This window comes from Anastrepha obliqua, chromosome 4, assembly GCF_027943255.1.
Source record: "Anastrepha obliqua isolate idAnaObli1 chromosome 4, idAnaObli1_1.0, whole genome shotgun sequence".
In the NCBI taxonomy this organism is placed as follows: domain Eukaryota; kingdom Metazoa; phylum Arthropoda; class Insecta; order Diptera; family Tephritidae; genus Anastrepha; species Anastrepha obliqua.
In genome coordinates, this window is record NC_072895.1 from 60,021,146 (window position 1) to 60,165,324 (window position 144,179).

The following is a 144,179-nucleotide window of genomic DNA, read 5'->3' on the forward strand; positions in this document are numbered from 1 at the left end:
GTAAGGCTTAAATGATCACCATATAGCTATTGTTCTAAACTGTCACTGTTTTACTGAAATGTAGTATTTGTCATTAATTATATTGCATTTTCTCATTAGTTGCAATCATGTAGTATGTCAAAATAGTCAATAGCTGAAAAAATAAATCTGATGTTAGAAATATTGAGAATAATTGTGAAAAATTTTGTTTTTTTTTTACTACTTGTTAATACGCAGATTGAGCCTTGCGCAAAACTCCAGAAGCTATTAACAATTTCTTTACATTAACGTGTTCAGTAGTTCATGTGTAACAAGCTAAAGGTGCGGTTTGCTGCGGTTTTTCATTTTCTTTTTAAAAAAATGAAGTTTTACTGATCTATGCGCGAGTTGACTGTATATCAATCATTTGCCAATAGGGTGTAAAAAGTTAACCAAGTATTAAGAGTCACACAATTTTAACTTATTTAATTCATAATGACTTCATTGAAGAAAAAAGAGGTTCTTCAAATTATGTTAGGTAATAATGACATGAATATAACCGTTGATTCAATTTTAACTAAAATTGGTATCAATAAATCAGATGTAGGTTGTAAAGGATTGGAACGCTTGAAAAATGCTTTAAATAGTTTAAAGTCAAAAAGAAATGCAAAATATCAGCATTGCAGTAGGAAAATAGCTGTCTTTGAGTCACAAAATTCAGAGTGGTTAGATTCTGAATTTACTATTCCTGACTTAGACCTCACAGCTAAAATAAGTAAGACTGAGGTCGTCCATCGCTCGATTTTGCAGAAAAATCTACTAGATCGAAAAGACGAGAAGTGTCTAAAATCAGTGAAGAACATGATAATGATCGTCAGAAACTATTAATGGCTACTAGTTATGCGGCACGAGTTTCAGGTGAAGCAGATTTGCGATCGGTACTTAACGAACTTTCAAAAAACGAGGAACAGGCTAAGAAAATTAGAAAAATAATGACAACACCTTTTCCTACAATAGAAAAGAAAAGCCCAGAAGTGGCTTTAGCATTTCTTTTCGATAGATCTATGTCTAAACAAGTCTATCAGAATATGCGATTAGCGACCAAATCTAGTGGAGCAGACATTTGGCCTGCGTATAATGCGGTTAGAGAAGCCAAAGAAAAGTTAAGACCGTCGAAAGAGTCAATTAAAATTTCTGAAACGTTAGCTGAAGTATCACTTCAAGAACTTTTAAACCACACGGTGAATAGAATAATAGAACTACAAAGAGAAGTTTTACACTGTCTTATTCAAAAAAATAAAATTACTGAGCTCAAAACTGTTCTGATGTGTTTTTGGGGATTTGATGGGAGTAGTGGGCATTCGCCTTACAAACAAGGTTATGATAGTGTCAATGAGAAACAGACCCCTACAGATGAAAATCCTCCTCCACTGTAACCTCCTCGTGGTAGATTCCGGAAACTAAAACTTAATATGTAGGCTAACTGCAGGCGTGTCTCTTTATCTGACATATTGGATCCACCATTTTCAATTGTTTAAATCTAATTGCAGATTTGTCAACAGCGATACAAAAAAGCCCGAGTAACAAGTTTCAAATTAATCAGATAAAATTTAAAAAAAGGTCCGCATAAGGGATTCGAAATTTTTAATTTCTAAAATCTGGCAGCAGATTCGTAATCAGCGCCCCCAAAAACCTCTAAATACTAAGTTTGGTAAAAAATAATTAATTTTAAAACATTTATGTCCACCATACTGGATCCGCCATTTTGAATTGTTGAAATCTGACTTCATATTCCTAATCAGAGACCATCAAAACCCCCAAATACCAAATTTGGTGAAAAAAATCCAATTTTTTAAATTTCATGTCCGCCATATTGGATCCGCCATTTTGAATTGTTGAAATCTGACTTCATATTCGTAATCAGAGACCCCAAAACCTGTACATAGCGGTATTAAAAGTTATAAATTGTTGGTGTTTTGGGAATTATGAATTTTGGCCACTTATAAGGGTATCCTGGCCCATAGTGGTTTGGTGTTGTCAAAAACAAAAAAAAAAAAAACTATTCAACCGAATCGTGTGAAATTTTAGTATGTTGATCACAACATCAATGGCTATCGCCCGTGCTAGAATCATATTATTATTTAAATTATTTCTTATTTTTTGATTAAAAAACTGAAAAAACTCCAATTTTTAGAGTGTCAAATCCGCGCCATTTTGTCAATTTTTTTTAAGTCTAGTAGCAGGACATATCTACAGTTATACTGCTTAATATTTTCTTTTGGGTTTTGTGCTTCAGATAAATTGAAGAGCCAAAATGTGCAACACCGTCCAGTTCCAATTTTTGGGGGGCCAACTTCAACGCCATTAAAATTATTAAAATTAATTTTTTTTTTTAATTTTTGTATGTAAAAGAAGTTGAAAAAAGGCCTTAAAAATTTAAATATCGTTTTTTATTTTTTCATTGTAAAAAAAATTCCTGAAAATACCCTACATTTTCGAGCTCTAGGCCACCCGTACCCCTTAAGTGAAGATCAGACAACTTCGCGATGTATTTTGTGAGATTCATACCCGGTGCCGAAAAATGAATTTTTTTCGTTGCTCTTTTCATTCTGTTCCTTGCCACCATGTGCTTGTGGAGCTATATTGGACTAATTAAAAATTTCAAACACCTCTGTTTTTGGTTTTTCCTATAAAATGATGCCTCGATTGCCGCAAAAACGAATATACGAAAGAGATTTTGAACTAAGTTTTGTACATATTTAGCTAATTTTGTTATAAAAAAATAAATATTTTTGGAGCACGTGGGTACTTTCCGGTAGCTGTTGGATCTATTCTGGGAACGTCGTCCCCACACTTTATGAGGCTGTGGCCAAAGAAAAGGAAGCGCCCGGTTGAATGTGAATTAAAGGTACTTGAATAAATAGTTCACAAACCGAAATGGAATATTAGGTTTAAAATAATCCGATAACGCTAGTGAAAATATTCGGATTTATGTACATATATTTGACCTAGGGTGTAGCATGTTGTTGTAACTGCATAAACGTTCATCATACATGTACGGTGAATGCTGTTGGAGTGACTGTCCTTGGCCGGCCACAAATTCGGGTCGTTCCGGTAATGTAGACGACCAACTGCTTTTCTCAAACGTTTTTTAGCATGTAGTTTTTTTAGAGAATTACATATGTGTAAGGATTTCTTCACACAAGCCGTAATTAGGTTCTTTTCTTTTTTTTTTGAATATATTATGCAGTTATAATAACAACAATATGTATGTAGATTCATTCATTGCCAGTTATATCAGCTCTGTTCTATTTATAATTGTAACTTTGTGAAGTTAAAAATAACCACTTGAGGCCTCATTAACACGCATTACTAACCTAATTCTGTTCTAAAAGGAAAACATAAAAAAGAACAAAGAAACATAAGGCCAAGTAACTATGAACTTATTGTCATTACCATATACATCTATGTACATATGTACGCAGAACCCATTATTCAGCCACTAGAACAAACGGATAAGAAGCGGACGTGACCGATTGAATGCCAGTACTACACCAATTGGAAAAACTAAAAGCAACAAACTAATCTACTTACATTACACATATAACACAGCTTGTGGCAAACACTTGGCTTTGGCTTTGGCTTTGGCTTTGGCTTAAGTAGCTTGAATGATTTGTATGACTTTTCTTTACATTGATAAGGGCGCCAGCCCACGTACGTACATAGGTACATACCTAAGTGTATCTGTAGTGAACTCATCTTTCGTAGCAAAATATATACAATCATATAATATGTATTATATTAGTGAAGATGAAGAGCTTTTCTATGCGCAAAACCCACACGTCACTGGGCCACAAACACGATAACTGCACACGAATGTATTCAAATGTTTGTTTATTTGTTTGTGAGCGCCGAAAAAGTTCAATGGAGCGGTAGAAATGGAAATAGCGCATGAGCGTAAAGTCCTTCAAAAAATTTTCATTGATGAAAAATTTGTCCTATCCCACATGAATACGTACAGCCGCACTGCACACCTGCAGCTGGAGCAGCAATACGTACAGATGAAAATATGTTAGCGAAATAATATGTAAAGCTAGTTACAGAGAGGAAAACTTGTTGGTGGCTGTATTTAGTGGCATGAAGAGTGATAAGAGAAAGCGAACGAGAGGTAGATAGAGAGCAAAACCGAAGCTTGAGTTGTTTGTATGCGTGTACTTGTATATACCCACCCGCAATATGGGTAACTTTTCACTTTTGACAGATTGCACTAGCGTCCTCTCAAATGCTACCGCCACCTGTTCGTATTTCATTGAACTGCAGTCGAAGGCGAAAAAGCTGTGGCGCGCGGCGACGTGGCTGAAATAAAAGGCAAAACTGAATGTAAAGTGGTTTTGCACCATAATGGCGCAGTAGTTGTAGGCTGCAAATTTGATTTGTGCATAGATGAGTTGAGAGGCGGCAAGCAGTGTACTATATACATATAATGACAAGTAAAGCTTTTGCTTGCGTTCGCGTGCCTTTGTGTGTGCTTGCGCTGTCGGTTAATCATACGCCTGCGTGTACCAAATAACCAAGGGATGGTAGAGTGCATTGTGTGAAGAAACGATAGTAGACATTTTTTGAACAAATATGAAGTCGTTTGAAATAGTTTTTTTTATAATTTTTAAAACTGGGAACAGGTTATAAAGTCGACTTCCATTTCGATTTAAATATTTCTAAATATTCCAATTTACTTAAAGTTTATGTTTATATAAAAAATTAAATGACATGAAGTTTACGCGAATTTTGGCAACCTTATCTGGCAATAAGATCTTTGAAGGGAGAAGCTTTCATTGAAAAGTAAAAAAATCGATATTTTGTACTCTAATCGATTCCTTATGTATTTGAGAATACACACAAAAAGTTACAAAGTATAATTCCCAATATTTCCGTAGAAAAAAGCTAAACACAGGTAAGCGGCTGGAACACAGCTGGACTACAAAGGATTTTTCGTTTTCTAGACTTATAATATTTATGAGTTTTCCTGAATTGGCGGGCGAAATTTAAGGAAATATTATTCCCTTTGTCAGGAGTCATAGCTTGTTCTCTTCAATATGTACTAAATTCTTGTCTATTTGAACAAAAAACATCTATTGACCATTTTTTTAATTCATATACATCACATAAAAATCACTTTTTTTCAAATCTTCAAAACGTTGAACAAAATCTTTCAATTAAAACTCTATCGAAGTCTTACCACACAAGAATTGCGAGCTGCATCTATCAGGCCATTGGGAAAGTCAAGCGATACAGCGTACTACAAGTTTCACACTCAACCAAATGTTATGAGCTGTTTTAACTGACACATGTTTTAATTCCACCAACAATTTTTTGCTCTTATTTAGTACTTAGGAATGAAACAATGATATTTAGGACGAAACAATCGTGGAGAATCTGATTTCAACACAGCCCGCTGTAGTAAAAAAACTGTACTGTCAGATTGAAGTTTGCAAAGGGCCTTATAATTAGGAACTCGATGTTTTTCGATAACGAAAGCAGGTTTCCTCAATATCACATGGCAAAATTTGTGTTTGGAGAAAACCAAATGCAGAGGTACAACCAATTAATCTGCGCAGCACAGTCAAACACGGTGGAGGACACGTCATGGTATGGGGATGCATGTTACATGAAATACCCAAACATTTTACTTTTATTGCATGTAATATGGATAGGCATAAATACAGGGTGGCGCAAAATTAATAACTCTATCCGATGATTTATAAATAATAATTTCTTCAACGAAAATTATTTTTTCATTCAGTAAAAATTGTTTTTGGATATACTAAAGGAAAATTTATTACAAAGTGTCACACAATTAAACATTTTCACTTCTATCAGACTACCGACCCGAAGCATAACTCGGCTATTGTACAAAACTGTGTAATCAGACCTCGAAAAGGCGTTAATAGAGAAATGGCCGACAATTTTTTCTGAATATACCAAGAATTTGAATATACCAAGACGTATCAAAGAGGCTCCAAACTGTTCTGACAGAAGGGGATACTCTAAAAAATATTAATTCACTATCACCTTAAAGTTTTTAATATTTACTTATCCCTGTAATATTAATAAGCATGCTTTTGGCTCTGCTTCATTTTGGCTGTGAGTTGTCTTTTTAGTTTGTGTTACGTTTTTCGTCTCTGGCTGATGACCTCAATTGGAGTTCATGAATTTGGTCTTTTAGAGAGTCTCTCTTCTTTTTTTGCAGGATATTTTTTGCTTTTGTTTAGTTTCAAACTTTATCATCTGGCAAATCGACCCTGGCAAAACTATCGTCACGAAGTGCAATCAGATCTGTAGCTATACTGACGATCTTGTTAATGTTGCAATAAACCCAAGCGCACTTGCCGTAGCGCGTTAAATCTTCATAATAAAGCAGAGCCAGTGGGTCTGGAAGCTAACGTTGATAAGACAAAATACTTCGTAAGATCAAGCAAAAACACACGCTACAGCAACATATAAGTTGGTCCACATACTTTCTAAGAAGTGGAAATTATTCAAGTTATTTTTACATCTTGCACTGCTCAAAACTCAATAAACAACAGCATAAAGAAAAATACCTTCAACTCTTATGTGATGGCCATAAAACACGAAAGACTCCTAAGAAGATGGATTAATGATCACCAGGAAGACCTACGATGCATAAAAGCTAGGAGGAGCGATTTAAAGAACCAGGACGTAGTAGTAGTAAAGGGACCACTGGTCCCCACAACTGTGTTATGATGTTATGTTTTTTATACTCTACAATGTATCCGGCACATGGAAATTTTTTTTCTGTATATTATAAATAAAAATATGTTGTAATTCCAGCTGACATATCAGTTTTGTCAAAAATGTGTTTTATTTTCCGTTAAGCTCATTACTGGGTTTAAAAATTGGCTGTATCACTTTGGCTGTGGGACACTGCCACGAAATAGAACTTGAAGTAAATTTTATTGCCATAAGTTGAAAATTGTGAGTGAATAGATTTTGAAATTAATTTCTGTCATAACTTAAACATTGTATACTTTTTTTACAGATCCGTAATCAACGAATAAATTTTGTGTTATTGTATTATATGAAATATTACATGCATAATTTTTCCTTTTGCTATATATAAACGGTTATGAAAAGAAAGCATATTTTGATTTACAAAATTTAGTGCGTTTAGCGTAGTAAAACTCTTTTTTCCAAGTTTTGGTGCTTTTTGAAACTCAAAACACTGGTTTTTGGACAACGCACAATGATCAGCAGACCTGACAATTAACTTGTGATAAAATGTTAAGGATGTAATCCGTAAAAAATGCGAATCCAGCTTGATTATTAAACGGTTTTAGTTTTATTCAATTTAGCATTTTTTGTAGTGATAGTTAATCCTCTTGAGAACACTGTGCCCCCTCTCAACCCAAACACACATACTTCCACACGTCACAAAAATCAACCGGCTACTGCATCCTTTGTCTCCAAAAGCTTCGTTTGTTTTTTCTCTTCAATTTTGCTACTTAGTTTCCTGACAAGCAGCGGCAGCAGCAGGAGTGACAGCAACAACACAAATGGCAGCTTGACGCTCTACACATACCCTGTGCTCTCTCCACTATGCGGAGGCGTTGAGACGCTGGCATATGCGACGACACCATTAACATTTTGCGTCACAGTTTGCAAGCTACAAGTTTCAATCGAAACGAATGCCGCCGAGGCAACCAAACGAACAAACCGATACCATAGATGGTCGAATGTAGCGACCAAGCTCCAATTGTCGAACGACAGCCGCAGCATTTTCAGTACAACGGGGCACTTCGTTGCTACCAAAACGAACGAAAACGAAACGGAAAATAACTTTGAACTGAACTGAAGAAAAGTAACTGGCAGCTTGTATATACTGAGGAGAAAAAAAACGCCTACACATGAGAGTTGGAAAAATCTGTGAAAATTTTACAATTTGCAAGTGAAAAGTGAAAGAACATTATCCACAATTAAGAAAACATTGATTTGTGTGCAAAATTGAAAAGCGTTAGTGAAAAATTTAACAACAAAAAGGAAAAATCTGTTAGCTACATACGAAAATTTGCCAACTACCTACGCGCGTATGAAAATCGATAGGAAAACGACCAGCAACCAACGAGCGTTCAGCGGACGCGCAGAGTGGTAGCAGCAAACCAGCAACAACAACCACAACGGCAACTATAGCAAACGCAATTGTGTGCACTGCATTAAAAGGGCAAACGCCAAACGCATACATCCATACGCGTTCAGTGGCGACACACAGCCACACACACCGGCACACGCACCATATGGCAGCTGTGAAAAGCGAAAATAATCAAGTTTAATTGCAATTTTCTACTGGATTTACAGAGCAAATAACAGGATTGCGTTGAACTCTGAACTTAATAATTTAATTTCAACTGAAATTGCGGTTAAAGTTGGCGAAAACGGAAGTGTACTAAGAACTGTAAGCTGTGAAAAATATGGCTAAGCGTGGTGCAATCGCGTTGGCGCTGTTCGGTGCAGTGCTGCTCAACATTTTGGGTCACTGCGAAATGTCCGTTTACCCAGGTAGGTGTTGGCTAAAAATAGCTCACAACGCAATTACAATGACAACAGAAACAAAAACAAAAACAGCAATTCAACTCTTGCATACAATAACAAACCGGACGAACGCAATTACATGAGCGAACACGCTTACAAAACATACAACCCAACCAAAACCCAATACACGCGTATAAATTTAGAAATCGAATTCAAATTAGTAGATATTTTTAAACACAACGAGGACATTGTGACCATTCAGGACATGCAACCCATTCAAATATTTAGAACGAACAGGCAATTGGACAGTCAGTCGTGGGCATAAGCCATCGCCGCTCGAGCCATTTGCTATTGCAGTTGTTGTATTTTGCTATTTTTAAACATGCCCACTTATTCGCGTGCCGAATGCCATTTCATCGAATACCACCATTATTTGATTATGAAACAATCAACCAAACCTAGTAAAGATAATACTGTATATCCTATGCCGCTGCCCCAAAAGGAAAATCCATTACATAGTAGCGAACTGATGCAGTTCTAGGAAATTAAGTGCCATGACTAGTTCTCATTCCTTCTCGTTTCCTTTTAAGCAGATGTTGAATTTTATGCGACGATATATTAGGAAGGGTAAATTGTCGGCCGCTTCATATATTTTCCGATAGTTTAGCATTAGTGCCAAATGCGAAATTTGAGGTATAGTAAGCGCCCTAGTAAGTAAAGTAAGCGTTCAGTAAAAGTTTTCCTTAGTTAAAAACCAATGTTATAATTTAATTTAAATTCCCAAACTCCCATGAAATGCACCATAAACGCTTTTCCAAAACAGAATTTAAGGTATTTCCACCGAGCCCTAAACGCGTTTTGCGCTTAACATCGCATTTCAGTGCTCTAACTCCCTTACAGGCAGCATTAAAACTCATAAACTTTCTTTGAGAACGTAGTTAACTTAACTTTCCTGGCCTAAGAGGAAATACTATCTGAACAGCGGTAGCTGTATTACATACATAGCATTTGTATATACAATATGCTTTAAGGCGCAGCCAGAGCCGTATATGCGCAAACATAAGAGAAAACATTAGTTAATGCTTGTCTCGTTGAATTTTTTTACAGAAATCACTTCTTGCTTTGTTTTTAGCATTTTTGTAATAAATGAAGAAAAAAAATCAAATCCCCCTGCATAAAAATACAAATAATGCTGGGTGCCAATTGCTGGCTAAAAAAATACAAACTTTTGGGGTGGAATCGTTTAACTGGAGTGAAGTTCATGGCTGTAAATAAGCTACTAAATTCGACATACCATAAATCTATGGAAAACAAAATTATAAACTAGTTAGTTGTCTATGTAGACTCAAATCAATAAATAAATAAAGCATTAATAGTTAAAAGGTGTAAGCCTACCCGTTAAGATTGATTTTTGGGTTAGGGGAAAAAATTATTATTTTTTTCTTAAACGACTTTCCTCTAATTTAATCACTTCCATTAATTAAAACTCAAATATGAAGAACACAATCGAGTCAGTAAATAACTGCATCAGTAGCAGTACGGGTATTATTTGCAGGAAAAATTTTAATACTGCCAATCTATCAATTGCAACACTTGTCACATTGGCAGTGCTGCCAGCGCTGCAATTACTGCGCATTTATAATGCGTTTCTGAATATACCCTACACGATGCTACGCTAAGGTCGAACATTTACTTTTCAAAATTGACGCTTTGATACACCGAGGAGAGATGTCGCTACTCGCAGCGATAAGTAGCGAATAGATTTACAATTGATTATATCCTACTGTATGTTTGTGAAATTTCTTTCGCTAGTTAAGTTTTCCCTACAGGGATGCCACATGCACCATTACCACAAGCTTCGTACATTCGAAACGAAGCCACTCGAAGTAGCAAAGGAAGCTTGAATGCGGGCAAATACTTGGAATATATGTACATATGTACATATTTACTTTGTAAGAGGAGGGAGGTGATGATGAAGTTTAGCTTCGTCAGGCCAGAGTGTTGCATTCAACACGCAATAGCAATCAATTGAACACTTCGCGTATCGAATAGATATTTGAAAATATAACCACATACTCACACGCACACACACGTCGCTGCACACATACAAATACGCAACGTAATCCTATTTAAATATATGTATATATGTATGTAAGTGTAAGTTCACATGAAGTATTAAGGAGGGGGGTCGCCATCTACTAGGTGTAGGTATAGCAAATGCAAAGCAAAGTGTTGAGCCAAGCACTTGCGCGCACAGGCTGATTATCTTCCTCAATCCGATTTACCGACAAAACCAAAAAACAAAAAAAAAAATTTTAAATAAAAAAACAAAACTAACAAAGCAATAGCAACAATTATCTTCAATGTATACAGACTTGCGTTTATGATTTTGTTAGTGTAAGTGGTTGGTGCTGGATAATAACAACACCGCTCGGCATTTCATTGAGCTTCGTTCGCCGTTCACATTTCGTGCTTGCATATAGTATTACACAGAAACGCGTCAGCATCGCGTTCACACCTATCCCCACCACCACCGACACCGCCACTATTCCTGCTGCATTCTGCGAATTCCAAATATAGACATTACCTTACCTTACCAGCACAAACTATACTAATGTGTACGTGAAACCTTTTCAAACATCTGGTACACTTTACACGCTTCATTCTTCTTGTTGTGCTTGTAAGTGTCCTGTCGTTGTCGTGTTTTGTTATTGTTGTTATCCTTTTTACAGCGGTTGGTAGTTACAATTTTTGTACGCTCATTTCCGTTTGCAGCGCGCTGGTTTTTTGAAGTGAAATTATTTTTGCAACACTTTCCCTGGCTCTCTCAATATGCCCTGCATTGAAGTTAATTATTGTTTATTTTTACCTTTGTGGGGTTGGGTAGGATTGCACGTTATATGTATGTACCTGTATGTATGTATTATGGTCGCAGTAGCTCGCTTAAATGCATATAAATAGAATTCTTGGTTTTTGATGTGTGTTTCCTAGCTACCACACATACACACAGGCACACATTAATAAGTTTGTGTATATGTATGTACAAAGGTAAGTACTAGGTAAATCTGAAAATAGCCAAGTATTGGCTATACATTTATGCACCTTCTAATTAACTCCTTCAAAAGATACCCTTTCTGCGCCATTTTTGGTTACTTTAAAAACATCGTTCATTCTCTGAAGTGTGTCTTCATTTTCTTATTTTCGAGAAGATATTGAGGAGAGGTATAAGAAGACATCAGCTGCCATTCATTTCTCCATGGGGGTTGTTGAAAGTATTGTTTCATGTTATTTTATGAAACTATTATAGAATCAATAATGCTGTATGCAGTTCCTGCCAGCTGAAAATCGCTGGACTATTTTCCTCAAAAAGCTGAGGTTAGTCCGAAATTCAAAGTGAATCATTCTCTATGCATATCTCCCAGCGGTGTCATCCGCCATTTGTGTAACGGCCGATTAGCAGCTGATTAGTGTCTCCTTTGTCAACATTTATACCGACAGCAAAGTGGTAGGCACGAAATTAGTCAGGCTCAGTCCTTTTGCTTAAATGCTTATAAAGTGGCAGGCTCAAGTGCAACATAGACTTCGCTTGCGCTATGGAATTTGCTCCGAATATTTAGTGGCATAGGGTTGTTCAGATATCTGGCATGCAGTATTGTTCTGTAATCCCACGTTCGCTATTGAAAATAATTACTTTCGTAAGTTTATTGTATGTGTGATCTTATTGCGTTGAGACGTACGTACGTAAGAATTCACTAAGTCATCTCATCTTATTAGTTCATATTAAGCGGAATTCTTCACAATATACCAGTTCGTGCTCTTCATATTGCCATTAGCTGAGCTTAAAAATTTGAAAATAAATGGAATTATCCCAATATTTAGTTTATAGTGCAATGCCCATCTTCTTATTGCGTTCTGAGCGGGATCACTTTTTTATACATACACAGTTCACATTTTTTTTTTCTTACACTGAATCAAAATTTCCACATTTTAGTCATAGAAATCTTTATATTACGTATAAAAAGTGTTATAAATTGAGTTCTTATAGAAATATTGCCATCAATGTTCTGATGTAAAATTTCAGAAGGATACTTGTTGAAACGGGAAGCTAAACAATTTCTATTTTTAGTTAACACTTTTTTTATTTTAATGTAAATACTGCATATTATAAGTCAATTTTAATACTCTTTGAATTAAAAAATATGTAGCAACTCTACCCAAAAATACATTTTTAAGTACAACATAAGAGTGTTAAAAGTTAGGTGGCAACGCTATACATTAATAATTTTAATTAAAACATTTTGATGGTTTTTGAACATATTTTGTTTGGTACTTGTGTTATATATTTATTTAAAAAAAAAGGAACCTCGATTATTCATGAAGTATAAAAGATATATATTTAAAATTATTTTACATGAAAGTATGTACAGAACTACGAGTCGCAATTACTCAATAAACCGTGTAGTCTGCATCGTTGTCGAGTATAGCCTGGCATCTTCTTCATGCTTCAAACCAGTTTTTCTGCGTAGCTCGTCAACAAACAGGACTAGATTTTGCGAACTTGACGCACGAGTTGCTTTAACTAATGGACCAGCCTTCCAGCAAGATCCTTTTTCATAGTTCCCCACACATTTTCAATGGAATTGGCGTCTGGGGACTGGGAAGGCCAGTCCAATACTCTGACTTGTTTCTCGATGTGTTTTTCTGAGAGTAGTGATTTTGACGATGTGGTAGGATATGTTTGCCTCCTTCAGTCGACGTTCGATGGTGTTGATATTCACATCTATTCGCTTTTTAGCAAGAACTGCTTGGCGTAGTCACAGAGAAGAGACCCGCTTAAAAAGTTGGACGATCAATTTATCCTGATTTTTTGTCGTCACTCGCTTCAAGCCGCACTCGGAAAAGTCATCAATATTTTTGTACACCTTATACCGCTAATTTTACATCACAACAAACTTTTTTGATTTTTTAATCACTTTTGCAGATATTTTCAGCCCTTTCGTATGCGTGCACAAAAATACGTCCTCAAAACGTTTCGCGTACTTCCCACCCATTTTTGTTTGGTTGCGTTTACGGGAAAGCTTCGAACGACACTAACTGGCGTCGTAGCCCTTGAGTGGCAGAACGAAATATATCTTGAAGTTAAAAGAAAAAACCGGTATTTTTCTTCTGAGAATGACTGTATAGAATTATTATAAGGGAACTTAGCACTGCGACCTGAAAGATCTAGTGTGCCCAATTCATGGACTCAGATTATTTCTATGAGCCCAACTTCCTCAATACATTTTAGTGCTTGTCCTTTTTTATCATTGCTTCTGATTGCGGTAAATACGTAGATTGTCCCTGTAATATCCTCTCTGCTTTGCTACTTCCTGAATAAGTGAGGATAAGTTACCCTTTCCTCAGCCACAAAGGGACTCTGGACCTGTAAATGGGGAGGCCACCTCTTATCTGGCTAATTTATCTAATATATTTTTAGTGATGTAAATCTTTATTTTGACCTCTATGCGCTGACATTCGCCAAAATTATATACCTTCCGATAGGGTGATTAATTTTGCGCTACGTTCAGTGTTATGGGGGGCGCAGTTTTCCATTGCGCGGGCTTTCTTGCCTTATATTTTTTGCCTAGCCGTGTCCCCTGTTATCATGTTTCGGTTTATCTTGTAGCGGACACCCATACCCTAAGCTCTAAATAATTTTGTTATTAGTTTACATTTTTCTTAAATTTATATGGAAATAAATCCATATTTATCTTTTCAGATATATAAATACCTATATATTTACATTGTGGCGTATACATTTTTTTCTGCATAATATTCTAAAACAAAACTCCATCCTAAAATCAGTTTTGAGCTCCAAATTTTTCTTTAGAAGTTTATGTAGAATCCGCATCTGCTAGGAACGATGTCGAGGAAAATCGTTCCATACAAATTGACCCACCCCAATATATATACCATACATATGTAAACATTATAACGTTTTAGGGTGTTTGGCCAAGCTCCTCTTCCTATTTATGGCGCGTGCCTTGTTGCTGTTCTACAAATGGAAGGACCTACAGTTTTAAGCCGACACCGAACGGCAGATATTTTTTATGAGAAGCAAAAAATCACGCGGAGGTTTGCCATTGCTTGCCGAGGGGCGACTGCTATTAGAAAAAATGTGTTCTATTATTTGTTGTTTCGAACCTACGCACTTCCGAATGATAGTCACGCACCAAATGATCAGAAAGAACAGGGAATGTTTAAATAACACAAAACAGAGTTAAATTTTAGGCAAATTTTGTTTATCTCCTTCAAGATATGGCCCGTCTTAAGTAACATACATGTGCCAACATTTAACCCAGTCCTCTATGCACCCCTGGTAGGCCGGCGAAGGGATGGCCTTCAGCTCCTTCGTTCCATTCTCTTTGATCTCCTCTATGGACTGAAATCTTCTTCCACGAAGTGATAACTTCAACTTGGGGAAACAAAAAGAAGTCGCACGGCTTCATATCAGGTGAATACGGTGCTTGCACGATGGTATTTACTTGGTGTTTGGTCCAATAATCCAGCATAATTTGGGCTCGGTGCGTTGGCGCGTTATCATCATGCTAAATTCAACAATTGTTTGCCTACATTTCCGGCCGTTTACGACGTACAGCATCTATAAAACGCTTCAAAACGGATAAATAATAGTCTTACAGTCCTACCAACATAAGAAAAAAATAGGGACCGGTTCCCAAGTGCGCGGTTCGTTTACATTAATATATTTTTTTACAATTAGGATAATTTTGTAACCATTTTCTTACTTTTTGTATATAAGCTTGGCTTGAGACCTTTCATTTGATGCTTACAAGTTAATTTTCAATAGAAACGTGCAATGAATTGCTGTTTTTGTAATAAAAGTTTGGTGGCAACACTATCAAAAAAATTGGTTCTGGAGTATAATTTTTTTTTTAAATTGCCTTGACGTCCATGTATATCTTTGTCTATTTTCTAATAAATTACTGTTTTTAAATACAAATAGGTGGTAACACTCAAATAAGTGTTAATATACATATAAGCCATCTACAACCTAGCGGCACTAAAATCTGAGTGATGTTCGTTTAAAGACATTTTTTAGGTTTTCTTTTTAAACACATGTACATATATATGCAAACAATGCATAGGTATATGTAAAAATACTCATTTTTCAAAATTTGGTGAGGAAAAAGGTATTCATTGAAAATTAGTTTTCATTAAAAAAAATTACCATATGTTTCGAAATAAATTTTTGCTTATTAACTATTTAGAAGTCTTTGAAGTACAATTAAAAATGTTTCGATTTAAATAGAACAATTTTTTTTCAAGAAATACTTTTAATAATTTCCTTTAAAAAACTTACGAGCACATATTGTGGCAAACTAACGCCTATATTTAACAGCTGGGCAGTAATTTTGTGGTATACAAAAATATTCATATAATATAATGAAGAAAATCAAACGCGCGCATACATACATAGTATACTTACATTCACAAATGCGCGCTCGCTCATATGCACACACATATATAACCAGTCATTATTTAAACACATATGCATAAAATACATGTTTAGGTATATATCTATATATATATATATATATATATATGTTTTCTACATACATATAGACACTGTATCTCTTATCCTTGTCGACGTCATTGCCGAAAGCGGATACCAGTTCAACATAAAACAAACTAACTGAAATAAGATAACCACCCAACCGAATCTCCTCCCACATGCGAACAGTTTTACCCGCCAAGCTCTTTTCTACTCCTCCGATTCCACGAACAGCAGCAACAATTAAACGAGCGAACTTTGTCACTTTATCGTCGTTGAGTGGCCGAACAGTACAGATATCTTCGTAGAGAGAAAATGCAAAAAAAATAGAAATAAAAATAATAAAATAATTTCTCACCCCCAATATCACTAGGCAAACAATAGTCACAATGGAACATCGTAACCACCACATTAATGAAAGCAAAAAAAAAAAACGAAAATGAAAAAAAAAAAAAAAATTAATACAACTGTATGCCGCTTTCAGTTGTAGCGAACCCGCAACCACCTTCAGCATAGGCCATACTTGGCTAAGGCGCCGCTGCCCTTCCTATGTGGATGAATTAAATTCATGCAACGTCTACATATTGGAAGGTGAAATGTTGGTGTGAGGTCTTGAGAGGGTGTTAGCCTTGTCTTAACTGTTTATCACAGCGGGTACACGCTTACGTACATTTACACAGTAACTTTTTATTTAGCACACTTGCCTTTAAAACCAATGCCCCCTACCGTTGAAGCCAACTAACTAAATTGCTAACTACTCGTATCAACGTCTGAAAGTTGCAAAGCTCAACTGGTTTGTGGCTTTGCGAAGAAGGTTCGGTGAGATTTCGGAAGTTCTCAGCATGACATTGTGAGTGGAAGTGTGTGTGGTTGAGGACACTATGCATGTATAGGTGCATGCAAAAAGTTTTGGGCTATTTTTAAACTGAGTTTTCACGCTCTTTGTTGGTGTACTTCAACGACGACTTCTTTTGATGGCGGTGCGTTGGCGTGGTTGTGTTGGTGGTCGCTGAATATCCACTTCCATTTTCAATTATATTCTAGATAAGTATGTAGTTGCACTGCATTTACTTGAATGGCTGGTTTAAGTTTCAGTTTTTTCTAGTTTACTTGTACTCTTTTATGAGACCAAGCTGATACCAATAATCAGGCTTAGCGGCAATTTCCATGGCCTAAATTCGTTAGTTAGTTAAAATTTGTGTGAAAAAAACTCACGGTTGGCGTAGTGTGAAACTATTTTAATTTTTAATCAGTTCAATTACGCTCATAGTGGGAAGTTTGGTTGGTTTTGTTTGTTTTTTTTTTTCTCTTTTTCCTTGAATAATTATGTGAGTTCCGTTTGATGGTTGTTGTCGCAATTAAAGCAATTAATATTCATTGGACTACATAGTAGAAGGACTAAGGAAAAAGTTGCGGTCCATTTTTAATTCCACTTTAATCTTATACATCACATTTAATATTGTAATTTTAGTGTATGAGAATTCTTTACACATACATGCATATACATATGTATGTATGTATATGAAAAAATTGTGGGTTTAAAATAAAACGCGTTAAAATCCTTTTCAATTAAAAAGACTTATCTTTTAGAAACTGAATTTTATTCTTTTAAAATTGAGTATTTCATTTTTGACTTATTTGTGATATCCTTTGTTTGTTAATTTTAGAATATTCATTTCAATTATAATTATTTTCAACTATATATATATATATGAATTACGCGTACTCTCTTTTTGGGTGTTTGGTCAAGCTCCTCCTCCTATTTGTGGCGTGCCTCTTGATGTTGTTGCTCAAAGGGAGGGACCTACAGTTCAAAACCGACTCCGAAAGGCAGATATAATATTTTGAAGTTCTGCTGAGAAATATTAGCAATAACAAAAATACAGTAACAAATGAAAAAGTATTGTTTATGTAACTTCAATACAACTTGTATGTATATTCATAAAATATTTCCGACCAAGATTTAGGGGCAAGCAAATATTGCTTCTAAAAAATGTATATTAAACGAAACTCAGATATTAAGCAAAATTTAAAATACACAAGGGTAGAGAAGTGTATGGTTGAAATTTAACTAAATTAAAAGAAAATCTGTGAAGTTACTAAATAAATAATGTTTGCTCTTTGGGGGCTTAATAGCTTAATTTGAGTTTCGGAAGGTCTTTTAAGGCTTGCATACTTACTATTGTCCTGATTTCCTCGTGAAGCATAGGGACTGTAAGGTTGAAAAAGCCAAAAATAAAACTTATCTCAACATAGATAAGTTATAAGTTATTAAAAGATACAGAATTCATAGAAGGTGTGAAAATTAATTTAATTTTTGAAGTGAAATTTCTTAGACGTCGATGGACGAGCGAGAATGGAGAGTAAAATTTCAAGGCCATGCAACGGCTTGGGCATTTTCGTTCCGCGAGAGAGAAAAAAGATGTAACGTAGAGGAAAAGGAGAGAGAGAGCTATACCTTATATATATCTTAGATACACTTTAGGCTATTTATCCTGAGTTTTTCCTTGTGGTTGCTAATTTCTTGTAAGAAATAACACTGTCTACTTTTCGGCGCATGTTTGTTGGTGCAAAATGTAGGAAATATATTTTTGGTGCCCCACTGTTTGGGGCGCTTTTTGATTCCAATTTTTTTTGGCGTTTTGTTTTTGGTGCCTACTTTTTGGCGCTTATTTCCGTTTCCTGGCTAGTGCTTGTGCGTACTATAAAGTGCTATCCATTCCGGCGTCGGGTTTACTGGTATTGCCTTGCGGTAATTTGTGCCGGTTCTGCGGTCCTGGAATCGCTGCGTTTGTGCAGGTGATAAACGCTCGGAGTAGTGCGTGTTGTTGACACGGTTTGTGTTCAGTGTTTACCTACACCCGTCGACCCTTCTCTGATTTTTGTAAATTTTGTCTATTTGTATTCTCCGCAAATGTTGTGAATTTATTTACAATAGATATATATACTTTCTCTCTCTCTTTCTCATTCTCTCTCGGGTCACTCCCTCTTTCTTTGTCTGCCTTGAAAGTTTCCCTTCTGTTATGTGTACTAATCTACACGCACTTTTTTTCAATAGAACCATTCTGAGTAAATCGGCTCATTTCACTTGCTTACCAATAAGTAAAACGTATGAAGCTCTGACTCTAAAATCCTAGACAAAATATCGAATTATCTCTTCATTCATGACTTACCTGGCCCTGTGATCGACTGCAAGTTTTCTTCCAGGTATATCGAATGGTGTGCAATGTAAGAGGAGCCGATGCTATAGGCAAAGTTAGAGCATAGCTGTACTTCAAATGTCTTACAAGCATTCATGCTTTCGTTAAAGTAGATATTTCTATATATTACAAGTATTTTTTTTAATTTTTCATTGTGTATAGTACACTTCTCAAATGATGCTACAGATTTGTATCAAAGCCCATAGAAGTATAAGTACTATATTCTATTTCAGTAATGCTAACCAATTGTTCACGCAAATTGTTATATAAAGAAAGTGTGGTCCACCCACCACGCGGGTAAAAATTACTTGCATATATAGGCCATAAATTTTAAATTTTTTTGTTAATATTTATTCTGTGTTTTATATCCATTTTATAAGATAAAATAAGGTAACTAATTGAGTACTTTAAAACATGATTAAAGCATTAAAGTAATGAAAACATAAAACTATGTTAAAAAATAAAGTTAATCATACGCTAGGCGGTCACTTTACACGGAAAGGCTCTTAAGCCCATTTTTCGCGAGTACCGAGTAAATACGAGTATATTTAGTTGAACATCACACTTAAATGCCAAACTTTCCATACAATTATTTGTGTATCAAAGATCTTAAATATTTTTTCAGAACTGAGTTAACTTAGCCAGACTAAACATGGCTGTCCAAACAAAAAATGTTATCTTAACAGGGAAAGCCCAATCACAAATGTTAACTGTTTTTATAAGATTCTTTTAAACGCAGCCAGAGCCGTAGCTCTAAAAGCAAAAGAGGAAACATTAATGAATTACAGGCTAGGAAATTATTTTCTCTTAATTTTTGTCATAAATATTTAATTGCTGTGATAAATGAAGAAAATACTTTCACCATTCGAAAATACCAAAGACTGAAAAATCAAAACTAAATAATGAAACTTGTAGTTGACCCTATATACATAAGATCAAAAGAGCTCTGCTAGCTATCTTTTGTTAGCAAACCTCAAATGCAAACAAAAATCAGCTGGTGGCAAAGCATGACATTTCTGAAATTTTGCAGTGCTACTAACTTCTCGCTGTGAAAGGCCACTATCTAATATACTTAACGTGAAAATTATTTCAAAATGTTTTCCGAAAATTTGTCTGACTTGTTTTAGGATTAATTTGAAATTTAAATTAACAAATTAATTTGATAGGTACATCATTTTTTGATAATTAAAAAAAATTGTATGTAATGCTTGTGATGCAATTACAAACGTCATTTGACTGTCCTATCGATACTTAAGCCGTGCCTTTGGCAGATGCATTCATAACACCTTGCTTTCTATTATATACCTGATTAAACGCTTGATATAGTCCATTTAAATGTTTCAGAGAAATTCAAGCTTGTGCAATTTATGCATCACACTGACAAGCTGTTGCCTCAAATTGATCGATTGTCATTTCTATTACTACTTCGACATCCTAGATAAGATGTGTGATCCCAAGAAGACTCGATTGAGAATTTATCGACATTTGGCTTCTTTTCGAGGTCCAGTAAGCTTCGAGTTCTATAGAAATATACAATCATCGAAGCGTGACTGCCATCTTAAAAATTATTTCATTAGTTCGATTCTAATAAACTGCATTGTATGGGCTTATAATAATTATTATACGCAATAGATTCAATAAAATCTATAGTCACCACCATTAGCTGTAACAGCTTCTCATCTTCAAGTCATATTTGGTGTTAATTTCTGCGCAAGTTGTGAAGGTAATTGGCTCCAAATCAACAGAATTTGCCTTGATAGCTATTTGACCGCCCATATTTTTTTCCTTTGAGTTTTTGCTAACCATTGCCTAAACTTTTTCAATAGGGTTGGCAACAGGTGACCAACATTACAATCACATTTCGCTGTGTCTAGTCTACACACCTTCGACTTTGATGCTTGGGATCGTGGTCTTTCAAACATCTTCGCAGCTGACGGTAATAATGTTTTTTAGTAAATTTTATCCTTCAAAACTGGATTCAAAGTGCGGTAAACACAAATAAACTGTCAAATCCTTTTTCGAAGAAGCAGGCAACCTAAATGGGATGCTTAACAGTTCGTTGAAGTTGTCGCTTATCAGTAGTACACTAGGACCAACGTATGCAACTATTCTCCCGTTCTGAATTCGTCTTAGCCCATGCAAGTCTTTGTCATGATAATGAGAACAGCGGTTTTTTAATGTGCTCTTTTACACGTAAACGTCTTCGAATCGTGTCTTTGGATACATTAATAACACTTTTTCTTGAAACTGCTTCAGCTTCACGCAACAATAAGTTCGGCTTTGACCTAACCAAGGTATGTTTTTGAGCCTCCTCCGGGGAAGTTCGCAACGTTTTTAACTTCGGTATACCGTTGTACTTATTTTTTTATGAACATCTTCGACCTCTTGAAATATTCTGCACAGAACAGACAAGCAAAGAACGAAAGAGTTCCATCACTCAAAATCATTTTCTTTATTTACTAAAAAAGTTATTAAAAACAAAATGAATCATACATTTTGCACCACAATTTTCTTTTTATTATTTAAAAAGAAAAAATTGAAATACTATTGAACATTTCTGCGTGTATTGATATTAGCTTTTCAGTATAGGTATTTCTTTTTCGTACTAGAAAAAGCCTAGCCTAGCCTAGAGGTTCCCCATACTCTTAAATCTGCGGGAACGCACTAGTAGCAATTCCTAGTAAAATCGATAAGTAAAGACTATGAAGGCAATAAATGTGCATCAGATGAAAATGTTTCATGCTGCAATATCTCATTTGTTTTGTTAAGTAACCGAAAAATATTACCAAAATGAACACACCTAGCATTTCAAGTTCTCTTTAGCATACAACCACTATGGTCTGTGAGACTCTTCGTCCAAGTTAAAGCAAATTAACAAATTATTCTTATGAAGCCGAATCACTTGTGGGACACTCACATTGGAGTATTGCTTTTACCAAGGAATAGAAATATGAAAATATCAAATTAAAATGTAAAGGAGGAACGTGAGCAGAAAAGCTCAAACAGGGGAGAGATAAAATGGCATCGTCACTCAAACAAAATAAAAAGCACTTCAAAGGCAAAAAGCGCAAATTTCAGTAATAAAAAATGAACCCCCTACGACGGTGACCCATTACCATTTTACTTCCTCATTCTTATTATATTACATTCTTTATTCGTCGATTACTTAATCCTAACACTTTTTGTCTATTTGTAGGGCTTCGTCGCAAACCGTTACGTCAATTTCTGCAACAACCTTTTGATGTGTCGTCCGATTATTTGGCGCAACTTATGGAGGAGAATGCACGGCGTCGTTTACAGCAAACGTTTGAACAACAATTGGAGCGCATCAATATGCAAATGAATCGTCAGCGACAGCGCGACGAGCAACGCGAACGTTTGAGTCAACGTTTGCAGCTGCTTGCCGCTGAGAATGCGGAAGAGAATGAGGAAGAGGGAGAGGCAGAAATGGATGTGGAATCGACGGAAATCGATGAGGACACTTACGATGCCAATCGCAATCAATATAATAGTTATAAAAACTTTAACAACAATAACAATAACAACATCAATCGCAATCAATACGTGGACCCGAACGGACTCTTTAGCTACAAATACCCATCACCCAATATGGTGGACATGAACAGTGAGATATTACGCGAACGTATACCTTTCGCAGTCGGTCCGGCCGATCCACGTTTCTTCGAGCGTGACAGCGTCGAAAACGAAGATAGCAACAATAGCGATGAGTTGGACTCGCGCGCATTGGATGACTACCAGGAATTTGTACCAGCTGAATCGCAAAACATTGGCGCTAAAGTAGTAGCTGCCGCTACATCTAATGGCGAAGCCACAACGTTGGCGCCTGGTGATGCTAAACCGCCCGTGCTCGCGCCAGCGCCTGTCGAAACTGCGAAATTGGTTGATGGAGGTGCGGCTACATTCCATCGCATCAAACCGCAAAGCGCTGCTGCGGCAGCGGCGGTTGCAGGCGCTAATGTAGTTGCGGCAATGAAGCCCAACACAGAGGATGTAGCAAATGAGGACAGCAATCCACGACACGCGCTTATTGACAAGCTACAGAAGGAGGGCAAAGCGGCGTCCGTTATCAATAATCACGATGTAGCTGCTGCATTAGATGGTGGTGGTGATGGCGGCGCTAATATGGTGGTGCGTCAACACTTGGGCGTAGACGGTGACATAGGCATGTATTTAGTGGCATTAATTGCGGGTGTGAGCGCGGCCGTTACAGTGGGCCTGATAGCGCTCTTCATCGCTTGGTACACGTAAGTCGTCGCCCAACTGAAATGTAGCGCTAATGTGGCGCATGTCGTCTCTACAATATTTAAACGTTGTATTTCCTTTGGCTTCTTCCAGATTGCACCGCAAATCAAAGGCTGCAGCGGATGTGGAATATCCGGCATATGGGGTGACCGGACCAAACAAGGACATCTCACCCTCGGGCGATCGCAAATTGGCACAAAGCGCACAAATGTATCACTATCAGCATCAGAAACAGCAGATAATTGCGATGGAAAATCGACAGGCGGCGGAAGGTAGCTGCGGCATGTCCGATGTGGAAAGCGACGATGAGGAGAATGAGGAGGGTGACTACACTGTGTACGAGTGTCCTGGTCTCGCACCGGTGAGTGCTTACAAATCAAATTTTATATACTTCTAGAATAATTTCAAGTAGAATAAGAGGGTGAGAGTGAGAAAACGGGGAATAATGAATTTTCTTTGCATTTTATATTCATTTTTATTGATTTTCAAAACATCATAGCCAATGAGCGAGATGGAAGTGAAGAATCCATTGTTCTTAGATGAAACGCCAGTTACGCCATCGAGCAATGTTACCACCGCATCCAACACGACCACCACTTCCACTCCAACTATTAGCAACATAACACATGCAACGCCACAACAACCACCCACACAACAATTCGGTAAGAAGCCCACTTACAAGGTTGTTGTTGGTGCTGCACCCAATCCCAAAGCTACCTCAGCAGAGTCTACGTCTTCCGAGGAGAATATCAAGAGGAAGAAGAATAAGAAGTAAGAGGCTGCTAACTATTGAGCAAAGGAGCACCAACAGCAACAGCAACAGCAGCAGCAGTAGCGAACTTTGTGATGTTAAATTGAAAAATGTATTATGAAAAAGAGTTGCCCCCCATCAAAGGTAGGGTAAGAGAAGGAGAACGGAGAACACATTAGAAATGGGGTCGTGAAAAATAAGTGAAATTAATTTGTTGGTTTATAGATACTTTCAAAGCGTAAAAATAGAAACCACTACCACCAGGCCAATTATCACAATAAATTGTATAAAAAAAAACAGGTATTAGAAAATATATGTGCAACATAAATGTTTGAGAACCAAGCGCGTGGAGCTTCAAAAATATTTACTTATTCACGAAGGTATGCACGAAGTCTACATATGAGCCATCGCTGGCAATGTAAATAATAGCATATTTGCAGACGAATGACTTATGAACCGTTGTTTTTAGTGTTAATGAAATGATGAAACTTATGATTATATCGATAACAAACTTGGGTTTCGATACTATGCAAAAAAAATTTAAATTTTTAATATTTAAAAACAACTTATTTTGTGTAAGGTTGAAACAAATTATTGAAAAATCTGGATTTAATTAAATTTTAAATTCGTTTCCTAATGGCATGTTTATATTCATATAAGAACTATCGCATTTTGAGATTAATTTTAAGCGAAATACGTTTAAGAGCCAACTTAAGTTTTCCTTACTGTTTTTGAATTGGCAATTATTGAACTCTAAATGAGTAACAAATGTATTCAAATGTATTTTATTTTAAAAATATCTACTATTTTTTACTTTTTCAAATTTTATTTTTAGTAAATTTACTAATTTCTACTGTTAGCCAAAATAAATTTAAAAATATTTACTATTCTCCATTGTTTTTTAGTTTACTTACAATTTTCATCTACTCCTAAAGATAGCAAAGTTATCGTTATAGATTGACACAGAATACAAACAGTTACCACGGCTCAGAGAACAGAAGATTGCGCATATCACGACACCGTTACTCAGCTCAGTTATTTTGACAGAATCAGCTGTTAAGCGAACGTAATTGTAAAGCTTTGTTTACGTTTTCGATTGCTTTTCCCTTCTTTGCATTAACATAACCTCACTTCTAATTTTTGTTTACAAAATTTTACTTTTTCGACATTCTCTTGTTAGTTTTTTGGCACACTTCATCGACAACTTCGTCGCGGCAAAGTTATATTCCTTCTTTTCCCCTTCCATCTACGTATGTATGTATAATGTAATATATATTATATCATTATTGGCCAATTACCTTTTTGGCTATGTCAATTACTATTGCCTTTCAAATTATAATTTGTATTACATTTTGGCAACGTAGCTGCAAACCAAGTATATCATCCAAAAGTAAGCAAATTATTTCTAAAAAAGGAGACAATACATCTCCCAGTAGGAATGTATCTACGAGTCCAAGCCCTTCTATAAAAAATACTTCCTTTTTTCCAAGTCAATCTTTTCGAGGTGAGTAATGTGTTCACCCTTTAAGAAGGACTGGTTTCTTCAAGGGCTGCAATAACTTTTTCTAGAGACTCAACAATTTGGTGTTCGTTATCAAGTTTGCTATTCATTTTTATTTTTATATCTATTATTTTATCTCCATTATGCCAAAAATGATGTATTTATTTGGACAATTGTTCATTATTGGCAATTTATTATGTATTTATTTAATTTTTTTTTGGTCGAGGTTTTGTTTTGGTTTGCGTACTCATTTTCCTAAATTTTCAATAAAAACTAGAGAATTTGGTTTGTTCATAATTCGAATGGTAATTCCAACTGAATTACGTACAAATGAGCTAATTCGTATGTACTATATGTAACTCGAGTCGTAAATGGTGAGCGAATTACGAGTGAGACGGAATTACGATCGAATTGGTGGTGTTGTGAAGAAGTACTATAGTATCAATGACTATTAAATAATACCACAACAGTTGTGAATCTATGAGACAAATTTCAACCCTTAAATATTTTTAAAAAGTTGTTTTTAAATAAATAAAATAGATATAATATAAGAGATTAAAGGCAAAGGTATACCGGAGCTCTATAATCAAAGAGTTTTATTGAATTTCGTTGGCATTTTAAGAGGCCTATCTTAAGGCTGAACTCTTTGTCTACGTAGCATTACCTACCATTCGGAAGGCAATTCCCTCTAGGAAATTTGTATTTGCAATACCAATTATTTAAAATGAGTAGTATGTTAGAATATTACAGAAGACTTAAAAATAAACAAGTCACATAATATAAAAACACCAGAAATTAATTAATATGGTATATTGAGATAAAATCTCATTCGAGTCCATTGGAACCGACCGCTATACAAAAGGTGTAATATACAGATAACACTCCGTTGGTTTAAATTTAAAAATTAAAAGCTAAACATTGCTTGTTAAATCCTCCAAAAAAGGTGGTGTTGTTATTTATTGCGAAATTCCAACAATGCTCAGTAGTCCCTATGTTGATTATTGAATAAAAGTCACAAATAGTAATTAGTGAATGCTGTCAGAAACTCAGCATCAGATAATTTTTTAACCAGGTACCATCGGGGAGTAACTTTTTCATGTCTAATATATTGTTTGCAAAGTCTTTTAATACCATAAGCTAAAAAATATAGATACTTTTGTGAATGTAAGCGTGCCAATATATTTTGTATCTATTATTTTTGCAAATATTATTATTTTTTAATTATGATTTTCAAATTAACGCAAGACCAGAACATTGGGCTCAAAAAACTTTATTATTTCGAAAATGTGAATAAACGTACTTTTCTACTTATTTTAAGTTAAAAAAGAATTGTGAAATCCAATTTCATTAACACTAAACCGACGCCTTCAAAGTCTACCAGTTACCCGCAAAGCAAAATAGCTACACATTAACAAAAAAAATATATAATATATATAAAATAAAAATAAAACATAGATGTATAAAAATGCAACTCTGTATGCAAATGGTATGAGTCAAACTAAGCCATTTTGTGAAGTTTGAAAAACTATCAAAATCGCGAGGAGAGTGCGAATGTAAACAACTATTGTGTACGTAAATTTTGCGAGGAATCAAATTCCTTGGCGAGAAAAATGGCAACAATCCTTTAACAAAATAAGAAAATAATAATAAAAATAAATAAATAATTAATTTAAACAAATTTCTTATAACTAACTGAACTTTATAAAATAGCATTTTCGTCAAATTCTTCCCTATTTATAGATAAGATATAATTTTTTCTAACAAATACATATGAACTTAACTCAATTACTAGTAACATAGCGATAATGGCGGTCTTCACATTTTCTTGTAAAATATCTGAGTGAAAATGTTAATGCTTGCCAATATTGCGATAAAAACTATCAATTAGTAAACCAACAAAAATAAAATAAAAACAAAAAACAAGAGAAACTTAAACTGTACTTAAGCGCATTTATGAGAAAAGAGAGAAGAAAAGAAACTGAAAATTCAGTAATTTGAATGTGTACGCAAAAAGTGTGCAAATCTTCATAAGTACGTACAAATGTAATTTTTATTAATTAATTTTTTGACATTAATATTGAACACGAACATAGAATCATGCTTGCATTTAATCACACATACATACCTACATAAATACATACATACATTGACATTACATACATATTTATACCAATTGCATTCGTATATATGATACATGAATACTTATGTATGAAAAACTTACAAAAAATACGTACTCACATACACCTATCTTTTTAACAAATCACACTTACATACCTATATAGTACATATGTATAAAGTTAACTTCATCCGAGCCTCAAATATGTACATATAATAAATCAATCAGTCTCTATTTGTCAAAAGTATGCAAAGTGTATGTATTGAGAGTAAAAAGATAAACACAAGCATGCATACTTACATACTTATTATTGCATGCATACTTGCCTGCGCACCTAAAATTTATTAGTTTTTCAAAAATTTGGTGCACGAATTTTCAAAAGTAACCACGCAGCTTGGGCACCATATAATTTATTGAATTCTTCTGCTTCTTTATTTTTTCGTAATTTTATTAATATGTCTGCGTATAGTAAATATAAATAACAACAAACTTATTTCTGAACAAACTAGTGCATGGAGTTTACTTTGCTTGACCTCATTAGACTACAGAACGTTAGCGAAATTTTCTTCTATGAAAATATGTACCGACGAGTCAATTAAATTTTCCATGGGCCTTCTTCTGCTAATTCGAACACAAATTATTAACATTCGATATCTTTTAACAGCGGCAGAGAGAGGCGAAAGGATTCTTTATAAGCAATTCTCTGTAATCAGCAATTAATTCAGTAATTAATCGCATTTTGTTTTGTGTTTCATACCATTAGCGTGGACATGGGCTTTCACAGACTAACATACTAAATCTATGGGAACACATTGACAACAAATCCTAGTAAAATTTTGTTGATAAATATAATATTTAGGTCTTTAATGAAAGAATTTGATGCTCACTCATTTTTACTGTAAGAAACCAAAAAATTATTATCAAAATTAACACACATAGCATTTCCAATCAACTTCTGAGGTGTGTAAGACCCCTTGTTCACAATAAAAGATTAAGAGAAGTTTGCCTATGTGTGTATTAGGTATGAGATAATAAGTTGTTTAGCTTTTATTTGTGGCGTTTCTGGGCTGATAATGAAATAATATTATCTGAATGGCGCTGTTGAATTAGTTTATTTTGCCTCCTGTGCAAAAATGTATGCAATGATTTACGTAAATACGCGATAAGACAATTGGGACCAGTTTTCTAGTGCTAGTTTAAGTGTGGGGTGTTTTTTAACTCAGTATAATCCGGTAAAATTGAGCGCTTAACCCTTTGGGGACGAATGTTGCCATATAGCCGCCAAAGTCGTTTTACCGTTCCGGACAAGTATTGGCATTTAGCAGCCCAAATTAGTTCGTAGCTGTAAGGCTCGCGACGTTTGTCATTTTGAGCGATAAGATACGCATAGGTATAGTAAAAGAGACACGTTTTCATTCAAATACTTTAGGCGCCATTAGCTATGAAGTCTTATTTTCCTTATAATGTAAACTTACGATGTGAGACGACGGTAGAGTAAGAACGAATTTCAGTTCTTCGATTCAGTCTTTCAGTGTCTGTCAGTGTCAGTGATGAATAATACTTTGAATCTGATAAGACGGTAGATAACGGCATTACTTCGTCGAGTAGAAGTCAAATCCGTGTAATAAAACACCCACTCAGGCATTTCGACATTAGCAGTGATAGCAGTTTATTTATAATTATTTTTTGATTTTATCAAAATTGTTTCTTTTGTTGAATAAAGCCTTAACTTTTATAATATTCAACGTATTTATTTCCTTTATTGCGCACTCCAATACCTCTCGTCCTCAGCGACGCTCGCCCGTCGAGCGGCTCCGTCCCCAAAGGGTTAAACTTATACGGCAGACCGACAGCAGGGTAAATTTTGGCAGTCACGTAATTTGAAATACCATAAGTTGTAACGATAAATCTAAAAAAGCCTATTTCATCAAATCAATAATTTATTTACAAAAAGAAAAGTAAACTTACTTCAGCGGAAGGCCAGAAAACGTACTTTCCTTTATTCAGTTTACCTTTCCTTTTGTAAAAATACTTTTTTGTCAAAATATATGCCATTTTTATAAATTGAATTTTCAATTTTTTTCATTGAAAAATGGTTGCGAATTAAAATCAGCATAAAATATGCAATGAAATATCAATCAAAACTTTGCGCGCCAACTACATTTTGAGTAAAGTAATTCTGCTGTTACATATTGTATTTTTTTTTTGCGCCGACGTGATTTAATTGAGACAATTTTTTATTTCTTTTTCCCCTTTTTTCTATTTAATTTATTATTTTACCGTATAACAACGGAGGCTAAAAGTATTTTCAGGTCTAAATGAAGGTTGCTTAATTTTAACAGCTTTTCGACATTCTCTTTCGAATTATGCATCAAATAGATTTTGAAAATATGTAACTGATTTAATATTTTCTTGTACCCTAATTTACTTAATACATTTATTATTTCTTTTTTTTTCTATACCACTGTAAAAGCGTTCGTTCTTTGAACAACATTCCGAACCTTTTCTTTGGGAGAAATGCATACGACGACGCACGATGGGGGTGTTTCATACAAATGGTAGTCATAGTATGTAGTAGTGAATTGAGCACAAAAGGATTTTATACACGCACTACTAAGCCCAACTCCCATATAACGGTACTTTTTAAATTGCATATTTTCAAAGCCATTAAAACAAAAACGCCCTAAATTTATATACCAAATATGGTAAATACATACACCTCTACGCTCTTAAACTACGCTCTTAACTAAGATTAATAATCAAACTAATCAAATAATTTAATTTGTATTAATAATGTATATAATGTAATGTATTAATTTTATTGAAAGTAGAAATCAAGTCCTATATTTTGGTATATCACTTAAGTATATTCGTAAACGTCAAGAACTACGCAGGCCTACATTTCATAAATTAACATTTTATTTATTTCATATTTACTCATCTTTGAGCTCTCTGTACCGCTTAACTTTGTTATTGCTTTTTCTTATTGTACTTGTTGTTTGTGCTTCACTGTAAAAAATGGTTTTACTACAATAAATAATAATATAATTTTTTTATTTATGACTACAATCTCCCGCTGCTCAAAACTCTGTGTACGTTGCATATCCTTTAGCGCAGAATCAATTAATTCCAAACTAGCAACTGAAAAACAAACCGATTATCAATCGGTCTGCTTCTGTAAGCGAGGCTTCATTTTTAATATTTACGCAGAATTAAACAAATTACACACTAAATACCTTTTCATAAACGAGAAATCTGTTCAAAGTAAGATTTTAAGTAATGCTTGCAGCCCTAATTTAATTCACTTCAATTATTTCATTGATTAAAAAGAAGCGCCGTTTAGTTTGAGCCTCAATAGTAAGTTTTTGTGTTTTTGCTATAAACAGATATTTTACAAAGTCCGAGTTATATTTCGGGCACTATTTTATATCATACTTATCCAAGCAAGTATGCATGCAGGTTTATTCATACAAAAGAGTTGCAAACTAAGGTAATTTCAGCAGACAGCAAAATTATAAAATAAAAAGTTTATTTGCATGTGGCTACTCTACAAAAGTAACGCAGCTTAAACCAGTGGAAGATCAGCGTATTTTCTCCTAGAAAGAAAAAAGTAAGTTTTAAAAATACAAGTAATTTACACCTAAAATGAATATGTACACACAACAATAAGATCATCAGCATGAGTATTATATGCATTAACACATAAAACATAAACATACATATAGTTTTACAATATCATTAAATTTATGGTATTTTTAAATATAAAATTGTATATGCAAATGTACATATATAAAAATATGGCCGGCCCTACAAAAGCAGCTTTAGTGAGCTTAAAAAGTTTGGAAAAGAGTTGCATGCAATCGATAAGGATTTTCAAATGCCTAGCATAGAGATGAAAGTTTTGCTTTTATCGATTGCGTGACTTTAATGGCAATCTGTTGCTCATTTTCTGGCTATAATTGACTAATATTAAAAAATACATTTTAATTGTATGTGTGTGTACTTATCAGTGTAAATTATATAATATCATAAAATACAAAAAAAAAAAAAAAAACAATTGTTGCGTGCTAAAAAGAAAAGTAAGAAAACTGGAATAAAAGAAATTTATTTGTTAAACAATTAAAGCCTCAAGAATTGAAAAACGTCTGCAAAAGCATGAGATATATATAATAGCGTATAATCATTTATAAATACAACATATACATAGTTAAATATATATTTATACAAATGAAAGTACATTAATTACAATAAATGTGTATGTATTGTAAAACAATATCATATAAATATTTTATTCTATTTTGATATTTATAAGAGCATATTACGCATGCAACAGGGTTGCATTTTTAAGAATTTTTTCACTTCACTTTGTTTTTGTTTTGTTGTTTTCATTTGTGAACGATTTTTTAAAAACCATTTATGTACAAAACAAAAATTGCATTATTTAGCAATTTTCGTTAGCTTGCTCTTGTAGCACGATTTTCCAGAAAAAAAACCCAATTAGCGTTTTTATTTAACCGCTTTTACTGTGGTGTGCGCGCAATACATACATATGAATATTAGGCTTTTTTCCATTTTTTTTACTCACATCATACGCTTTGTGATCAACTACTATATCTGTGTCAATTTAGTAAATAAAATGCTGCATAGAAATTAAATTAACATACACACAAATCCACACATGCATACACAAAAGACAAAAGTAATAATAATCGAACTTATTAAAATGCATTAAAAAATACGCATACCTACATACATACACACATATATGTATGTATGTGTGTAAGACATTTAAAGAAGTTATGTGGGTAAAATGTGACTTAACAAACAAAACAAAAATTATAAGAACATAATTTCATGGGTTATTCCTCACTAAATAAATTAATAAACATACATGCATATATATCTATTTATGTATAGAAAAACATACATATGTATATCAAAACTCAATTGAAAAGTATAATTTTCAAACATTTTTATTAAAAAAAAATTACGTGTACAAGTATATTTTACATTTTTTCATCTTCACAACTCTCCTTTTTGTATATACTCGTAAATAGTAAATAGTTAAGGCGCCAGTGTCAATGTACATATACACATGAATATATTTATATATCTATAAGGTATGCATTTTGCAAAAATTAAACAATTAAAAAAGGATTTTCAATTATTTTGAATAAAAGAAAATACGTACATATGTATATGTAAATTATTTCAATGACCTAAACCAAACCAACCACAATTGACTGAATTCCCCTACACATGTACACCATCGCACACACAAAAACACATTTACATACATATATACACACATTAGTAACCAAAAAAGAAGTGACGGTGGTGTACAACAATTAAAATATACAATTACATTTATTAAAACTTGGATTTTAAAACTAACATGCATATTTTAGACTCAAAAAACGCAAACAATATCAGTTGAAAATATTAAAAAAAAAACAATGCTAACACAAAGTATTTTACAACTCATAGAAAACACTCAATTAAAAAATTTCCACTTTTATCAACTCTTGCCAATGAAAAAAATTTCTAACAAATATACTAAAAAACGTCAACAGATGTCAACTGTGAACTCTGAAAAGGTATTCGAAAAGAAAAAAAAACTAATAATAAAAAATAGCAATAAACAATAATAGATGTATGTATGTATTATGTATGTCCAACAATGGAAAAGGCATTTTGCAAATAAATATTACAGTAAAGAATATGACATTGTTGAATAATTGTTAGAAATAGTGTACTTTGCAAGCACATACATTTGTACATGAAAGGCCGTGCAGGAAATGGAGTAACATAAACGATAAATTCAGCAAATCGATAATTCATACTAACAGCTTTACATAATAACAGCTAACACCAAAAATTACTACAATACTTGCAACAAAGGAACTTTACTTTACTTTTTTACAGTTATTATTGTTCTTTTTTCACCACTCACTGACACATGAAACAAAAATTATTTTTTATATTTTACTATGCTGCAACATTGCGAATGGACGATGATACCTTGTATGATCGACAATTCTTACGCATGTCGCAACACAATAAAAACTGGATAGCCAATAATCGATGAACGATAACCGAAGAAAATTGTATCTATAAGAAATGATTAAAAGAATGGTAAAGAAATAATATATACAATTAATTGTACTTACATAATGCAAGTTATACATACAATATATACAAATAAACTAAACTTAACTAACAAAAAAACTAAAATACGAGAATTTTACTTTTACAACGCAAATGGAAATGTAAGCTGGTAAGTAGCCGAATGGTTTGGTGCTGTCAGAGAGAACGTGGGTTAAAATCCCGATGAAATACCAAAATGAAGAAAAAGTTTTTTCTAATAGCGGTTGACCCTCGGCAGGCAATAGCTAACCTTCGAGTGTATTTCTGTCAGGAAAAATATCCTCATAAAAAATATCTGCCGGTTGGAGTCGGCCTGAAACTGTAGGTTCCTCCATTTGTGGAACAACATAAAGACGCACACCACAAATAGGAGGAGGAGCTCGGCCAAACACCCAAAAAGGGTGTACGCGCCAATTATAAATATATAAGATTAGTATTCGCCGTGATTGTATACCGCCTAATACACGCAAACCACAAATAAGGTTCTGAAGTACCTAGGCATAGAGCTGGACCAAAGACTAACTTTCTGGACACAAATAAAACATGCAGCAGAGAAAGCCGCTGAGATAGTATCCCTAATCAGTAGACTGATGGCAAACATAGGAGAACCAACCCAAAGGAAACTGGAAATGATGATAGCTACCACGCTCTCCGTTCTCTTATGCGGAGCTGAACTGCGGACCAGTGCGCTCAAGGCAAATCACCGGTGTAAGCTCCTAGCATCGGTAAATCGAACGGCAGTTTTGAGAGTTGTGTCTTCCTACCGCACAGTATCAGGGTCAGCTGTACAAGTGACAAGCGGTTCAATACCGATAGATTTACTAGCTTTTAAGAGGAAAAGGTTGTGGGTATTAAATAATGAGGGGATGAAAGAAGTAGATAGCAGACCTAAAACAATAAGGCTATGGCAAGACCGCTGGAAAAATGAAGCACGCGGCAGATGGACGCCTCGGTTAGTAAAAAAAGGGACTTCGGTGCAGTAATATTTTATACAATGCTTTCGAGGCACGGGTATTTCCAGAAATACCTGTTCAAAATAGGGGAATGCGAACATATGCATAACATACGCTGACGACTGCACAATAATGGTGTCGGACAGTAACATCGATGGCCTGTACTCCAAAGTGAACAACTACCCACCGACCTTCCTCGCTTTTTCGTTGCGAGAAATCTCCAAATTTCGCCCACTAAGTCCACGGCGACCCTCTTTACCACCTGGACAAAGGAGGTCAAACTGCCTCGCAAGGTAAAAGTCGATGACACAACAATTCCGACTGTAAACAATCCAAAAATTTTGGGTGTAACCTTAGACAGTTTGCTCTCTTTCTCGCGCACATAACCGCTATTGCTACTAAAGTCCAAAATCGCAACAAGGTCCTCAAATCGCTTGCCGGCAGCACTTGGGACAAAGACAAAGAATTGTCTCTTGCCTGTCTGGTCGTCTGGAACCAGTGACACGCAGTGGATAAAGCTTTAGACATGCCAAAACACTGCAATTCGGACAGCGTGGGTTGCCTCCTGATGTCTCCCATTCAACACCTTCACAATGAGGCACAGATGCTCCCTGCAATGAAGCACAACAAACTGCTCAGCAAGCAGTTCCTGTTAGGGTGCTACCGCAGGTTTCACCCTTGTAGGCGCCTGCCAGAGCCAGAGCCGCCTTCCAGGCACGTCAGGAGACACCTACTACACTACGCCGACGAGATCTAGGACAAAACTAACAGACATCTACTGGACCGGAAAGTGTTTAGACAGTCATTAAACGACATTCATCGGGAGACCGTTACCACCTTCTTAAGCTCCCATCCACCGAATGTCGTAATCGGAGTCCAATCACCACCTACAGCAGATTAAGAGTTCCAGCTTCCCCGTGAGACCCGCGTAACACTGGCACAATTACGTTGTGGATATTGTAGCAGGTTATACTCCTATTTATCCAGAATTGACCTCGACATACCAAACATAGGTCCGGCATGTGAAGGCACCCCGCACGACACTAACCACCTTTTCACATGCCCTTTAAAACCTACTCATCTAACGCTCCTATTACTGTTACAACAACAACAACAATATATATGGTGATGCAGCCCAAGATGACGTTGAATACACCTTTTTCCAATGAATGCGTTTTTCGCGAAAAGATGTCAAATTCTTTCATCGAACGTTGCCGAACGCGGGGGCCGATTGTGCCTCTTTGTCGTTCGTTCCGCGCTCTCGCTTGCAGTTCAAGGAAGGTAACGGCGCATGAGCAAGGTAACGCAGAATTTTTTGGTGCGTGCAGCCGGCTACATCGAATTATAAGACGTTATCACGTCAAAAAAAAACAAAAAAAAATCATTCTAACAATATTTCTATCTTAAAAGCACCGTTTATATAAAATTTATTTGCCATTTATTATGAATCTGCATAGTAATCTATGAGAATGGAATGGAGTTGCAGTTAGCCCACTTGTAAAAAATTCAAGCTATCAAACTATTTCTGTGTGTGAGCTTACAGGGTTTGATTGAAAAGTAATGAGCCTTATTTTTTTAAGCAGTTTTATTAAACCTTTTGGCTTGTACAACTAATATTCTTCTAAATAGGACCCTTGAGCGTCAATACACCGCTGGTAGCGATCCTTCCACTGCAAGAAACATTTTTTAAACTCATCCGCCGGAATCCCGTTCAATTCGGCTGTCACAGTTTTTTGGATCGCCTCGATGGAGTCGAAACGCCTCCCCTGCAGCTTTCTTTTCAGGCGGAGGGTTACAGATCTGGGCTGTAGGTAGAGTGGGAAAGCACCGGCCCATCTTGGCCAATGCAGAGGTGCAGAGAAAGGCGGTGTGCGCCGGCGCATTGTCGTGATGAAAGGTCCAATTGTTGACGAGGTCGGGCCGAACTCGGGCGACGCGGTTTTTCAGCCGAAGGAGCACTTCTTTATAAAATGCCGGGTTTACAGTACTTCCTGGAGGTACAAACTTCTTGTGGACGATGTCTCGAGAGTCGAAAAAGATGATCAGCTGCATTTTCGCCACTGCAAAATCCTAACACACTTTTAAAACAGCTTTCACGCGCGGAGCAATGTTGACTGCACCGCTGTTGCCAGCGAACTGGACCCGGTTTCTAGTGGAAGGGGAAGGTCCAAGATCATTTTCCCCCACCAGCCGATTCGGTTGATCGCTTGGCAGACGCTCCGCGCGGGAAGGCTAATTACTTTTCAATCAAACCCTGTAAGTTGGTGGATAGAAAAGTGGATTGGCAATATAAAATTCCACTCTCTTTGAGCAAAATCCACACCATTAGGAAAAATAAATATTTATTATTAATAATAAGATAAACAGCAAACATTTATTTATATATTATACGATCATTGTGGTACAAAGTAGAAGTTGAACTACATACCTCTCAACGATATTTTCAAGACAGCTGGCCCTGAAATGATAGGGGAACAAGTAAAGATTACGCACTGTTTCACTTAAAAATAGAGGAGCTATCGAAGGTCAAAGGTAAACTTTTTGCATTTTAGAAACGTTAATATAACTAAACTTTCTAAACCGTTTACATACCCAGGCAGATTATGGGAGAGGTAATTAAGATACTTTGCAAATACTTTTTTGTTTGAGATAATAAAATGTTTATACAAAAGATTCGAAAACTTAGAAGTATTTTTTTTTATATTAAATTAGGAAAAATTAACACAATTGTTTCTTCGGTGTGCTGTCGAAAACAAAGTTAAAAAAATAAAGAGATTGAGATTGAATAAACTTTTTAATGAAGTTATATTTACATTGCAAATTTCCGAAAAAAAATCTTTTTATGTAGACTTTTTCGTATATTTCAAAAAAAAATTAATTTTTTCAAAAATTCATGCAAAAGCTGGATGTTTCCAGTACTGCTTCAATTTAGCCAAAACAGCTGCTCAACTTTGTGAGCTCATTTGTCAAACATCATATATTGCTTGCTTTCAAATACTATATTAATTTATTTGATTTTATCAAATATATAATTATATGAAATTAACAATTTTGTGGTGGTGTTGGGACTATTTAGCAATATAATATATTTTGAACCATTATTTTACGAATCTTTTAAAAACTGCTAAAAAAGTTATTGCACACTTAACGCTTGCTCTAACGATTTCTGCAATTTAATTTAGGTTGAAAAGTATGCTCAAAAATAATCTAAATTGTTCCTTTTCACTGTATTGCATGCGCTTTCCCTTGATTCAGGATTTTTGTTTATTTGGGCAATAAATTATTATAGAAGAGCTCGAATTTAAACGTATTAATATCAAAATGAAGGCAATATTTTAATTAACTAAGATGCACTACGCTTTGTATACGGTGCAGTAGTTAAAGAGATATTAACGTTTTTAAAATGCAGAAGATTGATTTTTGTGCTTCGATATCTCCTCTATTTTTCATTACGTTGAATAATTTAAGTACCGTTATTAGCAGCAAGAAAATTCTATCGAAAATTTGCAATTTTGGTACATGCACTAAAATTCCATCAGATTACACTCAATATATCCGAGTACCTATTACTATTTCAAAAACCAGTAAGTTGGAGTATAAACATGCCCTTATATTCCTTACAACTGTTCCCATAATGGTTCAAGGTGGCAGTGCTGTATTTTTGTCATTTTGCCACACACTCATTCGCTTTTTCTGTCATTGCCATCTACATGTTTGTTATTTTTCTCTTGCGGTGACCGCCACACAGCCGTTGGATTTTCATTTGATTTACATTTTCATCATTTTCAATTCTATCGTGGGAAAAAGCAGTTGAAAATTGTGTGTATATATTGGCTTGTGGAATCCGCGGTCGTGCGAGGTTTTTCCGTGTATGCTGCCGTCATTGCTTTGCCTTTTAGCATTTCTTGTCATTGCATCGATATTTTCATGCAGTGTTTCTTCATTAAAATTTTCACTCGACTTCCAAACTAAATTGAATTAAGAAATAATATTAACGAAAACGAAATTCTTGCATTGAAGAAATGCTAGTGAAATGAAATAAAAATTTGGATGTGAAAGATTTCATGGAAGAAATTTGCGAGAATAAAAATCTGTAGTGTATTCGGCGTGTCTTTCGAGCGTAGAAAAATATAGAGATTTCAAAAAAGTGAAAAGCGTATACAGAATTGCAATAAATTTAAAATTGTGGAAAAGTGAAAATTTACAATTTTTAAATACATTATTGAGATTGTGTTGGCGGGGGAAAAGGTGCGCAATTGAAGAAATCTTGCGATAGACATTCAGAGCATTTGCCAAAGCAGGCGCATTAAGCAGAGCAAGGAAAAAGTAGCAGCAGCAATAATAATAAAAATTAGTGGCAAATTATAAACGACGACGACTGTGATACTCGTAGATGATGGCGTTGGCGCTGGTGGCGATGTCGCTTTGAAAACGCCACTATACAGACAAAATATACTAATAATTAAAATTAAATAATAAAAAGGGGTGTGATCGCGCAGCTGCTTGGCTATACGTTTGTCAACCAGCAAAGCACAAGCCTAAGTGGGCGCTCGTCAGGAAGAGGGTAAGTATTTTTGAAATTGCATGAAAATTAACGTTTCGCCTTGGTTACGCCTCGACAGGTAGAAAATTTTCAACAACCACGAACATCTCTGGGGGGGAAATGTGGATGGTAGAGGTGCCTTTTTGGCGCAGGCAAATGACGCTCGTGCACTAGCCAACAATATTGTGAAAAAATTATGAAATTTGCAAGCGTATCTGCAGTACATTGGTATTTTGCTGTTGTTTTTTAAGATGTTCACAATTTCCCTTGGTTGTAGTTCGGGTATTTTTTGCAGCTTTGTGTCTGGCCTGCTTTCAGTTTAAATTTTTGCGAAGTTTCTTCTTATCAAAATTTAGCTGATGAAAAGATAGTTGCCTAAAAATAATTCATTCATACATAAAAGAAGATTTTCTAGTCTCATAGTTGTTGTTGTTGAAATATGTTTATGTCTCGTGTCTGCTATTGAAATACTTGTACATGCATACTGAGATTTGTGCTTTTGCGCTGAATTGTGGTTTGTTGCTACGGCAGTACTTGGCATAATTTTATATATGTATAAGCGTGCGTTTACACATTCTTGTATATATTATAATTGCTTTGTTGATATATTGGATAGGTATGTATGTACCGTAAAAAATGCGAATATTTATTGTATTGTATTCACGTATTTTTGTGCTGCTTCAAGGTACAAACTGAAAAGCGCTAAGATAGCGGTTTGCTAAGTGGGAGTGAATAATTCGAATTCTTCTTGCTAATCTCTGGTGAAATGTTGATTCCTTGATATCAGTGAGGAATTCAGAATTGTATTGCCCACTTTTGGCTACATACGACAAATCGGCTGTCTGCTTGTATAAACTAACGGACACTGCGCTAAATAGGGTAGTTTTACTGGGGCGGTAGCCCTTGGTTGCGAAAACCCCAAGTCATTCTGATGCATATGTACATATGTATACCTGGCTACTCATCTTGTCGAAAAAAACCAGGTTAGATGACATAGACGACGTCTACCGATTACATTATTAAGGGTGATGTTCAGTGCACTAGGCAGGGCTGGTTTGCTGGGGTGGCAGCTCTTGCATAGGATTAGCCCTAGACATTCTGGCACGCAGAACCGGATGCCATGGGCTGAAAATGATCTTATACCCGGCAGAATATAGACAGGCCACAAATGCCATTCATCGGGGGTCTCTTACCATTTATTTAAATTCCCGCCCCCCCCCCCGAATGCAGGATATTGTATTATTGTTAAACTCCCACCTATCCAAAATCTACCCCGATATACTCAACATACATATGTATATCCGGCTTGTGAAGATCGATACTAACCTCTTATTTACGTGCCTCCTTAAACCATTCACCTGACACCGCTCTCCCTTTGGACCCACTCCATCAAACCAGCATGTTTCTTGAGCCTAACCTAAGCCTAAGATTGACGATCGGTATGTGAAGGCACCCGAACGACACTAACCATCTTTTCACAACCACCATCAAGCCCACTCATCGAACACCCCTCTCCCCCTGGACCCAACCTGTCGAAACAGCAAGTTTCCTGGGTCTATTAGATGAGCTAGACGAAGACGACCGGTGATTTACACTACACTGACAGGGAAAAATTACTGCTACAATAACAACCGGCATTTCCATGACAGTCGATTCTACGTTACCGGAATGACCCGCTTTTATATGGGTAAAGTTTATGCTGATACAATAATAACAACGTCCGGCTGTGCGTTACCAAGATTACATCTGGCCAACAAAAGCAACCTATGAGTTCACTGCACTTTGCAGGGCTTTGTAAACTGCTATAACATCAACAATAATAGGGGCGTTACTTGGAAAAACACTATTTTCAATTTTCGTACTACTTTTTGAAAAAAAATTGAAAATTTTTAATTTCAGTCAAGTTTCCGATCCGAAAATAGCTGTTGGGGTAAAAGCTACTTATTATACAAAAAAGAGAGGTCCTATTTTATCCTAGATATCTTAGGGTCGAAGTTTGTTCGCCCTTCTATTCTATTTATATTTCTATTCCATTTTGTCTACGTGCAAATTGCTGTCAAGCATATTTATTTATGAAATAATTTTTAGTTATTTCTTGTTACAATTTTCTCAATGTTGTTTATTAACTCAATTGAAATTTACTTTTTCATTCCATTACATTGAATTCCAATTGAATATTGAAAATAAATAAAAAAAAAAATATTCTTGTATCAACATTTCTGTTTTTCTTAATTGAACTATAGCGACGTTGTTGTAAATATGTTTATTTTGGGTAAAATGTACCGAAAAATAGCAAGCAAAAGCTGAATTGCGCTGTGTGAAAATCGTAAAATTGGTAAAGTATTTTAAAAGAAAATAAATACAGGAAAAGTATGTAGACACAGGGAGTGATCACGAGTTCAGCTATTTGGTCGGGGAAGAAGTTGGCTGCAGCAACGCTGCTCATCTTCAAATACCTCCACAAACTAAAGGGTACTTCTGCATATACTAGCGGTAACACTCGCACGCGTATTTAACATTGACGCCTGTTGGGACCCGTTGAGCAGGTGTTTCTATTTAGTTTAATATTGATGAATTTATTCTGAATGGAACTCATTTTTATTGACTCGTACTAAAGTCCATTGCACAAAAGGCATTGGGCAGTGAAAAACTAATGTTTATTATTTTGACGTGGAATGAAAATCGGTATGAATGAACCGATTGCGCAGGCAGCAATCAATGCGTCATCGTCAATCAATTGTTAAATTAGCCTGCGAAATTCCATTCGAAGCATGTTTACCTCGAATGCGCTGATAAGCAGCTAAACAAAATTTTCTGTCTATATTTTAAAGTATGAATGCATGCGTGTGTACATATATGCATGAAAATGTTTTTCTTTCAAGTTTATTGCTTATCAAAATCGTTATTGATATTCTAGCGCCCAATGAGCAATATAACCTAAGATTATTATGTAAATTTGTAGGTACTATATATTGTAAAAAAAAATGTTTGAAATGAAAAATGTGTAGTGGAAGGCGTTTCTTTCAAAGCAGGCAGAGAGTTTCAAAAGTAAATACAGAGGTCTTCAGACTTGTGAAGAATGCTTCGTTGTATGCAGGGAAGAAAGATGGCTTATCATCTTATCAGAATATCGTCTTATTAGAAATAACTTTAAACCGTCTCGAAAATGTTTAGGACAATGGTCATTATTTGCTCATCCGTATCGTGGCAGTGATAATCCTTACCGAGAAAATGAAAGTTTGAATATTGAACTATTCTCTGAATATTTGAACGAAATGGGCTTGGTTGAAGCATTTTGGCCGCAGTTCACACCTGTACTTCTATTTCGAGAGGCACTCGTCAATCGACCACAAGGGAAGGAAGGGTACGAAACGTACGATTCGCCAATTGATTTTCCAATTAATAATCCCAAATCAACAATAGTGAACTGTACGCTATGCAACAAATCCGACCTTGTGCTTATAAGCTAAAATATTGTACAGAAACAGCTGCAATATTTTGAGCTTTACAGCTGTTTTTAATGTCTCAGGTGCATCTGTCATTTTCGCTGTTGCTAGAGTAGTTATTGCTGCTGTATGTAGAGCCTTAGTTGCTGTTGTGGTTGTTGATATTGCGTCGTTCCAGCTGCTAGCTATCTATACTCCGCATTCATCAGTACTTGATTTTTTTTCACTTGATATCTGCAGGTTCCTCTCATCTGCAGCTGCCACAAAACCTCCGCTGCCTCTGTCGCTACTTGTGATTTGTTGACCGCTTTGTTGTTGTATTTGTGTTTCCCTCCTATCTAGTGATTGTATGGCGTTTGGTAATATTTTAAGATGATGCAGAAAATATGCACGTAAAAATATTTGTATTGTTGTTTCCAACTGGTTTTCTTTCGTTGTTTTCTTATTCTTCTCACTTATAAGAATATAAGTGATAGCAGCTGTTTTGTACTGTCTTTGTTCCCACGTACATTCACATTCAAGGATGCAAAGCACTGCTCATATCATGTAACTTCAATTAAAGGAGAGAATTGCCCTATATTCTATATGTTTGTATTTGTATATTTGTTTAATTCCTCTCTTAATTTTGCACTGAATTACTGTTTGTCGCTACTCTATTTTGATCCTTGTTGCTGTTTTTGTGAATGCTCGAGAGTTTTGCTGGAGTGGAAGTTCTTGGCCGCATATGAATCGGGGTTGATCAGGTAACGTATACCCGAATGGCGTGATGATTGCTCTATAAGTCCAGTAGTTGGTATTATGTGTAATAGAATACTGTAGTCCGTTTGATTGGCTTCACTAATGGGCCTTATTTTAGACATTGCCAAAATACTCTGTAGACGATGTTTTTTTTATAATATACATATACCTGTATATCATGATTCAATTATTAAAGGTTTGCTCACTTGTGACATTAGAATTCTGACACTCCCTTACAAAAGGTCGTATTTAAGAAGGGCGAAGAAAGTGGAAGAATTAAATACCTTTTTGGTAAAAATTACTTAATTATAAATAAATATAGTCCCAGAATAATATTTTATGAATTCCGCCAAAATGACGCTATTGTGTTACCTAAGCATTATGACCCTAATGAATACTTTCATAGAAGAAATGGATTTATTATAAATTTAGTTGACTAAAATCAAACTTTAAACATACTCATGCCATGTGACTACCATTCGGAGGTGTACGAATTCGAAACCCCGGGCTCGAAATAGCAAATGATAGAAAATATTGTTAGCTTTCGCCCCTCGACAGACAATGGTAAACCTCTGATTGTATTTCTGTCATGAAAAAGCTCTTCATAAAAAACCATATGCCGTTCGGAGGCTGTGAGTATTTACATATTATAAAATTAACTCTTATTAGTAAGTTATATATTTTTAAAACAATCTAGTGAGCACTTTCGCAGCCTATATTTGAAATGAGATGTTTTAAGCTTTGTACAAGCTTTTCAAAAATTCAACAATTCAAAATTTCAAACTGTATAATCAAAATAGGCTATATTGTGTTTTTATTTATAATTTTTTAGTCTAATAAAAACATAGTCTAGTATATACAAGAAATTAATATTTCTGTATACCACATAAGAGCATGGATTCCTATAAAAAAACCTAAGTTTATTATTGAATTAATAAAGTGCCATTTGAAGTGGCTGAAAAAACGTCCAAATCTATCATACAAAAGAAGTGTCGTGCATTTCGTGACTTCTTTTGAGTACTGTAAGTCACCACTGAGTACAAATAAAATGCTTATTTGAGATTTTACAATGAGGGCTATGAATTCATGCAATTTTCAATTTCATGGTTTAGTACTGAGTACTTTTGAAAACTTTCTTGTGCCCAGCATCGATACTTTTAAAAATCGGGTTCTGGCTATTGTTTTGGAGACGAGTACTTATTACCTTAGGTACCAATTCTGCCCAACACTACTTTCAATGCAGCTGAGGCTTTTTGCTGACTGCAATGCACTCCGAGGTTTCACATTGTATTAGACGTAATTCAAAGGTTATTTAAAAAAAATTTTTTTTTCGCCACAGCTATGATATTTAAAAACATATGCATTTTCAATACCCCAATCGCAATCAACCAAGTAACATCTTCGACTTAAAATACCTGAATTAGTGGAACAAAAATATGATAAGAAAAACATTCAAATTGGTTAAGTGGATGAGAAACCAACAGCACAAAACATACAAAGAAAGTGCAAAGCAAGCAAACTGTTCGCGAAAGTGTTTCTAAACAATTGTTTTCGAATTGTCCGCTATTTTTGTTTATATTGCTTGTGGGCTGCTCAAAGTAGCCGTTTTGGCCCACTTAACGACGCATCGACGTTGCAATGTGGGTCAAAATCATGTTCGCTGGAAGATTCTGCCTTTCCGTTGCACATAAATACACACATTTGTGCATAAATATGCATGTATACAGAAATATATACACACATCTAAGACTCTTTTCAACGCATTTGCAACTTTGCAGCTGACTCTATGTGCCCCTTTTGCCTCATTAGTTGCCCTTCACACACTACACCCTGTTCCAGTTTGGTAAGCGCTCGATATTGCCGAGAGCCAGCCGCCACTCATGTATTCGTATGTAGACGCTTTTAAGTTGTCGACACTTTGACGTCTCACATGTTTGCTCCTACAATTAACGTTTTTCACTTAACATCATCGACATACTTTGTATGTAGTAGTTCATTTCCTCTCCTCTACATGCTTTCCTTTTTATTTTGTTTTATTCGTGTTTTGTTTTGCTCTACACTACAATGCATTTTTATTGTTACTGCTGAGCGCTTTTACATTTTGGCGGCTGCTTGTAGCATTTTGCACTTGGTCAACATATGCCTAGTTGGCCCAGTGCAGCTGCATATGTACGTATGTATAAATAGATATGTATTTGTGTATGCATGTGAGAACTTATTGTAAATGCGTGCAGCTGAACACTTTTGCTGACTGACAACCAGCAGAGTTGAATGGAAATAAAAACAAAAGAGCTGAAAACGCTGAAAAGTTCACGCAGCAACAACCATTGCTATTGTGAGTATTCGCAAAACAAAGTATTGGTTGTAATTTGCAAGGTACTTGCGACTGTAGTGGTGTAAAAAAGATGATGAATTACCCTTTGAAACAACAAAAATTACCCGACACTTTATTTACTCTCATTTTTAATTTTTTGTTGTCAGCCCATCCAGAGGATTAACTCATGGGAAACCTTGATATTTATATTTATTTATAAAATTTGGCGCGTATAAACTTTTTTGGGTTTTTGGCCGAGCTCCTCCTCCTATTTGCGGCGTGCGTCTTAATGCTCTACAAATGGAGGGACCTACAGTTTCAAACCGACTCCGACCGGCAGATATGTTTTATGAGGAGCTTTTTCATGGCTGAAATACACTCGGAGGTTTGCCTTTGCCTTCCGAGCCACTAACGTTTAAAAAATAAGGGAAAATTCTCGGAATAAACCATACCCATCTAATTTCATTGTAACACCAGCCAAAATTATAGAACCTAATACTGGGTGTTCTATATTAGCCTTAGGTAATAATAATGCACCAAAAATATTGGTATTTCCAGGTGTAAAGGGGTTTTTTCTGTCTTATAGGTACATATTTAAAGAATAATTTCTGAAATTTTCAAAAAAAAAAAAATTTTATCTCCTCGAAAAAAAGGGGCGTCCGCGTTGTCAGCATAACTCCTGACAGGATCATTAAAAATGAAAAGACTTATTTTTGTTTTAGTTAAGACCATAAACTCGTGCTTGAACGAAGGAAAGAAAAAAAAATTAAAAATTGGAATTTTGGCAGGCATTTTTCCAAAAAAATGAAAATTTCGGCCAAATTTGCTTGACATTTTGTTTTTTTTTTTTTAAATAGTTGTAATTGAAAAGAAAAGAAAATCCTTCGTTCAAGCACGAGTAAATTGTATCTCGAATGCCTGTGTAAAATTTCATCAAGATCGGTTCAGTAGTTTTCAAGAACATTTGACAAGCGACTTTGAAAATACGGTTCCGAGAAAAACGCGTTTAAAGTTTTGAGTAACAATAAAAGTGGCTTGGAGCGCACACCTACCGAAGGCGGTATCTCCGAAACTATTATTCGGATCAACTTGAAAATTTAGGATAATGTTCTTGAGATGTTGTAGAAATTAATAAGCAAACAAATCTATTTTTTGAACCCACGAAACCCATATAACCCCTTAAGTCAACTCCGCACTGGCAATTTGCAATTGCGGTTTAAATCTGTCTCCGATATGGAAAATTCCTTTGCCTCACCCTCGCAGACGCAAAACTGCATATCATCACCTTATATACAGGTATGCATTTGACCATTTGGCATTGTACCATCTGTTATACAAAGCATCAACAGCACCCTTGAGCGAACTACGTCCGTAAATGGTAAACAGATGTTCAGTGGAAATATATGCATTTCTGTTTAAAAGCTAGAGAAATGAGATTTGGCAGCAGATTAATAACACTAAGCGGCAATTTTGTGGCAACTGAAACCAGCTAGGACTCTTAACATTTTCTGAAAGTATACCTATTCAGTAAGAAAAAACTCGCTGGTTTAGAAAAAGTTAGTTCGTTTTTTTACGGTTAAGACATATACAGAAAAATTGCATGGGATATATTTTTTCAAAACATTTTGACCCATTAGCTCCCACCTAATAGATTCGTTTTGCCCATTATTTCAAAAAATCTCTTGTAGAAACCACCAACTTAAGAATCCATAGAGCAGCTAAACTAACACTATTTTCACTACCCATAAATGGAAACATTCTCGTGGTATAAGACTAAGAAACCGTTTGATTCGCTCTATTTTTACCATTTCTTTAATGCTACATGATTTTGTAGTTGGGTTTTTGGAGTTGGAAAGCCAACTGAGACAATGTTTGCGTTGAGGTAGAAGAGACTTCTCAATACATTTTTTGACTAATTTTGAATTCATTTCCTTCAAGAAATGTGTAGTTGATAGTTTTGCTATTAGGCATGCGACAAATAATGAACTTTTAGCCTTTATTATGGAATCTGAAGTTGACTTGGCTACTAAGGTTTAGTGACATGATAATGAGATACATATATGTATATAATTTTTTTGGTCTCTTGTTGTAGCAGCATAAACATGAACCCTTTCGCATCATTCGACGGAATAATCCGCGAAGAAAAACTCGCTCTGATCACCAAGAGCGGAATAGTCCGCGCGAACAAAAACTCTCTTATTACCAAGAACGGAATAATCCGCAATGAACTACAATAATATTTTGTTCAAGTTTGAGCGAAATAAATAATTTTGGTAATCCTGTAACATTAGGTATTTTGAGTACATCGCGCATTTCAAGAGGTGATGCAAAAGGGTTAATCATAGATATACAGGACATGCTGCTGGACTGAGAGTCCTTGGGTAGATATAAATCCGAGTCGTTCCAGCAGCGTACAACTGACTGCCGTAGGAACGTCTTTTTTTTCTGATAAATAACCTTTTCTTAATTACAATTCACGTCATAACAAAGTCTTCAAGAACCCACTCTGACATATGGAAAGAATTCATATAACTTTGACTGCAACGCACATAAGTTTAAGGAATGTTTTCACCTAAATTAACTGAAAAAATACACGAATAGAGTAACCTCTTCCTTTTGAGAAATTTATGTGAAAATGCTACTTACACCACTTGCACTCAGCTATTGTCTGCTGGCTGTTAGCCATTTAAGTTTTATTTTCGCGCGCCGGCCCCATTCTTTGTAAGATATTTACAATTCGTAGACCGCTGATTATCGCTAACTAATTAAATATGTTCTTTCTATTTTATCTTGGTAAACAATCGGTTGTGAATCGCACACTTTCATTTGTCATCGAGGCGATAGAGTCTTTACTCATTTACATATGTGAACAAATCTCAGTTCCCTGCCTGCTTTGAAGGTTGACATTTCGGCTGAAAATCAACACGGTTATTGAACTTGCAGCGAATGAATTCGAATGACAAAAACATATGTATGGGACATTGAAACAGACAACATATGTATGTAAACAATTTTTCATACAACTATTCGATTGTCTTATCACCCACCAAACCATTCAACGGCATATTTCATAAGTCGATTGACCTTGGCGCAGGAGGCTGGCATGGCCCCTGCGGCGACTACCGCAGTAAGTAGTGACTAATCGCAAACCCATCAGCCGCCTTTCAAAATATTTCCTCACCCATAATATACTTATATATGTTTTTATTTAAAAATATTGACCTTTTTAAATTTCTCTCAAATATCTTTCTTATTATTATGTATATGCTTGCTTTCTTTTAATTCCACTGGCATTACATTGAATACATTTAATGTCAATTAGGCATATTATTCCAGATGATTTATTTATTAGCATTCGCTGGCTGGTATACACATGCTTGATTAAAGAAAATATTAATTGTACATGCATACATATTTATACGGCCATATGTGAATATAATAATTAAAAATTAACAAATTTTGACATTGAAAATTGAAATTAAAACATTTAAAAATTTCGCAAGCAATTGTGCAAGCATATTTGTGCATATATATGTATGTATGAATCTACAATTGTATTTATTAATTTGGTGGGGTCTGTTTTGCTGTGGCTTGTCCACATGCAAACATTTGTACATCTCCAATCTTTACATTATTATAAATGGCTGTGTGGCTGCTGCTCTGCCGGAAAAATGTACCATTTACGTTCTGGTGTATTTCTAGTGTATTTGGAACCCAGACTAGTTTTGGTGACGATGACTGCTGTAGTGTAATTTAAACAGACCTAGCCGCCTAACAGCTCACACTTTTTAAAAAATTGAATATTCTGATCTTAAAGCGGTTATCGCGGCATTAAATTATTTAATGAACTCCAAATTTCAGCCCAAGTAGCGTCGGTATATAAATAATTTTAGGATCACCCTTCGTATAAGCGGATCACTTTCTCGTCGTATCGATGTTGCTTCCATCACTTTTTCTTTTCTTCTTAATTCAATAAATCCTCAGCTACCCCGCCTTTGCCAGATTTTTATTTGCATAAAGAAGTATATCACATCAAGACGATAACTTCCTTTCCAACATTGTAACTGGTGATGAAACGTGGTGTTTCCAACATGAACCTGAACCTAAGCGTCAAAGTGCCGAATGGAAGGCCCCAGACGAGCCACCACACAAAAAATCGCGTTTGGGGAAGTCAGAAATCAAGTCGATGCTCATTTGCTTTTACGATTCCAAGGGAATTGTCCACAAGGGGTTCGTGCCAATGGGCCAAACCGTCAATGCAATTTTCTATCTTGGCGTTTTGAAGCGTTTGTTGCATCGCACTCGTCGAATTCGCCCTGAATACCGCGAAGGAGTATGCTGGCGCTTATTGTATAATAATGCACCATCTCATCGGATCCACTCTTGTGACTGATTTTTTGACTATAAATCGCATTTTAACCATCTATCACTCACCGTATTCGCCTGATATGGCTCCCTGTGACTTCTACCTATTCGGAAAATTGTATTTGGCCATGAAAGGAAAACGTTTTGCGTCCGTAAAGGCCATCCAAAAGGCTTGTACCGACATCCTGCAGGACGTTCCGCTCAATGACCTGAAACACTCTTTCGAAAAGCTTTTAGATCGCGGCCAGAGGGGACTATTTTGAATAAATAAACTCGAAGTTATCAAAACAAAGCTCCTGTCGTTTCTATTTTAGCGTAGTCTTGTATATTTTGGACTTCACCTTGTATATCATATCATGGCTTGATTAACTTCAACGAAGATGTCTCAGGTGTGAAAATCTGTAAACTACCAAATTTTCTAAGCGGCTTTCTAATAACCAGCAATCGTTACCATTATTATTATTCTATTATAGTGGCACTACAATCAACCTCAATCTATGTTCTAAATGTGTGTGTCGAAAATTTTGCCTTAAAGTCTGCAACCGTCTACAATATTTGATTATTTATTAGAGAGGCGCAGTAGTTGTACCACATGAAGAATTAGAGCGGGAGACTTGTACCCCCATAAGATAAATCACAATGGGCCTAGAGGCTTAAGTGGGCTCTTTTACACCATCATAGAGAATGAGAACTACTGTAGCTTAATCTAACTTAAGATTCTGCCCTGCTGGGACAGTCATTATTTTTTTGATAGTTCGTTTTGGGCATCAGCTTTGATTTTATTGGAAAAAGGTACTTAAACTACAGTAATTGCTACAAGTACCAAACGAATTGGAGGCAATGAAATCAAGAAATAATTTCAAAAAACAGAAAGCTGCTCCGAGTCCGTGCTGTATATAAAAAATATGTATAGTATCCATGCCACTTTGCACTAGTTTTAAATTTTCCTACAGAGGGTTATTTTTTAATATATTTTTTATCTTTTCGCTTTGGTATTTGGAAGATTCTCGTCTGGCAATATTTTTTGGACGATGAGCTTTGTTTGGGATGCATGTATGTACATATGTGTTTACTGTATGCCAATTTTTGTTTAAATGACCCTATTTTCCAATAACAACCGATAACTTATTTCGTATAATTTTTAGCTTCGCAGTGTCTTGCAAGTAGATATTAACTCTTGCTGAGCCAGCAAAGAGATTCTTAAGTGGATGTATGTAATGTACACAAAAAATATATGTTTGCTCAATAAACATTTTTCTCAGCAATCGCTAAAGTTGCAAGGAATTTGTTTTAAGTAGAAATTGAATTTAAATATGTTTGATCGCTTAGGCAGTTTTTTTACCCTCATTGAGTTTGGCAATAAAACGAGTACTTATTACATTGAGCAATTATGATTCGCGTCTTTTTACGAAGGACTTATGGCTTGAGCAATCTTTTCCGAATGGTAGTCACGCACCAATCCACTCGGCTACGGCGGGCGATAGTCCAATGAAAATCATTTAAACCCAACTTTTCAAACTTGTTTATCAGAATTTAAAACAAAAGTTGAGGTACGCAGTTTTATACATAGTTTATTAGATTAGAGTGCAACTTTGAAGTGCCTCAAAATTGCCTTTCCATTTTCTTCATACAAAAAAATGTTCTTTCCTTATATAGAAAAATTAATCAAGACGTATTAAAAAATTAGTGAAAATTAAAATTACAAAAGAAAAGTAGTCAAAACTGCTAAAAACATCGCGTATCTATTATTTTGATAATGGCTGTTACCTCCGAACGACAGATGGTTTTTATGAGAAGCTTTTTCGAGGTAGAAATACAATTGCCTACCGATCGCTAGTAGATAATAGCAGATACAATTTTTTTAAAATTTCGCAAGTGGTTGCTCCATGCCCACAGATGGAATCGGACCAGAAGGGAGCGATTTTAGGCTATTTGTTTTATGAGAACATTTGAATAGGTAGTTGCAGTCGTGTGGGGTTTGATTATAGTATTTTGAGATTTATCTGCTACAGTGCTGTGAAAATCTCAGAAGCCAGTTTGAGTGATTCATCAACAACAGTTGTGATCTCTGATAATGCCATTTAATTATGTTTATTGAGTATCATTCAAAAGTTTTTGTAGCAGCATAAACATTCCCCATACATGCACTGGAGTGTCCCTCATTGGACGAAGATAAATTCGGGTCGTTCCGGTAACGTAGAACGGACTGTCTTGGGAACGATCGTTTAAAGGTCGTATGTAGTGCTTTATGCTTTGCCAGTGAGCTCATAGAGGTGTGGACCTTCTGACATCATTAGGTGGATATGTACCACCTATCGAATTAATTCTTATTTGGTATTAAAATTTCTTCATTATCAATGATTTTAGTATACCACAAAACCGACTGAAACATTTATACTGAATAGAAAAGAAAAAAAGCGACCTAATAAAAGAAGGCGATGTCGATGTGGTATCTAAAGCCATTATTCGTGCTGGGAGAAGATTCCGTGCGGGGTTAGTGCGTGACTACCATTCGGAATTCAGAGAGAACGTAGGTTCGAAATTAAGAAAAAGTTTTTTCCAATAGCGGTCACACCGCGGCAGGTGATGGCAAACTTCCGAGTGTATTTCTGCCATGAAAAAGCACCTCATAAAATTCATTTGCCATTCGGAGTCGGCTAAAAACTGTAGATGACTTTATTTGTGGAACAACATCAAAACGCACGCCACAAATAGGAAGAGGAGATCGGCCAAACACCTGACAGAAGTGTAAGCGCCATTTATTCATTTATAGTTTAGTTGAATCTGGGCAATTCACAAGGTGTCTTATTTATTGTGCTTGTCGTGAATTTTAATCATCTTTTTTATTCACCTCTTTTTTCTGAAATACCATTTAAAGTTAAAGCATTACAACATGAATTTGTTCTCTACAGAAGCCAAAGATTATACACTTCACAAATGCAACGATCTAAAATTTGTTGAAAATTCTCAACATCGCATGCAAAAAAAATTGCCAAAAATGCAAGCGATTTTTCAGTGACTTCAACTTTATATTGTAGTAAAATTCAATGCACTATACAACATCATACACAAACCTTTTCTTAAGATTCTAATTAAAAAGTGATCAATTTTTAAGAGAATTTTTAAAATTTTTGTGAGTCTTGTATACGGTTTGGAAGTTAGATTTATAAGATTTATGAATACAATGAACCATATTTTTATAAAAAATTGACAAAAAAATGTTTGCTTGAAAAATATTGCGAATATTATAAAAATATCAACTGACTTATGTAATTATGTGGGCGCAAGTGTATAACAAACTATGCATGTATAACAAACTGCTCTTCGCTCCAAACTCAGCCCTTTTGACTTCGCTGTATATTGCAAATTCACATTTTATTTTATGTAATATATATTTTTCTTGTATTTTTGCGCCGTAAATTACTGAACCACACATTTATCGTAAGATCAATAAAATTTTAATCATAATAAATGCATCCGTTATCCACTACTATATCCCATTCTGCTTCTCAGAATCCAAACAAATAAGATACTTGCGCCTTGATTGTTTTCAATCAGCCACATTAAAGATCATCCTTTTTATTTATTTTTTTATATCAAAACATTTTCTCATTTTTCTTACAGGTTTTAGGTCTTAATCATTCTGCTCATTTTAGCCGCCAATAGGTGTTTTACATCATCGAGTATGAAATCGTTCCAAAAATATATTTGCGCTTATTACACTAATTGAAGATACGTATGCAAGTAAATTTAGCTACATAAAGCAACACGGTAATCAGCCTCATAAAAATAGCCAAGTGATTCCCGAAGAAATTCCAAACATATTTTCTTGTACTACATACAAATACAATCGCATGACGCAAGAACAACTGCGTAGACCATTTTATTTTTTGTGTGTGTTTTATAACAAAATAAATGAAGAGCTTCTTGTTTTTCGCTGGAAAGAAAATCCATCGCCGACATAAAACTAAAAATATTATTGTTTTCATGAAAGTAAAAAACCAATGTATAAGTACTTATGTACTGTATGAGTAAACATGCATTGCTTAGGCTTTAAGGTGAGTGCGATTACGGAATACATCCCGAAGGTTTACTTGCGTATTTCTACAATTTGTGAATATAACGAAACCACACAAATTGTTTGTACTCGTACTCGACTTTTTCATTAATATAAATACTAGACTGACTGATGAGACAGGTGTGGGGCGTGATTATGGCATTGGCTTACATGACTAGGATTATAGGCATCGTTTTACACAAGCATGCGCGTAATTCCCCTTCATTCTTTATATATTCCAGTCGAGTTTATGAGTAACTTAGTACACCCATACATATGTATGTTCGGATGTCTTTTATATGAAAGAAAATGCCCAACATCGTATGCAAGAAAAAAAATTGTCAAAACTCAATGCAATTTTTGAGGGACTTCAAGCTTGCACATTGTTATACTAAAATTGAATAGGCTATAAAACTGCATACCCAGAAATTTTCTAAATATTCTAATTAAAAAGTTAAAAACTTTGATTATACATTTTTTTTAATTTGGCGGTTCTAGCCTTTTTCTTCCATATAAAAACAGCGAAAGAGAAATTGTCAAAAATCAATGGTATTTTGTAGGTGCTTGAAACTTGCACTTTGACTCAGCTCAGGCCCAAACAGACTTTTACAAATTCCATCAATTAATCTATTGAAATTATCGTTAACTATAAATTACTATTGAAGTGATAACTGCGGTATTTATTGTATCAGAAGGCATTATTATTATTGAATGAAAAAATGTGACACATGACCTCTGTGGCGCTGATGGTTCCTCTAGTAATTGGTCAATGTTCAAAACTGCATCTACTACACCATATATTCTATAAATATCCAGAAAAGAGCAATACTGATAACAAATTTTATGGAATGTTAAGCAATTTCGTAGTATGTGATGTCACGAAAGGTCTATGACACACACATATATACATATACCTTGTATAAACAAAGCTTTGCCACATCGTAAGCTAAGCCAATGCGGAAAAACTTCCACCACTGCATTCATTCAGTACCTCGTTTCAGCACCTTCGCTATTCCACCTTTTAATTTCCCATTGTTGAGCTGGCGGCGCTTAGACGTTTTTCTACATATATTTCTGCCAAGGTGTCGATTCTCGCGGTCTCAATGATGTGCTGTTACCTATTATTATTTGTGCTATTGTTGTTATACTGTATTTGCAGTTGCTACATATTTGTTATTATTTTTCTGTTGCTCTAATTGTTGTTATTATTTCTGCGGTTGGCTAGTCAATGCGCGCGCATTATTGAATCAAATGTGCACACGTACCTGTATCTTGCGCCCGCATCCACAATTGATCTCTTACTGAGTGTTGTTGTATATTATGATATTGTGGCCCTGGTTTGACTTCCACCGCCCACCAAACATCGCCCGATTGCGGTATGCGAATGCTCTTAAACACACACCTACTGGCATAAATAATTACCCCATATACGTACGTACGTACCCTGTAGGATAAGCTTGGTTCCGCATTTTGGCAACCGTTTCAAGTCGAATGGAATTAAGTAAGCGTTATTTATTCACGGCCGTCGTAGCCGAATGAGTTGGTGCGTGATTAGCATTCGGAATTCACAGAGAGAACGTTGGTTCGAATGTCGGTGAAACACCAAAATTAAGAAAAACATTTTTCCAATAGCGGCCGCCCCTCGGCAGGCAATGGCAAACCTCCGAGTGTATTTTTGCCATAAAAAAAAGCTCCTCATAAAAATATCTGCCGTTCGGAGTCGGCTTGAAACTGCAGGTCCCTCCATTTGTGGAACAACATCAAGACGCACACCACAAAGAAGGAGCTCGGCCAAACACCCAAAAAAGGGTGTACGCGCCAATTATATAATATATATATTATATATATTTATTCACTCGCTATCGAGTCTTACAATCTCAAAATGTCATCTAAAATAAAGTTTCATTATTTCGCTACTGCGGTAATTCGGTCGCTGAGCTAGTGAAAAACATGCTTTCTTCTAAGTTGTGGGTTTGGTTGTAATATTCTTTTTTTTTTTCAAATTTAATAAGCACTAGGCGCTGAATGCATTTGAATTTAAATTAAATGTAAAAAATACAATTATGAGATATAGCGAATGTGAAAAGGAAGAACTGTAGAATATTGGACGATCTGATGTCACATTTTTTTACAGTGTGTCGAAGTTTTCCTAATCTGGCCCCAAGTTGATCTAGAGTACTTATAATTGAAAAAAGCACTGGTAAAACTACATGTATCCTTAATGTTGACTTTATAATAATACGTTGGTACTTTTAAGAGATCCACGCCTAAAATTTTTCAATTGTTCGTGGGGGTGGGTTAGAGGTGTGCTATTTTGCAACTTTTGAATTTAGTATTAGTTCTGAAGTGTATGTTAAAAAATGAAACCTTTTCTGCCGATTAGAGACTTTTAAAGGCCTTATTGATCTGAACAACACTCGTTTATGGAAAAGAGAAGCTAAGCTTTTTAACGCGGTTTCGATTCGCCGCTTCTGTGCTCGCTATCTCTAGGCTCTGCTCACTTGACATAAAATTTGCATGTGAAAGCAACAACAAAGTTATCGAGCAAGATTCACCGCTAGCACATATGGTTATACCTCATAAAACTGGTATAACTTGCTATTTTCAATGCTGCCATCTCTCTTTCACGAAAGCATTATTAGGCCGCGTTCATACCGAGAGACTTTTGTTGCTTCGACGTTCCGATTCTCTTTTTATATTGCAATTGTTAGTTTTTAGTCTACAGCCCACAACAGCATTGAGAATAACGAGAAGGTATTGACAACATTTTGACTTTTTCTTTAGCATCTTCTGGTTCGTATAAATTCTACAACCCGCTAACATATAAAGTGGAAAACTTTCGTCAAAAGTCTTTTAAATATATCAATGAAGAATACAAACTGGATTGGTTAAATAATAAAAAAATTATTGTTTTTTTATTTACATGTATATAAATTTTTGTAATTGAGTAAAAAAGAATTAAATTAAAAATACTTTATATATAAATACTTAACTTAAAATTAACTTGAGTATCTAGAAATGGGGAAAAATATAATTCAACATAAAAAAATTCCAAAAGTTTTTTAAATCGTGCCTACTTTACTAGTAAAAATCATCCTGCGTTCTGATGTTTGTCATCGTTCATTCCTTCCGTTTGATTGAAAACCAACACAGAACTCAGAATTTTCTCCCAGAAAAGAAGAAAACGAACGAAGCAACTGTCAAAAATTGATTCAGGATTGGAAGGACGAAGTAGAAGCGCAAAACGTGTCGCCAGTACGGGATACAAAATCCCCTCTCTTCCGCGGCCATCCTTCTCCCCGAACAAAGTGTTTCCCTTCCAAATGTTTCCCTGTGTAAATGGGCACTAACGAGTTGAACCAACAAATGTTTCGCCGTATGGACATGGTCTTACACTTAATGAGTAGCTTAAAAAAAAATGCAAATTTTGGCAGCTCTTATATTTATTTTTACCAGTTGCTTCATCTTTTCGCCACTTGCTAACGGTGAGCGAATCGAAGAGGCATTTACTGCATTAGAAGCACATCAATTCGCTACTACTGAGTTTTCTCTACATGGTATTCATTTAGTACTCGCATTTCCGTTTATTTGTATGTAAACGATTTCAATAATTTTCCTGAATATCATTATTTTACTGGTGTGTTCTTGTTTTTGCCATTTCCATTGTTTATTTTTTCGATAGGAAAATTTATGTAAATAAAATTCAGAAGTAGGCGATCTGCTAACAGTGCGCTTCAAGCAACATCAGGAGCACCAAACAATGGCCAATTTGGCAGGTGGTGGAGGCGTTCTGGTGGGCCATGTTGTTTTCTTTGCGGTTATGTGATAGTGTTGCTGTGGCTGAGTTGGTCTAACCACCAAAATACCCCATCCCCCACCCCGGTTGATGTAGCTCAGCGCGGCATGCAAACATCGAAATTTTTATTGCTGCCAATAATTTTCGCTCCATCGAAGTTTAGTTGGCTTTTGTTTTCATAATCGTACGCTTGTTCGAACGCGTGTCTGCGCATATTTTTTTCAACTTTTTCACCTTGCGTTTTGTGGCATCGATTGCGTGTGGCGGAACATTTACTTACTTATATAGACTTTAGTAGTTATTTTTAATTACGCTGGCAATAGTCAATTGGCTTTTTGGGAAAAAAGTATGAGTGCAATTTTAAATTGTGTGTTGTGTAAGCGCTGAAGTGGATTCCTTCACGCAGGCGCCAATGTTGGCGCGCTAAACTTTTTACAAAACGCTTTGTTGAGTTGATGTCACTAAATTTGCCGGTAGTGAATGAATTTCAGGAGAATTTCATAGAGAATTACGAGTAAGCACAAACAGATGTGACATTATATGTACAAATGATATATAGATCGGGTGTATTTTTAAGAACTTAGAACTTAAAATGATAATAATATAAATATGGTTGGAATGATTTTTTTTATTATAATCTCTTGTTTTTTATAATAATAATATGTGTAATGCTGGGTTTTAAATGAAACTCTGCAAAAAAAAAACACAGATTTACTACCATTGAGTAATATTTTCGCGCATATATCGATTTTACCAAGTGAAAAATATTGTTGCACAATGTTATCTCAAGTTATGTTTTGGAAAAATTACTTTTCAAACTAAATTTATTAAAAAAAGATCGTTTTTTGGAGGTATTTCAAATTGATTTATCTTACGTAAATCTTTATTTCCGAAATATTTTGGTAGATGTCTAAAAAATAACATTTTGTAATTCTAGTGAAAACCCCGCAACTTTTTCAGTGAGTGTACCTTAATGTACATGTAAAACAAATTCGTCTTAAAGTTACAAAATGTGAATATCGCGTGTCGATTTTGCGGTTGATTTTGATTTTTGTAACAACAAACCTTATCTGCTACCCATTTTATGGTAAAACCTGAACAAATTGCTAAATAAAACAAAATAAAATGAGCAAAAATAAATTTTTTAATGTGCAAGTATAGGATGAGCCTGGTGAGATTGGTTGACTGACTATACCCATGAAAGAATAGAGATATACCACTATTTATGAGATAAAACGCGCAAGATCACACAAAATAGGGGATGTCAGAAGTGCTTTAACAAACGAGGTACTTCATTAAAATGGTGTCTTCAGCTAGCTCTGCAGTAGTCCACGCTGACAACTAAATTGTTCGAGCTCGTATCTCACGTTTTATTTTTGGCTAATATTCGGTTTGGATAGTACTTTCCTAACATTCATATATAAAGATAACTCACAAAAAGGTGCAAATGCGGCTCTGAAGCGGTCAATTGAGTCTAATAACCCGATTATCGAGCTTGGTGCGAAAAAAAACAGGAGGGTTTTGATGGGTTTTGTGACTTGGTGCGCCATCTTGTAAGAGCAAATTTTTTCAGCATACACAAAAGCGATAACAACGACTCGGTGTTACTAATCGTAGACTGAAATTGCGTTTGTAGCAACATTTTCGAAAAATTATGTATGCCATCACTCCAAGATCCACACCAAACTGTCACTCTGCGCGTGCGGATACATTGGCTCTCAATTCTCCATCTCGAACATTTCGTTTATACTCGTTTGCCTTCAATTCCTGGGCCAGTTAGACCTTAATAAGCGAATAATCTACCACTTTTGTTTCATTCATATCCATTCCATTATTCAAACAATTTTCTATTTTTATTATATTTGAAGAATCGGATCAGTATAGCAGCCAATGACCTCGGATCACCCCTCTGACAATTTGCGCATTCTTTTTCAACCCGTTTGTGGCGTCACACTTCTGCATTAGCCCATTTCGTCGCTAATTTATATTCAAAGTTGGTCTATTAGCTGTCTAAACGTACGTGTGGTGCCATTGCCTAGATCGGCATCTGCCTGACCGACTACCTCCCTGCCTGTCTGTCTATCTGCTTGAAGTGTACTGCTGCCCATATGCAGATTTGATCTGCCATTTATTATTGTATAATTGACTTTTATTTGCAGCCCGCTGCAAATCGCGCGCGTTTATTTACATATATTCTCCTTCTCACCCATATGCATTATGCGCTCGACCTGTCTGTTTTCTTCGAGAAGCGTTTATTATTTATTACCTAGTTATTTATTTCTACTAAACACGTTAGGCACCTCTATGAAAATATAGCGTGTTTGTTTATGCATACATACACATGCACATTGCACATATGTATGTGCGGCGATCACTCGAAAGAAAGTCTATATTCTTTCTGGCTTCAATGCGATTATGAAAATTTCATGGAATATTAATTTCGCGCTCTAATTTCAAAACATTTCTATTGCTTTTGACTTAATTCTAAATTCTAGACCCAGATGCATACTTATATTGTATATATATATATATATATATACATACGTTTGTATATATGTAGTTTTCTGTTGGTTCTGGTTTCATAACTTTGTAGTTCATTTGGTTGTTCGTTGCTTTTCAAGTTCTCTATATCCATGATCTGGCTACCTAAGTCTTCCATATGTGCACAAATTCATGTGTTGGCAGCTCGATTGGTATTATCGCGAGAAATCTTAATTGAAATTAATTTGTTGGGTCGTTTCTTCTTCTTTCTTCGACTTTCAGTTTAATTGGTTGATTTCCTTAAATGCTGACCGTTTTTGCCTGATGAGTGCATCTGTCTTGAAGAAATGTGGTTTTGGAGAGTGTGTCACATGCCATGAAGATGCGCGTATTTACATATATACATACAAATGCACATATGTAGATGCATATGTTTGCGCATACTTATTTTTAGCAGCATAACCCCTTAATATATCAACTTTTATTGTTGGGGCTCGTACGAATTCATGGAATTTTATTAGCTTGGGCATTTTGAAGTAACGAAGCGAATTTGATGTTTAATTTTGCTGTGAAATATAGAAGACACATAAATAATAAAAAATAACATAAAATATTTCTTGAAGTTTAACGGGTGACAATAAATCTTCTAATTCTTAGAACACATTGATTCGTGTAACGGTTTTTATTATATACATACGTATGATCATTTGTACTTAGTTAAGTTTAGAAATTATACAATGAGAGTCATTCAAATGACCTGCTACAGTTTCATATTCGCCCAATTAGCGCCATTTACATATGTACTATATGTACATATGTAACATTTTCTAAATTCTTCTTGCATGAGCATGCATTTCCTTCTTTGCTCGTCGCATGTAGCCAAATTTTTCGTTGAGTTATGCATGATTTTAGAATAACCATAAACTATTATCATTATCATTAATACACAATTTTTATTATGTACCTATTTTATTTAAAATTATTAAAAAAATCCATATAAAACATAAAAGTATTTGGTAATAAAAAAATTCTACCATGGTCCACAAATAATTCTGTTCAGTATACTCGTAATACACTTTCATTTTTGCTCAGCATTACATTGTGTGAATAGACTTTTTCTCAGACTTGGTCAAGTAGAAAAACTTTATACTCCGAATTTTGAATTGACCTTTAATTCTACGCACTGTAGCGGAGGGGTTTGCGCAAAAAAAACATCATATATGAATTTCTCGCAACCAAAAATAATGGTGGTCGCCCCTTGGCAGGCACTGGCAAACCTCCGAGTGTATTACTGTCAAAAAACCTTCTGCCGTTCGGAAGCGGCAGAAAACTGTAGGCCTCTCCATTTGTGGAAATCGCCAAGGCGCAAACAAATAGGAGGAGGAGCTCGGCTAAGTACCCAACAAAGGTTGTAAGCGCCAAGGTACAAAAAGAAATAACTAAAAAAAATTAATGAGGAGGCTCGAAATCGATTTTAGAGCTTTATTGTTTATCAAAATATTCTTCTTGGAAGTCAATATACTTCTGCAAACGCCAAATTAGGGTTGGAAGGCGGATAACCCATTAATTCGATCTTTTGAGTGTTCAAAAACTCTCTTGTATGAGCTGATATGTGGAAGCTCCCATTGTGGGTAATTGAAGGATGATTTGTTTTCGGCGGTTAGTTTTCCTTAATTTTTTGAAAATTTTTGACAAACAAATGGTTGTGTACCACTCATAATTGACTAGTAGTGACTTCTTCCGAAAACGAGGCGACCATTTGTTTAGAAGTGCTTCTGCGAACATCTTTGGTTGAACTAAGCTCGTGGTCGAGCACTCACACTGTCGATTGCTGTTTTATTTCCGGCTCCATCTATTGGGCGAGATACATTTTTTAACTCACAAAAAAGGATAACTAAAGTTCTTAAGTGAGAGCTTTTTATGTAAGTTTATGCTAGAAAATACTAAACTTTTCGTTATACATTTCGAATTACAGCTCATCACACGTAGTGTTGCAAATACGCAAAATATAAAAGGCTACTCTCGTATGCTCAGCAGTTAGAGTGAGAGCCCGCGACGCCCAGACCTTCGTTAAATTATAAAAGTTGGAAATTTTTCTATATACGTCTCCTATACAGGTATAAGCAAACCCAGATTATTAAACCTGGGTCGCGGTGGCTTTGGCAGGTAACAGGTAGTAAAGGTGAGTAAAATTGAGTCTCAAATTTATAATAGTATAAAGCTTAGTTTTTATACATTTCAACTTACAATCATATCAGAAACTGCCTCGTCCATTGGCGGACACTTAGGGCGGTAACAACCCCTCCCCAGACACCCTAACATTCTAATTATTTATAAATCTACTTTCGTCATAGTATAAAATCTAATTTTTATATATGTTATTCAGAGATCTATAAAAATAATGTTTTCACAATCCCCAGACAGTTTCGATGATTCCCCTATCTTCCCAGACATAATGAAGTCCACTCCAGGCGTGAGCGCGATGAATATATATGTACGTTGGCGCGAGTGAAATAGTGCGATCTGTTCTCTAAATTTATCAAGAAAATTCATTATATACATTTATAACAGATAAAAAAAGTAAATTTTTAAAGGAGAACGCAGAAAAATTTTCATATTAACAAATTATTAAATCAACAATACAATAATGCGATTTTTATTGAGTCAAGTGGATATCTACGAAAGTTGTAAATATCAATCGAAAATTTTTTCTAGTATTGTACAGAAAAAAATACGAAAAATCGACAGCTGATGGTAAAATTCTAGAAGTTTAAAGTTAAGAAGATAAATTTGTATGCATGTTAGTTTTACTGTAAGGAGAGAGAATAATTTAGATCGTAATTGAACCAATCGAAAAAGATTTCAATTATATTTATAATTATAGCCATTACAATACAAAGTAAAAATATAATGTGTCAAACATTATTATTAATTAAATTAAATCAAAAAAAATATTTAATCAACTTCATCGTCCTCGTCGGTATCTCGATTATCTTCATCACCGCTACTCCATTCTGCGGATTTGTCCTCATGAATGTCATCGTCTTCATCAGCTTCTGTAATAATTAAAGCAAGTTAGAATAATTATGAATGGTTGATAATTTCTTCATAAACAGTGAACATTATAACATACCTGACAAAGTTTGTAGAGAATCACTGACATAAGTAGGTAGCTGATCTCCTTCAAACCATTTAAAATGGTATTGATCATTTTCCAGTACCCAGCCATTATTTTCAGGTTTATGTGAAGTAGGTTTTCTTAAGTGAGCATTGTTCCAAATCGTACAAATATAATTAGCTCGTAAAAAATGCTGTAGTAGCTCATTTTCACAAGGTGGTTAACTGCTAGCATCAAAGTTTCTCAATTTTTTTCGATTGAAAGCCTCATTAATGTCGGAAACTTTGTATGAGTCTATAAACATCTGAACTCGAGCAGAATTGACATCAATTGCATTCCGAACATTATATACACTGCATATACATTTCTGAATACTATTGAAAATGTTCTTCTGTTCACTGCTGTCCTCTATTAACTTATTTTCGTCGAACTTTATAAAAGCTTTTTGGAATTCATCGTTTTTTTTTTTAATAGTTTGTAAGGTCTTAGTTTTCCCTTTCTAAATAATGCCGGATTGTAATCGCACCCTGTTATTGCGTGGAAACCAGGCAAGCTTCGGCAAATGGATTCTCCTAACTGGGCGTGTATCTTTGTTGGATTCACGTACCTCACATTGTTTCCAGTACCCGTCAGCATCCAAATGGTCGAATCATTTTTTAAGCGATGTAAATGAGCAAGCATTATAGCGGCAATATCAGTGTCAACAGTTCGAATTACTATATTTGCTTCAAAGTTGTAATTACAGATATGAAATATAATTTTGGTATCAGCTTCCTCATGTTCCGGGCATGACAATTCTTCATTAATACCTGATAAAACTTTCCGGGAATCATTAACAATGAAGGAATGACATTTTCTAAAGTTTATGTGAATTAAAGTGTTACCAATAAATGGTGCCATTTCATCAGTAGCCCAATGTAAAATAAAAAAGTTTACAAGTTTATCACAACTAGACCACTTATTTTATAATAAATTTTGCAAATAAATTATTAAACGCTTGCTGTACGTATAACAGTTCACACTACATAATATACAATACGGAGTATTATACAGAGTATAAGACAGCTGATGCGCAGAAAAAGATCGCCGTAGACCAATCGCGCTATTTCACTTGCACCAACGTACATATATATTCATCGCGCTCACGCCTGGAGTGGACTTCATTATGTCTGGGAAGATAGGAGAATCATCGAAACTGTCTGGGGATTGTGAAAACATTATTTTTATAGATCTCTGAATAACATATATAAAAATTAGATTTTATACTATGACGAAAGTAGATTTATAAATAATTAGAATGTTAGGGTGTCTGGGGAGGGGTTGTTACCGCCCTAAGTGTCCGCCAATGGACGAGGCAGTTTCTGATATGATTGTAAGTTGAAATGTATAAAAACTAAGCTTTATACTATTACAAATTTGAGACTCAATTTTACTCACCTTTACTACCTGTTACCTGCCAAAGCCACCGCGACCCAGGTTTAATAATCTGGGTTTGCTTATACCTGTATAGGAGACGTATATAGAAAAATTTCCAACTTTTATAATTTAACGAAGGTCTGGGCGTCGCGGGCTCTTAGTCTAAGTAGATGTTTACGTACAATGATGTTTTTACAATATTCACGATGATTTGTATGTTAAATATTTTTGGTTACAAAAATATAGTTTATTCAATGATATAACCCATTTCAATAAAAAAAAACGACAATTCAACGAATTCAAAGTTTTTTTTTAATCAAGATTTAAAAATTTTTAGAGATCCTTATCGTATGCAATTTTTTCAGTACAATAAAATACTAGTTGAAAGATTTCAAAATTCGAATTGATTTTTGGTTATTTTTCCCGCTAGGTGTATTATGCATCTTCTTTCATATAAAGCATGCAAGTGGCAAACTTCTGCTATTGAGTATATCTAAAAGCCATCTGATTTATACATTTTTTTAAATTATTTTAGCAGCCCCATTTTTTTATCAAGGACGCCATTCTTTAATCAACTTTTATAAATACCACTTCAAATGGCAGTAACTGGAGCCAACTTTTCGGGCCTATCTCCTGCTTAGGGAATACTTCAATTTAGACAAAATGCCTTACTCCATTCTATAAGCAATAAATTCTCCTCGTATTTTCAAACAGTGAAACAATTCAATATAATTTCTAATAATTACAAGTACTTACTATAGGTACGTGCATGAAAACTGAAAAGCGCTTTTTTGAATTTACCTGAACTCTTTATAAATAAATTTTGCTGCATTTCGAGTTTATAGACCTCTGGTGCGGCGCTCCTTCTCAAATTATTAATTGATCTATCAAAACCATTTCAACACTTGCCTTAATTTACTCTTGTTTACGTATTTTCACTCTTTCATGGCCTCCATCCTGTGGGTGTGGAAATTACTCTATTAAATTCCTTTGAAGTTCAACGACAACGCGACCTCCTACGTTCAACATTCACTCGTTTATGTACACAGTGTGAACCAAATTTTTACCACAAACGCAAATTTAAGATTTTATTTTCCACACTTGCTTTGTATTTCCTGTTGTACTTGGTTTCTTCCCCCAAAGTTGTATGGTTTTTTTGTAACTCTGTGGCTTTAGGTACGCAATTAAATCTTTACAGCTACAAAATAATAAATTTAATGTGTCTTATAAAAACTCTGCTGTCATTCTCAGCGCAATGAAAATATTGACCCGGTCGAACGGGATACTAGGAGCGTGTGTGAATGACTAACCTGGCACTGTGGCAGTCAGAGGTGGCTACAGTTAAGGGAACGTTAATAAGGGCAGGGAGATGCAATACCGAATACTTAATTGAATTGAATTAAAATTGGGGAATATTGCAGCAAGTAAACAAAATTAATTTATTACATATAAGTTACAAGTACATATATCTGTTTTGTGTTTTCCCTGTCTTATTGTAAGATGTAACTTTTTTTTTGTTTTTTTTTTTAGTTTTACAAACTTTCATGTGGAGAAATATGCACAACATTCTTTGCTTTTATGGTTTTATGGGAAACAAAGGGACAAGGTTGTTACAGCATAAAAACCTCTCCGTAAGTTAAATACGCTTGTTTTGTTGAAATACCACTGAATAGATAAATAGATATATGGTTAGAGGAATTGAGTGTAACAGGAAACAAAAGAACATTAAGTTCTACAATAAGTAGTCTTTTGTTTTTCTGTAATACGCCCCGAACCCTAACTGTGCCTTCAGTCTCCCTAGGGAATGGTCAAATACCTTAGTGCAGCCGTTTTCAACGCATAGAAGTTGCAGGGTTTCAATCTACTATGTTCCAAGCGTCAATCAAATAGCATCGTATAGTATATCGTAGGGCTCCTTATGCTTCCTTTTCAGTACACCTATACCTCGTAATACGCCCGCTCACTGAACAAAACGTTTATCATAAAAAAAATGCAAAAAAAAAAAGAAAAATATATAAAATACCAAGAATAACCGAATAAAATATATTTCACTTTAAAAAGTTATATACCAAAGTTGCCAAAATTGAAGAAATCTCCAAATTATTAAATTAACTCCTAAACAGAAATATAACCAAAATAAACCAAAGCGAATCTACTGGCTTTGAAATAAACTAATTTTCAGAAAAATTTACCACATGCCCAAAGTACTTGGATCTACTTGACCTGGAGTCGCTCTACTGCGTTAGTAGGTTTTCTGACGAACACCTTGATTTCTGACAAAAAAATACATTTTTGATTCGCCAGACCAAAGAATTTCATTCTGCTAATCTCTTAAAAATTAACCAATATGTTTTCCGTAATTTTTAGTTTACTGCTACTCATTCTTTTGGTTAACATTGACACTTTTTAAGGGTTTCGAGCTTTCATGCTTACTTAAGTTCTTAATTTCTGAGAGTTTTATATAACGAGGTTTGTTTTTTAGTTTTTAATCATTTTTTTCACTGCATATTTGATCGGTTTTTGGATGCATTTTCGATGATTTTTTTGCTTTCTTTGTAAGAATTTTCTGCCTTATAATTATTTTTGACAAAATGCGCAGGGCAACGCGTGCGTCAATTCTTATATGAGACACTGAAATAATTTGTGTTGCCGCATTTAGATAAAAAAAAATGTTACTTTTGTACGTTCAAAATACATAGTTTTTGCTAATACCGTTTAAATTTTTGATCCAAAATAAATCGGTGTCATTATTCCGCAAGGCGGCCGCCGTAGCTGAACGAGTTGGGTTGGTAGTTACCATTCGGGGTACCGAGGTTCGAATCTCCGTGCATTAAACAGCAAAATGAAAGTAAATGTTTTTTCTAATACCAGTCGCCCCTCAGCAGGCAGTGGGAAACCTCTGAGTGTATTTCTGCCATGAAAAAGCTCCTCATAAAAATATTTGCCGTTCTTAGTCGGCTTGAAACTGTAGGTCCCTCCAATTGTGGAGCAACATTAAGACGCACGCCACAAATAGAAGGAGGAGCTCGGCCAAACACCTAACAGAAGTGTACGCTCCAATTATTTATTTTTATTATTTCGCACTACCGAAAAGCTATATTTGTAAATATTTAATATTTTTGTAATGAGATTTTTTTTCATTAATGGGCTCCGTTAATTAGCTGAAATTTTCTAATTTTAGCTGTGCTCGCATAAAATTGGTATATTTGGCATTACCGCTCCTAGTGTTTTCAGATAACTGTATATGACGTCTACGACTGTCAGCAACTCAGTGCATCTTCTCTTTTGCCTTTAATGCGCACCCGCCTTTTCCGACAGCTGTACGAGGGTTGCCTTTTATATTTTGCGCCTTTGCAACACTACGTTTTATAAGCTGTAATTTTTATCAAAAAGTTTGGTATTTTCTAGCATAAACTTACATATAATGTTTTAAATTATGAGCTTTATTTGGTATTTTTTCATTGAGTTGAAAAATTCGCCTCGCTCAAAAGATGGAATTAATTCGTGAACATTTTCGTGCGATGACTTACAATATTACACTCAATTCATTTGTTTGCCAGAAGTTTTCGGAAAATGAAGGAAACCCAACCGCCGAAATCCTTCTCTAAGACAAAGCGAGCTCTCATATATTGGCTCACGCAAGAGAGTTTTTGAGCACTCAAAAGATTGAATTAATGGATGATCCGTCTTACAGTCCTAATTTGGCACTTAATGATTTTCTTTTGTTACTGAAAATTAGAAATAAATTACCAGGCCAACATTTTTCAACGCCTGGAAAATATTTTATAAAGCTCGTTTGGGAGGCATCCACTTCTGAGTTGTAAAGCGAATGCAGAATAATATTTTGAAAAGCAATTAATTCGTTCGCATATTTATTTTACTGTGTTTTCATTACTGGGCATAAAATATAAAAGGCAACCCTCGAATATTTCTTTGTCGGTGGACAGCTATCACTGCGCTCGATTTTTTCCTCTTTTTCACTGCATTTAGTCAATTTACTAAGAGTCTCCTTTCTTTGTCTTCTTCTAGTTGTCTTGTCTTCCGCAGCTCTATTTTTGTTTTGCATTACTTCTCTTTGGATATGTGGGCGCAGTTGGCGACCTGCTGACGGCATGCGCTTTTCTACGCTCGGGCGCGCTTTTCCTCACCGTCCCATTGCTGACACTGAGCTGCTCGACTAGCTGTTGTTGTTGTTGTAGCAGTAGACTAGCTGTCAATGCGCCCGCCTCTTGTCCAACGTGTTTTACTGGTTTCGTCTTCACATTTCTTTGTTGTCTGAGGTACGAACGGGTGAGTGTGCATGTGTGGTGTTTACATATGTTTTGAAAAAAAAAAAAACAAGAAAAACAAATCAGGAGTGGTTGTGATAATTGGCCACCGATGCGCTTAATGCTTGAGAAATAGAGGACTCAAAGTAAATGATAAAAAAAACACTAAATCGAAATGACAAGTTCACTGCTGGCCATGAGAGAAATCGTGAGTGCTCTACAACTATACAAAAAAATAACAAAAAAACAACAATTAGAACAACAGTAATAATTATTTGACGCCAGCGGCATAAGTATGCATTTGGAATTTCCGAGGGCGTAGACTTATATTCTCTGTTTTTTTCTCGCCTTGAAATTGCGTTATCCTCCACATTTACGCTACACTTTTTACCCCTGCCGTGCCTCTTCACTTTTTCGCGCTTTGCACAGCTGCATAATTGTCCGTATTGTTTTTCTTGGCAATTTTGTTTGTTTTTATATGGCAGTTGTTTGCTTTTGTAATGGCCTTTGCAGTAGCAATAATTCAATTTAGCTGATAAACACACACAAACACAACCACTCACTCACTGACTTGGTCACATGCGGTGACAGCGATGGATGCTTTATGTGATTTTCTTGTGATAATATTTTACATGTGGGCGCATACTTTGTTTGAAAAAAATTAATTTTATTAGCTGCCTCTTAGTAATGACATGAGATTCGGTTCCACTTGGTGCAGTGTATACTTTTAGGCGAGATTTGCCTGTGTCTTATCGTTGACTGATTGGAAGTTATTATAAATCTGCTTGTTTGACAGCATAACCTTAACTAAGACAAACTTTTTTTAACAAATCTCTATTAAAATAGGTGATTTCAATGACAATAGTAATTTTTAATTTAAGAAAATGCAAAATATCGATAAGGGGGAAGAATTAGTCAACGATAATTTTGAGCCATTTCAAACTTTCAATTTATTATACTAAAATTTAATGAACAATAAAATTGTGTACCCAATTTTTATTTCTATTTAATTAAAAAATTATAGAAACGTACTTTCTAATAGCCCTAGGTGGATGCCATTTGTGGAAAAACATCAAGCCACATACCACAATTAGGAGGAGCTCGGCTCAATACTCCAATAAAGGGTGTAAGAGCCAATCATATATAATCTGACTAAAAAGTTTGAAATATTGATGAAAGTTTACAAAGTTTAAAACTGTGATTTATATTAATGATAAAAATAAAGTAGTCAAAACTGGTGAAAATTGTGTATCACGTTTTGTAATATGTTGGCCATGGGGCAGTACTTCGTAATCCATTTGCTCAGTGAACTCTTCTGTAATTCTTAACGGGATTATGAAATATTTTATGGATACAAAAATGGTAGTATTGGTGATTATCAATGTACCTTACCCTTTATACCTTGTCAGATAGTTTATTTGTTCCTTTCTTCTTCATTAAACACTATAAATGCATGCAAAACCTCCATAAATAAACGTAAATGTATACAAGCAGAAAAATGCGCGAGAAAATATTACTAGAGAGCATTTGATGGATTGAATAATTTTCGATGGTACGTGGCATTTGGCCATTTCTTTATAATATCGAATTTATATGGTCGACAGATTTGTGGTCATGCACAATGAATTGTTTAGGAGATGCAGATATGATAAAAGCTCTCAGTGCATTTTACATATCAAGTACAAATGGCTGGCATGGGAACAGCTCGCTTTTGATTTCTACGATACCCACGTTAGAAGAGTCGACTGGATCAGCAAGGCTCGAAGATAATTAAGAATAGAATTAGGAAATATATGAATGACCGTGGTGCCATCATTGGTCTTTTTCTTCGACTGTATTTAGACTCTGCTAGACTTACAAGAAAATTCACCAACGATTCAGATCGTCCCTCGGTTGAGCTATTCTTGCGATATAGCTGTTAATACCATGTTGATTTATAGTTAAACCGACCTTGGAGCTCACAAAATAAAAATACGAGAACTAAATATTTGAATAAGAATTTCGCCCTCTTAAGGATAACTATTTCCGGGTAATAACTTTTCCGATGAAAGAATTGCCTAAATGTGCTTTAGCAGGCCATAATGAGAGGAAGTGTTGTACCAGAAGGGTTTTTAGCTTTCACCAATATGCATAAACCCACAAGCAAAATCAGCTAAAGCTGTTTGAATAATATTTACACAACGGCACATTACAATCTTCGAAAATGGTGTTCTGTGAAGTTTCGTCGGCAAGATGTAATGCTGAAGCAATTATCTTTCTTTTCTTCGAACGAGGGAAAAGCTTTCACTCGGTGTATAAGCTTTCAGCCACGTTGAGGTTTATCATGCGGTATAATTTTAGAACACGCTAGGGTTATTTTAAGTTTTCTGGGTATTGAACACGGTGCTGGTTTATATGAATGGGTCACCCGAAGACCCGCCTATTAAATGTCTTCGAACTCTATTTCTTGTTGTTGTAGCAGCATAAACATTCCCCATACATATACGGGGAATGCTGCTGAAGTAAAAGTCCTTAGCCGGATATAAATCCGGGTCGTTCAGGTTACGTGGAACCGACTGTCGTGGGAACTCTATTTCTCTTACATTTTGCTGACATCAGCTTATGCTGCATATTTGTTTGAGTCATTGTGTGCGTATACTTATGATGAGTGACTTGTATTCTATGATTACATAATTACTTATTAGTTTCAACCATTATTTCTACATATTTCTATTTCTAGTTGTGTTTTAAAATTTTGCGATTTCACTAGCTAAGCATACTTTGTGGCGCACAACGCCTTTTTTAGTGTTAAACGAAAATGCCCAATGAGACACGTGTGGTTTCATAGACTTAAGTCTATATATACGCTTGTGTATATGCAAATTTAGTGACTACTAACTCTTTTAGCTTTATCTACACTGTTGCTCTCGCGTGATTCACCATTTTCCGCTGTTAAATGGTTTCAAGTTGGTTTTCGTAGTTGATTTACTCACCCTTTCCCCACTAGAATGTTAATGTTGATCGTCGTTTTAGTTGCCTCATTTTCCGCTGCGTCGGCCGCGATGGCGGCATGACTTGCAACCACTTTCTTTAGCAGACCATGACGGTAGGGTATTACAGATGACGCCGTCAACATCACCTCCACCACTACACCACTACAGTTTTTACTCGCTCGTGCCACCTTTGTCGTGACGCTATAATTGTTTGTTGTTCAATTTATTCCCTTTTGTTTCTATTTTCTGGTTTCTTACTGCTTCTGCCTGCTAACTCACTCATTCAGTGCAAGTATATCATTCTCAGGTTTATTTCAGTCAGGTTGCATTTCCTCATTTGCTTGGTTGCCACTACTTCTTTCGTCGTATTTATATTCATGGAATTCATTTTGTTCGTATTGTCATTTTTCGCTTGGCTGGCTAGGCGCTTTTTGTGCGCCAAATGTGCCAACCTAACGAGTCAATGAGGTAGTCAGTCAGTCAGTTAACCTACCATTCATCCATCCAGGCAACACAGCCAACCCAGCCAACTGCTTGGTAAATAAATATCGTTGGTAGTCAAGTAGCCTATGTTGTTACGCACTTCTGTAGCTAAAAAAATATAATAAAAATATATTTTCATTGCTTCCTTATAATAAACAAACCCATATCATAAAGGTAAACAATTTTAGTTTTTTGTTACCTCTTTTGTGCCAATTGCTGTGGAATTAGTTTACATTTGCCGTTGTTGCGCCTCCATTTGGGCGTTTTAATGGCGTTGCTGGCATTACAATTTTCGATGGTTTTTTTATTTCATTCGCAAATTTGTTTGTACTGTTTCCAATGTTTTTGGCCGTTCGCGTGCCGGAAATTGTGTACAAATTTAGTAGGTCTCAAAAGCTCAGCGCAGTTCTGCCGTTTACGGACCATATTCCTAGGCATGAATACTTGCCTGTGAATTCGTACTGATGTAAGGAAGGCGCGTTGGTTTTTATTGCACGTGTCGTTGAGGGAGTGGCAACAACTTATCTACAAGCTACTATCGGCTTACCCGTATTTATTTGTATTGTGTGGGAAAGTTTTGAAATTTTGTGTCCCTTAATTTTAGTGAGTTTATTGGCTTCTATTGGTGTTATTTTTATTACATATATAGATAAAAATAATAGTGTGACGCATAGAAATCTAGATGTACATATCTATACGCTGGCGAGCCAGTTATGCCTTTTCCAAATATTTGCAATGATTGTTTAGTTAACATTTTTTTCTTAAATATTGTTTATGATTTAAAGAAAACTTAGAAAAATGTAACAAATTTTGATCTAAATTTAATATTTTTTTATCTAAATTTTTAGGCATGCAGTAACATGGCTCGTAACATCTTAGTAAAATAAGCGCAAGTTTTAGTCGTTAATTTTCAATAATTAAATTTTTCTGACGTCTAATTGCACTTCTTCCATATAAAATTGAACTTCTTCTATAAGAAAATGCGCAAGATCGTTTGCGAAAAATGAAAGAAAAATGAATGCCGATTTTTATAAATTTCACTTGTTATATGAAAAAACCAAAGTTATTAAAAGTCAACACGAATATTCAGCCGCTTCATGCTTGCACTTATTTTACTAAAGTTTCATGCGCGAAGTTACTGCATAGCCCAAAAATTTTCTAAAAATTCAGATTAAAAACTTTAAAATTTAGCTGAACATGTTTTGAGGTTTTCTAAGTTTTGTATAAAGATGGAAAGTTTGATTTATATGGTTTTGCTTAAAGCATGAACAATATTTTATTTTAATTTAAAAAAATTGTTACTTGAAAAACATTGTAAATATTAAAAAAAAAAACGCCATGTACTTTGTTATGCTCGCCAGTGTAGATAGATAAAATAGTGGACACTGCCAAAGGCTATTAAGCATTCGCCAAGCGTCAAGCACATTTATAGGTTAGGTTCTTCAGTTGATAGCGTCTGTTGAGTTTGCGTTGTCTTTTACAAAACGCAAAAAAAAATCGAGAGAAGAGGAAAACTGCGACCTAGAAGATCTTCTAAAGCCCAGCACCTGAAAACCTTCAGACTCTCCTCAAAATTGTCCTTACAATCAGGGTTGTCTACTTAGGAAAAATAAAGCTACTCAATTTTCAAGTATCATTGTGTACTTAACTGCGTTTACCTTTTCAACTACCAGACAAATTTAACTAAATCTAACTTTTGCTCTAGTCTCCCAAGTACTAGTTTTTCTTTACGTCGGACCAAATTGTTGATCTTCTCTATTTCGTCAATTCTCTTTAAATTCCGCGTGCTTAGCTTTCGTTACACTTTTAAAGCAAATTTTTCATGAAAAATAAATCAGAATTCCAGGTGCCATTTTTTTCTGCTGATGGTGTTGGGTATTTTCTTTCATATAAAATAATATGAAGTAGGCGTTAAATGGAGAAAATGCACAAGACCGCGACCAAAAAAAAAAATTCTCAAAAATCAGTATGATTTTTGATCTACTTGAGACGTACAGTTTCAATGATCTATAAACCTGCATACCCGAAAATTTTCTAAAAAATCATAGTAAAAAGTTTAAAGTTTTAATTAAAATTTGCCGATTTTTTTTAAATTTTATACAAAGTTCGAAGGTTTCTCTATATGGTTAAAAAATGAACTATATTGTTATAAAAAAATAATTGAAATTTATATTAAAAATAAGTAAAGAATTAGTCCCTTATGGGGTGTACATTTTCTTTTGACGCTCACAGTATACTTGTATACCTGTATCATCTTTTTTTATAATAACGATATTAATAGCTCTATTTCGATAAAATAGTGCATAATTTATAAATACATATATTATTTAAGAACTTAATGGGTAAAGGTTCAATTCTTTCACCTTTCATTTTTTGTACTTGACTTGAGGTTTGCGAAAATTTTGACATCATTTGGTATTTCGTATAAAATTTTTTGCTGTTTAAGTTCTCTAAGCAAGTTTTCTATGCATATATCCCTAAATGCTATAATCAAATATTTTTAAGTGTGGAGAAGACGGATACCTTTCTTTTGCTGATATGAAACTTGGAAAATTTTACACCAATTTTGCTTAATTATGGCTTTGTGGGCAAATGGTCTATTTCCAAGCATATCCATTGCGTGCAGTCTCAAATTCTCTATTACAACCTTATTTAGATAATATTCCGCCTTTATTTTGACGCTTTTATTAATAAAAAGTAGTGGAAGCTTGCTACATTTGCAAATTGCGCCCCATACCATCACTGAAGACAAATTTTGGAGCACTTTTCTTGGCTTTAGAAATGTCAGACATTGTAGCTGCAAACAAACGATTTATGGTGTGGCTGTAATATAAAAAAAAAAATCTGGTTTTACGTGCCTCTTTAGTAGCATTGTGCATATTTTATTTTGTCTGTAACTGTAAGTCCATGAATTATTTTTTCTGATAAATCTTAAGCTTAAGGTCTTCCCTAATTATTAAATGCGCTGTTTGGTTGCTAGTTTTAAAACTTTTAGCGAGTTTTCTTACCGAAAAGGAACAATTTTTACGAGTCCGTTCACGCACAGCTTTAATCCTTTTCTTAATTCTGACGGATCACTTTCCTCCGGTATTTTTTCCACACTCCCGGTTTCGACAAAACGTGCAACGGTCCGCCGAACAATTCTTCTGCTCACATTATGTCTTTTCATGGGCTTCTCAATTGCCTTGCAAATGCGATTCAATCCGAAAGCTCCTAAAGACCTTTAGCTGTTTGTAAGCGTTGATTGATGTAAGGACAGACTGCGATTGGTTCTACTGAAAAACTATAGAATCACTCATTCATAGCTAAATATTAAAAGGAATTAACATTGCCAGCTTCTATAGACCGACATGAGCCGCTGAATGCTTATTTATAGAATCAATGTATGTTGTTTTCTTAATATTTTTATCATCACATACAATAAATCCACTGCAAAACCACTACGAAGCTTTAATTTGTAACTGTACCATGTAAACGCCTCTATACTCGTACGATAAGGAATATCAGTTTGAGGAAAAGCATGAATTGAGCTTATCACCCAAACCCCCACTGTATGCTTACACACATATGTATACACATACAAATATATGCTTTGTTCTATACATGTTTGGTACATACATAAATGCATGCATACATATGTATATGCAAATAAAATCATGAACATTGTACTTTTTCGGCTTTGTAAAATTGTTAAATATTCTTTATTTCTGCTTCCGTCGAGGGCGGTGCGTATGTGTTGTTGTGCTGCCATTGAAGTCAGCGTCAGCGTCTTATCGCATTTTCATGACTGACGTTGCTTGAGTGGCTGGTGGTTGGCCGTTAAATATTCGCACTTGTCCAGTTCAGCTGTAATGAACTTTTCAAGTAAAGCGCTTAAAAATAAAAAAAAATTAAATGCAAATAAGCCGCATAAATATCAGCAATGAAGTAAATACAAAGGTTTAGTGACGCTAAACAAAAAGAAATACAAATTCGAAAAAGAATCTCGTAAATATTTCATTTTTCAAACAATTGAAATTCATATTGTAATGTAAGCTATAGATGATGGCATGCGAATATTTTTGCTGTGTGACTTGGTCTAATCGTTGATTTTTGTTTAATTATTTCAGCAAATTTCTTGGGGCGCAGTGACTTGTCTCACTAATTGACTGCATCAAATGCAAAGGATCTACTCGCTGAAAATCTCCAATTCCTTAAAGCGCAACGAATAAGTCATCCTTCGAGGTGTGTGCGTGTATTTATAACGACACATTGTTTTTGCAATTACTTTAGCATCACCTCTGTGGCTGACGTCTCTCTGTATTTGCTGTAGTCCACATGCATTTTCCACATTGTTTCCACATGCCATGATGCGTTACTCGGAAATCTCCAGAGAATTATCGTCGGATAGTTTACGTTACGTTGAGGTAAGCAGTGTTTTTGTTAAGATGTATTGTACTTATCATATATTTGTTTTTGTAATAATTTATTGACTTTGTCATTGCAGTTGGGTGACGAGTATCTTTACAGGAATTTGCGCGAGGATTCACCACGTAGTGATACTCAATCGAACGGTAGCAACGGATATATGGCGCCACCAACATTCATTTCCAATAACCAACACCATCATCGCACGCAACAAGAACAATCTACTTCGCAGCAGCAACAACGTGACAACTACACTAATTCGATGAGCAATTGCGGCCAACAACACACAGCCGGTTTACGCAATTCGAAACGGTATTCGTGTGGGCGTGATAGCAGTCATGATGGCGCTGCCACCATCTCCTATATGCGACCACGCAAGGATAGCACACGTTCGACACAGAGTTGTCAATTCGATGCGGAACAGTTGACGCAGGCAATCGCTAGCAAGACAATGCATGTGAAAAGTAGTCGTCGCAAAAATTCCATTGGCTGCCTGAATTCGTTATCCTCATCGCCGGGTTCACCCGGTTGCTATTACTGTGTTGGGTAAGCAGTGCCATTGATAGTTGTTTAATATAAAATCCAGCATCGTAAAACTTTTCTTTAACATTAATTCTTCATTCTATTCTCCAGCACCGCTCCACCGCCCGGAAAGAGCCAGAGTTTGCCTGCACGTTCCTCTATGAATAATTTAGATGCTGTCATTTTGAATGCTCTACGTGTGCCCGCTGATGAACTGGCCAATCAAATCACTCTGTTAGATTTTCCTATCTTCGCTGCCATACAACCGGATGAGTTAACCAGTTGCGCTTGGACGAAGAAGGATAAACATGTTGTTACACCGAATATTGTTGCATTTACGAAACGTTTCAATCACACCAGCTTTTGGACTGTACAGGAGATATTGAGTGGCGAACAGCCAAAGCAGCGTGCGGAAATACTGACACATTTCATTAAGGTGAGGGATATTTGATGTACTTTATATTGTGGCATATAGCGGCATAGCAAAAGGCAGGATAATGTCGAAAACAGAAGAGAGTCCGCCTCTTTGTAGGAGATTTACTATTAAATTTCATTTCTGAGTTGCATAAAAACTGAAATTTTGCAACTAGGTTTTACATCAAATAAAATTTTATTTTAGGATAAAAAGGATATTACTTTCCATCCGGCGTACTTATAGGTTCTAACAAAATAATTAAAAATTAGTTCATCATTCGTTCGAATTCGTTCATGGAGAAGTTACTAGAGCAGCTGATTTACGTTTTTTTATTTACCATAGCATATAGAATGTCAAATTGTAATATTCTATTTATCTATAAAATTACTTCTTGCTTTTGTACTAATACTTGAAATTTGTTTGCTTGTATGGTTAATTCGATTAATTTTCTCTTTATTCATAAAAGTTTTCCAATGAAATCAAGATTAACTCTTTATGTGTATGGATTTGTTACTAAATTTATTAGATACCATTGTCTTTTTATTTTCTATTAAGTGACTTCTATTAAGTGAGATTACCAATTATTAAAGCGTCGTTCAAAAGTGACGCCTATATGTCGGTAGGAATAATTTATAGACGATACTTGTTTTATTTCACCTTCAACATTTGTCAAGTAGACAGATGTACAATTTTACGCGATAAAATGATTGAAAGTTATGAAAATGGTCGATCTTTAAGAACAACATATCGCACAATTCGTGATTTTGTTGGTGGAAATAATCATTCGAATGGCACGAAAATTCAAAGGTTGGTAAAAAATTGTTAAGAAATTGGTTCTGTCGAGGACTGGTACACCAAAAACTGGATGTTTTGTTGAGAATTTTGCTGTTGTAGCGCAAAGTGTTGCCGAATAAGCTTCAACATAGATATATCGACTGTTTGGAGGATTTTAGCTGTAGACGTGCTCAGGTCGGAGATTCAAATGATGCAATTTTTCACATATAATTGTTAAGAACCATAGTTTGAAGAAAAATGGTCAAACCTGAAAGAATCTAAACTTGTGCATGTATTATTTTAAAACAACATCTAGACGCGTCTTTTGAAATACCCGTTTTATGTGTATGTATGTAATTTACAAACAGAAGGCGTATTTTTCTTAAAATTTTTGCTTAGCTTCATGAAAAAAATAAAAAGTTCGAAAGTGAAACTTTTCACGTATTTTGTATCAAAGTGCACCCTAGTGGCCGTTTTTGGTGTTTGTTGTTGTTGTAAAAGCATACATATCTTCCATAAAAGTTTGGGAAATGCTGCTGTGACAGTCCTTGGCCGGATATAAATCCGAATTGTTCCGGTAATGTAGAATCTACTGTCGTGGGAACGGGCTATTTTCGGTAGAAATAAATTATATTCATATATTCAGCTTCCTCGTACCCGAAAACGCCTAGAAACCCCTTTTGATAGTTAACCAATTTGCATTTAAACAGATTTTATTTTTTTAATGCTCCTCCGCGACCAGCAAAATCAAATTGAAAAAAAAAAACGATTAAAATCGCCTACTTGGAAAAACTGCAAAATATTTTCTTTTTTTTTTTAACTAGTTTTATAATAAGTAAATGTCCTAAATTACATTTCTATATAGAGCCCTGGCTGTCAGAAAAATTTGGTTGCATCAATTCCCTAGCCGGCTGCCGAACGGTTTTATTATACGCAGTTTTCTTTCACCATTTTCCACAACACAACAGATGAACCCAACTATGGTACAACACTACCTTCTCAGTAATATTTAAAGAAATTTAGCAATAAATAATCTTCAAATTTTAAAGCTTTATCGTCACCAATTCGAAGCTAACTAAATAAATCCCTAGGCTTAAGCATACTTTTATATTGTCTTAAACTTACTCTTTATAAAACCGTCTCAAAATGTTTAATCGATCAGAAAAGCGTAAAGTTATAAGTTTTTTATTGCATCAAGTACCGAATAAGCGGTTTTTTGTTTTAGCAATGAATAAAAATTTTGGTGGTATATGGAAAATTTGGAAAATGGGTTTATGTTGTAGCCACCCAGCTTAAAATTACATGATTTTTTTTTATTTTGTGGCGCTGTGTTATGATAATAAAATTGACTGGTGTAATGGTCAATCAATAGCTAAAAAATGCTTTTACTTTTTTAATATGAATTTATTTTATAAGATGTATAGATTAATACTTTAAAATATTTATTTTCCATATTTTGCATCTACCAATTTTTATCACTTTAGGTGTCCAAGAAGCTGCACGAACTGAACAATCTGCATTCGCTGTTCGCCATCATATCCGCCATGCAAAGTGCTAGCATTTTCCGTTTGAAAAAGACTTGGGCTTGCCTCTCCAAAAAGGATAGACAAGCATTTGAGCGACTAAGCGATATATTTAGCGATCAAAATAATTGGGAGAATTTACGTGCCTATTTGGAGAGCTTACGCCTACCATGCATACCCTATTTGGGTTTATTTTTAACTGATCTTATTTACATTGATTTGGCGCATCCGCACAAGGGTGGTCTGGAGCCAGAACAGCGGCGCAATAAAATGAATAATATATTGCGCGTCATTGCCAATTATCAACAATCGGACTATACGCATATACAGCCAATTGAGGCAACACAAAAGTACTTGACTTCCATACGATACATTGAAGAGTTGCAGAATATCTTCGAAGAGGATCAATACAAGTGCGTGGAACAGTAAATTTAAATTTTGTCAATATTTCTATAAAACTTTTTTCCCACTCACTCTTTATAGAAAGTCCTTAAAATTAGAGCCTGCATCACCGTCCGGTCCTAGTTCCTCCTCTTGCAGTTCAAAGGAGTCCTTCAATGTTGATGCAGTTACACCAGCGCTTGCTTGCCTGAATCTCTCACCTGCCAAAACGATCGGTTCTATGCGTATAACTAATAGCAGTGGCAATAAATTCATACCCGGCCATCGTAAATGTCGCAGTCTGGGCACAAAGTAAGTTTTGATTCGTTTTGTGAGTTTGTGTTATTGAAGCGTCCTACTTTCACAGTAATTGGCTATTTAAACTTGCTATACTAACATTTACGAAAAATAATACGTAAAGTAATTTGTATTTCCAACACTTGTAATTTAAAAATTTGTGTTTTTTGTATTTCTTTAAATGCCTTCTCACTAACATCTGTCACCCGCTACGCAAACTACACCCATCATTGTCTTTGTTTCTTTCTTTCTCTCTCCGTATCTGTCTTATTATCGCACTATATCATGCAATTGGATGTACATATAAATATATCGTCGCGTGCGTCTGCGAAAAAAATGTACAAAAAATCTACAACGAATGTGTGCTCTGCCAAAAACGAAAAAAAAAAAATTGTTTTGTTTGTTTTTGTTTATTTCTTAAATTGATTATTTTTACATGTAATATTGTCGTGTGTGCTGGCAGATTTCGCAGCACCAGCTTGCCACGAAATTTCTATCACAAATGTCAATGTTCCATTTTGATGATCGCACCCGGCATTGGCACAATTTCCAATAAGCGTTGTAGATGCAGTCGGTGAGTGGAAAATTCATACATAACTTTGTTCGTATTCCAAATTCTATACCATTTTGCTTATTTGCGAAAATTTTTATATTGTTATAAACAATGCCTGTTGTTTGAAAGTATTAGTTGCGCTTTATATAATATTTTTCCTGTAAAATTATGATTCTAATATAATTGAATTGCGCGAATTATTTCTATTCTTTACTTTAATGTACACTTTTTTTTTGCAAAACCTTGTATTTTTTAAAATCTATTACGAACATAAATATCTGTCACTTCTAAAAATTTTTTTTATAACTCAAGATAGCTAATTTTTTTTAATAACGAGCTTAAACCTGAATTAAATTTTCTGAGCATCTACATGTCGCTCATTTACTTCAATAGTTTTCTTCTTCTTCTATTCAGGGCGATATCTACTAACAGTAGGCATCAACAATTAGACATATTTTGGTAAAATTGGAAAAGAGCTGCCAAAAATTACATTTATTTGTAAAAACAGAGTTTCATGAGGCATAACATAACTTGCTAGCAGCGAATCTGCTCGATAACTTCGTTGTTGCTTTCACATGCAAATTTTTCGTTAAGTGAGCAGAGCAGAGAGGCCTAGTATCTCATTAGATGAAAATGTGTATTTAGTTTTACTTAGGAAGGCATAATAAATTGACAACTTTTAAGCCATTTTTCTGCATTTTGTCCTTTGGATTACGACACTATTCAAGTAAAAGAGCAATATGTTCGGTATATTTTCTATTTCATCATAAGCCAAAGTAAATTTCTAATGCAAAAAACTCAGTTGTTTTTGCAATCTGTAGCATTCTCAATTTGCCGCTCAAAGACCTCAGTCAAAATGGGAAATCGCAATTCAAGAAACTCATACTCATTGCAGGATAGCCTCAGAACGATTTCTGAAACTTTATCGGCAGGGTAAAAAAACTTTATCTTGATGAAATAGTAATAGTGATGTTGAAAAATCCCACTAAAATAAACCATTAGACAAGTAAAAAAAAGTTCCTTAAGTCTCGTGCAACATTTTACTCCACGAAAATTTTAGTGCAAACAAAAACACATCAAAAAATACCACCACAACACAAAAATCTGTCACAGACTAACAATTTATTATATTTTATTCGCTTATTCAAAACTTTGGACTTGCGAATACATTAGAACTTCGAATTTAGAATTGACTAAACCATAACCTGATGCATGATCCCTAATTTTTGAAATATATTTCATTTTTGCTTATATTAGTGACTGTTTACATTTTGCACTATTCGAGTGTAGTAGAGATTTGTGCACTATCACTAAATTTAAATAATATCTCAAAAAAATGTTTTTGTAGTGGTTTCACTATCGCTAAGCTGGTGATAAATAGGGAAAAATATAATTTTGTGAAACGCGTAGAGCACCCAAAATTTTGTGCATTACCTCCATCTTTGATATGTATCAATGTATGTATTTATCAAAATTGGTGCACACACGGTATTTGAAAATCTGACAAAAACCAGGCCTACCACCCCTACAAGTAAAATGTTTAATCTCTCCCGAGTAACCCAAGTAAAATTTTAGACTTTACGTAAGTTGACCATTTGAAATGGGCGAAGTTATAGTCTACCTTCTATATAATGGTAAAATGCCGAGATGACAATTTAATAACACTACCCGACAAAAAAAGTAACCACTGCATTTGATACATCAAACTTTTGTAAAATTTCCCATTGAGTCCAAAGGTTAAATGAATTTCTAGATATGTATTTTACTTATACTTTTCGGTTTTTTGAGCTTCTAAAAGGTAAAGAAAATACTTTTATAATACTTTACGTAACCGAAACGACTCGGATTTATATCCGGTCAAGGACTGTCACTTCAGCAACATTCCGCATATGCACGGGGAATGTTTATGCTGCTACATCAACGACAACAACAACGTCTGTGTCTTCACCCTTAGTAAATCGAATTTTTAGTTATTTTCTTTTTGCTATATAGAATTAAGTAGCCTTATTAGGAAAATAAAAATCGATCAAATCGGCGTTTGGCGAGTTTGAAACACTTCTAACTACTTTCTTCTTTCTTATAACAATAAATTGTGGGAATGCCAAAAATTTAAGAATTCAATAAGATAGTAGATATAAGTGCGTCTATTATATCTCTTATAGCATTGCCATTTTGTATTCGGGTATGACTCGGCATTTTGGCTATTATTCGGAAAGATGATGCGAAACGTTCATTATAAAATAGGCTATAGACCTATGGTGCAAAAAACAGCGGGTTAATTCATATTTTGTTAAAATAAAAAGTAGTAAAAATTTCCCATTTAAATTTTGATTCACCTTAACTCTGCCGATTTCAATGTTTTTTTCTTCTGAAAATGCTATTTACTTGTCTTAACAGAAATAAAATAACTAGAAATTTAGTTCACTAAGGGCGAAGATATTGGAATTTTTGTAGCCTTCATTTTTTTGAAAAGCTCAAACAACCGAAATTTTAAAATATGAAAACTTATACTACTTTTGTATTAAATCAATTGGTATATCAAGTGGTTATTAGAATTTTTGAGATTTGTTAGCTTGGGTAGTTAGAAAATAAAATTTTATCAAATTTTGTATACTAGTTTTGGTCCTTGGTGCAATCGTGACTGGAATGGTTAGCAGCCATTGTAATCTAATGTGTTCGCATTCTCCCTCCATACGTAGTGGTACTTAGTGTTCTCTATTAACTTCATATCATGCTTCATTTTATGGCGTTAGTACTTGCTTTGCTTTCGATTTTTTTGTTTTGTTTTGTTTTTGATAAGGTGCTAGTTTTGATTCCATGAAAAAAAAAAAATGCCTAGAAATGTTTACTGTGCTTAGAAATATTGTGCTATGTAATTTACGGTTTTATTTGGTCTTTTTATTTTCTAAGTATTCTGCTGCATGCTGTTTTCCTGCTCTGCGGAAACCCAATTTTCGTATATGTACCTACATTTTCTGCCAAAATATTGAAAAAAAGCGGGTTGTCTGTATATTTAATTCACATCTAAAGTTCTTGAATGCAAAATATATATTTTTCAACTAACTAATCAGCTCTTCTTTTCGCTCCCTTTCAGCATTTTCGCGAAAATAACACATTCTCACAACGAGAGCGCCAACTATGGCAATCCTTCTATGGTGTTGGGTTACGGCGACGAATACCACCTAAACGACCACAGTGTGCTTAGTCAACAACAAGCGCGCCATCTGCTCGACGATTCAGTACTGGAGCATAGCAGTAATATGCTTAGTAGTGGTGATGCCACCTCAAATGATAGTGCCGAAGGCGTACTCTGCCATAATAGTGATTTGGAGCTGATATATGCGCCCTCACACGACCTCGAACATTGCGTGCAGGGTTGTGTGCGTCGCAAGACCGTACAGAAGGAGGGTCGCAAACCGGCGGTGGCTTCATGGCAACGCTACTGGCTACAGATTTGGGCCAATTCACTCGTTTACTTTCCGCCCAAATCATTTAAGGGTAGTGAACGTAGCGACTTTAAGCGTGAGCCATGCAAAGTGTGTCCGCTCGAGGGTTGGTTTGCGCAAGTCGTCGATAATACGAAACATAAAAACTCATTTGAGTTATATCATCGTTCACTTGGCACGATCTACAAATTTCGCACGGATAGCGCACAGGCAACACAACTTTGGACAGCATCCATTTGTAAAGTGGCGATGCAGCGTAGCGCACCCAAACCATTGCCCATCAACTTGATGTCTTTTGAGTGATGTGGTGATGATGACGATGGGATAAGTGTGTAATGGTAATGGGGGAGTAAATTGTGTCAAACTCAAATCGCAAGCCGTGAAAGAGGAGAAGGATACATGTAGGTGTGGCTCGATTAATTGAGCTCAAATGAATATAGTTTTAGAAGCATCTGTGTTCAAAATGAAATTTCTTCTTTAAGCTACGCTTGTTGTGGTTCCGGTTTACTTAGCTTACTTTTTGCCACGATTAATGTTTGTTGCTTTCATTTAACTTGTCTATTAATTACTCAAGGACATTCATATAAGCAAATGTAATTTGACGAAGGTATCGGCGACACTATTATGGGGGCATCTACTATACACACATACGTACGTACGTGTTTAATGAACGAACGAATTCTTTAAAGACTGATATATGTCTGGGCAGACGGACTCGACGAATTCAATGGAAAGCTAAAGGAGACTTAATGAAAACTGGGAATTAAAATCAAGGGAGACTCATAGGAAACTCGAAATGAAATCAACGCAGAATAGTTGGAAATTCTTAACAAACTAAAACGAAAGCAACTTTCTTATAATTTTTTTGTTTTAGATGCTAACGCAATGAATTTGTAAAAAATGATAGTTCGTAATAATAATTTTTCTAAGCAATTTTTGTAAGGCATTTTAACTGTTACACCTATCACATATACGATATTTAATCAGTGCATATGCAGGATTTGAAGAATGATTAAAATATTCTGAATTGCTTATTGTCTGAAAGGCTTGTGAGAGATTTCAAATACATAATCATTCACTCGAATGAAATAATGATTTTCGAACATTTTTGCAGCTGAATAACAGCAGAATGAAAAACAATAATTACTTGATCATCATTTTTATTAGCACATCAGGATTATCCACGTTGCGAATTAAAAACATTCAATAAAACTTTGGGTCGTAGAAACGTTGGGAAAACGTCAAAGTATGACGATGATGCAGTGGTCTAATTCGCTGGGAAGCACTCTAAATAGAGCAAAAAAATTATTAAACGAAGAAAAATGCAATTTTGAGCATACAAATAATGCGAAAACATTTTGGAAACATTATTTTACGAATTCTGCGCATACGCAAACGTGTGTCGGGTCGGCATTAAGAAAATATAATAAATAAATAAATGAAAAATTATGCAATATAAAAGGGTATAGATTTTATAGCAGCCTGAAAGCAATTCTACAGCATTCTTTCTATCCAAGCTTAAGTGCGCGCGCGTATATTAGGGGTCTTTAGCGGTGCATGCGAAAATATATAAATTTATCAATTGAAAGTAAATAAATATTTGTATGTCTTGTAGCGTTTATACTGTAAATTAAATTTTGTAACTTTTTATCACAATAGCAAATTTTTCTATTAACATACAGTAAACATATGTACATACTTACATACTTACGATATACAAGTCTAAGCATTTAAAAAAAAACGAAAATTATATATTGTTTACTGGCTTTGAGCTTTTTCACTTTATATGAGCGTTTTAATAGAATTTATATGATTTTATTAACTTAACACTTTGAACGCCAAACTTATTTTCGCTTTTGACTTTTGTCGCTTAAACGCCAATATTACTAAATTCGTCCATTGAAGTGCATAAAACTTTTATGTTATTAATATCTTATTTCTTTTCTCTATCAGTTAATTTGTGTGTGTGTTTTTTTTTTTTTTGTTTCAAGCCAAATGTATTTTTGGTGATAGCCTTATCATTCTCGTATTTCTGTTTCAATCTGATATTTGCAACAAAATAGATACTTCATATAGTAGTGTATACTAGGGAACAGTTCTGTGCTTGCCGGCTTGATTGAACGTAGCTGATGCACTTAGGGGAAAAGAGATTGCTCCTCCTCATTTTTCTTCGATTTACAGAGGCAAGTGACTCGCAGTCCCTACCAAATCCCATCCGGCGTGCTATTTTCATCTCGTTTTCTGTCATAGGTGCCTGTACTACACTTAAATTTTGATACATTTTTTCGAAATCGATAATTTCTTTTAGTTTCAAAAATTTTGCTTCTGAGTGATCGGAATAAAGAGAAGCAATTTATCATCTCTCAATTGAAAAAATTAGCGGAATCATAAAATAGAAGCGAAACAGTATCGTTGTGTTTTTCAAGCCGCATCTGAATGCAGACCAGTTTTGATAAAAAATGTTGCCGTTCAAAAATTCTCTATCCTCCTGAAAGAAATCTCACTTGAAAAAAAACGCCATGTCAGGTGTTGCGTAGTTTGGTAGTTACTGCAATAAATCGGTGTCAGTTGGCGATATTAATGCTCAAAGACGCACATTCATAGCGTGCAGATAGAGATATGTATACCCGGCTTAAATTAATGCCAACCAACGCATATTACTGGCGAAACAATCAGCACTCAAAGTGTTAAGTATATCCCACTTCTAGAAAATTATTGTTTTTGGCTGAAAATTTTGTAGAAATCAAAACATCTTTTATGATATTAAAGTTTGTATGGCATGCTATTCAATAAAATAATATTTTTTTTAATTTTTAAGAATTTATGCGCTGATTTGTTATTTATGTTACTTACTCACTGTACTGACATTTGCAAATTAATTTCTTAAAATCCAGCATAGTCTCTCCTTCGATCAGTTAAAATGCCCAGTAAATATTATTTTTGTAACTAAGCGTTTTTTTGTAAGCTCTAAAATTAGCATTAAATTTAATTTCCATTTTTTTTATTAATATAATATAGTTAAAGCAACGACTTAATATTTATCATACTTTGCCTTAGCGCTTTGCGAATACTCTATTACTCTTCTGTAAGCGTTTATTGTACCATGTACTACGTACATACACACATACATACATGCTACGTACATATGTAGTTGTTATAGACACAATAGTTTTATACACAAATAATTGTTAGAGTTATGAATAATTATAAATTATATGTATGTAATAATGTAATAGTGAAAACACTGTACTGTTAGCTTTAAATTTGTGCAAAAAAGCCTAAACAATTTGTTCCAATGCAGTGCATATTTTATGTATGTATAAATGTAAATCGCAAAGTTCCATAAAAACAGCCAACCAACAACAGACATTCATATACATACATACATATATTAACAGAAAATAATTATATTCAGAAAATAAAGAAAGCTTACGTCAGCGATAATCGGAGCCATTGTTTTTCGCTATGCCACTAAAAATAAATTATACACGAAATGTTATCAGTAATCGAAATCAAAATTAATGCGCCCTATTATCCATGTACACATGCGAATGTGCATGCATATTTGTATATTGAAACATACACATACATAGATTTAACGAATTGTTTTATTAAATTTATAATATTATACTACATACATACATTCATACATGCGTACATACCACGAACTTATGCGCGATTATTACGAATACATATACAAATATACATACACATATAAAGGAAAAATTACTGATATTTATGAATGTAACTGCATGTCATTAGCATTGTTTGCTTTTTGTTATAGGCGTTTTTGTTGTAAGAGCATCGCGCTACAATAAATAAGTATGTTGTCAATTTTGATATTTATATGCGTTGCAAAGTAAAATATTTTTTTTATGATATATACATTCTTACTTAGTAAACACATATGATGCATGTACTCACGAACAAATGTTAAGCGTAAAAAGAACAAAATCACAAAGAAAAAAACTTAAAAAAGCTATTAAACGAGAAAATAAAATAAATAAAACGATTTACAAGCAATGAAATTCCGACTGTTTTTTTCACTAAAGCATAGTACTCTTAAGTTTACGTTTCACGTGAAATGGCTGCCAAAATTCATACAAATTGCATTGCCGTATAGGTTAGGTTATATTGGTTGGCCGAAGCCACGCAGAGACCTTTTTGGTCCATAAAGATTTTAACTATTCGACAATTGTTATTCTTGTCGACAGTATTTACCGTTTGCACCAACGATTTTGCTAATCACAAACTTATGTTAACTTATAGTAATACGTTCACACATTAGCATACTTTTTTACATACAACCCTGTGTTATACTTAGACAATTATTTTTACGAATGTAAAGAGAAACGTCAAAAGTGAACAAAATAAAATGGACGCCGGCAAGAAAAGGTTTATAGACATAATTATAAAAAAATTTTGTTAAAAATTATTAATTATGTATTCATATTACAGAAAAAAGCGTGTGCCCATAGACACTTTGGTCTGTTATTACTTATTATAAAATGTAATTACGAATTCCGCAGGTGTATTGCTGGCATAATTTTTTGCAATCTCAGTAGACGTCGTTTACGGATTTCGTCCAAATGTTTATTACTAGCAGGGAATTGCGCAATTAAGAGGTTAGAGGTAGTCAGAATTTTCAAAAAATTGTTTTTTTTTGCATTTTCGTAAAGTATAATATCTTGAAAAGATTCAACAAGGGGCGCTCCGGAGTAGTAGTAAAAACTTTAAATGCGTTTTTCTCAACACTATTTTTTGAACTGGTAATCACTCTAACTTAAGGGGACAGATACCTGTAAACGGCCATATTTTCCCTGACTTTCATTAAAATTATTTAAAATTAAGAAGTCAATATATTTTTTTCAAAATTGGCATACAGTTTATTTATACATTAAAATAATATATATATTTTTTTATTTTAATAATTTAAAATGGCGGATGTAAATTCAATTCTTCCAGGAAGGCCGCAGCGGGGCTTCTCAATCGGCGGGCATTGTAGCATCGGCGTCAGTGACCTGAATACAAAAACCCAAAATTTTTTTTGTTTATTAATGTCATAATTTCTATATGAATTAAACAAATATGAAAAAAAAAATCGCGGAATAAAATGCTTCAAAAAAAAAAAATGAATTTTGGGGCGAATTTTTCTATTTTTGATTTGAAAAAATTATTTTTTTGAAAAATTTTCGAATTGTATATTCACATAGAAAGTAATATCATAAAAAAGATGTGTGCAAAATTTCAGGGAGATCGGTCAATAACTTTTTGAGTTATCGTGTACGCCAATTCGAAATATATAGTTTTGAGAAAAACGCGTCTAAAGTTTGAATACATAACTATACCTCTCCCAGCGGTCGAACGCAAAGAATAGAGTCGTCACGGTTGGCGATCCATAATATAAGAAATACTTAAATTTACGTTTTAATTCATTTTTGACATATTCTTAAAGGATTATATTAACATTTTATAAAAAAAATTTTTTTTTTCGAAATTTTACAGGTATCTGTCTCCTTAAAAACCGCTTGGTAGATTTTAATAAAATTTATACTATTTTTGAAAAACTTTAAAACTCCTGCCTGATCGAAGGATTTTTTTTTAAATCTCGTTTTTTTGAACAACTAATTGTCGGTTTTTTCTCGAAAATTTGAAAAATATTTCCTGAGAATGCCATATTGTTAATTTTGAAAAAGAAACTTCGATCAGGCACTATATTATCAATTAATAAAAATAATTTCTCTTGTTCGATTGATTTTAGATGAATCTCCAAGGATTTGTGATGACCACCGCAAGGGACTTCTGAAGAAACGGGCTCCACACGAACAGCGATAACTTTTACAATTATTATCTTTTTTTTTTTAATTTATTAAAGTCAAGTCGAAACATAATGTACTTATGCTATGTTTTTATTTTTGTAAAATAAAGCAATTGAATAGTAAAACAAATGATTGAAAATCATCACTTTTTCGGGCCTCTGACTACCCCTAACCCTTTAAATTAACTATTCTTTCTCCTTGTATTTCCTTCATATCGTTAATAATTAAACAAACCAAAAGCTCCAAAATATTCCAACAAAGTAGTTTCTATGAAGAAAAATCTTTCAAAACAGTATTGACAGCTGATTGTCAATTTTGCAGGTAATCTGCCATATGTGAACGGGTAGATTAATTTCGTGGATTTATTGCTAATTACTGCATATGTGAACGTACTTTAACACTAAAAACCTGTCTTCTTCTATTTATTCAAACTGATAGAGAGTGGTATCTTTGCCAAATTAAATATCAAAATGAGCGAATAATGCAAAGAAGAATAACAAAAAGACATAACAGCCAAACTGTTAAATTCAGTCTTGAAAGATTTTTCAAATATATTTCTACAAAGTAAGTAAAATAAAATAACCTTTTATTTGAAATTAATATTTACCCAATGCTTTGTGTGCATTTAGTGCTTTAGGATAGCACTGACAGCTCCTAAAAGAAGCCACCCCACAGCCGAGCAACTCCATCAAACATTTATTTTGCCGTTTGCTGCTCCGCTTGCGTCATAGGTAACGTCTCCTTTGCGCAAAACATGGAACGGTTGATTGCATTTGTTACACTATGTATTTATATGCGTTGGCTAACGGACGACTGGCTCATGGATATTCCCCTTTGCTCACCTACGGGTCGTTAATAACATCCAGTAACAAAAAAACGCAATGAAAAGGCATAATTTAGAATTAAATTGGCTTGAAGACTGCAAGATTTACCTGTTTTTCAGTCGAAATCGGTGTTAATCTGGGACCTTTAAGATGGCTGTCAAGCTGAGAAATTAGGTCCTCAGTCAAGTCTGGAGTTAACCGGAATAGTTTTTGGAAGTCCCCTGTGGCCAAACAGAAAGGATTGTCCACATCCCGGAGCATCCGTTGCGATAATCAACATGTTAACCAAACAGCTAATTTTGTCTTATCGATTTTCGTTACGAAATGGCTTACCGAATAGCAAAATCGTTAAAATTGTGGTTAACGAAAGAAACAATGCGAATATCGTTAAAATGTGTTAGTGAATCGCCTTACAGAGCTCTATTTTTAGCAAAAATGTGTATCGCTCAAGATGCGCGTACTGTTCACGAATTTTAGGAGTCACTCAAACTGGAGTTCAGGGATACATTCTAGCCTTTCAAAACTGGGAGCACCCAGGTAGCATAGTCTATTTTTCGAGAGAGCCGGACGGATATTAATTTGTGCTTTCATAATTTAACACATGGCACTTAGTTTTTATTAGTTTGATTAGTTTAAATCTCACAAATCACAATATTACCAAGCCATTCACTGAATTTTCACAAACATGTAGTTTTTCCTACTGCGAAAAAGCTCGCAACATGTTGCCAACATGATGCTAGCAACATTTTACACCGCTATTGTGTTCAAATTGAATCTATCAAAAATTGTAAAAAATAAGTTTGCTTGAAATAGGGCACATTTAATTTATTATACTACCTCAATTTTTCGCTAGGTAAAGAAAACACTCAACACTCCAATAAGGTGTGCTTTACTCCCAAAAAGGCCTTCGCACTATAAATTTGAGAACTTTTCATATACATTATATAAGTATACTGTCGGCGTCAAAAGGAAAGGAACACACATATTGAAAAGTTTTGACTATTTATTTATATATTTTGTAATTACAATTATGTTTTTATAAAAATATAGTTCATACCACAATAAGGAACCATACATATAAAGCAAGGCTTCGGACTTTGTATAAAATTTGTAAAAGTTCAGAAAATGTTTATCAAAATTTTAAACTTTTTACTCAGAATGGTTTGTAATTGCCTACCCAGCAGCAAGCGCTATTAGAAAATAACTTGTTCTATAATTTGCTGTTTCGAGGCCGCGGATTCGAAATCGTGCACTTCCAAATGGTAGTCACGAGTCAACCCACATGGCCACTGCTTTTCATATAACGATACGAAAATATATGATGGAACTTACATCCTTTTTTAAACACGTTTTTAATTTCCTTTTTCTGAGGTATGGACGGGCTTTCGCGCTTCCTTCATTACTTTAGTCGTCTAAATCAAAAATTCCACAATTTCTGCGCCCGCTGATTTTAAATTTTCTTGTGTTTATTCTTTTTGTTTTGATTCTTTTCATTTTGATTTACTTTGATTTATTTTCTTCACCTTGAAATAAAATGATGTTGCCAGCGAAGTTTCGCATTACACAGTAAAACGATTTTAAGCACAAACACTTAGGAAAGAGATGTATTTGCCTTATATCGGAAATCGAAAATTTGCTGAAATGGGAAAACTGAAATTTCGAGGAGAAATCCGCTAAAATATTACTGTTATTATTATTTATGGAGTTCTTTATAAAAGTATTATAATAATAATTATTATTTTCTGAGTGACCACAGAAAGTTGGTTGCTGAAATTGGGGTTGATTCAGAAGATCATATTTTAGGTGATTTCGCCAAAAACCCACTAAAATTTGCTATCATTTATTTTTTTTTTTTATTTTTTTTTATAAGGCTCTACGTAAATTGGAAGTTTCAGAAAATTGTTCCTACTCTTCTCTTTGTGAAATTAGCTGCTTAACCCCTTGAAGTCCTATATGGCAATTTGTATTCGTATACGTTAGTGGTCACTCAAATATTAATGTTGTTAAAATTGGTGCATAAATTTATTTTTTAGTTGTCTGCATGATTTCTTTTACTTTTGATTACATAAGAGTCAATAGTTATACAAATCGCAAATTGTTTTTGTTAATTGTTCAAAACTACAGTCACGTATCGTACACTTTTCGTACTCCACTTGAATCATTATTTTATGTATTTTGCTTAAATTCGTCGTAGTAAACATTCAATTGATTGAATGAATCTTTGGAATCTGAGATTGTAGATTCAAGTATTTTGTCAAAATTTTACAATATCTTTTTTTACATGGACATCCCAAAAATATGTTCAAATAAGTGTGTCGTGCTTTGAAAAATTCAACTCTTTAATCTCTTATTTTGTTATTGTAGCTGTTTCCCATGCTACTAAATGGTCTTCTACACATGTTACGAATTTGTAATTGTCATGCGGGATACCTCGACGAGGTACATATTAATGTATTGGTTTGTGATATCAAAAGTGTGGATGAACTGCGTTAAAAGTAGACTAAATACAAAGTAGACTCCTGCTCAAGAGTGAGGAGATGTGTCGCCGCATATAAAGTGATTAACTGTAAGCTACGTAACAATGCAAATTTACAAATTTTCGTTGTATTTTGAATGCATTTTTGAAATCTTACGTATTTATTGACATTTATTCAGCCCACAACAATTTCGCAGAGTATTTAATGCGGCGAATGAAAGTGCCGCCGTTTTAAAATCGTACGAAACTTTGAAGTATATGGAGTGTACGCATTGAAATATAACTAAGAAGGAGAGTCATTTATTGAATTTTAAATAAATAAATTCTAAATATGAGAATAAAAGTGAGTGTCTAAGTGAAAGTGTGTTAAGTGATATCTAATCTATGATCACAAAATTGAAAAACCAATTTTAATTCCAAATGTGGTGATTAGTGTGCGCGCAGATACTTTGGATTGATTGCTCAACATCTGATTAAGCCGTGAACGAGAATATAATCGATAGATGGCAAATAAAAAAAAAAGATTTCTCAATATCTAGTTACTAAATATCTGTCAGATAGCTTCTGATAAAATTAATCGAAAGATGAGCTGCTGGTTAGCTGCTAACCAAAAGCAAAATTCGCATTTGATGGCAATGAAAATAATAAATAAAATTTTGTTTTGCTGACGTTTAATTTTTTGTAAAAAAGGAATCATTCACCCCAATAGACTTACCATCTCTGTTAAATCAGAGGATTTTTAATTATATATATATATATATATAATTGGCGCGTACACCCTTTTTGGGTATTTGGCCGAGCTCCTCCTCCTATTTGTGGTGTGCGTCTTGATGTTGTTCCACAAATGGAGGGACCTACAGTTTCAAGCCGACTCCGAACGGCAGATATTTTTATGAGGCGCTTTTTCATGGCTGAAATACACTCGGAGGTTTGCCATTGCGTGCCGAGGGGCGACCGCTATTAGAAATTTTTTTTTCTTAATTTTGGTGTTTCACCGAGAGTCGAACCGACGTTCTCTCTGTGAATTGCGAATGGTAGTCACGCACCAACCCATTCGGCTACGGCGGCCGCCGATTTTTAATTAGTGTAGCTAATTTTTGTACAAGTTGCATGCTTAAAAAATGCAAGACATTTTAGAGATTTTATTAAATTGCCTCCTGTGTGCACTTAATAATAATAACGGTTGGCTGTCACTCGTCCAGCGCTAAGGCAACATTTTCTCAATGTCAGATTTAGTGCTTAATCAGCGTGCTTAAATCAGCGATGCTGATTAAAGGCGTTTTCTTCATCACCCATCTATCAGTTAACTTCAGGTTAAGTTTTTACCAAAGGATGGCTTTCGATTAGCTCCCACTGGTTTACAGCTTTTCCCTTAGTAGTATTTCAAACGAAAACCAATTGGAATTCTACTCTCTACTGTATACGCAGACAGACATTAAGATTTTGAGTTGACTAGCTGAGTAAATTTTTGTATAAATGTTTAATTTGTAAACAATTTCTTTCATTGCATTCTCTTTCTTGTTTACATTAACGAAGCCTACTTCCATTGTTGCAAAAAACTATAAATATTTCTGATATTTTAAATATGTATGGCGCAAAATTTATCATCCAATTTAGTTTTTGAATGTTTTTTTTACTAAATAATTAAAAAAAAATATTAATATGGAAAGACTTTATTTTGAACTTTACGCGCTCCATAGCTCTGTTTGTATGCTTGTCTGGCTCACAAATGTCAAATATGATTGACGTACGACGCCACTTGCAACAATTATAAATATTCCGGTAAAGCGATTAATTATGCGCCACCTTCTACATATAATAAAAAAAATTGTATAGGATCCGTTCAAAAACATGGCGTAATAATTTTTTTTCCTCACGATATAGCTTTTGTGAACTTATTTCTGAAACAAATAAAAATCAAAACAAATACAAAATTTTGTATTGGATCCGTTCAAAAATATCACGTAATAAATTTTTTCCCCTAATAGTTTTTGCGAGCTTACTTCTAAAAAAAAAAAAACAAAAAAACAATAAACAAAAAAAAAAAGAAATAAAATAATATTCATTATTATAATAAATATTTTGGTTTCGATTTACGTTGTAGTTTTAGTAAACTTATTTCTAAAACATTCCCAGTGACCGAATGAATCAGATAAGCTAATCGTGAAATTGTGCTTAGTAAGCTATTGTCGGGTTAAAGAAAATACGAATCAGCCAAGGCATGTCTTCGAGAAAGTAGCAGTAGACCAAAACCAACAATGACTTGTGTTTTGTTGCCATTTGAATTCTTTGGAATGTCAATGCTGCAATGGCAAACCTCCGAATGTATTTCTGCCATTTAAAAGCTCCTCATAAAAATATCTGCCGTTCGGGTCGGCTTGAAACTGTAGGTCCCTCCATTTGTGGAACAACATCAAGACGCACACCGCAAATAGGAGGAGGAGCTCGGCCAAACACCAAAAAAGGGTGTACGCGCCAATTATCTATATATATATAATGTTTTGGCCTCATTAGAACCCTAACGCCAATATTACCAGAAATTGAAGCATGATATTTGTTCGACAAACTTAGCTAAAAACCAAAGTGACCGCATACTCGTTTCACTTTTTCTGTTTTGAAAAGCCGAAGAGTTGGGTTGCATATAAGCTGTGCAATCAAAAGATCCCGATCTAATTGAGAGAACTTTAAAGATTATTATTCTGCAACAAAATTTTTATTTCCAATTTTAGTAAAACCGATTTCATACCTCTTGACCGACCTTCGTGAAATTTTACGAAAAAAATAATGGCATTTTTTAAAATATGTAAATACACCTTTATAGACAGCAAAAAAACTATATTTATTGTAAAAAACTTTTAATTTTAATTGGTGTGTCAATAAGAATAATAACTTAAGAGCAATTAATTTCTATTTGAGACATGAATATATACAACAAACAACTGATAAGTTCGTGCGGTTTTACAACAGATGGCGTAACTTGATTATTATTCCATCGATCCACATTTCCAAACATTCATTGGAGAGCTACTGTCGTAAGGCACAAACGTCAGTATAAGTTTTTTATTTGAAGCGTAAACAACAATATTTTTACCACACTTGAAAATGTCGAATTTCGTGCCAAATAATGTGTTTTTGCGGGGAATTCTTTAATATGAAGAAAAAAGCAGCCGAAAGTCATCGTATCTTGGTGGAAGTTTATGGTGAGCATGCTCTAGCTGAGCGAACGTGCCAGAAGTGGTTTGCACGCTTTAAAAGTGGTGATTTTGGCCGCGCCGCCAAAGTTCATGGATACCGAATTGGAGGAATTGCTCGATCAAGATCCGGCTCAAACGCAAGAAGAGGTTGCAAAAACTTTGGGAGTTGATCAATCAACCATTTCCAAACGTTTAAAAGCCATGGGAATGATCCGAAATTCAAATTTCGAAAAAAAACCGCACGAACTTATTCATAGACCTATAAAAGAAAAATAAATAATACCTACACATTTCACAGCTTCTTAGTGAATACCTCAGCCTCTTTGCCATCTGCTTTACAACACTCTTCTACACACGCTGCGCAGTGCACGCCGCTTCATCACAGACAACAGTGTGAGTAGCAAATTGTAGCCTAAAATAAATGCATAGCCTAAATGTATGCAACTATTTTCATTGTCGCTTTATGTATGACTGATCTCTTAAACTTTTCATTGTAGTGTGAAACACACTGCTAGCCATGATCCATCCGCGGATGGCTTCTGGAAACGCAATGTGCAATGGAAGTCACGTTGGGTGAAATATTGGCGGCCGAAAGCGATCTATGTGTCCATCTGGAAGAAAGTTTGGAGTCCGGTGGTGCAGAATGAGTGGGTACCACTGCCTAAAGTGCCACCAGGCTGGGAGGTGCAAAAGGAGGGTAGCACGAATAGTGCCGGTGGGAGTAGTAGCAGCAGCAGTGGTTTGCGTTCGGCCAAAAGCTACAGCGGTTGGAGTGGTGACAGTAGCAGCAGTGGGTCTATTTATAGCAGTAGCAGTGCGCACAGTGGTTGGAAGAAGGGCATCAAACGCAAATATGTGCGCGAACTAGATTTTGAATAGTGTTAGGGAAGGGAGTGGATTAATGCAATCTCTTTCACCAAAGACGATTCGTTGACTTAATTAGAGTATAAAAATATGGAGTACTTGGATTAGCGTGAATTACGAATGTTTATTATTTATTGGTTTGAGTTAATTTAGTTTTAAGTTATTCTCTTTAAGTATTTACATAATCTTTATAGTGGATGAAATAAAATATTTAACGAATGAGTTTGAGGAAAAGTATTCACCACTTGGGCTTGAAAAGTGTACTAAGTATACAATATATGTACAGATATTTTTTATACATATGTATATATTACAGTTTTATAGAAATTAAATTTTTGTATTATATAATAAAGTGCAAGTTCCAAGAAGATCAAAAATTACACTGATTTGTGAGAATTTTTTTTGGAAGCCGTTTTATGCATTTTCTCCATTTAGCGCCTGATCCAAATTTTTTTAAATGGAAGAAAATAGCGAACACCGTCATCAGAAATTATCAAATTGAAACTGAAATTTTTCTAAAATTTTTGAATAAAAAGTTTGAAGTTTGGATGAAAATTTGCCGAAAAAGTTCGAAACTTTGCTTTATATGGTTTTTGTTGTAATTTGACCTATATTTTTATAAAAAAAAAATCAAAATTACAAAATAAATAAATAAATATTAAAACTCACCAAAGCGTACACCACCTTCGTACACCACCTTCTAATCCCAGCTTGTGAAGTCAACGCACTTAAGCACCTATCGTATATGTTTGTACCCAAAAACGTTTTTCTTCATCTCCATTGTGCCTTTGTAGTCAACCAGTAGATGGCAGTTTCTAACGTTTCTTCGGTTTCTGTCTTCTGATAAATTTTGGTTTCCCACTCAGAGAGAGAAACTATAATTTACTCCGGTTATTTAAGTTTGACTGATGTTGAGCTTGCATCTATTGTTTTGCAAATGAGCGTTTGTTAGCGCCATAAAATTATCCAGCACTCAAAAATTGAAAGAGCAAAGTGACAGTTCGATGCCAGAAGGGTGCTCATTTTATGCTGGAGAAATTTTAGTCAATCACGAGAACATATGATCTGACCTGAATATATAAAAAATACTATTGGTAACTTTTTTGGCCAAGAATTTGTAAACAAACTCAGCTGATATATTTTCTACTATCAATTTTGGCAAATGATGGATAATTTTCCATTCATAAATTCTGTAACTCTGTGTGGTTTTATTTAGATTTGTGAAATATGAGCTGCTATTAAGCCACTTCCGTCAGTTCTTTAAACTAAAAATAACATTCGGGTTGCTACTGCTTCGAGGGTTTTGGAGGAGATCGAACTATAACAACTTAAGGTTGTTTTAATCGCATCGTACTACTCATGAAACTCATCAGGTGCGTAACATTTAAATCTGCTATATCCGTATATGTAGCGAAAACGTGAGAGCCAAGATACTAGTGCCATCCTCGTGATTCCACTTTATCTCCCATACAGCTACTGCAGTAAGAAGTTGCACCACTTCGCTACTTAACGCGCATTGTCCGGAAAGAGTTTCGCTCGAAGCCAAAACGATTTCACGACTTTTCAAGTTGCTATTCTTGCTGAGAGTTCGTTAAACCTCCACTTAAACAAGAGCAGATCATTGGTAGTTAAGGAAATCTCAATTAAATTGTATTCCCTGTGTAGCTAACTCATACGTCCAGCAGTTTTTTCCTACAAGTCCACAGTGACCCAGCACTAAAATGAGCCTAATATCGAAGTAGAAGGGAAGTCAGACATTTCTCGACTACTTTCGAGCGCACCAACATTGAGCCTGGGGCAAACTTGCCTGCACCCTATCTACTGTTCTTTAATTGCCGTTATCCTTGCTTGGAAAACACTGCAGTTTTCCGGTAGCTTGAATTTGAGCTGGTTGGGAAGTTTCTCGCAGAATACTCCTTCACCAACCCTTCCGTCCAAGTTCGACCTATGACTGAGCAGGTTCACCAGGGATTGTCTCCAAATGCTGCACCTCATCCATTCTTCGCGTGAGGGAATATGAATAGAGATGTCCTGTTCGGACCTAGTGAGGGTGTGATTTTATCAGTCACCAACGGGCAGAACTCAAAGTTTTTAAGGATACTATGTAGAATGTCCGTAGCTTAAGAAAAACTTGTAGCACGAGCCTCTCAGTATGATTGCGGCCAACATTGCGTTCATCGCTAGAGTAGGAGTGGTCCGAAGCGCCTCATTGATTCTAATGAAGTCACACCTCCAGCCAAGTTCCATCAGACGGAAACTCCACACAAAAAATTGGCTTCATAATTAGGACACATACATAACACACAAATATGTTATAACTTTACTTTTGGCATGACGGTTTGTAAAAAAAGATATAAAAAATATGTGGTGTGATTAGAATACTAATAAGTATTCAGTTCTAAAAAAAAATATATTAAAAAAACACATTTATGTTTAAAATATTTTAATTTTGAGTTTGTATAAAAAATTCTCATTAATTCTTTATTCTTTCTTATAGTGTTTTACGACAGGGTTGCCGTTCGCTTAAAACTAATCAAATGAAATTACGCAGAGTACTGAAACAACTTAAATATAAATTACATGTTTATATTTACTTGTTATTGTTATTGTTGTGGCATATATAATTTAATAAAAGTTTATACAGAAAGTGTAGATACTTGGTAGAGATGGTTGTGACATCGACGAAGTCTGAAGTGTAGTGTGAATGGAAGGACTTACGTTCGTATGCAGTTAACGTACACTCGCGTGCAGGAGATGGGTAGTGGAGTAGCGCTCTAAAACTAAATAAAATTAAATAAAATGTACACATTCGATACGATTTGTGAAAATTCTTAAAAACTAACGACTCGAATACATATTTACAAATACAACAATCAATATGTGGTTATGATGTGGTAGAATGCGGCACGCGGACTTTAATGTTTTTTCCATTGCTATGTACGCGTGACTATACTTGCTGGCATAACATACATATTTGCATATAAACGCTGCTTTGCAATTTGTGCTTTGTCTGCGGGGAAGGCGCGCTTATATGTAGTTCACAAAAATAAATGGCTTTGCTTTTATAGCTGCAGACGGCGTCCAAGGACTGGCGACTTGCGCGAAAGGCTCTCTACAAACCCATATATACAACAGGGAAGACAAATTCTTACTTAAAAAAATCCTCTATCATCTACGCTCCAGGGAACTTGAATCCTTGGGCTTGCGCGGTTGTCGCCGCTGCTGCTACAGGTTGTGTACCCACCGCCGGTGATGCTTTCACTTCGGTTGCTTTTGCCTGAAAATCGGCTGAGGCGACTGGCTTGAGTTGCGTTGCTTTGTCATCGCGTTTCCACACCAATTTATTACTACCGCCCTTCGCTTGGACATCCTTGCGATCCCAACCATGCTCGACATGTTCATGATGGTGTTCATGATGATGATCGGGCGTGGGGAACCACTCTGATATTATTACCGGCCGCCAGATCTTCTTCCAAGCTGGCACCCATATTTCCTTCCAGCCAGGTACCCAAATCTGTTTCCACGCTTCTTTCCATTCCAATTTTTTATCCTCTACCCAGATTTGTTTTTTCGCCGGTTTCCATATTTGTACCCAAGATTCTTTCCATTCGAGTTTCTTGTCTGGTATCCAGATGAGTTTCTTAGCTGGCTTCCAAATTTGTTTCCACGCCTCTTTCCATTCTAATTTCTTATCGTCAACCCAGATTTGTTTCTTTGCCGGCTTCCAAATCTGCTTCCACTCTTCTTTCCACTCCAATTTCTTGCTAGGCACCCAAATTTGTTTCTTCGCTGGCTTCCAAATCTTTTTCCAATGCGATTTCCAGATTAACTTCTTCTTCCATAAGTCGTGACTTGTGTATTCCCAACCTTCGGGATCCTTACCCAAATACTTCTCACCAGGAATGCCCACCTTAATCCACTCTGGCGTCCAGTATTGCTTCCAGTCGGGCACTTGGATCTCTTTCCACGCCGGCACTTGTATTTCCTTCCAAACGGGCACCCAAATTTGCTTCCATGCCGGCACTTGTATATCCTTCCATGCTGGCACTTTCGTCGGCACCCAAATCGGCTTCCAAATCTTTTTCCAATCTGGTACTTGTATCTCCTTCCACGCGGGCACCTGTATCTCCTTCCATATTGGCTTCCACACTTGTTTCCATGCCGGCACTTTTATATCCTTCCAAGCGGGCACCTTCACTGGCACCCAAACGGGCTTCCAGATTTGCTTCCACGACGGATTCCAAATTTGTTTTTTCGCCGGCTTCCAAATCTTTTTCCATCCCTCCTTCCAGGTCACTTTCTTCTTCCAAAAGCCCGGATCGTGATGATGCTCGTGATAGTGATGATCGTGAACCTCATGTTGATCATGATCCCAGCCAATTCGTTGCTGCGCAACGGTGGCGCTATTCGCTTGTGATTCGGCGGCTTGTTGATCGATCAGCGCCTTACCGGCGACGAGTGTGAGCAAGGAGAGCGTGCCGAGAGCACAAAACTGTGGAGGAGAGTGAAAAAGAACATAATGGATGTTAAAAGTGAGAATTGATAAGCACATGGATTAGCACATAAATAAAGAATGGAAAAAGTTTATGAATAAATTATTTTGAAAAAATAACATTACGGAGTTAATTTCCTTATGAGTAAATTTGAAGTAACCAATTCGTAGCTTATACTTGTACGTCATAAAATTAACGACCGGCTAGTGGCTAAAAAAGGTCATTGCCTGTATCTGCTAACTATTGAGGTCAAGACAGACTGGAATGCAGATGGCATTGTTCGGCTGTTGATGATTAGCTGACGGTTATTGACTGCCGGCACAATGACCATTTCAAATTTGCATAACATTCCAAATGAACCAGCGGTGGTCCTCAAATATGCGTCTGTGCATGTGTGGGTATGTGTTTATTTATACGTAAGTACGCAGGTATTTGTTAATTCATTTATGATGCAATTTCTTTAAATGGGAATCGAGCCAGAAAAATGGCACTAAAGGGAGATTGTAGGCGGTAAAGGTTGACGCAATACAAAAAAACAAAATAAGAAAAATTAAATTAAATTAAAATTAAAAGGTTAATAACGTAAGACATGATGTTGACCACATATAAAAAACAAGGTACCTTATGCCTTCATATACATTCATACCTACATTGTACCTATATGAATAAATTCAGATGAAAGTAGAGTAGTACATATATTGAATGATAAAAATCTGTGCTACATACATACATACATGCATACACAAAACAAATAAATATGTCAGCAAAATGGAGTAACAAAAGTGAAGGTCACTACGTTCCGGCTCAGTTTTTTTTGGTTTTTGATTTTTAAAACTCAACTGGAATAGCGAAATGCGGTGATCAGCACAGAAGTGGAGCTCAAAAGGTAATTTACCACAATTATGGTAAAAGGTAGATTTACATAATATAACAATGAGCAAACCAACACAAAATATATACCCAAGTAAATTTTAAATAAGCATAAAAAACTACAGATAATCGATTGAAAGTTGTTTTAACAACAGCCGACAATCGCTAAAAATGGAAAAACTTTCCTCAGATGGGTATAACAAAAACTTAAAAAGGAAGTATAAGTAATATCATGTGGCACAAAATTAATCATCTAATTAGGTCTTTGAGTAATTTTATTTACAAAATTAATCAGTTTATTGGAATGCTTATAATTTTTGCAAATGGCGTCATATGTCAATCATATTTGACACTTGCACACCAAACAGCTGCAGACATGCAATGGAGCGCATAAAGGTAAGAATAAAGAATTCCATCATTAAAAATATTTTTTTATTTAGTTAAAGTTATTCAAAAACAAAATTGGAGGATTAATTGTACGCAACATTGTATTAATTATACTTCCTTTTTAATATTTTTTTCAATCTTCTGAGGAAAGATTTTCCATTTTAAGCGATTGTCGGCTTATCTGTTAAAACAACTTTCAATCGATTTTTTGAAGAGATTTTTATGAATTTAAAAATTTGTTTATTTACTTATTTAGTCTAAGAATTTACAGACATTGTGCAGCGAATAAAGATCCAGGGTCTTCGCTGACTGAGTCATGACGTCCGAATGGATACAAACGATTCGGCTCTGAAACTATTTGATGCGGTACGATGGTGGCAGCAGAGGAAAACGAAGGCCTCCTGTGCGTTGGAAAGATCAGGTGGAGAAGAACTTGGCTTCACTTCGTGTATCCAACCAGCACCGGTTAGCATCAGAAGAAACAACTGGCGTACATTGTTGAACTCGGCTACAATCACTTAAGCGAATAACGCGCCAATTAAGAAGAAGAATTTATAATCTTACAGACCACAAATAGTTTTAAGTAACTAAAACTTAAAACAATACTATTAATTTCAAAAAAAAAAAACACGAAATTCAAAGAATTAAGAAAAGGTGCCTTTGAAACCGAAATGTCAAGGAAGGCAGTATGACTAATAGCATTAAATTCACGAATAGCTCGAGCGATAGGAATATTAGATGAATAAATTAGAGCTCACGTTGTCCCCTTAGAATGGAAGTACCTTCTACTGAAATATGAACGAGACGGTATCAATAAAACGGTTCGCGGATGACATATGGCAAAAATAATTTTTTTTATTTTTTGGTAGGACTGTTATAAGCTTACATGGCAAATTTCAGCGTGATATGTCACATAGTTTGTTTTCTGTGCTACTGTAAATAAGTCAAGCTCGAGTGTGTTCTTCGAATTTAACAATGCAAATTCAAGTTAAACAAAGAATTTGTTTGAAATTTTGTTATTCCAACAAAATTTCGGCTTCAGACGCCTTAAAAATGTTGCAAACAACTTATGGGGATCCTGCTCTATCGCGTGCACGTGTTTTCCAGTGGTACAAATCGTTCAAAGAGGGCCGTACATCGGTTGAAAACTTGCCTCATGAACGTCGTCCAGCAACATCAGTAAACGACGAAAACATCGGAAAAGTAAAGGAAATTGTGCTTGAAAATCGCACAAATCGCAAAATCGGTTAACGCTGAATATTATTTAGAATTTTTAAAGCGTTTGCGCGAGAACATTCGTCTTAAAAGGAAGGAATTGTGGGACAACAAGTCATGGTTCTTGCATCACGACAATGCACCAGCTCACACATCACGTCTTGTTCGCGATTATTTGAACAAAAATAATGTTAATATCGTTTCGCAAGCACCGTATTCGCCTGATATGGCTCCATGTGACTTTTTCCTGTTTCCCAATCTCAAGTTGCCGCTCCGTGGAAAACATTTTGAGACAATTGAAGTCATAAAAGAGAATTCGAAGAACACACTCGAGCTTGACTTGTTTACAGTAGCACAGAAAACAAACTATGTGACATATCACGCTGAAATTTGCCATGTAAGCTTATAACAGTCCTACCAAAAAACAAAAAATTTATTTTTGCCATATGTCATCCGCGGACCGTTTTATGGATAACGTCTCGTTCATATTTGAGTAGAAGGTATAACTAATATGCCTAGTAAAAGAGAACCTATTTTTTTATTGTTCACTCTTATCGGGAGCATAGGGCCTCAACAAAACTTGTCTTGCGTTGGTTTCGTTAACCTATTATCGAATATTATTCCAAGATCTTTAATTTCACTAACGCTCAATTCGATAAAATGGATCTTAGCAACATTTTTTATAAGTCGTTGAATAAGTCCAGTGCAAACATTTGCTCAAATTCAAAGGAAGTTGGGACTTCAGTTATCTGAAGTCAAGAATCTCAACATCTCTCTGGAGGTTATTAACACCCAGATCACCTTTAATTACCGAAAATACCTTTAAATCAACTGCATATCAGGAAATTTGCAAAGGTGAGACTACTACTGCGATCATTTCTAAAAAGCATGAAAAGAAGCGGCCCAAACACACTGGCTTGCGGTACTCTAGAGGAAGCAACAAAAGGGCTCGAGATCACTCCATCTATCGCAAGAACACAAAGTCTATTACACAAATAGCACCTAATAAAACGCTGAAAGGCCGACTTAAGAAAGCACATCTCACATTTTTCATATACCTATATACTATATATACTGTTTTTTAAGTTCTGTATGATACGCAGCGCACAGAGAGCGAGTATGCCAAAATTTACAGTTTAGAAGTCAAGGGATTTTTTAAGAGCTATAGCCACGTAAAATTAAAAAAAATGCATGCAATTTTTATTTAAAACGATAGTACAGTCCATATAATTTAATGTTTGAAGATTATTTCATGCAAATGTTGGACATGAGCTTTAACATAGCCCCACAAAAAATAATCTAAAGGTGTTATATCGCACGATCTGGGTGGCCAATTGACAGGTCCCGATCGTGAAATAAAATGTTCACCGAACTCGCCTCTCAACAAGTCCATTGTTACGCGTGCTGTGTGGTATGTGGCACCCTCTTGCTGAAACCACATATTGTCCACATCCATATCTTCCAATTCGGGCCATAAAAAGTTGGATATCATCTCATGATAGCGAACACTATTCACAGTAACTGCCTGACCGGCCTCATTTTGGAAAAAATACGGCCCAATAATGCCGCCGGCATATAAACCGAACCAAACAGTCACTCTTTGAGGGTGCATTGGTTTTTCGGGAATCACTCTTGGATTATCATTCGCCCAAATGCGGCAATTCTGCTTATTGACGAATCCACTGAGGTGAAAATGTGCATCATCACTGGAATGGAAGAAGCGCGCGATAAACTTTCTTAACAAAACACGCGTTTCTATAATAAAATTCAATGATTTGCAAGCGTTGTTCGTTTGTAAGACGATTCATGGTTAAACTATAGACCAAACTGAAGATGTTTGACAGTGAAACAAAATACGAAACGTGCGTCAGCTGTTTAAACCAAGTGTTTAAAAAGATAAAAGCTAAAAAATCACCAGTTATTTAGACATTGTACCCACCTTATCCAATGAATATGTAATTTTTGCGATTTTGGCGCATCTTTTATGCACAACAAACAAAAAAACAAAAAAAAAGAAATTAATTTTTCGAAGTTTCTGCTATGGTCTAATCCCTCCATTCAACTAACTAAGCGCTAAGGCATATAAAATTAACACCCTTATGATTTCTAATAGATGCACTAACAAATTTTCCCACGTACTTATTTAAAAATAATAATGATTTAAAATAATACACACCCATAAAGTCGTGTTATAAAATCATGTAATCGAGGTATACGTGTTTGCGTAACCGCTTGTTGACAAAACAACAACGAAATACAACTAATTTATGAAGTTTAATATACTTCACAAAATGTTAAAACTATTATACGCCACAAAGTTTGAAACGATTTACTAACTAAAAAGTACCACCTACTCATTCACACACACACATACTGGGACAAATGTTAGTTATTATGGGGAATTACAAGTAAATTAGGTTAGCGCCACCAACGCCACTGACGCCGACTATTGTGCCATATTTTTTGCTTTACAGCTTTGCTTCACAAATATATACATGCTTATATACATACGTACATAAATTCACACATACAAACATCTCCCTTTGCTTCCCTCTTTCGTTTGTTCCTATTTTTGCTCAACTGACACACTGTTGATTTATGCACAAATGGGAAAAACTTTTCAAAACCATGAAATTACTTTTCTCATGCACCCTTTGTTTTATTCATCATAACGCCTGCTACAACTGCATTGCACAGCACAGTTTGAACCTTTTTCATGGATTTCATGGGGTCTTTCATTCGAACCAAAAGCATCGAAACTTTGACTACCTTTGCCTTTTGCTTTGGAATATGAAAGACATCAAAATTAAAATAACAATTTCGCAACAATAATAAGCGCAATTATCATCATTTCGGCACCAGTGACATCATATCTGCACTCGAGTTGATACTCGTATATGTACTCGTACTTTGATGTCTACATTGTTGCATTCGCTACACATTTTGTCCATCTGAAGATGGTACAAATGTTAATGATAATGGGGAAACCCCACTAAATTTGTTGCTAAAACCGCAGCACTTCATTTGAACTAATGTAAGCAATTATATTCATAATGAAGCATCTGTTGCTGATTACCATTTGCCGCACAGCAGCTGTTTGGACTGTGCCAAACAATGTAAAATATAATATTAATAATTTTCATCATCAGATAGTTAAACTCGCAATCCAAACTATTGTTCACAAATTTTGAGTTCACGCGTTTTGTGAAATAAATTTTTCTTAATAAATTCAATGCTTTTGTGTTTTGCTCTGCACGCTTTTGTGAGCCAGTTATTTATGTATTCCAATATTCATTGCTTACTTAAATATTTAACTCATTACTACCTGCAGGTAAACTTGCGCCATATTTACGTGGAATTTTTGTGGAACAAATATATAAAAAAGTCTTTTAGATTAGAAAAATATCGCAGACTAGGCATCGCATTCTCCACAAACCAATAAAGTGAACTTTACCAACTGAACCGATTCCCAGCTCTAAAGTGCCCTATAAATCAATTATCTGATGAAAATAAATTTGTTCGCGGTTCACCTGGAGTATTAATCCATTATTCTTCCCAAGTGTTTTTCGTTGGGAGCAGCTGATCTGCTATAGTTGATTCGAGCGACGATTTTTTTGCGCTAATTGAGACGAATTCATATTAGGTGATGTCGATTCTACAAATTTAATAATTTGTTGGGATATTGCCAAATTTCAGCTGAAGGAAGAAGAGGGAAAGAAAATACAAGTACTTTCCCTTTGACGATAAGGCACCAATCAGATGGTGAAGCAATACCACTTTATACGAGTTTTTAAAAAAATTAAATATTTTTTCAAGATTTTTTTAAATGTTTTTTTGAATGGAATAGTATTATATTTTCTTTATAAAATTATAGTTTTATACTAATCTATTTATTCTTCTTAATTATTGCTTTCTCCATATTTTTATCAATTTGATAACCTGCGTTTATCCTTTCCGCAAGAGGCATTGCTCTTAACTACAAATTTCGGTACATCTACTAATCTTTAAATATTGCCATTTCGCTAAAAGCTACAATAGAGTTCATACTTGTTTTAACGAAAATTTTATCTGGACAAAAATTGTATTTGCCATCAGTCTGTGGCTCGAAATTAATAATGAAAATATGGCCTATGAATTATTAATTTCTTTAGTTGAAGAACGAAAATATTATATGTCTAATTTTACTACAGATGTCTAATTAAAATACAAACTCTTATTATGTCCCCTCAAACAATACCTTTTCTTTAGGGGAAATACACTGCCGAAAGTTACATTTAAAATATAATCAGTGTATTCCATCAATTCTCAATCAATTCTCAGAGCTCTTTAAAAGAAATTCAAAATTCTCCATTTACATTTCTTGTTAGAAAAAATCGTTATCCATGCCGTTGATTATACTCTAATAGAAAGTATTTTACTTATTTAGAACCTTCTTATATATACAATTGGTTCAAATTATGTAGTATTAAAATTCCCTTTCGGTCGTTATGAAGTGGTACGTTTTAATTACGTGTGCTAATTTTCGTAAAAATTCGAATTGAATGTCATCCCACAATTAATTTTTCCGCAAATTTCATATTTTTATTCTATAATCTATTTTTGATGTATAAATATACACCATATAGACAGTAATGGGTTAACTAACCGGCTACCTATGTTCATTTTCTCAGTATTTCCTCACCACCTTAAAACTATATACATAATAATCATATATGTACATTGGTTTAATTCAATTCAAATATTTGACTATTTGTATTATTACTACACCTATTGTTTTATTCTTTTATCTATTTTATATAGCCCTTGGCTGACTTATTGTATTTTAAATAGGTTTTGTGTTTGATGACTCATGATGACAAATTTGTGAACATAAACAAACAATGCTGAACTTTGCATATTTTATTTGTAGTTTGTTTTGTTATGCGTAATTTAGTTTATTTGGTTTTGTGTTTAGTAATTTCCCATCAAAATGATAGCTTTGCCCATTCAAATTACATGGAGTTGTAAACATTGTTAAATAGTTTCCATATTATGAGTTATTTTCATCACCATATGAGTTATTTTCATCACCACATGAGTTATTTTAATCGACGGATATTTTATGCCATACCAACCATAAAAATAATCATTTACTATGGGGCAATTAACAATTAAGTGCAAACAAACAGATTTCGTAGCAACGGCAAAGATATAGATTTCGATGTTATCCCGCTGTGAGTGGCGCTTACATCTTTTTTTATGTGCTTGGCTGAGCACCTGACCCTGATTTGTGATGTGCGTCTTGAGGTTGTTAAAAAAATTTAGCGACCTACAGTTTTATGCCGCCTTTGACCGGAAGGCTTTATTCTTGGCGATAATGTACTCGGAGTTTTGCCATTGCCTGCCGAGGGGTGATCGCCATTAAGAAGCAGCTTTTTGTTCAAGGGATCCGAGGGAACCAAGTCTGGAGAATAGGAGAGATGTGAAACGAGTTGAGACCCTGTTTTCATTAATTTTGTGACCACAACTGTTGAGGCGGGAACTGCTGCGTTGTCGTGATGGAAAAGGAAAATCACTTCCTTCCTCGATTCAAACGAATGTCAAATACAAAGAAATATGGCGTTATGGAGGAAACTTGGTCAGTAGTAGTGTCACCTCTCTCACTTTGCACGAACTTTTCAAGTGATCTTTGTACACAAAACACACAATAGAGCGCATAAAGATCAAAATAAAGATTTAAATCACTCAAATACCTTCTTTTATTTAGTGAAAAAGTTATTCATAAACAAAATTGGATAATTAATTTTACGCCACTTTGTACTTTTTAAGGAAGAAAAGGCGTGACACCTTGGCGAAAAAAATTGTCAAAAATCAACGGTATTTTGTAGTCACTTGAACTTGCACTTTGTTATGCTAAAATTCAATGGGCTATAAAACTGCATACCCAGAAATGTTGAAAAAATTCGCGTTAAAAAGGGGATGCATTTTTTTTTTTAATTTTGTACAAAGTTTGATACGTTGTGTTACATGATTTTTGTTGTTGTATGGACCATAATTTTATTAAATAATAGTGGTTCGCTTATAATTTTGTAGAGCGGGGTATATGAGAAGAAAGCTTAGTGGGAGACTTAATAGTGATTAGGGCAAGTAAATAAGTGAATGAAAAAAATGCAATAATAGGCAGAAGCAGTTGGAACCCCAACATTGCAACTCCGTCACCCTATAACTTCTGTATAAAAGAGTTAAGTAATATTGTATTTTTTTTGTTTTAAGGAAATTTCATCTCAAAAGATTTTAGTCACAAACAGACGTCAATAACTTTAAGTCAGTTACATCACATCCTTGTGTGCCTATCGCCAGTTTTGTGCAATGCAATATTTCGACAATTCAACTGCAATTTCTTGCATCGAAAGTAAATGCAAAGTTTTCACTTAGTATGTCACACAAACAAAAAAAAATGAACACACAAAAATATATTATCTCACTTTTATAGTTGAATGCAAAAATGATACAAGTGGATGGGCAAGTTTCCAGTGAGATATGAATACCTTGCGGAAGACTTACGAAATAGGCAAAACTACATATTTACATTCATACATCCATACATACATACATTATAGCGGTAAGCAGAGCGGTGAATTCGGGATTGATGACGCAGTGTGATTTTGCAATCGGCGGTGTGTGTATTTCTTTATCGTGGCTTTATGGCAGAAGCACTAAAAGTGCTAATTGCATTTGGGCAACTCGATAATAGTGAAAGTGTTATATGTACCTACATACATACATACACATATACGAATATATGTGAATATGACTAAAATATATTATAGTTACATGCATTCAGATGAGCCTCGTGCTGGCAACAAACACTGTTCGATCTATCGTTTCTTAGTGAATAGGAAAACTTCCGCTTGTTTGTTATTTACACATGGTTTTGGCTTTACCTTTATCACTCCAGGTTTCATTTGTGGCAAAACAATTCATTTTGCTTAGATGTTACAGTATTCGGAATACAAATTTTATGTATGTAGACTTATGCTCACATATTTAAGTTATGCTAACTTGTTTTCGTTAATTTTCTCTAAAAACATAGTACATTGTGTAACGAAAATTTTATTATTCAAAGTTCCAAACTTTCCAATTCAGAAAAATTTAATAAACTTGTGAAACTAATCATCAAAAATTTGAACTTTTAATCAGAATTTATATAATGTGTTAGTTTGAAGTCACTTAAAAATCGCGTTGATTTTTGAAAAAAAATTTTGGTATACAATGTTCAACATTTTTTTTCATAAAAGACTTCCGAACATAAAATATCTCGAAACATCTAGTTGACATTTTTGGGAATTTTTAGTAATGCTTATGGTTTTCACACGTACTGAGTTTCGCAAGATGCTCGGTTGAATAACGCAGCCACTTAGTTTATGATACTAGGTTGTTGAATAAGTTTTGTGATTCGATAAATAAAAAACACAATTTCTTGGTTTGAAATACACTTTATTATTCAGTATAGCCTCCCTGAACATCAATACACTTCTTCCAACGAGATTCCAATTTATGAATTCTCTCCCTGATGTGAGAATCTGGAAACTTGTAAACAGGAATTTGTTTAGGTCTGGCAACAGATGGAAGTCGCTAGGGGCGAGATATGGTGAATACAGTTGGTTCAATTCGAGCTTTAATTAAAAGATTTTAGCCTTTGTCAAAATGATTTTGTGACTCGGTGCAGTGTTCTGGTGTAAACTATTTTTTCTTTTGCAAAATGAGTATTTTTTCACGAATTTTTACCTTCAGCTGGTCCAAAAGGTTATAATAATATTCATAATTTATTGTTTTACTAGTTTGCAAGGACCCACTGTGCACACAGCTCTCTGACACTTAATACTTGAGTCAAAATATTGCTTACACTGCTCAATGAGATCCCTATGGCTTCTACTAAAACTCTTTCAGTCACTCGACGACTTTTCAATACGATATCCTGTATATTTCTATAATTTCTGGTGTTGTTGCTGGATGTATTTGACTTGGATCGTCTTCAAGGCTTGTACGACCACGTTTTAGTTAAGCAACCAATCTTTCTACTGCACTAATTGATGGCAGAAAGTCCTTTACACTTTCAACACTCGTTCATAATTTTCCTTTGCTTTTAAACTTTCCAAAAATAACAATTCAATCACTGGACGATACTTGATTTTTTCCATTGTGGAAATTGTTAAATGGCTTGTACACAAAAATTGAATTGACAGATTGAAATGAAACTTCATATACGTTCATATGAAGACTGTACCAACATAACAAAAAAAACAAAAATTGGCGAGTAGCAACGCTCTCTCTTATCGAATCACAAAAATTATTGAACAACCTAGTATGATGTATGATTTTCCATCCAGCACACGTGGTAGCGATTGTATTTTTATAAATAGGGGCAATCGCTAGTTCAACACTATATTTAGGTAGCAAAATATATGTTAGGGGTGAATAGCCCTCTCTGTCCTTTGTACACTTCGTTTGTTCTATGACAGTAGAAGACAGGTGGGGACTAAAAGGCAAGGATAAAATACATTTATTTTGCATTCTTAATTGTCAGAGTTACTGTCCCTCTGCACGTATTTAGCTATCTACGAAGGAGGAAGTGTAATTCGGATGTGGCGATTAAGCCTCTGTATATATTTTGCTATCTACTACTTTTAATGCTGCAGTGGCGATGGGCTACTGCCTGCGAGTAGGTTGGGCTGGTACTGCTGATGTATACTAAGTCGTTGACGATTCGTTAATTCAAGTGCAGTTCCTGGTAATAGTGGGTTGTGTTAAAATCAACACTTACTTACTTATTTATATAAGTATACTTATATACTTGTATGCCACTGAGTACATCCTAGCTGTAGTGCATGGCTTGATGCCCTACAAATGGAGAGAAGCTTTTTCGAGGCAAAAATACCTAAGTCGGAGGTGTGACATTATCAACCAGATGGTAGTGACGTATGCCACTCTGACGTTCAATTGGACCGAAGCCCGTTTTCGGGCCAAGCATAGCGGCAACAGTTGCAAATAAGTTTTCATAGAAAAGTCTGATCAAGTTGAAGAAAAATTCCTTTTTAGGTATAGGAGGAGTGGGCTACGAGTCCTATTTGGACGATTACGAGGTGTAATCCATGGGGACGAAGCATTATTACCAGATACATCATCGAAAATTTCCTCTGTATATCTTGGTTGGAGAATATGGGTAGTACAGAGAATTCCTCTATCGCTCTCTGGCATTCCCCAGACGTAGATCGTTAATATTTGGATTGCATGTACTGATAATAGATGCCCCACATTCTTATTCTCTCGATAAATTGCTGAGATTCTCAAAAAAATTTGGGAATTTTGAAGTGAAGTTATGAATCTCCATCCCACCTGTCTCTGCTTTTCCTGTAAATCTTCTCTGTTGGCTTTAGTGCAATGAGCAAAATAACCTGAGTGCTTGGAAAATATCTGGCTATCCAAAAAATTTAAATTTATTCAGTTGTGTGGTAGCTTTATGCAGCAGTCACTTACCTTTTCTGAAATAAAAGCAAGAAGAAAATTGCAAAATATTCTTTCTATTTTGATTTTGTCCAACCTGATATATGTTTTATTCGATACTATATCTGCGCTAATATTTTTTATGTCTCTCTTTTCATTTGCATCATAGCTCATCTCCCACTTATTAACAAATCTTAGATATTTATGTTACAAGAAGAATTAAATTATTTGAAAAATTCGTGGTAATTTTTAATTTTAGTTGTACCCTTTTAAAAGTTAATGTGTGTTTTACAAATTGTATGCATTGCTCATATGACGAGTGTTTTTTGTACAAACCTCATTTGGGTTTTTTCTTCGGCACTAAAGTAAACATCTTGCTTCTCATTTCTTCATATACGGATTTTTGTGGATTTTTTAATGTTATTTTGCAAGCGTCTTCGGCTATGTGTGTATATAATAATATATAATTAGAAATGACAATCCCGGGACTCCGAGAATGGAAAATTTTTTTAATTACGCAAATCTCGGGACTAGTCAATTCAAATCCCGAAACTGTTGAAAAAAAATTTTTTAGTAATTGTTAAAATTTGCATTCTGAAGAATTGTTATTTTTAATGAAATAAAAGCTTTAGTCGCAACATTGGTTGGGCAATGATCGTTTGCAATACCGTTTTTTTACAGTTAAAATTGTATTTGACGGAGAATTGTGTTTTGAAAGTTGCCTGAAGCATAAATTGCATAGGATTTTAGCTAGTCATTCGCAAACTTCAATTAATTGAAAGCCGTATGATTTGTCAGTAAATTTGATTAAGGAAATTAATATTTTTTCTATATTTTGGGTGAGTGACGTGACTTAGGGGCTATAATATAAAATCCCGGTTTCAGTAAAATCCCAAAAATGTGTATCCCTAATACACATGTGTTGGAGCTAATTTGAAAACGACTATTTATTTGTACAGCTTTTTAGTCATATTATGTCACGGTACACTATATTTGGATATAAACGTGTTAATGTCATTGCCACGATTTTAAAATCAACTTATGCGTAATTTTTTTGCTTGTCAATTAATTTGGCTACAGACCATACTAATACTGCATATTAGCTAGAAAAAATTGAGAAAACACGTTAGTCGTTAAATGTACAATACATAATGACGAAATAATCAAATTTCCCCATATGTAAATAATATCATAACACCTGTGATGCAAACTTGACATTTGTTTGGTTATACCGAATTTCCAGTAGCGTCCTCTTAAAATTATCCTGCAAAGGGAGTCATTTACAGTTTTATTTCGCCTCGCAACGGCAGATGATTTTTATGAACTTCTGATACCTGCTGAGAACTATTGTTTTACATGTTGATGAGAGAAAATAACGTATTGGTGTGGGGTAGTATGTAGTAGCTATTGTTGTTTAAGTTGACTGGTGCTTATAGAGAAGAGAATGGATGACTGTAAATTGTGAATTCAAATATAATCTCTTGATTGCTCGTTATTGATATTCGAGTTGCTAGAATTTCTGTGGAAATGTGGATGGTGTGTGCCTTTTTTGTAATGCTACAGGTTGAAATCTAATGGTGTTTTGCTCCATCAGTGTATAAAATGCTGTACTCATACATTCCGAGCTTTAGTTCTAGGTATTCAAACAGTGTAAAGTTGGCTTATAAATGGAATGAGGAACACTTGCAGACTCAAATAGCATGGACTGGCACATTGTAGAATCATTTTTGAATAATTCAAAGAGACACTGCGTTGTAATCGGCTATCTAGTAGACATTTGGCATTTACGGCTTATTCGTAGTATTTTTCTCTGAAAAGATGTGGGCGATTCTATGTCAAGTGTTTCAAATAATTTGCGTATTTCCGTAAATTCTTATAAATATTGGTTTATTTATAGACTTTAGTATAATAAGAACTAAAGTGCAAACATTTTGATAAAAATTTAATAATTTTGAGATTTAGTCAACGTTGAACATTTTGCTATAAAGTTTTTAAGATTTTTATAACATGTTTTTGACGTGATAACGTCTTATAATTCGATGTAGCCGCTGCATGCACCAAAAAATGCGTCGTTACCTTGCTTGAACTGCAAGCGAGAGCGCGGAATGAACGACAAAGAGGCACAATCGGCCTCCGCGTTCGACAACGTTCGATATCTGGCTCTCTCCAACTTGAGTGAACATATATATGATGTATATGCGAATATGTATATAAATTCACATATTTGTATTTGCATATTTCTCTGTTGAGAATAGGCATATGATAGGAAAAGTAGGAAATGAAAGGGAGTGTTTCGAGTATAATGTGTCTTGAAAAAGTCAAATCGATGATTGTGCCTCTTAGTGTTGTTGACTTATAAACGTCTGATGCACAATCGAAATTGAAGATATCTTTCATGAATTTGATAAATGTTTCGCCATTTTTCACGTTTGTGTAAATGTAACTTGACCTATTCCATTGCAATTCCATTTACCTCCTCCTCTATATCCATACAAAATATCTATCAAACAAATAAAATTAAAATTTTCTTTTGAAAAATGCAACCATTCCATCAGTATTTTCTTATGACGTTGTCACGTTAAACTATCGTCAGTAAACCAACTTTACAGACAACCCCTTTTTTTAATGTTTTAGGATAAAACATACCTTTTTGTAAAAAAATAATAATAAATAATAAATTTTTGTTAAAAATATTTGTAAACTTGTTTTTTGGCATTATTAAAAAAATAATAGTGCATGCATGAAGCATTAATGCTCCCATGTCCTCTAGTTTTTATTTTACCTGCTGTAAAATGACCAGAAATTGTATTATAGCTATTTTGGATCTATCATCTCTAAGATTAATGATAAGAAAAACATGTAAGAAAGATTTTAACGAATATAGCAATAAAGAAAATGATTTTGAATCATAAGTTAAGTAAACTTGTCAGACTTCACACAATATTTAACATCCTTCCAATTAAAAGCTTTCAATAACTTTGTAATATTTTGTATTACATATACATTTAATGACAAAAAATAAATGAAAATAAACGAATTATTTAAATGAAGTTTGTGTTAACGATGGTCGCTGCATATAAACATACACACTCTCATACGCTTATTATTAGAGGCAAACAAAAAATGGCGCTACCGAGTAAACTCAAGTTCGCTACTTAAGTCTTTCGTGTAAAGACACAAGAGCAATGGTGCCGCTGTGCGCGCATTTGAGCGAGTATTGTTAGAAAAAAGTATTTAAAATTAAAAAGCGCAAAAGTGCTGGCCGATACTTCCTATTGCATTCGCATCGGAAATGTAAGCAGCGATGTCCGAATGCCGCATTTCTCATTTCTTTGGTGGAAGTGAATTTTAAATGCAACCAAAGTGCGGAAAAACGAATGCAATTAAATTGAGAAATCACAAAAAAAAGGCGCACTGTGTATTAATATAAATATTGGCTGTTGTTAAATATGTCTGCCACTGCATTTTTACTGCAAATTTGCCTAACCAACGAAGCGTATAAATAGGCGTTTGCTGATGTACGTATATTTGAAGACTGCTTGTGCGCGCAAAATTGGCTGGCAGTTTAGGTGACGTTAAGCAACTAATTGGGTGTGGTTGGATTTACCTCCAAGTATTGATTTTTTTAGAGAAATTAATATTTTAGTTCTCGCATGGCATTTGAATTTCATTTTTTTGAATTGTCCAGTGCATAAGAAATATTTCGGTTTTTGAGCAAAAATTAAACAAAATGTATTTATTTGAAATACGAGTATATTCCCACACTTTTTATGGCTCTGAATTTTTTATTATTTTTAATTAACACTATTTAATCACTTTTAGCACATTTTATTTTCTCGTTTTGAGTCAATTCAATTTTACTATTGCAATAAAAGTCCAATTTGTTTGCACATTTACCACTAGATTCCGCTGGATCCGCATGGTTCCCGGGACCTAAATCACAAAATTTACAACTTCAGCGTAACAATGAACGCTTGGCCTTTATGCAACACGACGTTGTATATAAAAAGGAAATCCAAAATTTCCCTTCACTAACGATATATATAATCCACTTGTACGGCTAGCACGCCGTGCAGACCAACTTGAACTCCAGCGTGTGGAGGAAAAAACTGTTTTTATAATTCTTTGACACTCCAGTTAAATACCCCCGACGTAGCAGCAAAGCGCCCCAAATGCAGCGCAGCCACAGCGAACACAATGCGCGGCAATGTCAAAATCATCATATGCAGTATAACGAGCGAGGGAAGACATACATGTACATATATACGTGGAAAGCGAATTGTAAACAGCAATAAGAGATAACTGAAAAGAGGGTGACTGGCAAATGCAGCAACAAGCTCAAGAGATCACCAACTCAAAATTAAGCCGACGACGTAGTTTTGCTAAATAAATGCAAACGCGCATGCATTGAGGCAGGAATGAGCGACAAAAAGCAATAAATATAGTGAAAAAGCAATAATAAACACCAAAAACGAAAATCAAAACAAAAAAGCTGCAACATCACTCCAACCTTGAGTTGTGATAACGGTGGTCTTGGTTGTGCGTTAAGAGTTAAGCGCCCACTGGCAATGACATAATAACGGAATTGTTAGCAAAAGCACGCAAACGAAAGCGAAAGTGAAGCGTAGAGAGCGTAGAGAAGAGAGAGAGCTGAAAGCGCGCCAATATATGTAGCTTGAAAAAAGCTCACATCTGCCGGTTGCAGCTCTTTCTATTTCTATTTGAGCGCGGCTTTATAACAATATATTACATATACGAGTATTGTGCGCCTTTTAAGAGATGCGCTCCGTGTGTGAGCATGCGTACTTGGCTATTTGCTTGCGCTCTTCAACACACTCTCTTGTTTAACCCTTAAATGGGTAGCTCGTTTGATACAAATTTTATAATCTCTGATTTTCTAGCAATTTCGCCTACTCTTGGTTAGTTCCAAAAATATGCATTAATTAGTCTTGCTTTTCTTTCTTTATTTTCTTTTACCTCTTTATGGTAAGTGCTTGCAACATGCAGGCTCCCAAAGTTGGATAACAATGGAGATTAAATAAATACATATTTGCGTATGCAAAATATTATAAAAAAAATATGCTACTCCCAAGCGATTGCTGCAATAGCCGGGCAATAAATTCGTGCTACGCACAAAAATGGCAATCTGTAAAAATTATAAACGCATCAGTTTTTAGGGCACATAATTAAGTGACTAGGTCTATTTCTTGCTAGTTTTGTTTTTCCCACACTTATAGACGGAATTTATGGTTTATTTGTACCCGTGCGGTACTAGCGCACCAGGGTATTATGACTTGGTTTGAATAACGCTTTTTGGTAATAAAATGGAATCGAGAATGAAAAGAATAAAACAGTATTTCGATGGTTTTCCCCAAACCATAATAATAAATAAAATCATGAGTAAGGTCGAAAGAACAGCTCTTTTATGCATCTTTGGTGCTTTAAGGACTACCCCATAGTGCTAGAAGTGCTAACCAATTTGCCTGCACTAAATCTCGTAGGGAACAACGTGGCCGCCGCCTCGGCGCTTAGACTCTAAAGTATGGCGCTATGGAAAGAACGGTGGGTTGGCCACGCCTGTATTTTGCATACACTCAACAGTCACAAACAACAAGACTTTTCTATTCCTAGTCTTACCTTCGACAAGCTCTTCAAGACAAATATAATGTCAAGAAAGGAGTGGCAGACACCAAGGTCATAGGGAAGGGGGGAATTAAATTTTTATACAGATGGTTCCAAGCTAGACGATAAAGTTGGCTATGGAGTATTTTCGAAGGAATTAGGACTGGAACTATCCGGTCGACTACCAGACTATTGCAGCGTTTATCAGGCAGATGTTCTAGCTATAAAAGAAGTGGCTACATACCTAAATACCCATGCCGTAACAAAAACGACTATAAATAAACGGTGATTTTTTAGCTATTATCTTTTTAAACAGTTAGTTTAAACAGCTGACGCACGTTTCGTGTTTTGTTTCACTGTCAAACAACTTCAGTTTGGTCTATAATTTAACCATGAATCGTCTTACAAACGAACAACGCTTGCAAATCATTGAATTTTATTATAAAAATGCGTGTTCTGCTAAGAAAGTTTATCACGCGCTTCTTCCATTTTATGGTCAGTTTAATCGACCCACTGAAGCGGCTATACGAGCTATTGTCACTAAATTTAGAACCAAATTTACATTATTGGACATCAAACCACCGACACGCTTACATAGAGTGCGAACTGAAGAAAATATCGCAACTGTATCGGCCAGTGTTAATGATGACCATCAATTATCGATTCGTCGCCGTTCGCACCAATTGGGCCTCTCTTACTCAACACGGTGGAAAATTTTGCGAAAGGATTTAGGTGTGAAGCCTTTCAAAATACAACTGGTGCAAGAATTGAAGCCGAACGACCTACAGCAACGCAGAATTTTTGGTGAATGGGCTCTTGGAAAGTTGGCCGAAGATCCACTTTTTATCGAAAAATTGTGTTCAACGACAGCGCTCATTTTTGGATCAATGGGTACGTAAATAAGCAGAATGGTCGATTTTGGAGTGAAGATCAGCCAGAAGAATTGCAAGAGCTACCAATGTATCCAGAAAAGGTTTTGTTTGGTGCGGTTTATGGGCTGGAGGTATCATTGGACCGTACTTCTTCAAAGATGCTGCGAATCGTAACGTAACTGTGAATGGTGAGTGCTACTGTGAAATGATGTCCAACAAGAAAATGACAAAGGAATTGCTTAGCCTCTCAAGAAATGATATCTCGAAGGTGGTGGCTTGTGTCACCGGCCATTGCCTATTTGTCAGGCATTCCTTGAGACTAGGAGTATTCTCTCATGAATATTGTAGAAGAAACAGTTGAGCAATTCCTTTGCAATTGTCCAACCTAAACTCAAAGCTAAACTCAGAGCAGGTTGCCTAGGTAAACACTTTTCCAATTCCCTTACAGAACTATCTGGAGTGGGGATTATACCAATCTTGTGCTTCATAAGAGCCTCAAAATGGTTTCACGAAAGCAAATAAACAAGGTTCCCGTGTCGCACAGTGGTATCACAACGAACCTGTGAGGTCTAAGTGAGTTGGTCATATGGACCAACTACCACCATAACCTAACCTAACCTATAGAATCAACTATGCACTGAAACAAATTAGTTTAAATTCACATTATAAAGTTGGTATCATGTCAAGAAAGTGTATGTGTACGAAAAGTTACCGATAGATAGCGCTGTTTTATGATCAGTTTTTTATTAACGTTGATTTTGACAGTTTCACTTCTAATTGACAATGTTATTGACAGTTTTTACTTTTTTATTTAGTACGTCCGAGCAATGCCGGGCGACGGCTAGCTAGTGAATAATAAATTCCCCATTAGAACAGAACACCCCTATTCTTTCGGATACTCTAGAGAAAATTCGAAAAAACATTCTACCAACTTAAAAACCTTTAGGCCACAATTCTGTTAAGGCAAAATAGTTTAGAATTAATATTTTGGTTATTATGATTCAATATTATATATAAATTGATTTTTGGCCCTAAATTTTGAATTTTTAAATTACTATGAAGGAAAAAAAATATATTATGTTTTCAGTGAAAAAAGGGCTTGTATATATTGAAAACTCAAAAAAAAGTGAAAGGAATTGACATTACCACAATAATACAAGACAGTGCAAAATTAATCATCATATTTGACACTTGTGAACTAGACAACTGCAGTATACAAACAATGGAGTGTGTACAGTTCAAAACTAAGATTTCCATTACTCAAATAATTTTGTTTATTCAGTAAAATATTATTAAAAAAAATTGGGTGATTAATTTTGCCCCATGCATTAGGGAGGGCCAGTTTGTTTTTCAACAACGTTCGGGTTCTATATGTTGGTATGATTATAAAAAAATAGAGATCCTCCAAACACCCAAAAAGGGTATATTTATATATATATATCCCTGAGGCGTTTGCTATCCTGACCCAAGTTAGCGCTAAATGTTAAAAATAATTTTACTTTTTTTAATTTTATTTTGATTTTCATATAATATAAAAAAATACATGCATTCATTTTTGAACCGCTCTCCAATAAGGGCTGACTGCATTGATCGGAACAGATGGTAATCCGAAGGTGCAATGTCTGGCGGGGGGACGGTGGGTGGGGTGAGATTTCTTAACTTAGCCGCTCCACATTTTTTTGGACCGATTTAGCAACGTGTGCACTGGCATTGTCATGCAGCAAAATCAGTTTGTCATGTCCACCGTCCAATTCCGGCCGCTTTTCATTGAAAGGTCGATACAAACACATTTTCTGCAGTAGGTAACGATCGCTAGTGATGATTTCAGATAGTTTAAGGATCCCACCAGATGCACAACATAACCTTTGAAGCATGAACATTTTTTTTCGCTGATGATGGACCTGAGTTGAGCTTTTGGAAGCATCGAAACCACTCTTTACTTGTATTTGATGGAGCGTGATTACTGCAAATATTGATCAACATGCGACACTTTTTAGCCGCACTTGTCTTTAAAAGGTTATAATGAATGGGACGAACGTAGACATTTTTGTCGTCAGATAAAAAAGAATCTTTACCGTTAAAACGAATATACACTACTACGATCAAGACCTCATATATACACCTTCAAACCTCCAGTATATTACTAAAGCGAACACAAACACCTCTCGAGACCTCTTTTACGAGGGTGGAATCTTATTCCCATACCCAATAAAAAAATGTAAAAAAAATTTAAATATCAAAACAAAAACAAGAAACAAAACGAAAATACAAAGCAAATTAAATGAAGTTCCAATGGAGCAAATAAGGACATATAGTCACATGAAAACTATAATTTGATATCGACTCGTCGCTTGCTTTCAGCAAATTTTTCTAAACTTCTTTCCATCGTGGGAGTACAAGTATGTATCTAGATGTGCTGCACCATTTAACCGTTCTTGGGACATCGTACATATTAAGTGCACTACCTCTCATCATTCCTTACAAAAATAATGTTGGGAATCGAGTCACAAAGTAGTTTATGGTAATTTACAGAAATTGTTGCCCAAGGGGTTTTAACTTTATATATTCATGAATCATATATGTTCGGCACGGCATGTCTGTTCGGCACAGTGCAATGGTTTTGAAAACTGTTATTGTCTATTGAGCGGGATTCATATTGCAAACTATTTTATGTCAAAAAATAAATTCAATCTCTCATTCCTCAAAATTTCCTTGTAATTCTACTTCTTTTTGATTTGCGTGAAAAGCGACTAGTCGAGTTTAAGAAAGCGTTTCTCCCTCGTGCAGATAGACGCCAGTTGAACACACCAAGTGAAGCCAAGCTTATATCCTGCTGATCTTTAGGGCGTAAAGAAGGTCTTCCTCTTCCTCTTGCTCTGCTACCACCAGCTGATATTGCTTCAAATACTTCTAAAGGTCAAGCTTTTGTTCCCGTTTGTACAACATGACCTAACCAGTAGAACTGCTGGATCTTTAGTCGCTGCACTACCTCCAAGTCTGTGTACAGCTAATACGGCGCATTGTTCCATCGCCTTTGATATTTCTTATTGCCCACGTGCAAAGGACCAAAAATCTTGTCCAGAATCTTTCCCTCGACTTTTCCAAAGGGCGCCTCATCGAATGTAGGCATCGTCCAAGCTTCTCCGCCATACAATAGAACGGGCATTATGAGCAGCTTATAAAGGGTTCAACAAGAGAGAACTTTCCTACTTAGTTGCCTACTTACTTCTTCTGAGTCATCACTATAAAAAGTAGGAAATTTTGTATGGTATAACATACGAGATAATGAGGCTAGACTTGCAAAAAATTATGTTATTTTCGGCGCAACATATAAAGGTAATTTATTATTTTTTCTCTCTTACACAGTGAAGAAGTTAGGAAATACCTACAATACTACAAGTAATACAAAAATAAATAATACACCTTTGGCAATACGCTGTATGAAATGCTGCATTAATTTAAAATCAAACTCAGATTCGAGCATTTCACGATACACTGCTACACATTAAATTGAATCACAAACACTTCTTCTTAAGGGCAACCCTTACGCCTACGCACAAAGCGTATAAAGAATGGCGAAAAACCGGGAAAAAAACTCATAACCACCGCATTGAAAAAAATATTAAATTCAAAGCAAACCGTTCGAACAGGCCATTATGTATTGAATGTAGTGAATTGATAAGTAGGTGCACGCCTCAAACAATAAAAAATCATTGAGCTATCGATCATTGCCCTTAACCGATTTTAAAACTCAAAACTAGGTATCGGTGACTGACCAAATTTAATTTAACGAAATGGTGCGCGCGAACTACGGTCAGACGCCTTGTTCATGCAGAAAAGTATGTGCGTACGTAAACACGCCGATTTAGCTAATTATGATAATTATGCTATCAATGGCATACAAATTTTATGCAGCGTTTATTAAAAAGAAATAACTTATTAATAGTTAACTGCATTGAATAATTAAATTTAACCAAAGAAAAAAACTCAAAACAAAAATTGAAAATACGTGTCGACCTTACCAACATTGGCTGAGGATTCCCAAAAATGCAGTAAAAATTAGCCAAATTAATTAAAATCAGAAATAGACAGACCCAAGTAAAAGTAAAAATAACAACAAATAAGTAAGTAATCGATTAAATAAAACATGAGTTCGAACTCTCGGCTAATGTTTCAGTGAAATGTTTGTAGGACAAAATCAGTCAACCGTATTTATTTGTTTGTCTCTACCATTTCATTTGACCCATCGTAGACATGCAGAACTAACTGTAAATTTGTTATGAAGAAGCTTCTCATAAAATCACTTGCCATTCGGTGGCGGAATATTCTCATATGTGAGGTCCATCTCAGATACGGTATAAATGGACAGGTGGAGGAATTATCGGGGCACGCTATAGGTAATTTTTAATACTTTTTTGTTTTTTTTTAGTCGGGCGGTGTAAATCAAAATATCTGGAACATCATCAAAGGTGCCGTCACACCAATGGTATGTGGGGCATGCTCCCACTAACACTATAACATTCCTCCTCCTCGGCTGATTTCCACCGGAACCGCGTTAGCATTTCTTCAAGGTGTTTATGTCTATTGACACAACAGGTTCCTGCGTCTAGGTTCCACTCCTGTGGGCGTATGGAGATTTTACGCCATTGATAGTATTCACTCCTCCCACTGTCTTCGAAAGCGGTTGTGGGGAGAGTATGCAATAGTCCGATACTCACAAACTATTGTCTTGTTTTCAGTTCGGTACTGTTGTGAGTGTTTGGCTCAAGCGTCTGTGTCTGTCGTCGGTTTGTCTAAAACAGTTTATCTCCACTGTCCACCTGCTAGAAAAAGGTACCAAAACTTTGTAATCAACGAATAGGCTTTATATTTTTAAGGTTGTTTTCTATTTTTTTTTCTCCTTCTTTTTCTCCTAAGAACTTTCAAATTATGACTTAGCTGGATTAAGTAAATTACATAAGAAATAATCTACCTGGCCTTGCTACTTAATTAATTTAATATCTTAATAGTATTGAATACTTAATCTATCTTTCTGCTTCTACTGCTGCTGCCGCTGTTGTTGCTGCAGCAGCAACTACTGCTGTCGTTTCTGGACTTTCATTTCCCAGTCAATGCGGTTGAGCCTCGTCACGACAGTAGCCGCGAACGTGTTTGCGGCATCCTATTTAATGATGGTCGAGCACATATCCAGGACAAATCTAGCGTGAGATGGCGGGTGTTCGAATGCTTTCGCCAGCATTGCTCGTTCTTCACCGAAACGTCTGCAGTGAAAGGCCACATGTTCTGCTCTCTTGACTGTATTCGAGCAACTCGGGCAAAAAGGGCTGTCGGCCAGCTGGAAACGGTGTAGATATTCAAGGAAGCAGCCGCGCCCGGTGAGTATCTGAGTAAGGTAGTAGTCAATATCGCCATGCTTCCTATTCATCCACCCTTCAAGGTTCGGTATGAGTTTGTAAGTCAAACGGCCTTTGGTTGACTCATCCCATCTTTTTTGCCATTCGACCATCGATCACGTTCTTTCTACAGCCTTTTCTGCTATCGTCGCTTTCACTCTTTTTACTCCATAGAGGCGATACGGCTCCATCGCATGAATATCCACTGGTATCTTTCTAGCAGTGACGCATATTGCGTCGTCTGATACCGTTTTATAAGCGCATGCAGTACGTAGTGCGCTGCGTCTGTGGGTGCGAACTTCCTCACGCATATGGCTATGTTTAGCCTCAGCCCATATCGGCGCCGCATATAATACGATAGATTCCATCACAGTCGATATGAGTCCTCTGCTCTCTCCTTGCGAGCCACTTATATTAGGCAGAATTCTCGCTTGTGCACCATTGACAGCCGCTCCTTTACAATTAACTGCTGCCAGATAATGCTTGAAGTTTAGCCTCGTGTCGAGCATGACTCCGAGATACTCAATCGCCTCCTGTGAGAATATTTTGTGTCCGCCAACCGTGATTCTCATAATTCTTTTTTGCTTCCGTGCGCTTATAAGCACGGCCTCTGCTTTCTGGGTTGCCAGCTCCAATCTCGCATTACCGAGCCATCGCTGTACTCACGCTGGTGCTTCCAGCTGATCCAACTGCTTGTCTACAGCTACCAGCGCAATATCATCAGTATATCCTACGATCTCCACCTTATCGGGAAGTTTCAGTTTTAAGACTCCGTCGTACAAAGCGTTCCAGAGTGTTGGCCCCAGGACCGATCCCTGAGGGACCCCACCAGTAACTTCGTGCTTTTTTGACCCATTATCAGTATCGTACTGCTGAAATAGCTTCTGATGATGTGCAAGAGATAACATGGCATTTTCAAAAGTTTTAGGGCTAGCAGTATGTTAGACCATTTTGCCGAATTGAAAGCATTCTTTACATCCAATGTCTTGACTGCTCATAGCTTCCCGAGCTCGTCGGAAGCCAAACTGTTTATTAGAGAGTTTGCTGGGGCTTTCTAAGCTCTCTTGCAGGCGATCACATATGGTACGTTCAAAAATTTTCCCTACGGTGTCCAACATACAAAGAGATCTGTATGCGGATGGTTGGTCAGGTTATTTGCCTGGTTTAAGTAGCAGCACAAATCGTTGTAATTTCCATCGCTTCGGGAAGGTTCCTTCGGCTAGGGAAGCACTATATAGGCTTGCGAACATCTGGGGTTTAGCCCGTATCGCGGTTTTAAGTGCAATGTTAGAAACCCCACTTATACTTATTAGGTGCGGTTATATATATACAGGGTGCACTTGCATATTTATGGCCATAACTTCTCGAAATCGTTATTTTTATAATATTTTCACCCAACTTAACACAAGAAATTAAGAGACATGCAATTATCGTCGCTACATGTACATGAATTAGAAGTGTCAGGCGGCGATGCAGGATCTGTTGCAACACGCAAAAAAAACACCAGACATGTTCTGACACTGCCCGATCTGCAGAGGGAGCTTAATGTTTCTGAGGGTCTTAGCGGTCGAGTTGGGCATGAAGATCTCCGCTATAAATCCTGTGTTAGACGGAGAAGACAGTTTATTTCGGAGTAAATACGGGAACAGCGAGTTATCTGATCAAAACACCTTCTAAACAAAATTAAACCCCCTAAAGCGCCTGATATGTTATGACTTTTTTCTGACGAAAAAAATTTTGGTCAAGACCAAAAGACCAATCGCAGAAATGACAGATGGTCATGCTATTGTCACGCACACGAAATTTTCAGCTACTGTTATGGACTCAGGTGTTGTGAGCATCAAAGGACATGTTGAGTTCAATTTAATATTAGATAAAATACTTTATTGTTTTTCAACTTTTGTTAAATTGTTTATAATTTTCTGTGAGTTAAGTAGGTTTTGTTTGTAAAGAAATGTGTATAAATACGGAACATTTTTGTAAAATATATTGAGAAAAAATTGTAACTTTGTCAATTGAAGCAGCAAGTTTTCATTATTTTGGGCAATTGTTGGATACAGGACTCTCCCCGCAGCATTAAGGATAGAGGACTCTCCACGCAATGGATTTATAGCCGTTATTGATCCTTCCCGCATCGGTTTCTTCCTGCAACGTTATTGGTCCTTCCCGCATCGATTTCTTCCTGCAACGTTACTGGTCCTTCCCGCATCAATTTCTTCCTGCAACATTATTGGTTCTTCCCGCAACAGATTTGTAGCCGCACACAGGATTCTCCCCGCAACATTTTTGAACAGGATTCTCCCCGCAACATTTTTGGTCCTTCGAGCCGGATATAGTCACTCCGCTTGCCTTTTGCATATACGCATTCGCTTGTGTACATACATACGCGTAGCAAAAGGCGCAACGATTATTAAGAAAATTATTTTTGTGCATTGTGTGTACGTTTGTGCAGCCGTTCCTGCATTTAACATCGCGAAAATTCTAAAAACCCGTCGTTTGCTTTTCTGTCATATTAAAAATGTCGAATTCCACTAAAACGCGCGATTCCGCTCTCAATGCCATTAAACGGTATATGGCAAAAAGTATTGACGAGGCATTCACTATGGATGCAGAAAATATTGCAAGCTACCTTCAGTTATTGAGTGAACAGTGGGTTCGTTTTAACGTTGCTCAAGACGCTGTAGAAATTACGTGTGGTGCCGATGTTATTGAAATTGAAGAAAATGTGCGTATCCAAGCCGAAACTTGGTACTCTACAGCTTCAGCTAACTTTAGCCGCGTGAAAAATTGTCGTACTAATTCGCAAGATAGCTCCACAAAGGCATCTGTGTCCACGGTTATACGTTTACCGAAAATGGAGTTGCCCACATTCTCCGGTGACTCTACAGAATGGATTGGTTTTTTCGACGCGTTTTCTTCGTTAGTTGATAATAACTCTGCTTTAACAGATGGACAAAAGTTGCACTATCTCCGAAGCTGCTTGAAAGGTGACGCGTTGAAAATTATCAGTGGTTTTAAAATATGTGACGCAAATTACGTTGAAGCTTGGGGTCTATTAACATCGCGGTATAAGGTTATTCGTGTAATTGTGGAATCTCATCTTCGCGCGTTGGCTGAAATTAAAAGAGCTTCGCATGACAATGCTGACGCAATCAAAGGTGTAATTGATGCGTTCCAACAGCATATTCGCGAGCTTAAAGCGTTGGGTCGTCCGATTGAGTTTTGGGATGATTGGTTGGTACATGAGGTCGTCAGTAAGTTGGCATTCGAAACGCGTAAGCAGTGGGAGTTATCGCTCGTTAGTGATGATCCTCCATCTTTTGAGCAACTAATAACATTTTTAGAGATAAGATGCCGATCGTTATCGATGTTTTCGTCGTCAACAACATCAGTACCAATTAAGGTTAAAACTGCATCATCAAGCAAGTCGACAAATGTGTTCCACACGGTATCAAAACAAAGTAACGTGTGTGCATATTGTAGTGGACCTCATAAAATTTACAGTTGTGAAAAATTTCGTGAATTGGACTTGTCTACAAAATCACAGTTCGTGAAGCAAGGACACATATGCTTCAACTGCTTAAGTTCAGGTCACTATAAAGACCGTTGTAACAGTGCTTCCACTTGCCGCATGTGTAAACAACGTCATCACACTCTGTTGCACGGTGCTTTGCAGTCAACGACCGTTACCGCAGTGAACAATTACGCGACGCATTCGTTATGTGCTGCTGACGCCACATCAAAGGTAAGCGCAAAAACTTGTGAATTTCCAGCAAGCGTCGACGTTCCACGCGTTTCTTCATGCTTGAACTCGAGCTCCAATCCACCCATAGCTGTAGAAAGAGTTGTGCTGTTATCCACCGCATTAGTGAAGGTACGCGACTGTTCTGGTAATTGGCAGCCCGCACGTGCACTTTTCGATTCTGGATCACATGCTTCCTTTGTAACCGAAGCGTGTGTGCAACGCTTAGGCCTGCCGCGATCAACATCTGAAGTAAACATTACTGGAATTGGGTCAGCGCAAGGAGGACGAGCTAGAGGTGAAGTATCACTTTCTCTTTCTTCTTTCTCTACAAATCAATGCTTTACTGTCAAAACGTTAATTCTGTCTAAAATTACAAGCGACTTGCCAACACAGACTATAGCTACTTCATCGTGGCCACATATCCGAGGTTTGTTTTTAGCCGATCCCCATTTTATGAAGCCTGGACGGGTCGATATATTGATTGGAATGGACGTTATGGATCAACTGATCTGTACAGAACTTCGTAAGGGTCCATCTGGAGCTCCTATGGCTCAACTGACGGTCTTTGGGTGGACTCTGTTTGGAAGCGTGAATGGATCTGAGCCTGATATGCCACGCTTACAGTCGTTACATTGCGATGTTCATTTGGATCGAGCATTGAACAAGTTATGGGAGTTAGAGGAAGGTACGCAAAAAACGTTTCTTACGCATGAGGAGCGTTACTGTGAAGACCATTTTGAAACAACGCATCGAAGGGAACCTAACGGACGGTTTGTCGTCGAATTGCCGCTGAAGCCCGATGTAGCTCTGGGAGAGTCGCGAAACTTTGCTATCCGGAATTTGTTACGACTTGAAAGAAGACTCGCTTGTGACTCCGATCTTCGTTTACGCTACAATGAGTTCATGAATGAACTCATTGACATGAAACATATGCAGGTCGCGTCAGAGACTATGAATCCAACGTATTATATGCCTCATCATCCTGTTTTAAAGGAAAGTAGTACCACGACCAAATTGAGGGTTGTATTTAACGCGTCCGCAAAATCAACTTCCGGAAATTCGCTGAATGACGCATTATTTATAGGACCTCAATTGCAGGAAGATTTATACTCCATCTTACTTCGCTTTAGAACACACCGCTATGCTGTAACAGCAGATGTCGCCAAAATGTATCGTCAAATCTGCGTATCCTTAAAACACGCCGATTTGCAACGCATCGTATGGCGTAGCCACCCATCCCTGCCTATCCAAGATTTTCGCATGGTTCGCGTAACGTACGGAGTGGCTGCTGCATCTCATCTAGCTGTCCGATCACTTCAACAGACGGCAAGAGATTCGTCGAATGGTTGTGCTAGGGCTGTTAGTGTTATTCTCAAGGATTTTTACATGGATGATCTACTTACTGGTGCATCTAGTAAAGAAGAACTTCGATTGTTGCAGCAAAATATTTCCGAAATATTGAGGGAAGGGGGGTTTGAACTTCGTAAGTGGGCATCGAACTGCGCTGAGCTAATCGCAAGCATTTCTAATGCATCTACGAACATATCACATTATATTGTCGACGATAAGGATGTTCACGCTTTAGGTCTTATCTGGAACACAGAAGGAGACTATCTCACGTTTGCTATTAACTTGAGGGAACCGCCAGTTAAGTTGACCAAGCGCATGTTTCTATCAGATGCAAGTACGCTCTTCGATCCTCTGGGCCTGCTTGCTCCCGCTACTATAAATTCAAAAATTTGGTTTCAAGACATATGGCGCACTAAGGTAGGTTGGGATGATATCATTCCTGAGTCTATCGCAACGAAGTGGTTGGAGCATCGCATAGAACTCAAGAAACTGGCACATTTGAAGGTGAAACGTTGGTTTGGTACTGAAGTAGCTGGGTCATTTACGCAATTGCACGTATTCGCAGACGCGTCCGAGCGGGCTTACGCCGCCGTTTTGTATGCACGAACAACACAAAGCGACGGTAGCATTATTGTGTCATTAATTTCGTCGAAAACCAAGGTAGCTCCGCTTAAGCCGACAACGTTGCCACGTCTTGAATTATGCGCCGCTCATCTTGCTGCTAAACTAGTGCGAAGCGTGCTGCACTGCTGGTCTGATCTCCGTTATCCGCTTTTCGCTTGGACTGACTCTACTATAACATTGGCATGGTTACAAGCTCACCCCAGCAGATGGGTGACATTTATAGCCAACCGCGTCGCTGATATTCAAGAAGTTTTGCCTCCCGAATGTTGGAACCACGTTCGTTCTGAACAGAATCCTGCAGATTGTGCTTCAAGAGGTATAACTCCCTCCGAATTATTACGTCATCAATTGTGGTGGGCTGGTCCTATTTTCCTGAAAAGCACTGAACAATTGTGGAAGCAGAAAAAATCTAAAGAGCACACTACAGAGCTGGGCATACGAAAGAGTATTCGTGCCCATGTGATTAATTCTACAGATCATTGGTCCGTGATGACAAAATACTCATCATATTCTAAGCTGCGTCGAGTTATTTCCTATGTTTTACGTTTTTTGACTAACATTCGGGCTAACAGACGGCTTAATGTAATAAAGCGTTTTGGTACACCGAGTTGCCAAGAGTTATTTGAAGCTGAACTTCGCCTAATAAGGTATACGCAACAGTTTTATTTTTCTAATGAAATTTCTCTTTGCAGCGCTAAAAGACCAATCCCACTTCGCAGTAGTCTTTTGCGTCTGCAGCCCTTTCTGGATGGGACTTGTGTTCTACGTGTTGGAGGAAGAATAAAAAACGATGAAATTGCTCCAGATGTTAGGCATCCCATTATCTTGCCTAAGAATTGTCCGCTTGCTAAGTTAATAATCTGCGAAATACACAAGGTCACTTTGCACGCTGGGCCCCGCATTATGCAAACTGTCTTACAACGTCGTTATTGGGTTATCGGCGCTCGTAGCTTGATCCGTAATATATACCATAAGTGCGTGAAATGCACTTATTTGAACCGCAATCTTACCACACAAGTCATGGGTGATCTACCTGTCATTCGTACAACCTACGCCCGTTGTTTTACTCACACTGCTGTTGACTTCGCTGGACCTTACCTCTACAAATTCACCCAAGGAAGAGGAGCTAAGGCTACCAAAGGCTACATTTGTTCGTTTATTTGTATGTGCACTGGTGCGATGCATCTCGAATTTGTTGGTGACCTGTCAACACCAGCTTTCCTAAATGCGTTTAAAAGGTTCACCAATCGTCGAGGATTTTGTAAGGTCATGGCATCAGATAACGGTACAAATTTCGTTGGAGCCGAGAAGGAGTTGCGCATTGCATTTCAACAGTGCATGGCTGATATTAAACTTCGCTCTTTCTTTGCGGACTCGAATATCGAATGGCGATTTAATCCACCGGCTGCACCCCATATGGGAGGTTACTGGGAGACCGGAGTCAAACGTGTTAAGTATCATTTAAAACGCGTATTAGGAGAAGTTCCACTATCATACGAAGAGTTCAACACACTTTTGACTGAAATAGAAGCTTGCGTAAACTCTCGTCCACTCTGTGACAACTCTGAAGCTGCTGGTGACTTAGAAGTTTTAACTCCCGGACATTTCATAGTCGGTGAACCGCTGAAGTCAATACCGGAACCTGAGGGTCAAGGGTTTCGTGGAAATCTTCGACAGCGATGGCAAGCAATTTCTGCCATGAGACAACATTTCTGGCGTCGTTGGAGAGACGAGTATCTCGTGAGCTTACAACGTCGCACTAAATGGTTTCGTTCTTCACGCAACATTGAAGAAGGGGATGTGGTTGCTGTATTCAACGAGCCTAATCCTCCGACGAAGTGGACGATTGCACGAGTGATCAAATGCCATCATGGCACCGATGGACGCGTAAGAGTAGTTACGTTGAAAACACCGCATGGCGAATTGGTTCGCCCTATAGTCAAACTTTGCCTTTTGCCAACGAGAGGAGATTTATTTCATGAAGAAACTAATAACTTATCGTAAATGTTTTTCAAGGCTTTTCATTTTCTTTTTAATATTTTGTTTTGAACTTATTCAGATAGTTCAAGGGCGGCGGTATGTTCAGTTCAATTTAATATTAGATAAAATACTTTATTGTTTTTCAACTTTTGTTAAATTGTTTATAATTTTCTGTGAGTTAAGTAGGTTTTGTTTGTAAAGAAATGTGTATAAATACGGAACATTTTTGTAAAATATATTGAGAAAAAATTGTAACTTTGTCAATTGAAGCAGCAAGTTTTCATTATTTTGGGCAATTGTTGGATACAGGACTCTCCCCGCAGCATTAAGGATAGAGGACTCTCCCCGCAATGGATTTATAGCCGTTATTGATCCTTCCCGCATCGGTTTCTTCCTGCAACGTTATTGGTCCTTCCCGCATCGATTTCTTCCTGCAACGTTACTGGTCCTTCCCGCATCAATTTCTTCCTGCAACATTATTGGTTCTTCCCGCAACAGATTTGTAGCCGCACACAGGATTCTCCCCGCAACATTTTTGAACAGGATTCTCCCCGCAACAGGACATGCTTTAATCCCCTGGATTACTACGTATGGGTGGTAGTTGGGTGTGAAACCAATAAACATCCTTATAACACCATTTCTTCTCTGAAGCCTGAGAAGATTTTTCAGGGCAGAAATACACTCGGAAGTTTACTATTGCCTGCCTCTGGTCGACTGCTATTAAAACAAACATTGTCTATCATTTGTAGATTCACATTCGAGGTTTCGAACCTCGGCCCTACCTTAGCGTGCCCTTTGGGGATGACTTGAAGAAATTCTCCAGCATAGATCCCTTTTCTCTCCTCCACTACATCAAAAGCACTGAATAGTTGTCGAAGGTTTTCTCTTCCCAATAATTTTTCTTTACCACATTATGGTATCAAAACGGCACGTAAGTGCTACTTGAAGTGTGCCTGTAGCACCCTTGCCATTTTACCTACCGACCTTAATCGTCTAGCTGCCACAGACTTCCCCCTGAAAAACACCAGCAGTATTCATTAATTTCCTCCATTTGTGGAACAACATCAAGACGCACACCACAAATAGGAGGAGGAGCTCGGCCAAACACCCAAAAAGGGTGTACGCGCAAATTATATATATACAATATATATGTATATATTCATTAATTTTAAGGAAATAGATAAACTGGCGGATTTTGAAAAAACCCCTGCTCCTGCTTTTTTCAGTCTTGAAGAAATTATTAGTTCTTCAAATATAATTGGTGCATTTGGATGTCTTGCTTGACATATTCCTCGAGGAAAAATCTTGGTTGCACGCTTAATTAAAAAGAATGCTCGACATTTTTTTAAATTAAAAACAAAAAAATACCCAACATCGATACCTGTAAAAAAACCATGTCGAAAACCAATGAGAATTTTGACCCACTTTAAACTTTCTCTTTATTATACCAAAATTCAATATGCTACGCTACTTTATATTATGAAGGTGATAATAAGTAAATATGTATGAAATCGAAATAATTGTTTTACAGTGCCTGGCTTGTGTTTTGAATAAACAGTCATAGTACCTTCAACGGAAAACTTCTAGCTCCTTCTAGCTAAATCGCTATCGGAATGATAGTGACAAATTCTAAAATAAAATCGAATGGTAATAAATCTAATTACATGCATCATGCCCATATATATGTAGGTACTTACGTGTATTAGTTCACCTTACAAAACTGTGCACTCACCTACTCGAATATTTGAAAAAACTATTGGGCTACAATTGAATTATTGACTTCAAAACCCCCTAAGCATTTGTTTATTGCATAATCTGTAGCAAATCGTGCATTTCAATACAAATAAAAACAAACAAAAAAATAAACAAATAAAAGTACATATGTTAATCGAATGAAAAAAAGTAAATACAAATTTTACCAAAAAATCGTAACACAAAAATGTTCGCAATGAGGTTTTCAATAACAAAGTAAATCATTTGCAAAAATTTTAAGCAATTTGGTATGTGTGCAATTTCAAAAATAAGGAAGTGAACGCTAATAAACGAAAGCAAAAACAAGTTGTTGTTGTTCGAATATGATAGCCAATGAGGTAAGTGGTCCAGACATTTCAACTAAAAAAGTAGGATGCAGACGGAGCAAAATATGAACAAGTAGAGATACAAATGTGCATACGTACACACATACGCACATAATTTAGAGATAGCAAACACTATGTGTGTGTATTTGTATATACTTATATACAATATTGTGCAAAGCGTTAGCAACTTTGCTCAGATAAAAATAAAGTTTTTTTTTACAATAGAATAAGTAATACTCGCATATTTCCGTCAAATGTTAAGGGGGATTTCGTTCTTGATGTTAGTCAAATTGCCACAATTTTTGTTCAAAACTAATATAAATTGAAAAATCATATTCTTCCTAATTGGCGCGATAACCGCTTACGCGATTTTTGCCGAGTTTAACAAAGCGCACCAGCCGCTTCTTTCTCGTGCTAACCGGCACCAGTTGACACACCAAGTGAAGTCAAGTCCTTCTCCACCTGATCTTTCCAACGCAGAGGAGGTCTTCTTCTTCCTCTGCTACCACCAGCTGGTACCGCATCGAATACTTTCAAATCCAGAGCGTTTGTATCCATTCGAACGACATGACCCAGCCAGCGTAGCCGCTGCATTTTTATTCGCTGCGCTATGTCTATGTCCTCGTGAAGCTCATACAGCTCATCGTTCCATCGCTTGCGATATTCGCCCAAAATTCGGTCCCAAAATCTTTCGCAGAATTTTTGTCTCGAACACTCCAAGCGTCATAAATCATATTATTTAAATTAAAGATTGTAAGAATTTCATTTGGAAACCGATCTAGTGAGAAAAGGAAATAAACTCTATCGACGACTGAAAAGAATTATCTTTTTCACGACCTTTAATGCAAATATAAACATATCTTCTTTATTAACGTGTCAAATAAGTGTTCAAATAGAGCTTACAATTTCTCTCTTTCTGTGTATTTTCTCAGCTATTTATATTATCTAGAAAAAGTGGCATTACTTGCAAACGGCAAAAAACGTGATTTGAAATAAGATGAAGCAACTTATACTATATACTATACTATACTATAACATATAAATTTATTTTCTTATTCTAAAAGAGTCGAAATAGTTAAAAATTCTCTATTCAATTGGGGCATTTGATAATCAGATTTTTTCCAAAACATATGTATGTATATGTACAATGGTACAAAATATATTTATTAATCCATTTTACCCCGGCCAAAGACATCAACTAGTGAATAATACGTCAAGGATATAGTAGCATATCATATGGCTTAACATGGACAATTTCGAAAAACCATTTGGGTAACCTAAGTAGATGGGCTGCGAGCAGTGGCCTAAATGTTATCCCAACTAAATGCAATGTTCCTTAGTTTAGACTACCATCAATCAATGGGGTTGGAATTCCGCTTACAGACGAGCGATATATCTAGGAGTAGTGCTAGATCTGAAGCTTAACTGGAGTCACAATGTAGAAAAGCGGGTAGGAAAGGCTTATGCAGCTTATTGTACGTACAAAAGCCTAAACTCGCACTCTGGATACATGAGCCAGCAACTAACTATGACGCGGCCATGAAAGACTTCCAGTAATGAAGTGGTGATAAGGTTTGAATCTATATTCACTGCTTGGAGTTCAATTTGGTGCATATCGCACCAAAGGTCAACAAATATCGAAAAACTGCATCAAAGTCACTCAGATTTCTTTAATTATTTGGCTGTGGTCACGGGCTAAATTGTTAAAAAGGGTCTAAGTATTATTCGCATGCATCGTTTGCGTGTCCGATTTGTGGCTAGTAAATTCTTAGTTTTTCTGCCGCCTCGCACTGCATTAGTTCTTCGTGCCGATTTTGGCGAAATCTTAAACTATAAAGTTCCATTATCATAATATTTATAGATACACATATAATATGGTGAGTTAGCTAAAAATACCATTCTGGTGACGACGTTTTAAAACCATAGAAGAAATTGCATGTAAATTTACCATCTCAGAAATCGAGTCTAATATATTTTTCCAAAATTAGAAAAAATGTTGTAATAAGTGTACTTTTTCACTAGTTGGTTTTAAGACAAAAAGTTGTATAACAAAATAGTAAAACCGTTATCGGAAGAGAAACTGCCTTCATTAATTTCTATATGAAATATTCTGAGGCCTTTTTCAATAACAAAAATATTAATGAATTAAGAATTTCTTTCAAAATTGATGCCTAGATGCCAGTGGGGAATAATTTCTTAGACGGTCCCTTTTTTATGCCATCTGTGTTATTTTTGACATTTGGCAAGTAGTTGTAGAATTTTAATAGATATATGAACTTATTATGAAAATGGTCAGTCTTTAGGAACAACATATCGCAAAATTCGTGAAATTTTTGGTGGAAATATTCGTTCAAATCAATCGACAATGGAAAGGTTGGTAAACAAATTTCAAGAAACTGGTTCTGTTGGGGATAGAAAAAGGATTGGCAGACAAAAACTGGATATTCTGCTGAAAGTAGCGCAAAGTATTGCTAAACAATCTTCAACATCGAAATCTGGACGTTCTTAACAATTAGGCATTCATCCCCATGGTGGACATTTAAATGATTTAATTTTTCACATGTTAAGAGCCGTACTTTGAATAAAAATAGTGAATCCTTAAAGCATTTGAATTTGTGCATGTTTTATTTTAAAACAACGTCTAGACGAGTCTTTACTTGCTTTTTATTTAATCATTGAATTTCTCATAATGTTTCTTTAAATTTTTACATGTAGTAAAAAATTATTTCTTATACGTAATTTAGAGCAAGAATAATTTAAAAGCTAATTTTTAGCTAAAGTTGGCGAAATTTGCTTAAGTTGTGCACAATACTGTATTCCTTCGGTATGTTTGACGATTGTTGTGTGACTTTACCAGTCTCTCATTGCAGTCAATTAGAGTTACATACGAACGCATAATCTGTTAACGTATAGTTGATGGCTATAGTTTGGTTGGGAGACGGCCGCGCTTTGTGCCTTATCATGCTGCCACCACTCATGAGTCGTAGCTTTGCTACCAACAACAAGTGTGATTAAAAAGTAAAGGCGACGACGTCAACCAGTTGTACCTGCTTTACTTTTTCTAACACATCAAAGCCCTATCACTAGTTGCAAGATTACTTTACTAGTCAGAGAATCAGTTGCGATTTTAATGGTACACAAACGACAATAAAAAAATAGTTCTGGCGATGATATTAAGAATCAACAATATGCGAAAAAGTAATCTAAAAATACATATAGATGAAAATCATCATGAAATTGTTGCGTGTGATACTAGGGTTAAAATGTTGGAAATCTGCGTTTTATACATAGTTATTTTTTTTAAATGGCTTAAAATTTTTAGTTAGAAGTCAGGTTATGAAGAAGATCAAAAAGTTCTCGGATATATTCAAAAAATTCAAAATACAAATTTATTCCTCAAAAGTGATATTATCACCTTTAAAGTACTCCCCATCAACTACAACGCACTTATGCCAGCGTTTAATCCAGCTCTCGAAATATTTCTGGAACTCTATTTTCGGTATAGCCATCAAATCCGTCTTCGAGTTTTCCATTACTTCCATGCGACTGTTAAAAAGCGTGATTACCATTCGAAATTCACAGAGAGGTCGTTGGTTCGAATCTCGGTGAAAGCAAAATTAATAAAAACATTTTTCTAATAGCGGTCGCCCCTCGGCAGGCAATAGCAAACCTCCGAGTGTATTTCTGCCATGAAAAAGCTCCTCATAAAAATATCTGCCGTTCGGAGTCGGCTTGAAACTGTAGGTCCCTCCATTTGTGGAACAACATCAAGACACACACCACAAATAGGAGGAGGAGCTCGGCCAAACACCTAATAGAAGTGTACGCGCCAATTATTTATTTATTTTTTTTTTAGTTTTAAGGTTAATCATTGCAAAAATAACCTATGCTTAAATGTTTGACCCAAATAAATAAAATAAAATAAAATTTTTTTTAAAAAAGCTGCAGCAGTACCGGCGGAAAATATTTTCAAAATTCAATACGATGCTTTTAAATATAATTTTTTTTAATAATTATAGCAAAGATTATAAATATGTAAATAAAATAGTTTTCATTGTTGACGTCATTTAACAAACACAAATCACATACTTTTATATATTAGTAATAATTTTTGGAATGGTATGTAAATGTGATTGTCAGGCCTTTACGCTTCATTTATGTAAATTTGAAAGTATTGTGGCTTGTTGCTTAAGATGACGCACACTGGGGATTTTGCGGAAAAAAGTCAAATTTGCAACATACCACCTACGCAATGTTTAATGGTATTTCTAAATTCCAGAATAGAACCAACAATAAAATCAAAAAGAATTACTAAACTCCGACTTACAGTTTTTTTTATAGATATGTCAAAAGTATAATTTTTTTATAGTATTGAACTGACCAAGAAAAAACTTCAAAGCCCAAGGTGGTTTTTTTTCTTTTTGCTTGAGCCGACTTCCAATTTTTTATTTTTCATTTAGGGTACGATATTTTTATATATTTTAGCCGGAAGAACAAAGGCTGTAAAGCATTTGATTATCTATTTATAATTAATTTTACGAAAAAAAAAATCATATTCCTTCATATTCTTGGATCTGCAAGTTGAGCTACATTTACCTACGGTCAGAAACTAGTATCAACGTGTTGCTTAATAACGTCTTTTTCAGTTTTAATCAATTGCAGGTGCCACCAGGCGCCACTGATTATTTTTTGGCAATGATAATAACTAAACGCTTTCTAGTGTATAATGATAACGAAACACTTTTAATTTTGTTTTGACATTTTGAGGGTAATTCAGAATTATGAACTTACAAGTATCCTGTACGTAAATATTTGCTGGCTTATATTAATAAAAAAAAAAATTTATGAATTAAAAAAAAATTTTTTTTTTTAATTTTTTTAAAAAATAGTTTTTAGACATGTTCTTTTCATACACAAATATATACAACTTCGTTAGTAGTAAAAATGTAAATATTTTTTGGGATGTATACTTTTTTCCGCATCTCTGTACAAAAATCCCCAGTGTGTGACGTCCAAGACACTCAACGTTCGAGCATCAACTTAGTATGCCATATCCTCAGGTGACTGCATTAAAGTCCCCTAGAGCATTTGATAAAGTTGAGAATGTTATGGAGCCTATGATTTGGCAAATTATTCAAATAATAATACTTAAACAATGACTCAGTAGTCCTCCGCTTCCTTTCCTACATCAACTCGCATCAATGGGTATGCACTCCACGTTTTTGTCGTGGATCAAATCATATTTTTTCTATTAGCCACTGCGTTGTAGCCATTGATAATGCGACATCCCGTGCATTTTTTGCGTTCTCTGCTATCCTGCAGAGAAGTATTCTAGGACCCCTCCTTTTTATTCTCTTTATTAACGATATTGGTTCATGTTTTTCATTTGCTGAACACTTGTTGTATGCTGATGATCTTAAAACATTTGCGGTGATTAACAGTGCTAGTGACTCTGAAAGTTGCAATTCGACTATGACAATATCCAGAACGGGTGCTGTTTAAAACATTTGTCACTAAATAAAGGGTGGTTAAATTTCAAGGGCCGATGTTGAATGTGAACCACACCCAAACATCAACGACACCGTTGGACTACTTTTTTGGGGTTATTTGAAAGAAAAGGTGTACGTCGATAAGTCAGCAACAATTCAAGAGCTAAAGGATGAGATAGTTTGGCACATTAACGGCATAGAACCTCAATTATGCCTCAGCGTCATTGAAAATTTGGACCATCGGATGGAGGTGTGTCGCCGAGGCCGCGGCGACCATTTGGCCGATATTTTGTTCCATACGTAATTGAGCCATACCAATATTATCATAATAAAGAGAAATGACAACAATTTCCTAAACAAATTGTATTTTATTCAAAATCAACACCTGCTCTTGAAACTTAACCACCCGTTATAAACAAATATGATACTTTCACGACTCTAAGCTGAATTTCACTAGTCACGTTAACCGCGTCATAAGACGGTCATATTCGATGCTAGCATTCGTACGCTGAAATTGTTCTGCATTTACTAACCCACACACTCTCAAAGCATTGTATTGTGCTTTTGCTAGATCGAGATTATAGTATGCCGCTGTTATAGGTCTCTCTAACCGGATTGAGAGAGTTCAGAAAGTTTTCGTTTTTCGCTCCGATCTTTAAAGTTTTCTGAACCTTTACCATAGTACCACTCTCGATATTCATTGATTGACTTAAAACCACTTGAGAGTAGACGACCTATCGTGCTCACTTATTATTCGCATCCTTACTGGAACTATTGATTGTCCTTTTCTTTTAAAATAAAATTCAATTTAATATTCCTAATAAGAAACATCGACAGCACGAAACCTTTCAAATTTGCTTCTCGAAAAAAAATTACGAGGTAAGTGCTCCGATTTCTAGGGCATGCGCAGATTTATATATTTTTTTTAATTTTTCTGGTGCTGATTTTACATGGCCGTATGGCATCTTAGTCAACCATCTTAAATCTTAGTAATTACACAAGTATTGTACATTAACTTAATATAGTCTGAAGGAATGTATCCATTCAAAGACAAATAAACTTAGAAAATAGTCACAGAAGCCAGTTCAAGTTCACTAGCTCTGGGTCTGAACTGAAACTTAAACTGTCATCACCCGCCACAGGCATAATTGAGTGCGTTCAAGTGATCCCAGCGAAGCACAAACTTCTTACAGCAAGAAAAATAAGAAGAAAATGTTGAAATAATTGTCAGTAATAAAAGTTTTGCTAACCTTATCGCTATTGCGAATATACTTTTACACCACTGACGAGCCGTCTGGAGAGATAAGTGTTCCTTTATCTAGTTTATTCTTCTATAGATTTGCTTAGAGTTAGCTCAGCAAGTATTTAGCGAGCATATTGATTTGCAGAATTTTAAAGCCCTTCTAGCCCAGTGAAGATTCTGGGTAATCGAAGAGCAGTCTGGAGGTAGCGGTCTCATCCCGGCCCACTGCCCATTAGAAACCCTTTCAGACTTAAAAAACTTCGAGCCTGGAAATTCGAACTTGGAGTTGTTTCAGCATTCTAACACGATTGAAAAAATTGTAAGATCGAATGTTTGTCGCTCTATTTTTTCTCCTTCGGTATTTTCTGTGTTTAATGAAAACGCAAGGTTTCTTCACTTCACTCAGGTGTCTAATAGCTCCACCGGAGGTTATCTATCCAATCTCACCTAACCTAATCCAACTACTGCGGCCACCGTATGGGTTGATGAGTGACTACCATTCGGGAGTGTGTATATTTGAATCTTCGTGCATGAAAAAGCACTTTTTAGTTATTTTGGTTTTTTTTAGCGCCTCTTTAGTTTTTTACCATTGCCTTAGAAATTTTTATCAGTGCAATATTATCTCGTATTTCACAAGTTCGTTTCCTTTAAAGTTTACTTGCTTTTGCGCCAACATTTCGACATTGTTCGCATTGCCTTTTATTTCTATTTTATTTATTTTTCATTTCAGTTTTTTGTTATGGTTCATTTCGGCTCACCACTGATCGAACGATCGATCGATCAACCAAAGTGTTAACTGCTTTATTGCGTGCCACAAGCACAAACGGGTGCAGCTGTTGGCGAATCTGTTGCTTACGA

General features: G+C 35.5%; 5 protein-coding genes across 6 annotated transcripts; 4 read left to right on the forward strand and 1 right to left on the reverse strand.

Annotated features, from left to right (window-relative positions):
- The first annotated feature begins 7,776 nt into the window (after positions 1-7,776).
- On the forward strand, positions 7,777-25,882 carry LOC129244723 (uncharacterized). The gene is made up of 4 exons (XM_054882519.1): positions 7,777-8,529; positions 22,451-23,519; positions 23,611-23,878; positions 24,017-25,882. Exons 1-4 carry the CDS (start codon positions 8,442-8,444, stop codon positions 24,290-24,292), a joined length of 1,701 nt encoding a protein of 566 aa, XP_054738494.1. The 5' UTR covers positions 7,777-8,441; the 3' UTR covers positions 24,293-25,882.
- Positions 25,883-38,703: 12,821 nt separating this feature from the next.
- On the forward strand, positions 38,704-89,328 carry LOC129243831 (ras-specific guanine nucleotide-releasing factor RalGPS1). Of its 2 annotated transcripts, XM_054881172.1 has the most exons (8): positions 38,704-39,549; positions 77,092-77,388; positions 77,469-77,935; positions 78,023-78,347; positions 80,585-81,036; positions 81,107-81,316; positions 81,765-81,875; positions 84,949-89,328. In XM_054881172.1, the coding sequence occupies exons 2-8, from the start codon at positions 77,329-77,331 to the stop codon at positions 85,601-85,603; spliced, it is 2,280 nt and encodes a 759-aa protein (XP_054737147.1). In that variant the 5' UTR covers positions 38,704-39,549; positions 77,092-77,328; the 3' UTR covers positions 85,604-89,328. The 2 variants fall into 2 exon arrangements, with proteins under 2 accessions (XP_054737147.1, XP_054737146.1); XM_054881171.1 differs by lacking the exon at positions 81,765-81,875.
- A 5,422-nt stretch (positions 89,329-94,750) lies between these two features.
- On the forward strand, positions 94,751-98,492 carry LOC129244176 (uncharacterized). Its single transcript, XM_054881791.1, has 3 exons — positions 94,751-94,762; positions 97,912-98,006; positions 98,111-98,492. Exons 1-3 carry the CDS (start codon positions 94,751-94,753, stop codon positions 98,490-98,492), a joined length of 489 nt encoding a protein of 162 aa, XP_054737766.1.
- Positions 98,493-101,649: 3,157 nt separating this feature from the next.
- LOC129245315 (uncharacterized) lies at positions 101,650-118,914 on the reverse strand. The gene is made up of 2 exons (XM_054883399.1): positions 118,823-118,914; positions 101,650-102,969 (listed from the first exon to the last, which is right to left on the reverse strand). Exons 1-2 carry the CDS (start codon positions 118,844-118,846, stop codon positions 101,650-101,652), a joined length of 1,344 nt encoding a protein of 447 aa, XP_054739374.1. The 5' UTR covers positions 118,847-118,914.
- A 10,416-nt stretch (positions 118,915-129,330) lies between these two features.
- On the forward strand, positions 129,331-134,535 carry LOC129244177 (uncharacterized). The gene is made up of 2 exons (XM_054881792.1): positions 129,331-133,013; positions 133,224-134,535. The coding sequence occupies exons 1-2, from the start codon at positions 129,331-129,333 to the stop codon at positions 134,533-134,535; spliced, it is 4,995 nt and encodes a 1,664-aa protein (XP_054737767.1).
- The last annotated feature ends 9,644 nt before the right edge of the window (positions 134,536-144,179 follow it).

What these genes read in the sequence shown, in the direction of transcription:
- LOC129243831 (XM_054881172.1), top strand. Translation starts at nt 77,329, where the DNA reads ATGATGCGTTACTCGGAAATCTCCAGAGAATTATCGTCGGATAGTTTA. An exon ending in ATAGTTTACGTTACGTTGAG is followed by an intron (nt 77,389 to 77,468) that starts GTAAGCAGTGTT and finishes TTGTCATTGCAG; the next exon opens with TTGGGTGACGAGTATCTTTA. An exon ending in TACTGACACATTTCATTAAG is followed by an intron (nt 78,348 to 80,584) that starts GTGAGGGATATT and finishes TTATCACTTTAG; the next exon opens with GTGTCCAAGAAGCTGCACGA.
- LOC129244177 (XM_054881792.1), top strand. Translation starts at nt 129,331, where the DNA reads ATGTCGAATTCCACTAAAACGCGCGATTCCGCTCTCAATGCCATTAAA. An exon ending in ATTAATTCTACAGATCATTG is followed by an intron (nt 133,014 to 133,223) that starts GTCCGTGATGAC and finishes TTCTCTTTGCAG; the next exon opens with CGCTAAAAGACCAATCCCAC.
- LOC129245315 (XM_054883399.1), bottom strand. Translation starts at nt 118,846, where the DNA reads ATGCGGATCCAGCGGAATCTAGTG. An exon ending in GGATCCAGCGGAATCTAGTG is followed by an intron (nt 102,970 to 118,822) that starts GTAAATGTGCAA and finishes TCTCCTCCACAG; the next exon opens with TTTTGTGCTCTCGGCACGCT.
- LOC129244176 (XM_054881791.1), top strand. An exon ending in GCTTCATCACAGACAACAGT is followed by an intron (nt 98,007 to 98,110) that starts GTGAGTAGCAAA and finishes TTTTCATTGTAG; the next exon opens with TGTGAAACACACTGCTAGCC.
- LOC129244723 (XM_054882519.1), top strand. Translation starts at nt 8,442, where the DNA reads ATGGCTAAGCGTGGTGCAATCGCGTTGGCGCTGTTCGGTGCAGTGCTG. An exon ending in CGAAATGTCCGTTTACCCAG is followed by an intron (nt 8,530 to 22,450) that starts GTAGGTGTTGGC and finishes GTCTATTTGTAG; the next exon opens with GGCTTCGTCGCAAACCGTTA. An exon ending in AGTGTCCTGGTCTCGCACCG is followed by an intron (nt 23,879 to 24,016) that starts GTGAGTGCTTAC and finishes AAAACATCATAG; the next exon opens with CCAATGAGCGAGATGGAAGT.